This window comes from Pteronotus mesoamericanus, unplaced genomic scaffold (assembly GCF_021234165.1).
Source record: "Pteronotus mesoamericanus isolate MK-2021 breed Mesoamerican mustached bat unplaced genomic scaffold, CSHL_Meso_final contig_2, whole genome shotgun sequence".
Classification (NCBI taxonomy): Eukaryota; Metazoa; Chordata; class Mammalia; order Chiroptera; family Mormoopidae; genus Pteronotus; species Pteronotus mesoamericanus.
Genome location: NW_026555084.1, coordinates 8,162,019 through 8,296,129, shown reverse-complemented (window position 1 = coordinate 8,296,129; position 134,111 = coordinate 8,162,019). Strand labels below are relative to the sequence as shown.

The 134,111-nt window shown below is 46.0% G+C and overlaps 4 protein-coding genes and 1 pseudogene across 5 annotated transcripts; 2 read left to right on the top strand and 3 right to left on the bottom strand.

Annotated features, from left to right (window-relative positions):
- Positions 1 to 16,684: 16,684 nt before the first annotated feature.
- C1QTNF2 (C1q and TNF related 2) lies at positions 16,685 to 31,058 on the bottom strand. The gene is made up of 3 exons (XM_054567887.1): positions 31,036 to 31,058; positions 20,304 to 20,555; positions 16,685 to 17,378 (listed from the first exon to the last, which is right to left on the bottom strand). Exons 2-3 carry the CDS (start codon positions 20,545 to 20,547, stop codon positions 16,765 to 16,767), a joined length of 858 nt encoding a protein of 285 aa, XP_054423862.1. The 5' UTR covers positions 20,548 to 20,555; positions 31,036 to 31,058; the 3' UTR covers positions 16,685 to 16,764.
- A 12,115-nt stretch (positions 31,059 to 43,173) lies between these two features.
- FAM200C (family with sequence similarity 200 member C) lies at positions 43,174 to 48,380 on the bottom strand. Its single transcript, XM_054567885.1, has 2 exons — positions 48,041 to 48,380; positions 43,174 to 45,007 (listed from the first exon to the last, which is right to left on the bottom strand). Exon 2 carries the CDS (start codon positions 44,956 to 44,958, stop codon positions 43,174 to 43,176), a length of 1,785 nt encoding a protein of 594 aa, XP_054423860.1. The 5' UTR covers positions 44,959 to 45,007; positions 48,041 to 48,380.
- A 3,100-nt stretch (positions 48,381 to 51,480) lies between these two features.
- SLU7 (SLU7 homolog, splicing factor) lies at positions 51,481 to 63,794 on the bottom strand. 2 transcript variants are annotated; one of them, XM_054568094.1, is made up of 16 exons: positions 63,692 to 63,794; positions 61,897 to 62,100; positions 61,127 to 61,280; positions 60,676 to 60,756; positions 60,197 to 60,361; positions 59,242 to 59,310; positions 57,066 to 57,113; positions 56,732 to 56,863; positions 56,365 to 56,462; positions 56,132 to 56,199; positions 55,881 to 56,020; positions 54,888 to 55,049; positions 53,272 to 53,376; positions 53,046 to 53,117; positions 52,842 to 52,958; positions 51,481 to 51,806 (listed from the first exon to the last, which is right to left on the bottom strand). In XM_054568094.1, the coding sequence occupies exons 2-16, from the start codon at positions 62,064 to 62,066 to the stop codon at positions 51,627 to 51,629; spliced, it is 1,761 nt and encodes a 586-aa protein (XP_054424069.1). In that variant the 5' UTR covers positions 62,067 to 62,100; positions 63,692 to 63,794; the 3' UTR covers positions 51,481 to 51,626. The 2 variants fall into 2 exon arrangements, with proteins under 2 accessions (XP_054424069.1, XP_054424068.1); XM_054568093.1 differs by having other exon boundaries at positions 61,897 to 62,082.
- A 3,488-nt stretch (positions 63,795 to 67,282) lies between these two features.
- Positions 67,283 to 74,011, top strand: PTTG1 (PTTG1 regulator of sister chromatid separation, securin). The gene is made up of 6 exons (XM_054567884.1): positions 67,283 to 67,330; positions 67,857 to 67,957; positions 68,437 to 68,618; positions 69,876 to 69,969; positions 73,119 to 73,277; positions 73,909 to 74,011. The coding sequence occupies exons 2-6, from the start codon at positions 67,867 to 67,869 to the stop codon at positions 73,986 to 73,988; spliced, it is 606 nt and encodes a 201-aa protein (XP_054423859.1). The 5' UTR covers positions 67,283 to 67,330; positions 67,857 to 67,866; the 3' UTR covers positions 73,989 to 74,011.
- Positions 74,012 to 80,641: 6,630 nt separating this feature from the next.
- LOC129066759 (branched-chain-amino-acid aminotransferase, cytosolic-like) lies at positions 80,642 to 82,072 on the top strand (annotated as a pseudogene).
- Positions 82,073 to 134,111: the final 52,039 nt, after the last annotated feature.

Genomic DNA, 134,111 nt, shown 5'->3' with positions numbered 1-134,111 from the left:
GTTCCCTGTTCTTTCATATTTTCATAGGATACAAGCTCTCTCCTGACAGATACGTGCCTGTCCTCACCCTGGGTCCCAGGCCTCCTTCTCCTCTCCCAGGAGAAACAGTGCCTTGTGTTTCCTTCCAGAAGTGACCTATGCATTTACCATCATAGACATCCACGCCTTTTCCCTCGTTACATAGATGACAGCGTATGGTGCGTGTCCTCTGTGCCTCGGTTTTTCCTACCAGTTGCTTCACGGCAGTGCCCACACATCACACAGCCATTCCCAGTCCCGCAGTACAGCTCCTGATGGTGGGCGTAACCCGCCTTCTTTTGCTGGACATTGAGGTGGTCTCCAGCCTCTTGCTGCCATAACCACACTGCCGTAAACAACCCTGCGGTACAGGGAGGTGAGTGATATAAATTCTTCAAGCACTCAGCTTTTCAGGGGAAGTCGAGGCAAGGGCTTTGAGTAGTTTTCTCTTAGTGTCTTAATGGTTTGCATTACTCCATTAGGACCAAAAGCATGAAGACTGGCTCCGTTTATAGGGACAGAAGGAAGATATCTGGGCCATAAACTTTGAGACGTAAGCCTTGTTTACCACTCTGGTCTTTAAGCAAAAATCAAGCCAATTCCTTTAAATGGTTTCTAGATAGTCAAGAGAACATTAGCCCCATCCTTTATGGTCCTTGACCAGAAATTCTTGAGATGGGACTCTGCTGATTAGGTCTGAGACCAGGCAGGAAGAATAAAAAGGCAGCATTTCACAAATAGAAGTCAAAACCAAGGACATTTATAAAGTTGGCCCATATTGCTTGCTTTTTTTTTTTTTTTTTTTGTATTAAAAAAAGAAAGGTATAAGATCAAAAAGGTACAAAAGGAATGAATAAAAGATAAGTCTCCCCTGACCAGGACCTAGTTCATGGTGCGTGAGGCCTGTGCTCAGAAAGGCCTTGTGCTGTGCTTCATGCTTGTCATTGAATGGTTCTTAGGATGCTATTGACTTCTGTTGTGTGTTCAATTGTGTCCTTCCAACAAGATAAACTGAAAGCCTAACACCCAGTATATCAGAATGAGACCTTATTTAGAAACGGGTTGTTACAGATGTGATGCAAGGTTTGTACAGCATTTCCACGGTTTTGACATAAACTAACTGCATAGGCCCACACGGGCACCCATTTGACGGTCAAAGCCCACCCCAGCCAAGACGCCAGGGACAGCAGGGAGCAGAGAGGACAGTGGTCCGCCAGAGGGCTCAGGGTGCGTCTCGAGTGAGGAGCCACTTCTGCGCCCATCCTGATTCTGGCTCTGAATCCTCACGGTTCAGAATTTAGGCCCATTATTGCCAGATTGCTAGAATTTTTAAAGAAATAAGAAATCGAGCTGCCTCCTGCTTTTTAAAACACTGCATTGCCCGTTTGGAGTTTGTTTGAATGCCTTTGGCCACGCCACCTTCAGCTCTAGCTCGTGCACTCTGGGGTAGGCGTGCGATAAGGACGCTCTGCGCCTGACCAGGATTCTGTCAGGAACAATGGAGCGAGACCCTAAGAGCTCCGCAGACTCCAGGAGGAGGAAATAAAAGCAGCCATTAACTTCAAAGCCCCTGAGCCTGCACCCCTCTGACAATGAACAGGAAGGAAACTGAGACTGGACAGTAAAAAGCGACCAGACAAGCCTGCCAGGGACTGCCCGTGGGACCCTTACCCACCAGCTGAGGAGGTCCTGGCTGTCAGCAGCGGGGCACTGCTTTTCTCAGACCACTGGGCACCTTGAGATCACCTTTTACGAAGGGCTTCCAAAGCTTGCAGGTGTGCAGAGACCCAAGGTTGAATAGCAGAGGATTAAACTAGCAGCCCTTCACCGGGGGAGACTGAGTTTGGGCAGTGGGGGACTGGGCAACCGTTTATTTAAAAAATTTTTTTTTTGCAAAAATACCACTTTCCTTGTAACACTATTGAAGCATGGTTACAATGTTAAGATCCGGAACAAACCCTCCCCCTCCCCCACCGGGCGCGGCATGTGTTATTAGCACGGTGGCCTCCTTGGCTGGGCATACGGACAGTTGGGAGCAAGGGAGGCCAGCTGAGGCAGCTGGTGCCGTAACTGGGCCCCCATTTTTGCTCCCTCCAGGCTCCGATCTCTAGCGGGCATCGCTGACATCAACCTTCCGCAGGGGCAGGGTGAGCACTGCTGAAGGTCTATACACCTGACCCCAACGCCCGTGGCCGTCCTGGACCTCCTTTCCTGTTTTCCAGCCTGTCACCTTCGGCTCCCCTTCAAAATGAGTATTTGTGGTTCCCTGGATATTTTTGCTCCCAGCATTGCCTTTGCTGGGAATGCTCCCACGCTGTAAATTTCACATGGAAAAATATTACCTAACTTTTACACGCCAACGAAAACCACCTTCTCCATAAAGTTTTTAGCAACTACCACCCAGTTCAGAGAAAATTTTCTCTCTTGAGCTCCAGGAATTCCCACAGGTCACGTGCATTGTGGTTGTTGATGTCTTATTTCCTGAACATCAGTATACAAATCTCTGAGGCAATAGGGCAAGTTACTAAATTAGTGAGTGCAAACTGGAAGCCTGTGTGATCGGTCCAGAATTGGGAATTTTTATAGAAAATCCTGATTGCCATCTTCTCTTGAAGAGTCAGAAGACCTGGGCTACTGCCTCCCCGTAAAGCAAACCATAGCCCATGGGCCAAATCTGGCCAGTCACCTGTTTTCATAAGTAGAGTTTTATTGGACTACAGCCAAGCCTATGTGTTTACCTCTTCTCTGTGGCTCCCTTCAGGCTACCATGGCAGAGGCAAGCAGCTGCCGCTGAGATTCTACGGCTCACAAAGCCTAGGCACTACTGGGCCCTTTCCACAGAAAGGTTGGCTGACCCCTGCTCAGAGGCACCGACGGTGGGCCACCAGAGAGGCTCTCTTTATTTTATTTTTTACTTTTCTATTTGTTGAACTTCTTGGGGTGACACTGGTTAATAAATTCTGGAGGTTAAGATGTACAATTCTACCATACACTATCTCATAAGAACCCTCTTTAAATGGACTATGGGCTCTCCATTTTCCTCCAGGAATCTTAGATCAAGCCTGGCCAGATGCAAGTATTTATCTTACCCTCCAAGGCCTTTGATCCATTTGCACTTTTCATTCTTGCTTTCTTTCTTTTTTTAATTAATTAATTTATTTTTCCAAATACATTTGTCTCTGCCTTTCCCCCCACCACTTTCCCCCGCCCCCTCCTCCCTCTCCCTCCCTCAGTCCTTCCCCACTTTGGTTTTGTCCATGAGTCCTTGCTATATGTTCCTTGACTTGCCCCTTCCCTTCCTTTTCCCCCACCCACCCTTCTCTCCTTCCCTCTTGTCTCTGTTGGTTTCTTTTTCTTTCAGTGTTGCTGGTCTTATTTTCCTTACATCTTTGTTTTGTTGGTTAGGTCCTGCTTATAGGTGAGATCATAGGGTATTTGTCTTTTGCCCCCTGGCTTATTCATTCTTATCAATCCTCTGTGTGACACTCCAATACAACAGCACAGCCATTGTGTCATGTAAGTAAGACAATCTTGAAAAAGTACCTAAAGACATTATATTGCCCGTACTAAATTGAATGATAAAGTCTAATATTCCTCAGTAACTACGGCTACTGATAAAGTAAGTTCTTTTCATTCAAAACTTGGGTCTAGAGTCGGATCACCTGGGTTGGTGTCCCAGCTGTATCACCAGTGAGCTGGGGGACCCAGGGAAGGAAGACTGAGTCTTAATTTTTCTCATCTGAAAAAATGAAGATAGCAGCAGCACCTACCCCAGATTGCTGAAAGGATTAAGTTCCTTCGATGAATATATCCTGATAACTACCGTCTGCCAGGCTCTGTTCTGGGCTCTGTTCCGAGGATACATCGTGAACAGAAATAGCAGTCTCCACTCACCAAGCGCTCACACTGTCACGGGGGAAACGGGGCAGCCGGCGCCCGCAGCCCCGGGTGCGGCCTCTGTGTGTGGCCTCTGTGTGCGGCCAGGACTGTGTTGGGCAGTGCTCACTGGCTTGTGCCTGCCAGCACCTTCCCCAGGGCAGCCTCGCGGCTGGAACTAGCTTGGCCCTCTGACAGACCCAACCTGGAAGTCAGGGAAGGGTGCCCCAGAAGCGGCGCCCCGGCTCACAGGGGCGGTGGGCGCGGGCGAAGGCCTCAGCCTCCCACCTTTCCGCGGGACAGCTGTGAGAGGTGGTCTGTGTGCTTCCCAGAGTTCCTGGTGGGATAAAGGCCCCCGCTCCAGCGGTGGGTGGATAACTGGGGGTTCGGGACAAGTCACCTCAAGATGTGCCTCCGTGGTATGCTGCTTGTTTTGAACTAAGGGCAGTTTTAGCCTGGGCTCAGGAGAAATTTCCCTTTAGCTTCCGAGAAGAGCCTGAATAAGGGCCCCAGCCCATAATAAGACATTATCTGCCATAACCTTTTTCTGACCCAGCTATATGGCAGGGAAATTTTCTATTTACTCGGTCTCTGCTCTTATTATTCTGCAAAGACCCCCGACGCACCTAACCTCCTTGCGAGCTCAGAATGCCCTACAGCCCCGCGTTCCTTCCTCTCTCTGACTCCTCTCCTGTGCGCAGGGTTCCCGTACATGTGAATATATTAAATTTAGTTACTTTCTCTTGCTAATCTGTCTCATGTCTATCCTACTGTTAAACTAACCAAAAGAACCTTGAGGACAGTGCAACGTTTGTTTCTCTCCCACAATCACACGCTTACACTGACTTTGCACCCTTTTCCTGCCTCACCTTCTCTGCCTCCTCACCCCCACCTGCTGGCAACATCTTCCCAATAGACCTTCAGCATCCGCTTCCTTGTCTCAGCCTCTCCTTTTGGGAAAATCCGAAGTGAAGCAGACAGAAACAAACAAAACCACCGCAAACGGGTAGTGGGTCCTACGCAGAGGATTAAAATAGGCATGAATGACGTGAGTGAGCAGAGGTCACATGACAGGGGGGCCGGGGAAGGCCTCGGCGGAGACCTGAGGGACAAGAGGGGTCTAGCCATGCATGAATTAGGGGAAAGAATAATCTGAGGTAGACGGAGCAGCTGGTGCAAAGGCCCAAAGCAGGGGTGTGCTTGGCATGTTAAAGAAGAGAAAGGTGAGTGAACTGGGAATTTAGTGGGTGAGGGAGCGAGGTGGAGAGGAAGGCCAGATGGTGAGGGATGTTGTAATCCAGGAATAATGATTTGGGACTTTATTCTAAATGCCACGGGTAAGAGCTCACAGGAAGATCTGAAGCGAAGCGGTAACATGGATTGATGTGCAGTTTCCAAATCCCTCTGGCTGCAGGGCGAGAGCGGGTCAGAGCAGGGAGGAAAAACAAAACGCCCAGCAGTGATGGTGGCTGAGGGTGCTGGCTCCGGCCCGGGCCGGAATAACGGAGATGGAGAGAAGCAGAAGATTCGGGATATGTTTTACAAAGGCTGGAAAACACACATTGGGCCTACTACGTGCAAGGCATTCGTCTAGCATCCCCCGTACATGAGCTCACTTAATGGTCGCAGCATCCTGTGAAGGTGGGTACTAGTCTTGACCCCATTTCCCAGATGGAGAAATGGAGACGCAGAAAGACTGAGTAACTTGCCTACAGTCACCAAGAGAATACATTTGAATCAAGACCATCTGACTCCACAGTCTAGACTCTAACCACTAGAGTAACACACATCCTAGAAACCATTGACTTGCTGAGGGATCGGATGCAGAAGAAGATGCTCCGGCAGGACCCCATCCCTCCCTTTCCCCAACACTCACAGCCTCGCCATCATGATCCACCTTGAGACCACAGGCAAGTACTGAACCCTCCAGCTCCGGTCTCCCAGGTCCACCCTCATGCCCCAGGTTCGAATCCTCGTGCCCACCATCTTCCCTGATTCTGACCCCATCTCCTAAACTTTGCCATTTTTTCCCCTCTGGGCCCCAGTCCCATCAAAACAAAGTCCCCCACATTCTCAAACTCCTCCGTGTGCAACAGACTGAATGTTGGGCCCCCTCCCAAATCGACATGTTGAAACTTAATCCCCAGTGTGACGGAGTTTGGAGGTGGGGCCTTTAGGAGGTGATTAGGTCATGAAGGTGAAACCCTCGTGAATTCAGGATCACTGCCCTTGTAAAAGAGACCCCAGAGAGACCTCTTGTCCCTTCCGCCATGGAAGGGCACAGCAAGAAGATGGCTGTGTAAGAACCAGGAGGGGGCCTGTGTCACGAGACACGGCATCCGCTGGCTCCTTGACCTCGGAGTTCCAGCCTCCAGAACTAAGAGCTATACATTTCTATTGTTTATAAGACACCCAGTGCATGGTACTTTGGTATAGAAGCCAAAATGGACGGGGACACTTGGCTTCCAGCACCAGTCCCTTGATTCCCTCCTCCCTCTCTGTGAGAGGGAGGACATATGAACAGGAGTGGAGAAAAGGGAGCAATGCGGCCGCACATCAAGGACGCCGTCTCCCTCCAGAAGCAGAAAGAAGCGAAGCACAGATTCTTCCCTAGAGCCTTCACAGGCAGCACGGCCCTGCCGACAGGCAGAGTTCAAACTTCTGGCTTCCAGAGCTGTGAGAAAATCCATTTCCTTTGTTTTAAGCCACCAAGCTTGGGGTAATTTGTTACAACAACCCTGGGAAACTAACAGGGATATCTAATAAACATCTCCAACCCAGCGTGTCCAACAACAAACTCTTCACTCACTTCCCACTCCCGCCCACCACAATCTTTCCCATCTCAGTAAAGGGCAATTCGAGCCATAAAGTTGCTCAGGCCAAAATCCTGGTGTCTTCGTTGAGTCTTCACTTTTTACCACACCCCGCTTCCACGTCATCAGCAAACGCCGCTGGCTGTACCTTCACAGAGAGTCAAAATCAGACCACTTCTAACCCCCTTCCCTGCAGCCGCCTGGGTCCAGGCCACCAGCATCTCTTGCCTGGATTATTGTAGTCACCTCGTATCTTCATGATTTTGTCCTTGCCTCTTACTGTCTATTGTCAAAACAGTACCTGGAGTGAGGCTGTTAAAATCTAAGTCAAACTTTGTCACTGCTCTGCTCAAAACCCTCCAATGGTGCCCCACGTCCCCAAACAGAAAACCCAAGTCCTTACAATGCCCTTCAAGGGTCTGCAGGATCGGACCACCTGCAACCTCCCCAGTGTCACCTTCTCCTACTCTGCCTCTCCATCCATTACCTCGGGAACTTCTCATCGAGAATGCTGGGAGTTTGGGAAGGCAGCGGGTAGGATTACCAGACTGCATTTTGTGCCATTTGACATCTGAAGACAGGAAGGAGGCTGATCGCAAGGTTGAACGTCCTTTTAACCTTCGGTAGGGAATGAGTGAATGCGGGAAGGGGGGCGGGGGTTGGGTTTGGCCAGAGTGAGGTTTGCCTGGGATGAATGATCGAGACAAAAGCATGAGGACATGAAGGCTATTTTGATAAGGCAGCGATCACAATGTTGGACCATGAAATCTAAGCTGGATGAGAAAGATGGCTTTGAAAAGATAGCTATAAATTCCAAGACAAAGGTACTACTTAACAAATATACAGGAATCGGAGGTATAAAGAAATAAAAAGTGTATTTCCAAGTTCACCACCCTCCCCCCAGGGTAAAAAGTCATAACTGCCTCTCAACTCTAAGAATTTATAATGAGCAGCATAAAAAAAAATCCTTTGATTTTAAATACACAAAGATTTTCTTACGTCTCCGAATTTTTCAGCCGAGTGATACGGTGGTTTTCCCTCATGTGACAAATTGTCACTGGCTTGCTTCCTATGACACATTAATGCTGACACGGAAAGGGCCTTTTCATCTGTTACCCATATCTGCCAAGTGGCAGGCGGTGGCTGACTAATTGGAAACACATATCCGAATGCTCCAACTGTATTAATGTGTTCTGAGTACCCAAGGCCACGGCCATTCTCCTTTAGGAGTCAACATTAGTCAAAGACTTGGCTACGACAAATATTTTCTTTCCATGTTCATAAAGGAGAAATGTTAATGAATAGAATGTCAAAGACACGTATATTTTAAAGATTAAAAGAGATCAGCCGAATTCAGGAGCTGGGCCACGAGGCAAAAAGTCACCAGATGGGTCTGGCGGGTGGGAGCCCCGTCTGCCAATTTCAGATTAAGACGAACCCTCCACCTTAACACTGTGGTCCAGGGAATGATCCCAACACTTCTGAGCTAAGCACCTACCTGGATGGCACTTCAGTTACCAAAATGAGCTGTGGCTGCAATAAATGGTTGTGGGTTCAAGTCTCTGATTTCACTCTTCCGACTGCAGGAGCCTCGATGTCCTTATCTGTACAATGGATGTGGTGACTCCGAACTTCCTTAGTTCCATCACTAGCTTTGGGACATTTCTGGCGGTGAGACAGCATCTTAAAATGAACTCATTTGAAGAGGTTGTGCTTGTCTTTAAGTAGAAAAAGTTTAAAATGGGAGGGGTTTCTTTTTAAAATGTTGATTTAGAATGTCTTGAAGCAGAGAGGGCCCAGCTCATAAGGTTGTGTGAGGATTAAATGAGTGGAAATGAGATGAAGTATATGAAGCAATTAGGAGAACGTCGGGGGCCTGGGCTGAGGCGGGGTGGGGCGGCGGGGCTGTATTCCCCAGTCTGGTGTGCTGCTAGAATTTTCATGTCAGCTCGTCAGAGCTAAAGCCCGGCGGAGCACGGCAGAAAAAATAAAAAACAAAGAGGGGAAACATCCTTACCCTGCTCTGTGGGGTTATTTCTTATCTATAATTTGTTAAAACCAGGTTCAAGGCGGTGCATTTCTCTGGAGCTGTTTCCTCCCTTCCCCCCTCCTTTATTTTGTTAATCATTATGAAACATTTTTAAAACCGGGGCAGTTTTGGCCCACCCAGTCAGCCCCTCTGCAGGGGGTCCTGGGGCCTTCATTTTTTTTTCTTGTTTACGTGATGCTTATTTATGTAGAGCCTCTGTTCACAAGGCTCTGGGGGTTCTTCATCTCCATGTGAAAGCCAAGGTTAGGTCAGTGGTCTGCGCGCCACACATGGCCCATAATGCCCGCCCTACTTCTCTGCCTTGAGCCACTGTGGCCTCCTGGCCCTACGCCCTGGCCCTGCGAGCTGCTGACTCAGGCCTTTGCATTTGTTGTTCCCTCTGCCCGAAATGCTCCCCCTCCTGCCCACACAACACCCCAAGAAGGTCTCAGCTCACCTTCTAGAAGGTCTTCATTCAAATGTCACCTTTGCAGTAACACCTCGCTAAAGTCATGACGCAGCCCTCACCAATGCCCTATTCTCTCTCCTAATTTAGTTTCTCTCCATAGTAGTTAGGACCACCCGACATACTATTTTACCAACTTAACTGAAGTAAGAAGTGTTACTATCCTCCTTTAATGGACGAGCAGACTGAGACACAAGGTCAAGGAAAAAAGTTGTGTTGGGATTGGGCTCGTCCGGCAAACTCTAGCTGAGGCATTGAGAACTCCCAGTCCTAAAACCAACTTTTCCACTTAAAACTCACTTTAACCGGCATTATATCCTTCCTGCCCCTCTCAGAAGGAATGGTAGGAATGGCCAACGGTGGGGGCTTCTGGTTTCTCTTTGCCCGAGAGATCCGGTGCCAGCCTGGGCCGACCCATTCACCTCTGCCCATTTCCTCATCTGTAAAATGGGCTGATGGCGCTGCTCCCCCTTGTGTCGCGGAGTCAGCCTGAGGACAAAGGTGCTCGACACTGGCTGGGGTCGTGGTCTAGGCCTTGTCACTCACAAACTGCAAGACTTGGTGCCAGCCATGAAATCTCGGACAGCATCCCCCTGCCCCGGTTTCTTAGGATATTATGAGGAGGGCACGTGAGGTCACCCTGAGGCTATCAGATTCCGAGTCTGGAGATGAGACTACAGCCCCAGAGGTTCTGGAACAGGCAGGGAGCAGCCCACAGACGCGAGGTACTGCTCTCCACTCTCGGCTGCCCCGTCTCTTCCCAGTCTCCTGCGGCTGTGCAGCACTGGTCCCTGAGAGGGTCAGGTAGACAGTTGTGACTTGAGTGAGTCACAGGCAGGGCTGGTCGGAGGGACCCCCCCAAACGTCTAAGCCTCCAGATGCTCTCAAAGGAGTGGGTCCGTCCCTAGTGATGGTTTCCAGCCAGCAGCACCCAGCTCTGGCAGTGCCCACTGGGATCGGCTCACCATCCCCCACCCCCGGTGAACTTTTCTGCAGGCTGGGCCTGAGCCAGCAGGAAGGAGGCTGGAGGGCTCAGAAAGGCGGCCTTGAGGACTCAGCTCTCCCCACCCGGCCATTGGAGCGATGCAAGGCTACCCCGGCCCCTCAGCCTCCACCTGTCAGATCCGGAAGCCCCGTGACCTTGGGGGAAAGGCCCCTGGAAGCAGACCTGGTGAATCGTAAAATCACAGACTGTGCAAGCAGGAAGGGAGCGCGAGGCCCCCGAGTCCAGCCAGGGAGATGGCTCTTCGCTGCGACGGCCTTTCCTCGAGGGTTCCCGGGCTGCAGGCCAGGGGGTCCCAGCCTGGCTGCACAACAGGCTCCCCTGGGGGGTCGCCACGAGCCCCAACACCCAGGCTGCGCTCTGGGCTCATTGCAGCAGAATTTGGGGTGGAGGGGGGCGGTGGGAGGGGTTAAAACTTTAACACCACACCCAGGTGATTCCAATGTGCAATGTGCTGAAGGGAAGCAAAGTTTTGCCACCCTGAGGATTCCTTTTTAGGATATTGATTTTAAACTGTTTATTAAGAAATAAGACTCAGAAAGAATCTTTGATCCTCCCCTTTATCCTGCCTAAGAGATTCAGACAGAGACACTTAATCACGCTAGGAATCTCTGTCCTCGCATTAGTCAGGAAGGCTCCAAGATTGTTAGCTAGATACCCGCTGTGCCCCATTGTTTCTATGTTGCCTGGCAAGAACTTCCCTGCCACGTATGTTCAGCTCTCCTTCAACTACCTGTAAATCGTCCGTTCTTACTTCTGAAATCCAAGACACGCCTCCTCCCCTTTTCTCCTTTGTCCATAATGTTTTCTCTAACTTCCCACCTCATTGCCTTTGGAATTTTTATGCTTATGTGAATTGCCCATGTGCATGTTTGTAAACATCTGATTTTCTCCTGATATTCTGCCTCTGTTAATTGGATTACTAGCCCAACTAGAAGAACTCGGGAGGTGGGAGGAAGGGTATCATCTTTTTGGCCCCCACGGTGCCAGGAGCGGGGAGGACCAGGGCTGTGGTCCCTCACAGCTTCTGGTGCTGCGGTCACGATGCAGCCTCCCGAGTCAGACAGACCAGGGTCCGATCTCTGCAGCTTCGCCAGATGACCTCACAGAGCTCCCCGCACCCTTCTGAGCCTCTATACCCCTGCCTGTGAAAAGGGCATCGTTGCCGTACACCTCCCTGAGATGGTGTTCTCATGCCCAGGTATCAAGCCATGAAAAGGACATGGCACAGTGCTTCATACCTAGTAAGAGGCCAATCAATGTTTATTGTTATTATTTTCTTAATGCCAAGCATTATATTAGGAAGCTATTCTTTAGGTGAAGTAGAAATGTCCTTATGGTCATAAAAGTGATCTCAATACTCATCTGCTTATGTCACCTGCGCACTTGAAATCATCCTGCGGTTTTCTGTTATTCTCAGGGTCAAGACAGAAGTCTCTAGTTTGACCTAACAGCCTCCTAGGTCTCAGCTCTGATCCCTCCTTTTCTCATGCACCCTCTCCCCCCATGACCTGGGGACAGGGCTACTTTTGTCCCACTACCTGTCATGCTTTGTCCCATCCCTGGACCTGCCTCCCCGGCTCACACTATGCGGTCCCCAGCTTTGTTGTCATTCCACCTGCAGAGTCCTCTGTGACACTCTTCCTAGGACAAATCCTCACCTTGCTGTTCTCATGGCACCATTTCCCGGCCGACATTTTACATATATTCGTGTGGTCGTTTGTCCAACATCTGCCCCCTGTGCTTCACTCGAAGCTCCAGAAGGACAGTAATCAGACCTAGCATTTGCTCATCCCAGTATCCCCAGTGCCTGACTCAGGGCTTGGCACATAGTAGAGGTTTAATAAATATTTATTGAGCAAATAAACTGGTCCAAACTGGCCGGCTGATAAAGTCCGCCAGTTCTTCAAGTCCTGCTCTCCAGAGCATCCCGAAGCTGTTGGTGTCCCCGGCCCCAGGACCACCCTGCAGCAGGGGACAAGACCCCTCAGGTCTCCCATCCTCCTTTCTCTCTGTTTACTTGTAGAAGGTGGCCCTTCCAGAACCTGCCCATCCTCCTCCGAGCACGTTCTGGTTGCAGGAGGCCTGGAACAGGACTCCAACCAGGGGATGCGGAGCTTCTCACGAGCGATTTGCCCATGCGGGTCTGAGAAGTGGTTCAGGATTTAATGCCCTAGTTAGCCTTTCACCTCTGAGGCCCTTGATCTCCATGTAATTAAGCTCATACATTAATGAGTTTTAAGGGATAAAGGAGCCCCAAGCGGGATACGGACTTTTCACGCTAGGAGGCTCTTTTGGATAATTATCGGCCTCAGCTTGAAAACCACTTGAGGGCGGGGACGCATGGCTGCTGCAAGCTCACAAGGGCCTAGGCGAAAATAAATACCGGTGATGAAATGGAACTCTTCCTTCTTGTTTTTAATCAGGACCAACCTGAGGCAAGACTATGAAGTAGATGAAAAATGTCTCAAAAACTAAGAAAGCAATTGGATCGCAGCCATCGGTGGGCCCTTTCTGAGAATTTGTTTTTAGGCTCCTGTCTCTGAAGCAGGAAGAGGGGAATGGCCGAAAATCGTAGAGATGTTCTCAGGGGTGAGCGAGCCACGGCTCCTCGGCAGCCGGCGGACGCCGGCGGAGGGGCCGGGGCTGGGCGCTTACCTTCCAACCCACCCTCAGAGTCCATTTTCAATGTCCGCCTGGGCTTGAGGGCAGCTGTGGAAGTGACACCAGGAAAGGGGAAAAAGGAAGAAAAAGGAACACACACACGTCCCCCGCCCCACGAAAGAGCAGCATTGGAGTGTTTCCTGTTTCCGTTTTACCCCCTGGCCCAGGGCTTGGCAACGCCGGCTGTACTTTAGAGCAGGATTAGGAGTTGCTGGGGCCAGGCCAGGGGCAGCTGTCTCGGCCCCTTTCACAGTCCCACTCCCCGCCTGTCCTGGGGACCACGCGTGCCTTGCCCGGCCTTGCCGCCGCTGGGGCTTAGGAGACGGCTGCTGAACCGGCACGAAATCTTTAACCCACTAGTCAGGACCACGCTGCGTGGGAGGTGAGTGTTCGCGGCCCCGCCCCCTACCGCTCGGGAGCTGCGAGCGCTTCTCGCCCTTCTCTGGCCGCCCCCCCTGCGGGCACGCCCGGCGGAGCAGGGAGGCCCCGCCGCTGCAGCGTTACCTGCGGGGTGACCTTTGGCATTCTTTCTAGGACAGAACTTTCTCCACCTGTAAAGGGCAGGCAGTGTTGAAAAGCTAAAAAGAAAAAAACAATATAATACGTAAAACCCAGCCTATGGCTCATGTTCAGTAACAGTTAGTCATGATTTCTATCCTAACTCAGAAACCCCAAGAACAGCACTTGTTGGAAGTCTTTAGAGAACGCAGAGGGCCCGGTGTCACAGTTCAGCATTTCAGAACACGCCAGCCTGATTCATCCAGCTGTTTTAATTTGTTTTGGGAAGGTCAGGCTCTCTTCCTGACCTCCCTTTGGAGACACCAACCTAAATGGTCCGTGCCAAAATGGATTCTGAGCTCATCGGATCCTATCCTTCATTTTACAGATGGAGAAACTGAGGCCGCCAGACTAGAAATGACTTGGCCAAATCCGCTCAGGGAATCTGAAGGCAGAACTAGGGCTGGAACCCAGATTTCCTGTCTCCTGGATAACTGCTATATCCCTGCCCTATGCCAGTTGTGTCTACAGTGGAGAATGAACACAAAATCCGTTTAACTAAAAATGCTAGGAAGACACGCAGCTCTTGTGTTTCATTCTTTTTCTTTCCCCCAGCAGAAGGTCATGGTTACATAAAACAATGAGCCAGAATGTATGTCTTTTTCTCTCTTATTTTTTTGATCTTTGGCTCTGAATCTAGAAAACAGCTTGGAGACCATGGTAGATCTTCCAGCCTGTAAGCTGGGAGACTGAAGGGTTTGCGTAGTAGGCGTGCCCCCCCTGGTGGAATAAGTGAAGGTGACAGGCAGGAAGTGGAAGGTTTCAGCCTCGAGGGCGCGGCTGCCCAGCGGTGTCCGGCGGTGCCCAGCGGCTGCTGACGACTCAGCCTCCCTCATCTCGCCCTAATTCCAGCACTGCCAGATCTTGAAAGCATCTAAAATTTCGATACTTTGTTCATCACGGAGATTTTTTGGCATTAATTTCGATGTATTAAAATATTGCATTAATATATTATTTATACAGGGTGGGGCAAAAGTATGTTTACAGTTGTGAGTACGCAAAACAGAGTTGATTCTTGTACTGTTATTTATTAATTATTGTATTATTGTTCATACAATGTAAAACTACTTTTGCCCCACCCTGTATTACTGCAAGCTTGATATTACATATTCTCTATATACTGTTGCAATAGTATATTCCTGATTAAAACCTCACCTTACCACTTTAACTATCATGGAGCTTAGTTTATCTTTGACAATGGCTGCCTTTCAAAGTGCGTCCCTTATAAGAAAAGACCCCTGGGTCAAAGGAAGTTTACTGCACAAAGATGCTCGGGGCTCGGGGTTTTCATCAAGGCCTGCAAACCCAGGCCTGAAGGTAGGCCCTGTTTGCTGGGACTCACAGTATGGGCTAGTCCCCCAGTGTGGCTGGAAAGGCGACCTCTTTGGGGCAGCTTCCTTGTGTGGACTCCATCCTGCATCACCTGCCTGAGGACCCCAGTGATTCACCACAGAGGCAGCCACCCTCAGAAGTGTTCATAAATAAATCAGCCTTCTTCCTTGCCATCAGCTTGTTACCCGAGACCCCCTGAGCGTCACCTGCTTCTGCCCACCTGCCACAAACCCAGGACTCCTGCCTCACCTGCTCCCGCAGCCCTGGACCACACCCAAAGGAGACAAGATCCCAGACCCGGTTCCTGCCAGGTCCTGCCTCCATCCGCCCCACCCCCACAGTGAATGCTGGCTATCGCCCCATCATCCTCACCACCCTCCCCAGGGGTTCCCTGGCAGCGTGACAGAAGGACATGGGTTTAGGTCAGGCCCAGAGGTGGTCCTGCTCATCTTGCTCAGGTTGGATATACTACCCAGGCTACAAAGGGTTAAGTGCACAGCCTTCAAATGCCTGGGTCTGGGGGGAAGGGAGAGGAAGTGGTTAAAGGTGCTCCTAAAAAAATTAGAAAAATAAATAAAAGATAAAAAGACCTGGTCACAAAGATTCCTGCTCAAACTCCCAGGGGTACCAGGCAGGACCCAGACCTATGCAGTGGGTTTCTCAGACCCATACTAATCCCATAGTTTTTGTGTCCGGGGACCATGGAGTTATTTTAAATAAACTCCATTTTATTTAGGGAGGGGACCACCCCAGACAGTGTTCCCTGTCCCAGGGGCCCCTTCCAGCTAGAGGTGGGCGAGAGCCATCCTCCGGGGAGCTGTGGCTCCATCAGAAGACTCTCTCCAGCAGTTGACCGATGGGGCCCTCTGCCCACCAGGCACTTTGTGCAGCCACTAGCCCTTGGGCCCCTGCACACTGGAAACCGCTGGGGCAGGGGCAGGACTCATGCATATGCTACCCAGTGCCGGTGTGCCCTGGCAGCTGCGGTTCCCAGGCATGCGGGGGATCCTGGTGTATCTCACCGGCTGAGAGGGGGGCCCCGAACAGGAGACTTGTAACTAAGAATAAAGTGCTTAAGTGTGAGACGGATTTGACTCATGCATGGAGCAGATGCAAGGTTATCTCCCTGTTAATGTCATGCTCACTCTTGTACCCTGACAAGATTTCTTGAGTGGAATAAACTCTCCACAGCCTGTGAGGTCCTATATAATCCTCTGGCCTCCTTCTCCTTTGTCACTTCCCTCCAACCCTCTGGCCTTCAGGCAGTTCCTCAGCTATGTGATGCTCTCTCCAGTCTCAAGGCCTTTACACTTGTAGCTCCTTCTGCCAGGAGACCTCTTCCTCCGGCCTTCTGCGTGGCTATTTCCTGCTTCAGTGCTCAGCGTAACAATTAACCTCTTCCTGGTACTGACTTGGAAGGAACTTAAGAGAGCCTTAGGTAGTTGGGGGGCTGGAAATATTCTATTCCTAATCTACATGGAAGTTGCAAAGAGTACACATATGTAAAACTTCACTGAGCTGTCCATTTAAGATGTGTAGACTTTACCGTATATAACTAAACCTGAAAAGATGGAATAAAAAAAAAAAAGAAATCCACCTCTTCCCTGCCTCCTATTATTCCGATTACTCTTGGCCATGGCATGTGCGTTTCCATCCTGGCACAATAATTGCATTGTTTATTTGTAAATTGTATACCCCAGTGGAATGTAAGGCTCAAGAGGCCAGAGCCTCTGTCTGTCTTGTTCACTGTGGTACCTGTCAGAGTGTAGCACAGTGCCTGTCATACAGTAAGTACTAAAAAATAAATAAATAAATAGTGAATGGATAAATGGAAGGATGGATAAAAAAGCTTGGATTTAATGATGGAGAAAAAGGGGGCAGAGGCGGTTGGCCTGAGTCCGGAAGCTCCCACCTCCCAACCCCAGCAGACAGTTCAGGGGCCTTGCTCTGTAAGCACAAGTCCAGGAGCGCGTTCCGTCGTCCCTGGAGACCCAGCGCGGCCTGCCTACACTTCATTGGGGTCGTCCTGGTCGGCGTAGATGAGAAAGCCTGTGAAGAGGCTGTCAGTCCAGTAAGGGTCATAGAAGAGCCCGTTCTGCTCTGAGTAGAAGATCTGCAGCCAGACCTCATCCCCCTGCTTGAGAGCCAGGATGGTGGAGCCTGAGGCCACGTCGTGGTTGCCCGTGTTGGCGTCGAAGGTCCGGATGCGGTACTGGCCGTTGTGCACCAGGCCGATGGCCAGGTGCTTGTTGGCCAGCGTGATGTCGTAGGTGAAGAAGTAGATGCCCGGCACGCTGCAGACGAACTTGCCGCTGGAGGCGTTGTAGTGACCGCCCTCGTTCATCAGGATCTTGTCGAACTTGATGGGCAGCCGCTCCCGTGGGTAGCTCTTGGTCACTGCCACTGAGAAGGCCGACTTGGCGTGGCCACCGCTGCAGCTGCAGGGGCCCGGGAGGCCTGGCTCCCCCTTCTTGCCCTTGGGCCCCTTCTGGCCTGGAGTGCCGTGCTTCCCCGGGGCTCCGCTCACGCCCTTGGGGCCGCGAGGGCCAGCCCGCCCAACGGCCCCCGCTTTGCCCTTTGGCCCTGGCTTCCCCCGGTTCCCTGTCCGGCCAGGTGGACCTGGAAGACAGAGCAGCTGGTGTTACTAAGGGGCCCTCAGAGACCTAGGCAAAGGCTGTGGGCCTTGGCTTTCCGTCTTTGGGGCACAAGCCTTTGGGTGATGGGAAGCACAAGAGGGCTTTGGAGTCACCTGGGTGCGAATCCTGACAGTGTAGCCTGGGGCCCGTCTCCCAGTCCTATCTGGAAAAGGGGAACGGTGACACCTACCTTCCGGGATCATTGTGGATCGGGGCAAAAATAACACAACAATTCACAGCCTTTTCTTTTCCTGCCTCCTAAGGAAGAGTCTGGTTTGTCTGCCAGAACAAGCCTTCAATGGGCTGTGCGGATAATGGGTGGGAAGAGAATTGGGAGAAGCCTCTTGACCTTAAAACATGGATCTTAATGAAATCCCTGCCTCGCCCCCAAATCCCTGCCCATGTGCGCAAGGGTGTTTGGTGCGGCGTTGCTTGTACTAGCAGACACTAAGAACGACTGACTGTCCATCCAAGGGGGAATGATGAAAAAATTAGGGTCCACCCATAATGGGCAATTCTATGCAGGAGTTTTTTAAAGTGAGGCAGACCTACGGGCACATGAAATGTTCTCAAACACATCCTGTTAAGAGGAAAGGGCCGGCGTCAGGGTGTTGTTCAAAGAAAACCACCACGCTATTTCTATACCCATTTAATTGCATGGAAGAGTGCCTGACGCATAGTAAGCACTTGCTAAATACACTCAGCATACCCTAGAGTGTATTTCCTGTAGAATAGCTCTTGGTTTTGAACACCCTTATGTCATAAAATGTGTGTTTCTTTCACTATGACATTTTTGGCCCATGATTATATAGAAAACATTTATATTCATGTCCCCTAAACTCAATACAACATTTTAAATACAACATATTATGGGTAAAGAGTTGAGTCACAGCCAAACACAAGTATGAGATTGGTACAATTGGTAGACCCGCAGAATTGGGTGTAGGTGCTTTGAAAGCCTGCTGAACGCCCATCAAGGAGCCTGCTTCTGAAGACTGTTGGCCCTAAAGAATATTTTAGCATCATTGTACACAAGGCAACTCTTTGTTAACCACCATATAAATTGGGTGATCAGAAAGTAATATAGGCATTTTACACCCTGACAGGATTGCTTCTTAGCTGGATATGTGGAGCCATTTTACTGTGTTTTAGAGCTTTGGGTTAACGTGTAACCCATTTCGATTTTTCCTATTTTAAGTCAGTGGGAAATAGCATTTTCTCACTGAACTTCTATGCTTACATCGGGCAGTGCCTGGTATTATTCTACACTATGTAAATCAACAGAAAAAGGCCAGGAAAGATACACATGTACCCAATTATCAGTGGCCAGCCCTGGAGGACGAGGGGAGGACAAGAAGGGGGCAGGAATTAAGGGGGACCCCTGCTTTATTTCTATTGTTTGATTACATTGAAAATGCATTTGCATTTTACTCATGTAATTAAAAATAAATAAAAGGAACAGGAAAACGAAAACTGGCAAAGGTCACAAAGCCGTTCCTTGAAAAAATGAAAATAACCACAAGGCGGGAGAAGGGGCTAGGAGAAGAGGTGTAAAGAGAGTCATTTTGGATTTAATATTTTCAGGGGATGACAAATAAGAAAGCTTATTGGGAAACAAGGTGCTTCCTTCTCGATGACTTTTCTGAGAAATTTCAGGAAAAGCTGACTTGACTTTTCAAGACCTTCCTGGAGATGGTTTTATATGTGTCTATGGGGGGCAGGTAGTTGGTGGTCATCGTGCTCTATGACTGGTCCAGGGAGACCCGGCTTTATCTGGGTCCCCCAGATCAGGGCTTTCCATTTCTCAGCACTGCTGTCCGTGGTGTGTTGGATTCATTCTCACCAGAGAGCCAATACATGGGCAGGAGAGACGGCCAAAGGCAGCCCCAAGCCTGCATGCTCACAGCTGTTGGTCAAGAGGGAAAAGCCAATAGTAGAGACACGGTTCCTCCCTTAGGGTCTCTGAGGCGAGTGTCAGGGAAAGCCCTGGCTGGCCCTGTGCGGAGCTTGTGTCCAGATCCGACCCTCCCACTGAGGTCAGGAAATGGGATAACGCTTTGTCAATGTTAAAAGGCCATACAAATAAAAGTTATGACTTCCCTACTGCGTAAAATGTACATTTTGGGGTGTTGCTGATGGGAAAGTGTTTGGTTACTGGGGGGACAGTTCGGAGATAGAAGTGCCATCAAGGCTGAGCGGGCGTGTAGACAGTATTCAATGCGTTTGCTGGCTGCCTGGCATCCTTTCCGTTGGGGAACTGCAGTTCACTATTTCATGGGCCCCCACGGAGGCTGTCAATCACGGTGACCAACCGCCCTCACCACCCGGGCACACACAGCTAGGGGTGGGCACAAGGCCCAGTACTGGCAAATGGTAGTACCTCCCCTCCGTGGTCAAAGGGATTGGTCCAGGATGCACATGGGATCAGGGAGGATCGGTCACCCTGAGATGTGCTCTACGGATCAAGCCATGAAGAGGAAGCCTTGAGCCCACTGGGAGCCATTTCAGAACTTCCAGCCTTTGTGAGAACAAAACCAACATACAGAGAGGAGCAGAGCCTTGACAACAACATTTGAACTCCTGGATCTAGCCATTTCTGACGCTTAACTCCTGGACTTATCAGCGGCATACGGATACAACCAAAAGAGATCTGAATAGCATATCAGGAAACTTGCCCAAAGTCACTCAGTAAATCAGTGGTACAGCTGGGAAAGGATCACAAGATTTAACCCCCGCTGTTTCTTTCAGGAGAATACACTGCTTATTGTTTAGAGGGACATTAATTTGGCTGATAACGAGATGGGATTAACACTAGGTTCAGAATTCACAAACCCTCTCTGTGCCAGACGCTGTCAAGGCCAGGTGGGAACGGGGCTGGGGGTGGGGGGGCAGGCACTGGGCCTCTTACCTTCCTCTCCGCTGTCCCCCCGGTCCCCGTCCTGGCCGTCCTGGCCGTCTTTGCCGGGAAAGCCCATCCTTCCCACCATTCCTGAGGGCCCTGGGGCTCCTGGGGGGCCTGGGGGGCCCTGGGGGCCAGGTAGGCTGCAGACAAGTTGGGGGGCGCCCTTCTGGATATCCCTGCGGGTGAAGGCGCCAAGCAGAGGGTCCGCTGCACACGGGAGCGCACAGGCCAAGAGCACCCAGGGGATCATGATGGCACCTGCAGGAGACAAGAGAGCAGTGAGCAGGTGAGTGCAGCCACTGGGCTGCCTGCTGGTCAGTCAGAAAGGAATCGGGGTGGGGTTGGGGGGGCAGCTGGGAGAGACTCGATGACATTTCTGGCTCCTGCTCTCTCCTATATCACACACGAGTAGCTGGACAGTGTCATCACATCTTGAGTATATATTTGGATGAGCTGAGTCATGGGCCCAGAATATGCTTTAGAGGGGTCTTGGGGTGAGGCTCTTGTCTTTACCCCACCCTTGCCCCCTGGAGTGGCAGGCTTATAGCCCATTGAGAGCTGACTGGGGCGAGCTGTGGACAGAGAAAAATGAGCCAGTTTCTTTCAAATACGTGACACAAAGGGAAAGCTGCAAGGACAGAAATACTTAAGATCGCAGGTGATGATTTGTAAGTCCTTGCTTCTTCCAGTGGTCTCGGGGTCACACGCGGGTGGGTGAGGGGGAGTGAGGCTTCAGTTCTGCGCGGCACTGGAGGGCCATGGGAGCACCTCCTCTGCCAAGGGCTCCCTGGGTGCCAGGCTCAGGCTCAGAGCTTTCCATGTGTTGCTCAGTCCTCACACATCCTTGTACCGGCAGGTACAAGGGAGGGAACGAAGGCTCAGAGACGTTCACCACATGCTAAGTCATTCGATTAGCAAGTGGCGGGGCTAAGAGTGTCTGCCCTTTTGTCCCAGGTTACACCGTGTACTTTTTTTTTTTTAAGTTAGAAATACCAGTTGAAATAATATTCTCATATTGTTTATAAAGTCAAATAATACTGTAAGGCTTACAATAAAAAATTGTGCTCTCCCACCCATCCTTAACCTCAACGTCCTGCCCCCCCCAAACTCGTTTGTCTATTTCTCCTGGAAAACGGTGCCCTAGACACGCCCCAGGCCCCAAGATCTCCATCTCCTTCCCTTCCGGACTTGATGAGAGTCTTGGGAAACTGGTCAGTGTGACTTGTGAGCTGCGACACATCGACACATCGACACATCAGCACGAGAAAACACATCAACACATTGACACATCAGCAAGAGAAACCACGTTCTTCAAGCAGGTTTGAACTGGTTTGGAAAGCTGCGATCTGCAAACGTTTTGGAGGAGGGAGAGAGAGAGAGGAAGGAAGCGGAGGGAGCAAGTCTCCCCTGCCAGCTGGCCGGTGAGGGTCCCTGAACCGCTAGATGAAGACAGGCAGGAGAACGGGGAGCTTCCGTTCCCCATCCCCTCTCTCTCCTGACCTCCACTCTCAGCCATACTTGCTGGGCAAGAGGGAGGAGCGGCTCCAGCCCACCAGCCCCAGGGGACAATAGGGACAGGCCTCAGCCACAGCTGGCCCAGGGCAGGCCCCAGAGTCAGGGCGGAGGAGCAGGGCTCTGGAACACACAGGGAGCAATGGGCTTCTCAGAGCTGGAGCTGGAGGTTCCCGCGGCCGGAGCCAGGAACTGTTTTGGAAATAAAGGCGGGGTGATTGGATTCTAGTTCCAAACCTAGAGGGAGGGAGAGAGTCTCCTTGGCCCCAAGGCACCTCCAAGACAAACAAGCTCCAAATAACCTTGCTCCCAGCCTGTGTGCCCACCCTCCTGGGTCTGGCCCCAGCAAGGCTAGTCTCCACACCAAAGGGCAAGAAAACCTGGGGGCGGAGTGCTGTGATCCCAAGCAATCCAGACAGGTTAACTCTCCCAGGGTCTTTCAAGTAAATGCAGCATCACCGGCTTGGGGAGAGTCCCCAGCAATGGTCTCATCTAAGCTCTTCAGTTAGGGACAGGGAAACTGAGACAGATGCTAACTTTACCGGACATCTACTAGGTCCCAGGCACTGTGTGGCAGTTTTTACCTAAGTGCTTTTATTTGTAGTTTATAATAAACCCTAGGGAGGTGGAAAGGTTGGTGTTCCATTTTTCAGAGGAAGAAACAGAGGTTCTAAGAAGTTGAATGATTTACCCAAGGTCACAGGGTCAGAGCAGGGGGGACAGCATTCGAACGCGTGCCTGGGGGGCTCGAGGACGCACTTAACCCACTGCACCCTGCTCCCTCCTCCTGGCATTTTTCTTGTTTTACAGAAGAGGAAGCTGAAGCTCAGAGAGGCTCATTTGCTCATGTTTACACAACTAGCTCGTGGCAAAAGTTGTATTTGAACTTGGGTTTGGCTGACCCTAATGCTCAAATGCTTTCCATTATGTCAGCGTTTCTTTGATTTTTCCTCCTAAATGTCCCAAATGACAGAAGAGACCTTGAAGCATGTGGCAAAGCTACACAGAGCAATAGAGAAATTTCTCGGATATTTTGTTTTTTGTTATTTTACACACACACACACACACACGACTTTGAAAATGTTAAGAGTGATGCTTTTTCTCCCTTAGGATACTTGAGTAAAACGAAAACGACATTTGAAGAAAACCTTCTGTTCTCTGCGAGGTCTGCACTTGGCTTAGCCAGAATGATGGGGGGTGTGGGGAGGGGACAGCCTCCTGGGCTCTGGTTCCCCAACATGAGCCTCTTTGGTGTGTTAACTACTGGGTGTTTCCGGGGGCTGGTCCAGAAGACCAGGGTGCACTGACAGAGCACACCCAGAGGCCGGCAGCTCATTCCTTGCTTGGACCTGGCAGAGCCGCCTCCCTGACCTCTCTCGCTCCACCCCAGTGGACGCTCAGTGCCCGGGGGATCCTTTAACAGCGTAACTCAGGCGCATCGCTTCCCGCAGGATCTTACTGCAGCAGCTGCTGGCTGCAAATAGCAAACATCAGGAGCCCTGACCATGTGGCCCACCAGGCCCTCAGTCACCCGGCTCTGCCCACAGCCACCACCCCAACCCCAGCTCCTCTCCCCCCCTCCCTGATCCTCCAGACACCCCTTCTCCTTCAGACCAAGCTACATTCTGCCCCTCTTTCTGACACCCAGAGCCCCACCCTCCAGCATGCTGGCTCTTTAGCCTGTGTTTCAGCTTAAACATCACTTCCTCCAAGGCCTTTCGTGACGGCTCTCCCTTTGGTCCCCAGCTCCTTGCTTGTGTCCCGCCAACCCTGCAAGCTCACCCGAATTCACTGCATTTGTCTGCCTACCTGCTAACGGGGCCTGTTGCCTCTCCCATAGGTCTCCCACTAACACGGAAGCCCCATGGGAGCGGCGACCGCAGCCAACCTGCCATATCCCTGGGGTTTCCAACTTTCTTGCACCCAGTAGGTGTTCAAAAAAAAATACTTCCTTGATGAATGAGTGTTTGAGACCCAGAACCTACCCTCAAGAACATCCACAGCGAAGGGAAAACAAGGCAGCGGCCTAAATCCAAAAGGGCACTGATGCTCTTGGGTTTACATAGGTTGTCTCTCTCCTTGTTTTTTCCCCTCACCCAAACTGGATCTAACCCCCGCTTCTTTTTGACACCTTAGAGCACAGTGACCCCACCCCGACTCCAGGGTAGAGGCATGCAGAATATTTTACATATAGCAGGCGCTCCATAAATATCTGTTCAGCTGATCAGAGGGAAGAAACAGCATTGGTCCCTCCTCACCTTTTAAAAATTATCTTAACTCCTAAACGGTCCTCGTGGGTGTGAGTTGCATAGTGGAGGCTGCATGACAACCTTGCTGCTGAAGGAAAAAATGTTAGATGGTTAAACTCCAGATACAAAATCACGAGGTGCTAAACTTGGATGAAGTTCTTCACTCTGGTTTTAATTCGCCCAGTGCCTGGCCTTCTCATCTCTCAGTTAAGCAGCTATGATTCATAACTATACATGTTCTAGGAAAATGGTAGGTGCCACAGGGCCCCAGCCTGAGCCTTCCTCCTTTTCCCTCATCCCCTGCCCTTTGAACACGTCCCCGCTCACCCTGGCCAGTTCCTTCCCAAGGGCCCTGCACCCAGACTGTGATGTGAGAAGGGCCAGAAGTGGGACACCTGTCTCTCGCTGACTCTGCCTGAGCACGGCCCACCCGTAGCGACGGCAGGCACCTAGCCTGGGCCTTGAGCAAGGCTGCTGGGCCTGAGTTCCGAATAATCTCACCCTGGAGATCAGAGGATATAAATGATGCTCAAAGAAATGTGACCTGTTGGTTATCTGGCTTGACACATCCATAGATAGGGGTGGTGTTTTAACTCAGTGATGAAGAGACGTGAGAAACACAGCCACTCAGTGTCCTCAACTATGCCACAGGAATAACAGTATAGCCACCTGGTGGAGTTGGTGTAAGAATGAGAAAGTGTCTTCAAAGCTTCTAGCCCAGTGCATGACAGTGAATGCTCAGCAGCTGCGAGAACTCTGCCTGAAATGCCTCCTGATGCTAATCTCCTCTTCCCAAGCCCTCCACGGCTGCCTGCCTCGTCCTTCCCGTCTGGGATCTAGGGACCTCCCCTCAGAGACGCCTGCCCAGCTCCGGGTCTAAAAGAGCCCGCCCACCGTGCTTGTTGGCTCAGACCACCCCTGTCTTTCTTCCAAAGCAAGTGCCTCGAGTTGTGATTATATCTCTCTTTCTTGACTTGTTAATTGTCTGTGTCTTTCCCCTGGTGTGGAAGGCACAGGAAAGCAGAGGCCCTGCCCGCCGTGCTCTGCTTTATGTCACCAGAGTCCAGCGCAGTGCCCACCCTGCATGCAGCAGGTGCTCACTCAGCTCACAGTTGGTCCAGCCTTGAATGAAACGGTCACTGATGATAATTGAAGAGCAACAAGATCAAAGGGATTTCAGTAAGTGTGCGGATGACAAAGCCACACTTGGCTACTGAGGGAAACCCAGAGAGATGAATGGACTTGGATTCGGAAGACATGGTCCACGCCCTCGCTTTGTAACTTACTGGTCATGTGACTGTAGAAAAGTCATTTTCTCTAGTTTGGGCTTCCAGCTCCTCACTTACAAAGTGGGGATAGTAACACGCACCCGGTCTGCCTGACAGGGTTGTTCTGAGAATCCAACAAGATAATGGGTGTTGAATGCAAGACGTGATACAAAAGTTAGAGCCTTGTTTAAGATCCTAACTGATGACAACTGCAGCTGAACTAATGGCATGCAGGCCTGACCTGGCCCTGGGGGCCTCCAGGATATTTCATGGGGAGGCCTGAGTCGGGGAGGACCCCTGAATCTGGCCTCACTGGGCAATCCTCCCAGTGTGTGGAGCTACAAAGGAAGGGCTGATGGTTGGAATGGGGGCAGGGCTTGTTTGCAGATGAAATGCGCTAAAAATTGGCTTTAATGGGACTGCAAATCCTATAATGAGAGACACCCCATGCCCTCCCCGAATTCCAGGAAGCAAATGGGAAACAGCCCTCTCCAGGTTCTCTGAGGAGCCGAGACAATGACTGGGGGTGGGAGGGGCGGGTGGCAGCAACCCACACAGCGCTCACCCCACGTCCCCTTCCCTGGGGTGTCCAGATCACTGCCCGTGTGGACACTCCAGCAGGCAGAGACGAAAATACGGATCATGACAAGTCATGGGGCCCACTTGTCTAAAGGCCCCAGAAAATATCTGAGCTGTTTTCTCTCTTTCCAGCCCCTATTTCAGGCTCAGTCTAGAAAAAGAGGTCTGAGGCCAAACTATGACCTAAGAAGGTCCCAGGAGCCAGGGCCTCGCGGGGCTTTTCCCAGTGGCCCTCCTGAAAGCACGCCAGAAGTCAGCCGGGGGGGGGGGGGCACTGCACTAACATCCCAAAGCCTTAGACACCAGCGGATGTGGCGTGCTATGCCCCGGACGTGGGGCCCACCCCTCTGGGCCCTGGGCAGCTTCACGTTGGACCTCAGCTGCCTGTGCAGCGGGATCCAGGGTCAGGCTTGCAGTGGCTGAGGCCAAAGCCCTCAAGCTTCGGACCTGCTCTGCGCTGTGGTGAGCGAGAAGAATGCAGCAGATGTGCCAGATGTGAGGGGAGGCGTGGAGGCCTGAGGGTGTTCAGAGCCCTGCACTCAGCTTCTCCCGAGGGCTGGGAGCGCATTTGAACAGTGCTGTCCAGCGGGCCCTTGACGCGAGGCCACAGGCCATTTTGAATGTCCTTACTGCCGTGGTAAAAAGGCTTAAGAAAAGCAGATGAGATTAATTTTAATAATATATGTTGTTTGGCCCAATGCATCTCAAACACCATCACTTCAACATGTAATCAACGTAAAATTACTAATGAGGTACTTTACATTCTTTAATTGGCACTAAGTCTTAGGAACCTGGTGTGTATTTTACACTTGCAGCACATCCTCACTCAGAATGGCCACATTTCGAGCGCTCAGCAGCCACATGACGGCTACTGCACTAGCTCCAAGCGGAGCTGCTTGGGTTGAAATCCCACGAACTGGCCGTGGGACCTTTTACAAATTACTTATCCTCTTTCCCTCACTCAGCCTTGTCCTCTCCAAAATGGGGGCGACAGTAACGGCACCTACCTTCCAAGGTGGTTGTGAAGGTACAGTGCTCCTAGAATATGGTTTGGCATATGGTGAGAGGGATGCAGTCATTACCTATTATTATTTCATTATTTCTTGTCCTTCTGGAAGTCAAGCGAGATAAAGGATGTTGGAGGTCAAACCCAATACAAAAACTCAGACCTTGTTTACAATTGTGATTGTCACCAACTGCAGCTGAACGAATAGAAAACAGCCTTGACCTCCCTCCATGAGCCCTGCAGCACTTCAGGGGGAAGCCCTGTAGGGTTAGAATAAATGCTCTACTCTCACTTCAGCTAGTTTGGGTTGTGTGTCTGTCGGGTGCTAACAGAGGAGCACCCTAAGGAGGCTGGGCCTTAGCTCCTGCCCAGCCATTCTGTGCTGAGGGAAGTCATGGGGGTCCCTGCCCTGGCCCCCCCACACTGCTGAGCCACCTGTATGACCATGCTCCATTGTACAGGTGAACAAGAGAGACAGGTGAATCAATGGGACAGTGCTTAGCTCTTCAAGTGACAGAAGGCCAATGGGACACCATGTTGCTGGTGCTTGGCACCAGGACTTGGCGAGGATGCCCAATCAATGATGGTAACTGTTTCACTGTCTTTGAAACCGGATACTGGAATGAAAAGCTGTGGTTGCTGCTCTCATAGGGCTCATGGTCTGGTTATAATGGGAATCCAGCCTGGCATCCCTGTGTGACCAGGACAGAAAGTAAGCCTTGCGCCTTCTTTCTCTCTGTAACAGGCTCTCTCTCAAAGGGCAGCCAGGACCATGCTGGGGAAGGAGGTTTGGGGGCTAGTAGATTCTGACCACACTTGAAGATCTGGCAACTGAGGGAGGGGAACAAAGTCCAAACTCTGGAGGGCTGGGGAGAAAAGGGTAGCTATTCCTTGACTTCCCTGGGCCTGCCGGTCTCCATGGAGCCCCTCTGGTCAGGCCCTGACAGATGTTTGGAATAACCCTAAAGATCTGACATAGGACTGGCCTTCAAGAAGCACAGAGCTGGTCTGGTGGTTAAGAATCATTTTCTAACCATTTGACCTCTGTTATCTCTGAGCCTCAGTGTCCTTGCCTGTAAAATGAGAAAAAACAATACTGCGTGATGATATCTGAATCATTTGAATTTGAAGTAGCATGATATAAACATATTTATGGTTTCACTTTATGTGTGAAAGTTTGTCAAGAACCTGGCAAGGCAGCATGAATTGTCACCTGCGAACTGTGTTTATTGTGCCAGTGCCCCACGACAGCCCTGTCCTAATCGGTGAGCAGAAATACTGCCGTCCTTCTTTTGGCAGGTGAGTTTTGAATTATACCAATTTGAATTATATGAGGTCTTTAGGAATGTCTTCCTGAGTAAATTGATTGCTGTACCTCTCTTAGAGAGTAATTATGAATATTTAATGAGATCATGCAGTAGCCAGCCCACAGGAAGCACTCAGTGACAACAGTGTCATTCTGATGCAATAATAATATGTGAGAACAAGGAGGCGATCGGAGAAGGTTAAAATGCACAGTCCCGGTTGGCATATGAGTTTGCAACCCCTGTCCTGGAGGAACAGGGGGTTCTCTGTGAATGTGTTCTCCATGAAGGTGGTGTAGTCTTGTTTCAAAGCCTTTTTTTTAAGATGTTATTTATTTATTTTTAGAGAGAGGTGAAGGGAGGGAGAAAGAGAGGGAGAGACACATCGATATGTGAGAAACATATCAACTAGTTGCCTCTCGCGTGTCCCCAGCTGGGGACCTGGTCCACAACCCAGGCATGTGCCCTGACTGGGAATCAAACTAGTGATCTTTTGGTTTGCAGGCCAGTGCTCAATCCACTGAGCCACACCAGCAAGGGCTTGTTTCAAAGCTTTGATGTTCATTTTCCCCTTTAATCTCTCCACAGTTCTAAGAGGCTGATAGTATCATCCCCATGTGGCAAAAGAGAAAACAGAGCTTAGAAAAATGAAGTCATTTTCCCCAGGTCAAAACTGGGATAGAATGCAAGCCTGCTGACTCTGGGCCCCGGGTTTGTGACTTCCTGCCATGGACGGCCCCTCTGCTTGGGCACAGGACCCATGTACACAAACCTTACCAGGGCAGCTCTGTAAATAAGCCACTTACAGAAGTCACAAACCCAAGGGAGAATTATTTCCTTGAAAAAAGACTCAGCGTAGAAGTCCTTTAAAAAGAAAACATAGGCTAGAAGTTAAGTGACAAATGAAATTTCTTTTTTTGTTTTTTCAAATACATTTGTCTCTGCCTACCCCCATAAATTAAATTTCTACAGGAATTCACCTCATGGAGACAAAGCCAGATTGGCGAGCCTTTGATCGGTGACAGGAGGAGGGTGTGCGGGAAGCTATGCGTGCATACACTCCGCTACCCCATGGTGAACATTCAGGAGCAGAAAGCATCAGAGACTGGGACCGTGGAGAAGGAGCCCTGGTCGTCTGCGTCATCTGCTGAGACAGATGAGGATGAGAGAAATAGCAACATAGGGCAGAAAGCAGGGATTTGCAGAGAAAGAATTAATTTCTTGGGGAATTCGGAATATTTGGTGGAGGCAGAGTAGCTTCAAAGGCGACCCCAGACTCCCGAAAGAAATCTCGATTCACTCGTGCAAAGACATGCTAAGACAATGTTATAAGAACAAAGTAGGTCTGTATGTGCAGATATGGAAAGATGGCCAAGATACAAAAAGTGAAAAAGGCAATGTAAAGTATGATTGTCTTTGAGTTAAAAAAAAAAAAAGATAGGCACACACAAATGTATGTATATATGAAATTTCTGAAAGGATATAATGTGTTGTTAAAGGGGTTGCCTTTCAGAATTGGGAGGTGTGTAGGCTTTTACTTTTCACTTTCTATCTTTTTGAGGTGTCTAAAATTTCTTACAATGAACATTGTTAGTTTTGTGCCATTTAAAACAAGAGGTAACCCTGCTACTGAAGAATAAGAAGACAGGCAAAGCTGTGTCCCTGTGAGGGGCTGGGGAGAAGTGAGGCATCTGGGGACAAGCAGAGTCTGTAGTGCGCTGGATGTGGGATGACAAAGGACAGTAGTGATGTTCTGGAGGTGCGGAGGCTCTGACACGCTGGCAGTTGAAAGTGGGCATAATGGATACGATTACCAGATAACAGAGTGAGTCAGAGGAGCGCTGTGCAGATGGGGGAGCAGAAATGGAGAGTGGGAGAGGGCAGACTTCAAACAAGGCTAGCTGAGCTCAGCCTTGGGTGGACCTACATAGGACACTGTGGTTATTATTGCTGTTGGTCCGGCGTGGCAAGGACGCACAGTCTCTGGGAGATGGCCGGTCTAAGGAGGGGACTCTTGAAGGGCTCTAGGCAGGAGAGCTTTGAGATAAAAAAACAGAGGAGGACCACACCGAGGCGGCGCAAAGCACTCCGGGTGTGAGGTGAGGGGCCTGGGCAGGGAGGCCCCGGGGGCGTCGTCGCAGCGTTCAGCAGAGAGATCCGTCCTGGAACGGGGCTGTGGCGGTCGGGCTGGAGAGCCAAGAACAAAGTTTGGTGGAGGAGGGAGAGTGAAGAGAGTTGTGAAGAATTGGGTGCGAACCTCTGCTTTCCCTGTAGTACCTCTTGAGCTCAGTTTGCCGGTCTGTATAATGTATTCAATTAAACAAATGTTGTGAGGAGTAAATGAGATGATAAACGTTACCTAGGACTGTTTGCATGCGTATTGGACTCAGACTCAGCAGGGTTCACATCCCTTTACCACTAGTTGCCAGCCGTGCAGCCCTAGCAAGCCGTTAACATCTCTGAGCCCGGCTCCTTTTTTGCAGATGCGATAACCTGCTGTCATGGAAATGACAGCACACAGAGGGCTGGCAGGGCCTGGCACAAAAGAGGCGCTCAGCAAATAACAGAGCTATTGCTATCAACAGTAAACCACAGAGCACAGGGCCCGGCACACAGTAAGTGTTCAGTAATTGTTAATTCATGTTATATATAGTTCAGAAGGCAGAGGGTGAGAGGTAGGAATCCGTGGACCGCCCGGCCTGCAAAGAGGGAGGCTCTCAGCCCTCGCCCGCCCATGACTCCTGCCCCGCCACCGGCCCGGCGCCGCGTGCCCTCCCCCGCCCCGCCCGCACCGTCCGCGGACAGCCCGCGGCCACTCACCCTCGCTGCGGCCCGCCACGTCTCGGAGCGTCCAGAGCAACGAGGCTGTCGGCCGCAGTCCGCGTCCCCGCCTCCCGCGCCGCCCCAGGCATACTTTCCCCATCCCGTCACCGGCGGGAGCGCCTTCCTCCCGGTCACGTGAGCAGCCCGCACCGCGGGGCTCCCCCTTCGGAGTTGGTCTGGAAAAAAACTTGAAGCGCTGGCGGCAACTTGGGTGTGTCGAGGCGTCTCTTTGTGTTTAGAACCTGTCAGTATATTTGGAGGTTTCCGTGCATGAAAGTGATCATTACCCAAGGCGTGTGCAATGGTGTGTGTACCTGTGCATGTGTCTGTTGCTTGCACGTGAGCATTCATGTCACTGTGGATCTGAGGTGCATGTGGCCATGACAGCTTACAACGGACACATTTCCCTGTGTACTGAATGTGCGTGTACTTGAGAGTCAGAATCGTGCATGCACGTGTGTGCATGCATAAGTGCATGCATGCAAACATACATCAGGGCTTATGTATGCACATGTACATGCACATGCAGTCTAGTGAGCAACCGAAGTGTACTTCAGTTGCTGGGTGTACACAGTAGTGGCTGGATATCAGTGCATTGGGTGCATGTTTAAATGTGTGCACAAGCATACATAACTATGTACCAGCATGTATGTGCCTGATATCTGTGGGCATGGGCTTGTGCAGTGGCTCAACCCTTGTGTGTGTTTGTATGCATGCATGCCTTGGTATGCATTGTGTCCAGATGTGAGTGTGTGCGTGCATAACAGTGTGAAGAGGCGTCCCTGCACCCCCCCCACCCCCTTGTCCCCGGAAGCTTCCCTGGCCTCACTAACTCTCTTGCCCAGCTCTTCTCCAGGATCCCAGTTCCCAGAACAGGCAGAGCGACCCGGTTTAGGTAACAAGCAGACACTAGGGAAAAATAATGTCCTCAGAGGCCTGGCTTTTGCTTCTCCCTCTTCCACTAGCTACCAGTATTTCACTGGGCTGCCAGAACATCTGGCTAACAGATGGTATATGACCCAGGTTTATAGTCAGAATTTTAATGCATGTATGCACTCGAACTCTAATTCTGGTTCCATCACCTAGGACAAGTCAGCTACTTCACAGATGGTGTTTCATTTTCTGAAAAGTTGGGAGATTAATGATATTAGAGCACATCTTTCTGCCCCAAATTGGGACACTTGCCCATGAAGGGGTTGGTGAGCCATTGAACTATGTAGAGAACTATTGCTAATATTATAGAAATATTATTTGAGGATGAAATTTAGTGGGCTCAACATTCATTTGGCGAACATTTAATGAGTATGTATTATGTGTCAGTCCCCAAGCTAGGTGCTGGGGTATAGAGGTAAACCAAACAGGCTTGGTGCCTGCCCTCGTGGAACTTAAGGCTCTAGTGAGGACAACGCAAGTGGTTTCATGTGAAATAAAGAGAAAAACATTGAGTATTAAACCAAGGGGGGCGGTCAGGGGAAAGCTTGCGGAAGTGAAGTTTCAGATGAGCCCCGAGGGATGACAGACACCTGTCTGGATGTAGGGGAAGCGTGAGTTCTCTGCAGGTAAGAAAGATGGTGTGTGAAGAAGAGTGTGGTGCATTGACTCGCAGATGGCTAGAAGGGGACATCTGTCCGCCTTTCCAGCATCTGGGTAAGTTGGTTTGTTCCCAGATGTGTCTGGAATGGAAAAAGTGAGGAAACCCTGCTTAGGATGCCTGGAGCCCATTTGGAACCTAAAGGGCTCAGGAAAGCCCCCTTCCCAGGGTAGAGCAGGAATCTCTGCATGTTACCTTTGGGGCTCCACAGCAGCAGAGGTTGAGACCACTAGCCCCTCTTGCTGGTAAGAAGGTTAACGCTTGGCACCCAGCAAGCATTTAATAAATGTGTCCTGGCTGCGTAAATGGACGGATGAATGTGGATGGTTTTCCAGGTTTGGAAGGCGCCCTGGAACCTCGGTCTCCTGAAGCCAAGCAGACTCCCTGGGGCTTTGTCCCGTGGGCACTTGCAGAGGTGATGGCTCCACGTGGCAGGAACTCCAAAGTACTCAGGGGGTGGCTGCTCCAGGAGCTGCCTCAAGCTAAATGGGGCTCAGGACTCCCTCACTCTAGCCATTTCTGTGTGTAACTCAGGCCTGCAAACATCCATTATGGGTACGGAGACAAGGAGATGAATTTCTGGTCTACAAGGAAAATAAATAAGAATGCACATTCCTCTAAGAAGCAAAATGTAGTAGTACCATAAGGAGGGTACAAAGTGTTATAAGAAAGGAGGAGGCTATTCTCCTTTGTTTGATTCAGTTCATTTCACATCTGTTCATTCCTAGAGAACACGCCCAGCACTGAACAAGAAAAGATGAATGACATCGTGACATTCACAGCCACAGATGTAGTATTTAGCCTTGTCCTACATCTGTTCGAACCTGTCTCAGGTATGCCTTCCTTTATATACTACAGAGGCTGGAAAATGAAAAACCCATTTCCCAGACTCCTCGGTGCTGGAGTTCTCATTGTAATTTAGATTTAGCCAGGCCTGTGTGCTTGTGCAAGACCCAAATTTTTAAAGAAACTGAATTAGGTGGAGGAGGCAGCAGCTCGGGAGGAATCCCTTTTGCTGGTGTTGACCCAAAGATGCAGCACGGCTCTGGAGTTCTGGCAGTAGCTCCTGGTGCCCCGATTACATCTGAGATGGTGTGTTCCTGTAGCTAGGCTGGACCAGTAGCTCCTCCCCGAACTCTGGGCTTCCCCATTGTGGCAGAAAGTGGAGCTCCCTTGTGAGGTCAGTACTGTGTGGGCGTTCTGGGAATCATTCCTGGGGGCCCAGGCCAGGCCAAGTTCGTTCTGCAGCAATTCTGAATTCACTTGATTCTCTACAGTAAATCCTGTCTGCTTCAAGTAACTAGAATGGTTCTGCATCTTCACTTGAACCCTAGTTGATGTGTCATGAGCGTCGAGAAGGGAGATGAGTGTGGATCAGAACAAGCAGGGATGGAACCCAGAGGACTGCCTGCCTTTCTTCCCCCTCTCAATTCCACCTCCTGTCTTCAACCTCTCTTCAGTCCTATAATCAGCCTTCAAATTAATTAACTGATTAGATATGAAACAACTACAAGGCACTCTGCTTGACGTTGGGCTCACAGTATGAACAAATAAGCAAGGTCTTGCCACCATGGTGCTTTACGAGGATACAGAAGTTCAATTAGCACCCAAATAAACATACAATGCAAAACTGTGATAAAAGTTATGAAGGAAAAGAAGAGGGAGCTGTGAGAGAGAATGGTGGGGTGCAGCCTGCAAGAGAACGTAGTTTGATGGGGAGGCCTGGAAGGTCTCTTACATAGGTAACATTTAAGCTGTGTTGCAAAGGACAAAAAAGGCTAGTTATGAAAAGGTGGAAAAGGAGGCGTGGAGAGAGGTGCCAGGCAGGAGGACGAGAGTGTGTAAAAGCCATTAATCCTTTCTTTACATCTTTCGAATCCTCCCCTGTGTAATAGTTGCAGCATAAAACCCAAACATCTTAGCCTTTCATAGCCTGAGAGCCCTCTGTTTTCACATCCTTCCAGCCATTTCTCCTGTTTTTCCTATATGTCAGGGTTTCTCAACCTCGGTACTATTGACATTTGAGGCTGGACATTCTTCATTTGTGGGGACCGTCCTGTGCATCGTACGATGCTTAACAGGATCTCTGGCCTCTATCCTCTAATGAAAATAGTAGTCCCCCTTGTCCCCTCCCCCGTTGTAACAACCAGAAATATCTCCTGATGTTGCCAAATGTCTTGACAGGGGCAAAATCACCCTTCATTGAGAACCACTGCCCAGTAAGTACCCCTGCTTTGGTCAGGGGGTTTTCTTGCTGGCTCCTAGATGCACCTTCAACTTTTATGTTTCTGTACCTCCAATTATGCAGCTTCCTCTGACTAGTACCCACTCTTGTGCTTCACAAAGCCTTGCCCATATGTCTATGAGAAATTCATGGCTCTTATCTGCCAGTATCCCTCTGTCCACTGGGGAACTCTGTATGGGTGGCTCTCATGCGTATGGAGTGGCAGGGAGAGTGGTCCCTTCCAGTGCTCTGCCTGCCCTCTGGCTGCAGAGGCATGTGGACCAGGTACCCTTTCCTTTTGTGTGCAGTTAAGAGCCCAGGTGGCGGGCATGAGGCCCAAGCAGAGCCAATCGGTCTTTTCATGTGATCTCCATGGGAAGGCACTGTTTTTCTTCTGACTGGTTAACTGTGAGCACATAGCCCTGGGTTGCCCAGAGCCTATTTCCTGCCACCGGGAGGAAGCCTGCTTATGGCAGGAGACAATGACATCAGTACACTAATTAAAGCAGATGCAAGGGCTGAAAGGTGGAGAGCAAGTGCTATGACTACATATTACATCCTTTGTTCAGATTCCTGTGCTAGAACATTCGCTTTCTCATATTTTCCTTCTTTGTTTAAGCTAGCTTGAATTGTTTGTCGGTTATCGTGAAAATACCTCAGTATGGTATTCTTCAATGTCTACATCAAATCTCTACTCTTTCATGAAGTCCTCACAACACAGAACAGTCTGAAGAAAATGCTTTCTTTGAATTCCTTTCTTTGATTCCTAACAGATCGTTTGCTGAAGCCAGCGGCCAACTCTGTGCCTCTCTTGCAGAGTTCAGTGGCGGTTCTCATTAGCAGTTTGAAATTGTCATAGCGGGAGTAATTAGACTATGGAAATCAGCAAATGCTACAAATCAAGGCTGTCTTTCCTCCATCTAAGCCCCCAACCTATTTACCAGCACATCACTGTCTAAATCCCTGGTCAGTTCCACCATCTGGATATTAATGGTAGACTGATGTGTGACATCTCTTGCTTTCTCAACACAGTGAGGTTGCGAGGACAAGTGCCCTTGACCTACACTCTATCTGAACCTTCAGAATCTCAAAACAGGAAGGGTCCTGAGAAATAATTTGGTCTGTGCTCTTCATTTCACATGAGGACAAAGAGGTCCAGAGATCTTCAGTGACTTGGCAGCTAGCTGTACAGTTGAGACATAGAAAATCCAAGGCCATTTTGTGTTGCATCCATAATTAAAATGTAGGCCTTCCTGTTTGCCTCTTTCAACCCTTTCTTTTCTTCAATTTTTGTACAAAAGGCTGTTTAAAAATGATTGCTGAATCATTTCAAACCGATAACGGCCAAGACCCAAGCTGCCAATATTTACTTTCAACAAGGGGCTTTGGGGCTGCAAAGGTCTCCAGCGTGAGGTCATCCCAGATGGAGTCTCACTAATACGGCAGAGCTGGGGACAGCTGTGGACATAGAGGACTTGCTGCCACAGAAAGACCACGATGCTGGAGTGAATGCTGGCAGCTCTGTGCATCATGTCACTTAGAATGAAACAAGATGACAGCTGAACTGCAAGGGAAGCTTTGCAGATTTATAAAAATGAATAATATATAATTTATTTTTTGACATAGCTGTTCTATTTCCTGTAATGTATCTTGAAAGTGAGTATAAGGATGTTTTTTTGCAACCCGTTTGAACTGATAGAAGACTGGACACAATCTAAATGCCTAGCAATAGGGGACTAAATAAATCATTTTATATACACAGAGGCAGACCTCTATGTACTGTTATGGAGTTATCTCCAAGATACATTGTTTAGTGAGAAAAAGGAGGAGCAGAACAGTGTGTTTAGCTTTCTACCATTCAAGTTAAATAAAGAAGAGATGAGGAAAACACACACAAACACATGGATGTGGGAGCATAACCTATATCCAGAAGGATATACAAAAAAATTATAACACAAGAAGTTGTCTCTGGAGAGGGCAACTGGAAAATAGTGGTAGAGGGAGACTTATTTTTTACTTCATGTCTTTTGGAACAATTTAATTTTTAAAACCATACAAATCTATTACTTATTTACATCCCTCTCCTCAATAAAATTTTTTTTTTAAAAAGTATATGCTGTGTTACAGTTCTTGGAAAGTCTTCCTTTGCTCTTACGGGTACACTGGATCTGGTGATACGGCAGAGTTTAGAGAGTAGTAATAAATCCCTAACAATTACATACTTGCATAAAAAAATATTTTAAAGAGCAGTCTGCTGCAATCCTCAAAGTTTGAGACGAGTATTTCTCCCCTGATACAGCTGAGGAAACTGAGGCACAGAAGCAGGCCCTCTTCCCAGTGTTCCCTGGGGAGAGAGGGGCAGGGTTGGGACACGAGTGCAGGTCTGGCCCACTCGCGCGTAAGTGCTGTCTACTAGGCCGTATTTAGCAGGGCAGAGGGCTTCAACAGGCAGGGTGGATTTCCTGGGAAGGAACAGAAGAACCAGGGAGTTCGGCGAGGCTCTTCTGGTCTAAGGATTTGGGAGAGTTGAAGTCCTGAGCCAGCTAGAGCCCCAGCACAAATGAAGTCAGACCAAAATAGACACCACTTAACTCAATGGGAAACGACCCAGAAGAGATCCAGCCTGTTTCCAGATGTAACTTGAAGGGCCTCAGTTGGGGAGAACTCATTTTGGAATCTGATGCAACAAGCTCTTGATGAGGTTTCACAACTCAGTGTGGGGGTCAGAAATGAGCAGACGTTTGATTTGAGGGTAATGCTCTGGCAGGGGTGTCCAGCCTTTTGGCGTCTTTGGGCCACACTGGAAGTTGTCTTGGGCCACACATTAAATATACAACACTAATAAAAAGAAAAAAAAACCTCATGTTTTAAGTAAATTTACGATTTTATGTTGTGATGCACTCAAAACCATCCTGAGCTGCATGCGGCCAGCGGGCCACAGGTTATACACTTCTGGAGAGTCTTCTGCTTTATAGGATCAAGCTTTGAGAAAGCAGCCTATGAATGAATATAGGAACCAAGGCTTTGCCAGCATCATTTTGGGAGTGAATATGAGAAAAAAGGGTCTATCCCTGCCCTTTGGTTTGGAAGAAAAAAAGAAATCCCAGGCTGAGAAAATGAGGCATGATTAAACTGCATAAATGAAATTTAGCTAGTGGCTAGAAACTTTTTGTCTGTTAGCTGTTGTGAAGGAGGCAACTTTCTCCAAATCTTGTATTCCAATAGATTTCTTTTAAATAACGCTGACACTTAGCTGTACACATCTCATTCACTTAATCTATGATGTGTATAATAAAAAAAAATTAAAAACCCTACAGCATAGAAGAGTGTGTAACGTGCTACCACTTATGAAAATGTACATGTTTATGTATAACCATCTGTTTAAAAATAACCTGGTAAGAGTGGCTGCCTCTGGGAAGGACCGTGGAGCTAAGAGCTGAGGTAGGAGACGCAGCCTTCACTGTCATGTTTTGACTTTACACGAGGCTGTAGCACATAGTAAAAATAAAACACCCTCTTAAAAAAGTTCAAAAGGAGAAGCATGCCTTTATAATGGAGAGATTTGGAGGCCCGTCTGTTGGCCAACATAGACCACACTCGTATCACTCTAGCCCATTTTCTCTAACGCTGCAGTTCTGAGTGCAGGGAAGGCCCTACAGCAAGTCCATGCTGCAGTGAGACGCGGGGCCAGTAGCAGAAGAAACTAACTGGTGTAAAGGTTCAGCTTTTTCCACGCTTCCAGAGCTAGCCTCGCCATGCACTCAGAGGTGGCAGCACCAGCGGGCTGGTGTGAGCTCCGCAGACTTTCATGCCCCTGAGACACATGCCAACCTAGTCATGCTCCTTCCTCAGACACTGAGTCTTACTTCCAAGGAATCCCCTTTTTAATCTCAGCCTCTTCTCTTGTTCATCACTAGAGAAGCCCTAGTGATGCTCGCCGCTTCCAGAATTTACTATCTCTATCCCCTTTTGCCTTTCCAGTTCTCTAATACCTAGTTAATGATTCTTTATTGTAGGTTGTATTTGTTTAAACACTGGTATGGTTTCTCTTTCTTACTGGACCCTGTTTGATACATGAATAACTATGCATTTATATAAACAAACAGCTGCATCAAAATGTTAACTGAAATGTTTCTGAATCTAGAAAACAGGCATATTGGTGTTCATTGTGTTACTCTTCCAAGTTTTTGGTATGTTTGAGACTTTTTACAATAAAACACTGGGGATAAAGTATAAAAGTAAAATACTGAAAATTTGGATAAAGATCAGTTCCAGGAAAAAAAAAAAAAGTAAACCTGATAAAGGGTGAGTCTCCAAAATTATAGCATGAGGCTTTTGTTAGTAGAAATGATAAATAGAAACTGCTGCAGAAACCAAACTGATCCTACTATGAAAAACAAAAATCAAAAACAAACAAAAATCCCTAACCAAAACAAAAAACAACAACAACAAAAACATCTTAGTTTTCCATTTATATCTAGGACAGTTTCTTTATAATGATATGTCACAAAAATTCCAAAATTAAGCAAATAAAGCATGGCCTTTGTGGGAAAAAATGAAAAGGTTCTCTTGGGAAAACTTGTGTAACTGTGTCCTCTTACAGGGAAGAAAACTGAGGCCCAGGGTAGGTGAGGGCTGTACAGTCACACAATAAAATGAATGGAGTCCAAACTTTCCCATCGGCCATTCATAATAACCAAGTATATGAAGCAAGTCTTTTTGGTTGCATGCGACAGGAAACTAACAGCCGTGAGCAAAAGAGGGAATCTGTCAGCTCATATGACTGAATGGAAAAAAAGAAAAAACATGACTGCATTTAGGGGTGGAAGCAATGTCATAAGGGACTTATATCTTTCCTTTTCTGGGCTTTGTTTCTGCAGCTTCATCCTTTGCTGGCAAAGTTGATCCTTGGATGCTCCAGACTCAACATCCTGCTAGTTGGCGAGTATAGTATCTTCTCCATTAATTCCAGCAAAAGTATTGGAGCTGGCTCTAACTAGCCAGACAGACCGACAGTGGGGTAAGGAGAGTTCCTCAAATTAAAAAAAAGGTGCTATTATTTAAAGAAGCAGGTGAATGAATACTGAGCAGGGCAAAATAAGAGATGACTGGTCTGCCAGACCACTTGATTCCTATTCACTGAGAGCTATGGAGGTTCCACAGCTGCTAAGGAGCTGAGCTACTGCTGGAGTCCTTGCTGTGAGATTTAGAGCAGAACTGTAAAACACTAGGAAAATAGCCTTAGGTCTTTTTTTTTTTTTTTTTAAGAACAAAATACAATGAATTAGACAATCACCTTATGCTGACCTTTAAATTAAGGTAAATTAAAAGCTTCAAATTTGATTTTTTCCAAATGCTTGGTAGATACAAAAGCCAAGCTTAAAATATTTTGAATTTAGTGCTAAAAGGATTCTATAAAGTATTGAGGGCCTAATTTTTTAAAAACTGAGACATAATATATTGTAAAATTTATCTTTTATTTGGTTTTAATTTCCATTGAATGATGTCTGAAAATGCTGACCTACCCACCCATTTCAAGAGTTTTTTGTGACTTAGAAAAGCAGCCAAGATGTCAAACATCAACATGATTGAGTCAGTTTTAGAGAAAAAGCCATTTGTACCTTCTTTTTCCCACCCTGGTTTCCCAATGATTTCTTGTAGTCTGGCAGTTGCTCCAGCAGAGTTATCTGCCAGTTTTCAGCCTGCAGAGGCTCAGGTGGGACATTTTAATTTGAGCTACTAATTGGTTTTCTAGGGATGTTTAAAATCAGGTATTTGGCAAAACTGTAATGCAGAAAGTTTACTTTCAACCAGTCATGCACAGAGTGACACCTGCTGGTCATAAAGATTACGTCTTTATCTTGTCTGGCTCCTTCTTGCAATTTATCAATGACCTTAATGATACAGTAAAAATACAGGAAAATTATCTCTTCCTTGGAGAAGAAGAAACCAACACATACGATTTATATGTGCCAATATGCATACCATTGTGAGAGATTTTTAAACTAAAAAAAAATTGTTTCTTCAGTTTAGCAGATAATGGGGTCTCTTTCATTTGATCAAGGAAAATAAACTGTTGTAGAATTTGAAGATGAACTTAAAAAACCAGCTATTTCCTTTAAAACGTCCTCTGGGTTGTTTGTTTTTGAGCAGAAATGAACGAATATTATCTAAGGTAGAATTCTAGTGGACTTCATGAAAGACTGTCTATGAAAGGTCGTTTGCCTCTGGCATTTCATCCTCGTTCTGGTCCTGTGCTTTAGGTTCCAGGCTTCACACACGCACTGGCTCCCATCCTAACGCCTTCCTACCCTTAGATATGCAAATGTATTAAGCATTACACAGATTCATCCAGGTTTATTCCTTTACTAACTTAGGAAATTTTTCCAACTGCCCTTGACATTGGATTATACCAGAAAAAATTAAGACATATTTTGTAACTACATTTTTAAATGAAAGAAGGCATGTATTTATTAACAAAAGTATTTTGATAGATGATGATAACATTCAGTTTTGTGCAGACAATATAAACTTCCATTTGCAGTATTCAAGTGGCATCTGACTTTGGTAGTCATTCTGTTCCCCTCTAGGTGTTCCCTGTCCCCCAATTTTTCACTATTATAAAATGCTGTGATTACCCACCTTATAAATAAAACTTTGTGGAAATCCCTGATTCTTCTATGTGGTCAATTCCTAGAGGGAAAAGTTCTCAATCAAAGGGATATGAATAATCAATAGAGGGACTAAAATTAGTATCATAATGATAAAAAAATTAAGAGTAGCAGGAAAGGAGATGGATGTTTTATACATTCAAACCTTACTTATCATCTAGAGGAGTCAATATATAACTTCTAAAGATAAGTCAAAATTGGCATATGCCTTTGGTATATTACCTAGCTTTAGGGATAGAAGCATGAACTGTTAAAGTAAAAATGGCTAAGGAAATTGGGCAGGAAGAAGACTGCAGCTTTGCATTATTGAACTCATTTGTTTCCCAGCCTTGAGCACACAGCACTTTGATTGAACAATAAAGTTCCGACATAAAAATGTAAATTTATTGACATTAAAAACATATCTTGCCAAACTATCATTCAGAAAGAGTACATCAATTTAAATTCCCATGGGAAACTTTCTCATGGCCCCTAATTACTACAGTGTCTTCATGTCAACTTATTATTTATATTCTGGTCCATATGAAAGTTTTAAACTACATTAGAAAAATACATATAAGGCCCTGGCTGGTGTGACTCAGTCGATTGAGTGCTGGCCTCCCAACGGTAAGGTCACTGGTTCAATTCCCAGTCAGGGCACACTCTTGGGTTGTGGGCCAGGTCCCCAATTGGGGGCATGTGATAGGCAATTAGTGGATGTATCTCTCACACACTGATGTTTCTTGCCCTCTTTTTCTCCATCTCTCCCCTTTCTCTAAAAATAAATAAAATCTTTTTTTAAAAAATAAAAAAAATATATATATATAAGATATAAAATAAGAGAGGAAACTGGAGTAAAGGAAAAATAAGTGTAGGAGAAATAAGATGAGGTCAGAAGACCAATGACTCCATCAGAACCACTGCAAAGCTGGTTAAGAATGAGGATTCTTGATCATATCCCAGCCCTGTGAACTCAGAATCTCTGGCGCAAGGCTCTGGGATCGTCTTTTTGTAGCCTCTATGACTTTGAGTCCTGATGGAACTTAAAAGAAGACAAAGAGTGACTAATAGGATATTAGGATATTTATTAATGTCGTATTTAGAGCATGATAGCTAGAGGAATGGACACTGTGAGACTAACTCCGAAGAATACATTTAAAAATAAACCCTATGCAAACTAGAATCATCCCTTCTACCACTAGAACATTTCATAATCCTCTTCTGATTTCACTAACCTCCCCATAACAACCCTCACAGACATGAGAAGACTCAGCCTGTCATTTTGTCCTTTGACTTTTACTCTTAACATGAAGATGCGTGTTCTGGGTCTTTTTTGCCTTCTTGGCTCCAGTCCTTAGCCTAGTGCACCATTTTGCTGGATATCCTAGTGCTGGGCTGTCTTTTTAATGTATCACATCAACAGGTTAAACAGATATTTAGAAGAATCCTACATATTAACTAGGCAGTGGTAATATTTTCTGCTGCTTGCATTTTTATAAAACATTTGCACATGACTCATGTGAAAATTAAAAGTTAAAGATGCTAAATTTTTTAAACATAGGATTCAGTATACCAGATATATAAAAGGAAAGAGACAGAATTGTAGCTTAATTTTACAATGAAATTAAGAATATATTGAAAATTACACATTAAAAAACAAGTATATCAGCTTACAGTGACTTCTGCTGTAGCTGTAGCTTTTGTTCAATGATGTCTGAGAAACGAGGAACTTTTTTTGAAATAGCCACACGGATGTCTTCACTCATATTAATGCAGCTTCTGGATTTTGTTTTAAAATGTAAAAGTGATGAAAATCCCAATTCACAAAGGTACGTTGATGCAAATGGCATAAGGATTTCTAGAGCTGTCTTTGCCAGGTCTGGAAACACTGTGAACTGAACACACCAGAAATCCTCAAGCTTCATTGTCTCAAATTCCATTAAAATTTGGCCACTAGCTCGTAATTCGGCAAGATCATTTTTCATTAAATAACCATCATCAACAAAATCCAGGTTAAAAAGAAATGGATCCAGTATCCATTTACTCGCCTCCTCAAGATCTCCAACGGAAAAATAGCCATGGAAGGAGTTGTTTAACTGTTGGAGATGCAGTGTGATTTCAGCTGCAATGCTTCCCGCTTCGTCATCTGAAACAATTATTTCTTCAAGGAAAGGAAAGTTGGTGAAATTTCTTTTCTCAATTCGCTTTAGCCAAAATGGAAACTTCCTGACAAAAGCAGATAACTTCTCTCTAGCTGATACCGTGTTCATCCCAGTCCTTTGCATGGATGCACTAAGCTCATTTAGGTGTTTGAATAAATCTGCAAGGTAGGCTAGGTGAATTTTAAACTCTTTATTTTCAAAGCCATTAACTAAACTACTGTTTTGGTGGTGAAGAAACTGATTTATTTCTTCATACATTTCAAAAATATGGGTAAGTATTTGGCCCCGGGAAAGCCACCTCATTTCGGTATGGAAAAGGAGGACACTGTACTCTATTCCAATCTCTTCAAAAAAGGCCTGAAACAGGCGATGATTCGGAGCTCGCCCTTTGATGAAATTTATTACCCTCACGACAGTAAACAGAGCGTCCCTCAGCTTTGTAGGCAATGTCTTTGTGACAAGTTCATGAGGGTTCAACAAACAATGTGTAATCACAATATGAGGCACCTCTTTTTTCACATAAGCAACAAATTCTGAATTTTCTCCTAGCATAGATGAGGCACCATCAGTACAAACAGAGCCACATACATCAAGTCCTATCTTATGCTTCATAAAGAAGTCTCTGAAGAGATTGAACACATCCTTTCCTTTCATGGTTAACTGCAATGGTTCACAGAAGAGGAATTCTTCTATGATCTCTCTTTCTTTTATGTAGCGCACAAATGCCATCAGCTGACTGCAGTCATCCATGTCCGTTGTCTCAGCAAGCTGAATGCCCACCTGAAGAGGACTGGCTTTGATATCTTCTAGAACTTGCTGTAAGATATCCTTGCTCATTTCATCAATTCTAGAATGGATCACATCATCTGATAAGGGAACCTGCTGAAGCTTCTTTTGTGCATCTGGTCCCAAAACTATATGTGCTATTTCCAATGCACAGGGTTTCACCAATTTTTCAGCTATTGTATGAGGATTCTTCTCCTTGGCACATAAATAGGCAAACTGATAGGATGCTTGTAATAAGGCATCCTCTTGGGATGCAACTCCAAATGCTTTCAAGGTTTCGCTCTGATCAGATGGTGCTGGCATATGCTTCAGGCTATTGAGATCATGCCCACCGACACCGCCATGCTGTCTGTTAAAATGGTCAGACAGTTTTGATGGTCTGAGGTCAGCATTTGAAAACACCGAGTTACACAATACGCACTGTGGGCGTTGCGTTCCGTCAACCTCCGTTGTACAGGTGAACCAGTAACGAACATAGTCATCATCCCATTTGCGTTTCTTCGACATGGCACCCCCAAATTTTCAGGTAGTATGCCAGAGATGCCGCAGAATTTTGCTTTGGGAGTAAAATATAACCCACACATTAAAAATCAGTGGCTAACCAAATTAAAACAAAGCCCCATCACATGCCATCCTTCATCTGGATTCATGTCAAGAAAAAGCCTGTAAGATGTCAGTTCAAAGCAAGCCATGCCAGCAATGACATTCCAATGTGAATGTCATGTGAAATTTACAATGTGAAACTTACAGCTAATGTCCAGCAAGGTATACATGGGAGATTTGGGTTTATGCAAGTTGTGAATTCTCTTAAGTCCTCTACCGGTGAACTGCCGTTATGGCTTAATTTGCTTTCAAAGATGTATGTTCCAAACAAATCTGGTACATTTTGGTGCCCAGAAAGGGCATCTCATTACTGTCCCCTCCTTCCATTCTGGGCCAATAATGTATGCACAGCCCCTGTTGTGCAGCACTGAATAGAGAAGGAAATAATTCACTAAATACAATAAGGAAGGGTTGGTATTTTGAGAGAGTGGTTAGTTCCTTTTAACATGGAGTTGGTCAAAAAGTTCTTTTAGTTTTTTCCATACGATGGATCTAGTAGCACTTAGTGGTCTTTAACTTCATTCTAAACAATTGTCAGATTGTATTGTGACAGTAGTCATATGACTGTGCATTAAAAACAACTTACCAAAATTGAATTTTTGTGCAGCCATTTCAGTACTGAAGATAGAAGAAGATACACAACATTTTTAGGCATATCATGCTTTATTATTTCAAGAAAGGTAGAAATGCAACTGAAGTGCAAAAAAAGATCTGTGCAGTGTATGGAGAAGGTGCTGTGACCAGTTGAACATGTCAAAAATGGTTTGTGAAGTTTCTTGGTACTGTTGACACTTTGGCCAAATAATTCTTTGCTGTGGGGGTATCTTATGCATTGGAAGATGTTTAGCAGCACCCTGGGCTTCTATCCACTAGAAGCCAACAGCAGGAGATAGGCAACATACTCAAAATAGTCAAGTCAATAAATATATTGGTAACAATGAAAAATGTGTCTTTTATTTTACGGAAAAAACTAAATGGACCTTTTAGCCAACTCAAAAGCTAAGGGTTAAAAAGGGCTGTAAAACTATTCGATCCTTGAGGGGCTTTGACTCCAATCTAGGCAGAGGACTTCTAACAGGTCTGACTAAGCCACCCTTGACACAGAACTAGGACACACATTTGGCTCAGAGCTTCCTGCTGTTAAAGAGTAACAGACTATCAGCCCATGGTTCATACTGTCTATATAGAAAAGCAAAACAAGTTGCTTAGGAGAAACACAATTATTCTTGTTATCAAGACTTCAGAAAATTTCTCTTATTCTCTTAATTACAACAGAAATTTCATGATGCTTTTTCATATAATTATCCCTTCGTAAAAGCAGTCAAGAAAAGCTGAAACAATGAAAGGAAAATAAGCAGCATTCCAAAGATTTGGCTGAATTCAAGGCAGTGGTTTTCTAGTTTAGTAAATGGAGGAATCATCTAGGGCTCTTGCTAAAATGCCTTAAAATTCCTGGGCCCCACCCACACGAGATTCCGATTTCCTAGCTCTGGAATAGGGGCCCAGAATCAGTGTTCTCAAGAAGCACTTTAGATAATTCTTGTGAATAGTAACTAAAACACTGGAAGGTGTCTGCCAATCAATAAAGGCAACTTAAAGTTTAAAAAGCTAATCTTAAGCCTTCTTTTGTCAAGTACTGAGACTAGAGGGCCAACTGTGTTCAGAACCTCTTCTAACTGACAACAATACAACTATGATATCAACATAATAAATATGTATCTTTCTGTATTGTTATGTGCAGGGTAGTCGAATGTAGGTTTACAGTTGTAATATAAATAAATAATAGAATAACCAACTATTAATACCAGAATAAACTGTCTCATATACTCATGACTGTAAACCTGCTTCTGCCCACCTTTGTGTTTACCATGTATATTTGGAGGCGAGGAAGGCAGAGCTTTTGCCTTCAGTCTCATTAAAAGTTACAGGACCAGTTAGTTAGGCATCCATTTAACCACCCTGATTATGTTACTCAAGATTTACCTGTTTTCAACCAAAGACGTTTTAGAAAAATTCATTTATAGTATTCTTACCTAGGATAGGTAGCAAAAATGTTCAAGATCCTCAAAGATGAACTTACTACCCAAAAAGCTTTCGTGAGTTTTAGAACCTTACAATTTCCACTCTGCCCTTTGTGGTACACTTTGTAGTCACAATGTTCTAAAATATGGAAACATTAAGAAAGCATCATCGTAGTACGGCGTCATTGTTTATTTAAACAGCTGTGATAATGGTATGATCGTGTTTGAAAAAAAGACCTCATTTATTAGAAATACAGACTCAACTATTTACGAGTGACATGGTAAGATGTCGGGGGTTTCCTTCGATATAGTGAACTTCGGCACGCACGCGCGCGAACACGAAGGGCGGGGGTTGGGGAGATAGAAGAAATAAGATCGGCCCTGAGATGTTAACTATAGAAGGTGGATCATCCGATGGGTACACATATTCAGTTTTCTATTTTTATGTATGCTGTAAAATTTCCACAATAAACAGGAAAATAAGCAAACAAAAAGCAATATCTCATCAAGATAGATGTCATTATTTTTTTAGGATTTTTAAAAAAATATCTTAGGATGCAAACTCTGATAAAACAAAGTAGAATGTTTTTGCAAGTCGATCAAGTATAAGGGTAGCTACGAAAAAGGTTCACGATTGAGAGAAAAAATAGTTAAAGGTGAACATTCCCATAACAAATATTTGGGGAATGCTAACACATACACATTTCGGCAGTGACAACACCCCAGCGCAGTTGAAACCTGAAACTCCAAACCAAATTCAACTTCTGTCTAGCCTATGCCAGGTTCGGGTGTCCGGGCAGGCAGCGGATTTAATCATTGCAGTTCACTGTTAAAAGCAAATAGCCAGGGGGAAAGGGACGAGCAAATGTTCCAGAGGCAAAAGCCTGTGGTCCTGGCTTTGTCACTTACAGACTGGGTCCTTTCCAAGCCTCAGTTTCTCAACTGGGGATGACAATAGTACCTACCTGATAGGCTCGTTGGGATGTTTAATTATGAGCATGTGTGGAAGGCACACGCAGCTCGTAAGTGGCAGCAAGGACCTGCTGGTTATTAAGGACGCTTAGGAGGCTGCCCCGGCCAGCGCAGGGCGCCGGCGGCGAAGAAGGAAGACTCGGCTCGGTCTCCACCCGCCCCTCTCCGAGCCCGAGGCGCAGGCCCCAAGGATGCTCGGGCTTCCTTTAGGCGCCAGTTTCAGGCTCCAGGTCCCTTTCTGCTTTGGCCGGGGCCTAGTCCCTGGGCGCCGGAACCAGTCTAGGCGGCGGTTCCTTAGATGCGACCCCAGAGCAGGAACCTGCGGAGAGAGGTGGCACAGATGCACCCGCAGCCACCTCCTCCCTAGCCGCGCTGGCCAGGCTTCCATCCGGGTTCTGCGGCTGGCTTCCCGCCCGCAGACGGGGCGCGGCGACTCCCGGCACGCAGGCGCATTAGCAGCGGCCCGGGGCCCTGGGGCTTGGATCAGGAGCATGCGCGTTGGCTCTCCCCCTCCGCCCTTCAGCCCCAGACCACTTTTTTTGGAAGATTGTGTTCTTGGAGCTGGAAATTTTCCCCTTCATTTTGTCTGCCAGAAAGAATGCCAGAAAAAAGAATGGAAGGAATGGAAGGCACTGCAAAGTCTCATAGCTCTTCAGAGCTTTGGAAATAAAATTTTAGAGCGTGTCAGGTTGAGCTTGTAAAACTCCAATAATGTACCATTTGCTGTGTGGAATCAATGACGAAAAAGAGAAGTTCATTGTTCTCCCAAATTACACATTCAGGCCAACGGAACAGGCTGTACAGTCCGTTAAGATACAGTGGAGGACGCGCTTCCAGGGCTCAGGTCTTGCCCATGCAGGCCACCCCCAACCCCTTCCTTAAATTGGAGCATGTGGACTCATTTCCTGAGAATCGTCATCTCTTCTAGAGAGAAGATTTTTATTCATAATTCTTTTTAACAGTACCATAAAGCAATAAACCTAGATGGGAGATACTTTAGAGAGAAACTCCAAAGGAGGAACCAGAAAACACTGTTTAAAGAAACAAACCCAGTTACAGCCCTCTTTCCTATGTGGGGGATATTTTCGTCCAGAATTCTTATATGCTTAAGGAAATGGCACTTTATTCATTTCTTTTCTTTTCCTTTTTTTTGTATAGTCAATCTTGTCAGAAGCATCCCACAAGGCTGAAGGGCCAGGGAGTGCGTAAGAATGCAGGACAGATGTCTCCTCAGGTGTTGGGGGTGAACTTGGTACAGACTGAGGGCCTGCTCAAGGTTTCTGTTAATGGAAGAAATTGCCAAAGACCCGTCTTTCTGGCCCCAGAACCAGGCCTTACATACTAGAGAAAGGAGTGGGCTTTAGAGTCAGAGATACTCTGGTGTCATGTCCTGGATCCAACATTGTAAACTCTTAGACCTTGAGCAAACTACTAGGAGTCATTAAGTCCACATGCTTAATTTTGAGATGTTATACATAGAAATTACAGCACATATAACGTAACTCCTATATATAGGAGTTCCAGCACTCAAAAGGCAGCTATTATTGAGATAAAATCAAAGCACATGTCTTGAGAAATATTCTAGGTATTACCTTTCTTCCTAATTGAAATGCAAATAAGACATGATTTCAGATATTACAGAATTCTTCCTAAAATCAGTAAATTAGGTTTCACAGGAGTGGGAACAGAGGCCCAGGAAGGGCAGGTGACACATTTTTTGAGGAAAAGGACCCTGAAAATTTCTGATTTCAAACTCACAAACTAACCCAGGCTCCCTCAGAGCCCTATCAACCACCACTTTTCGAGCAGGTATTTGAAATAATGCTATAAACCATTTCATACACACTCGAGTATTCTTAATTATATATCTTTATTAACAAAAGATAAATAAGATACAAAATAAACGCCAGTCTCAGACTTTGTTGAACTATGTTAAAGTAGGATAACATACGAAAACAAATTTTTGACATTTTTAAAGCAGATAAGAATTAGATCTACTTGCATTGCTGTTTTAATTTCATGTCAGTCTGAATCTAGATACCATAGAGTACCTAGATGGATAGTATGGATACCATAGAGATACTCACAGTACTTGACAATTAGGTTCAGTTACTCTCCCACTAGAATTACTTCTGTATATGTGCTGCCAAAGAGAGCACCAGAATTATTTGTGAGATACTAACTTTATGCAGTATCTTAGATTTTGGTAGCTCAGAAAATCCAACCATCTGTTAAAAATCAATGTACCCATGTCAGAGGTTTGAGACCCGTTTTTCCCCCTCAGGGACCCTCTCTCGTTGTATTATTTTCATAATGTTCCTAGGAGAGTCCTGAGGACCATGGCAATCTAGTAGCCCTACAAGGAGGTATCCTTACAGTTCTTTTAAGAAGCCTTCAACTTCGGGTTTTGCTTTTGCAAATTTTACAAAGTGACACCTGCTGGATACAAAGATTAGGTACAAGGGAATTCCACAAGCTTTTAAAATCAAATTTAATATTCATGATTGTTACATAAAGGCAATCACAGTAAAAAAAAAATAGTATCACAAACTATATCCTCTATGATAATGGAAAAGATTTCTGTGTCTAAAGGCTCATGTCCAGAATGGTAAAAGGCCTAGTAATTATTGGTCAACTCTGATTCAAGAATGAAAAAATTGTTCTTTTTCCATCCAAAGGTTAACATAATTAGTTCTTGGTGTAAGACACAAAGAAATACTTTAAAAATCAAAATTGTATAAACACATGAAAAACAGAATTATTACCACAGAGGATAAAGTTATTCACATCTTTTACAAATTTTTTAGACTGAATTATTTTAGCTGCAGACCAGGAAAACCTTAAAAGGCAACAACAAATGACTGTGAAATAGCTACAATTATAGTTACTACTACTGTTAAAAAATGAAGCCCTGCCCTGGCCAGGTGCCTCAGTTGGCTGAAGTGCCAACCTGAAGACCAAAACGTTTCAGGTTCAATTCCTGGTCAGGGCACATACCTAGGCTGCAGGTTCCTGCTGGTGTGTACATGCAGGCGGCGACCAATCAAGGCTTCTTTCTCACGTCACGGTTTCTCTCTCTCTCTCTCTCTCTCAAATCAATAAACATAGCCTCAGGTGAAGGTTAAAAAGAGTAAGAGGAAAAAATTAAAAAACGAATACTAAGTTTTGAGAAAGAGTAATCTACCTTTAAAATGTGTTCAAACTCTAGATAAAAGTGCCATAAAAGTTGAAAGAATAAAGTTTAAGACATAACTGTTGAGTGGAAGACAGTCCTGAGAGAAAGAGAGAGAGAGTGCGGGAATGGCTGCACGCACAAGGGAACCGGGGCCTCTTTCCATATCATTAATATAAAATTGAAAACAAAATCTTCATCTGCACGTAACGTGCCACTTCTTTGTTTTTCTTCTGTTTCTTCAGTGTGGAAAGAAATACATTTACTATAAGACTTCTGGAAGCTTTATTAAAGCCAGGCAGCAAGATGAGCAGACACTGACTTTTCCATCTACAATCATCGGCAAGAAGCTGAGAAGAGTTTATCATCAGCCGTGTTCATCATGGGTGACCGTCTGTGACGAGTGACTACTGTCCAAGGAAAGAGGCCATGGGGTCATCTGGCCTCTGACGCTTCATTCTATAGGCCTCCATTTCCTCCTCCGTGGGCTCCCGAGTTTCATATACGCTATTGTAAGGCCGCTTCCTCTCATCGACCTGCAAGAGCTCCTTGACGTGAAGAAGGCGGGCCTCCTCTGCATTCAACGCCTGCGGTGAGAGGAAACCATGAGCGCCGCGGCCCGACCCCAGTTCTCGCCTGCCCCCGAGCGAGTGGCAGAGCAGCAGAAGACCCAACTGAGTTAGAATTGCTCCGTCAAGAACCTAGATTACCTGAAAGAGCCCAGGAGTCAGCCCTTCCAATACTAGGCTGCAGCTAATCACTATTTGGCTCATATGATTATTGCCACAGAGCCCAAAACATTCTACAATATTTTTAATGCTAAAGAATTTTTCTTAAAAGGGTAAACGGGGGATAAATGGTGATGAAATGAGACTTGACTTTGGATTGTGAACACACAATACATTATACAGATGATATATTACAGAATTGTTCACTTGAAACCTATATAATTTTCTTAATCAATGTCACCCCAATAAATTAAATAAGAATTTTTTTAAAAAGCATGAACATTCATGTTGGGTGATTATGATGCATCAATGCAGGTTCATCAGTTTTAACAATATACCACTCTGGTGGGGGATGTTAATAAGACGGGAAGCTATAAATGAGGTATCATAGGAAATGGCTGTGCCTTTCTCTTAATTTTGGTTGGACTTAAATTGCTCTAGTAAAATAAAGGGTTTTAATTAATTATTTTTTTAACTTAATAGCAAACATTGAATGACATTCATTTTACTGACAGAAGCCCACAAGTGATGTTCCTGGTGGAAACTGTAATTCTGAGTTTTCTCAAGGACTTCAAACTTAGAGATTATAGAGCTAAAAGGCAATTCTTTCTGGGAAACATGTCAATATCTCTAAAATTACAGCTTTACAAAGCATGTTTCGCCTGTACATTAGTGATATTTGTCAAACATTTGAAGAAGCAGGCAATACTAAGACACAAAATCTCCATACGCCTCTAGACCTGATACAAGGTGGCGTGAGCAAATCGTTCAGGATGGGAACTCATTTCATTTTTAAAATGAGCTTGGACATAGGACTAGATAACTTATTTCCTAAGATCCCTTACCAACAAGAAATACCATTGTCATTTTTATTATTTAGACTTCACAAAGTACCTTTTTCAGTTTTTCATGTTTCTTTTCTTCGTCATCACTATCTGAACTGCTCTTTCGATGCTTCTTCTTCTTCTTCTTTTTCTTCTTTTTCTCCTCTTTTAGTTTTTCCTGATGCATCTGACAGAGAAGATTAAAATACAGTGTTATTAAGCAATAACAAAGCAAGTTTTAAATCCCTTAGGGGTTTAAAAATTCAGGGCTTACCTCCATGAGGGTTTGGGGTTTTTTCACAGATTCTTCTCCAGTTACATCATTTACAATACATTCCTCTGAATTCTGTGGGAAAATATATGTAATTGGACTTGAATATCATAGTTATCAATTATGCAACAAAAAGTTAAAATTTGAAGCATGAGGACATATGTTTCATACAGATTTTGACTTAAAAGCTTTGTTTTACAGCTCTAAGAACTACAGGACAGTTACTCACAGCAATCTCTTTCCCAGCTTCTCCAGTACAATACGAATACTTGATAAAAGAGTGACAGCATTTGTATCCCCATCGGCCTTCTTTCCAGTAAGATCCCCAGATGTGCTGCAAAGAGAAAAAGAGAGTTAAGAAAGAGATGTTACTTAAAATGGAACTTGAGCCTGGGCTGGTGTGGCTCAGTGGACTGAGCGCTGGCCTGAGAACCAAAAGGTCACTAGTTTGATTCCTGGTCTGGGCATATGCCGGCGTTGTGGGCCAGGTCACTGGCTGGCGGAGCGCAAGAAGCAACCCATCGATTCTATTGCTCATCGATGTTTCTCTTACTCTTTCTCCCCTCTACAGATAAATAAATAAAATCTTGGGGCGGGGGGATAACACCCTTAAAAAAAAAGAAGGACCTTGAACTGGGGACTGTCATACACTGTTCATAGGAGTATAAAATACAGCCCTTTTAAAGGTAGCATACGAGGACAATTATGAGGATTCCAGAGGTAGCTGACAAAAAGGTCGGCCTGACCTCAAGTATGAGAAACAGGCGTTACAGTACAGTGGTTTTATATTCTCCCCAAGACGTATTTAAAGATTTAGGGTATGTGACTTCTCTTGAAAAATTAAGGACTAGGAAATTCTGGGCCCACATTCCTGCTGGGCAAGAATTAGCAGTTGATGAACAGTGAATGCTCCTATTACACAGGGTTTGTGCGCTTTGCTTTGTACAATGTGCCTGGCTCACTTCACTCACGTATGTTTACTGGCCTGGCTCCTATAGGTTAAATTTTTAACCTAACTTAAGAGAGACAACTGTAGTTTGGATGATTTAAGAGTAGAGCAAGTGACACTATATGCTTTATGATGTGATGCAACATGAAGCATTCTACATCACCTGGGGAGTGTTCTTGTCAAAATATTTAACATATCTAATAAGGGCTTTAAATGTGAATTCCTGTTTGTAGGAAATAGAGGGAATAGAGAACTAGTTACATAATATCACCAAAAAGCAGTTAACTACTGAGGATAAGATAGTTTACAAGATAACTGGCCTGCTCTGTTGAACAGTCACTGCTATGAAAAAGGAGAGATACGCTCTAGAAAAAAGGGACATAACCACCAAGTAACAATCAAAATAAACTCTGACTGGATTCTGACTCACAAACAAACAAACAAGGCTCCAAAGAGCTATTTAAAGGTATTCTGGAGTGCATTTTGGAAAATGTGAGACCAAGAGATTAGATGATATTATCAAGGAATTAATGTCAATTTTCTGAATTGATATTGTAGCTATAAAAAGGAATATCTTTAGTTTTAAGAGATACATTATATAATTTTTATGGGTGAAATGTTATAAAACCTATAATTTCCAAATGTTTCAATGACAGCATATATGGCAACATGAAAAAAACAATTCTGATTCTAGTGGTGGGTATATGGGTGTTGAACAGTCTAGTATTCTTTTACATTTTTTTTATTTTTGGATAAATTCACAAAGCAAACTTAAATGTTAAAAAAAAAAGCAAAGCAAAGCACAGCAATGACTCAGTATTGAAGCTGTAATATAAAGATACGATCCAGAGCAATATGCTTACAAGGACACGAAATGGTTCTGGGTTAACACATACTGTGTGATTGTGGATCTTCACATCCTCCTCATACTTTGAGCAGGCAACAGCCCGCTCCTGCCCTTTAATGACTGTCCCGTGCCTTGAATACTCCACGTAGTCTTCCGTCTGAGCTAAAAGCAGTTCCGCTGGAGGGGCATCCAAATGTTCTTGGCCACCATACTAAAAGGACATTGAACATCATTAAATAAATTTTACGATAAAGATTTGCATTTAGCTCTTTACTGAAGGTTTATTCCCAATCAGAAAAATTAAAGGAGCACTCTTTATGGGCCTTGTTATCCATAACACAGTGGAAAAAAAAAGTCACCAAATTTTCATAGACAAATACAAGATGCCTCAGTTGCAATTTATCTGTTAAATGAGGCTATACTATCCTCTGCCCTGTACACATGCCCATTTGCCATGACTTTGATGCTCCTTCCCTGAAGAGGGAGAGTCTGTTTCTCCACTCCTTGTATCTGTGTGTAGCCGCATGACTTGTTGTGGTCTATGGGAAACCTGCATGTGGGATGCACACAACGGTCTGGAGAGCACTTGTGCACTGGGGCACAAGTTTTGCTACTAGTCTCTGGTGTCCTGAGAATGCCGTGGACAGAAGCTAGACTAGCCTACTCAGGAGGACAGCCCAGGTGGGGTGGAGATGAACTGTTCCAGATGAGGCCCTCTTAGGACAGCCTGCCTGCTGTCAGCAACCAGAGTGACGCCGCCTAAACCACCCAGCCTCAGGTGAGCAGGCCCAGACCAATACAGAATGAAAAAAAAGAAATGTTCATTGTAAGTTGCAAAGTTTTGAGGTGGTCTGTTCTGCTACCAAAGCTCAGCGATACTGCTATACTAATACTGTTTGCCAAATGATTAAATCAACAGAAAGGACCATTCCTGATGGATTAAAAGGGACTCTCTTCATGTAATATTTCAAGTGTAGATCAAATGCTTATTAACTGGTAATTTCTCTTTAGAAAAGTTCTTTAGCATTTTTGTCAAAATTACCTTTTCCAGGATGCTTTCTTTCTGTTGTTCTTTGAAGTCTTCTTTTTTGACTTTGAAGGACTTGTACAGCAGTTCTAGTTTGGTAGGATCGGCCTGCAGATGCACTTCAGATCCCTTGTCATAAGCTTCCCATGCAAACACTAGGGCAATTCAAAACATCTTAATAAGTTGTTGGCTACATGGTGTTTTATAAATGCCCCCAAAGCTCTTATGAGCTGGTATAAAGTCTTGACAATACAGCAAACACTTACACTGTGTCTGAGCCATTGAAATGGTATCACCTGTGTATCTAACAAAGTTATCTCCTGCATAGCTCACTCTGTAAATACAAATTGAAAAAAAATTGTTTCAGAGATTGATTTAAGGAAAATTTATTCTTTTCTGACCCAACCATAGACGATATTCATTTTAATGCAGATAGTGTTTTACAATTAAGTGCACCCCACCCCCATCTTGAAATCTGTACATTTAACTTAATACTTACTCATCTGGATTCTTCCCTGCGTTGGCATAGGGATTCTCTCTCATCGCTCTAGTTTTGGGATCATAGTAAGCAGAATTTGGATCTAAATTCCGCAAATACTAGAATAGAAAATGGTTAAAGACTGTATTAATGTTTACTTCCAACAAAAAAATTCCAGCAGACTAGCCATTGATCACAATCAGTTCTATGTGTGAATGCATTCTGGGGCACAGATGAAGAAAAGAAAACCGCAACCACAACGACACCTAATTTTGGAATGACTGACTACATTAGTCATATAATGCCCAGATATCAGAAGAGTAGGTAAATTTTAGGCTAGAAAGGCAAGTATATTTTTAAATGTGCACATTAGGTTGGCCAGGCTTACTTTTGCAATATCTTCACGGATCCTGAGATTCCGAACAGTAATCCGTCTCTTAGAGTCAAAGTTTTGTCCAGGCATGTCAATATCATCTGCATATTTATCTTCATCCTCATCTTCACTATTATGATCTTTTTCCTAAAAGGAAAAAAAAAATAGTAAAAAAAGCAGAATAGCATTTAGTTGTTTTCCTTTCATTTCTCTTTAACCATACCCTTATTTGCTTGTGTTCTTTAAAGCTATTAACTATGTATTAATATAATTAGTAATAATTATATTATATTAGCCATCAGAAACTGAAAAGTCTAATGTTTCCCCAGACAGGGCAAATATTCATTACCATCTGAGAATTTGGTTCCTCCTCTCCCCATTGGTGTTTTGGAGAATTCTGCATCAAGACAGAAGGAAAAAAATTGTTATTTTATTCTACTGAATCTATTTATTATTTAACATTTTAAAAACAGTTAAGATAGTCTTGGTGGCTCACTGGGTTAAGTGCTGGCCTATAAATCAAGAGGGTACCAGTTCAATTCCCAGTCAGGGCAAATGCCTAGGTTGTGGGCCAGGTCCCCAGTTGGGGGCATGTGAGAGGCAACCGACTGATGTATGTTTCTCTCTCACATTAATGTTTCTCTACCTTTCTCCCTCCTTTCCCTTCTCCCTAAAAAAAGAGAGAAAATCTTTTTAATAAAAGGGGGGGCGCAATGGGGGGAAAGAACATTCATTATATGTTTGTTTGTATTTACATAAGAAACTCTGAAAGAATCCACAAGAAAAATATAAAAGGTTATGGGGAAATGAGTTTAGAAATAGGGTGGATGGAGACAGGGAGAGACTTTTTGCTGCACATCTTAAATTGTTTTGAGCTCTGATCCATGTGAACTTATACAAAAGTAAGTAGGTCTATGTTTAATGACACAGAGGACAAATCATCATTGCACTATATTTTGTTTCACTGAAGGAGCAAGTTGAGTACATGAGTATGAAAAGATAAATCCACATTAAAAACATGTTATTGTAATTACACACGTATATAACGTGTGTGGGGGGGGAGGGATGTGAAGTGCGACCTAGAAAGACCTACTTCAAAAAGTTAGTAGTTAACAAAGGGGATATTTATTCCTTATAATTTTTCAATTTTTATTTCACTATACTACTTGCAAAATCAGAAATATTAAAAAAATATTTTGGAGTTCCCATAAGTTGCTAGTTTAACAAAGAACATGCGTATTGCTATACAGATAGCCACATCTCTGTAATGCAGACTGCTCTACTATATGTAGTTAATCTTAATATCCAAGTTCCCAAGTGGGCAAAAATTATCAGTGCTCTACATACATTAAAGAATGCTTACTGGGGAAATAAATTATACTATTTTTATAACAGAGAATATGTTAGATAAAAAGAAACAGGCCATTTTTCTTTTTCCAAAGTTGGTAATAATCATCACAACAGCTACTAATTACCAAGTGTTTACTACATGATATTTATGCTAAGCCCTTTATGGGGTAGCCTGCTTTAGGAATGATAAACTGAGGCCCAGAGAGGCAAATTAATTTTTCTAGGACTACCTCATTAGCCAGGGGGCAAAGGTGGATTTTAACATCTGTTAGCTTGTGCTGTGAACCTGCCTGAGAGTAGTCTCAGTGACTGTTTACTTGGTGATTAATAGTTACTTAGTCCTGTTTGCTTGTAGTCCATACTTCCTAAGAGTCCCATTTGGGAATTTAAACATCAAATGATTACTATTTATGCCATAAGTTTTTAAAAAATAAATGACTATAACCCTAACAGGCACAATATATGTTAACTATTAAGTTGACATGAATAAAAGAAGAAACAAATTGGCTGCAATATATACATATGTATGTGTGTATATATATATATATATTTTTTACTATGAAACTTTTTTTGCCCAGCTGTAAAATTATCACATGTTCATTATGGAAAATATTTTTTTAAAAAACAGAATACATAGAAAAATTCAATACTCCACATTAAACGAAAACTGGTATTCCGGTATTTTTTTTCTATGTGATAACATCATCATATTTTTTCATGTGTCACTAAAATGAGTTATCCTGTGTCACTAAAATGAGTTATCCTGTGTTATTACAAGATCTTGATAAAAGTCACTTTGAGAACCAAGCAACATTCTATCATGCAGATGCAGGATAGCTTACTTCATCAATTACCTATTCCCAGATATTTAAACCATTTCCATTTTTGCTATTGAAAACCTTGCTACAATGAACATCTTTGTGTATGATGATTTTTGGGAATACTAGAAAATTCTTTAGGATAGAGAATCTGCTAACTTAATTCCAGAAAAGGTATACAAATATTTTATGGCAATATTCTTTCCAAAATGATCACATCAATTTTTATTTTCCTGAATGCTATAAAAGTGTCACTTTTATTCTTCTCCCTCAATAGCAGAAGATACAGAAATTCTTGTTTCAGTTTTCATTTACTAAGATATGAAGTTTTTTTTATTGATCATTTTTATTACTTACAGCCTGTTCCACTAATTTTCCCGAGGCCAATTCTTCTTGGAGTTTCTGGGCTTTCAATGTTCGTTTTGCCTAACCAAAAACAAAACAAAACATTTGCAATTTACTTAAACATTCAAGTGAACATTCAATTTTTGTAATATATTTAAGAGGAGTAAGTCTATTGTTTTCAGAAAAGGTCAGCGGACAAGGTCATCTCTTTGTGATTTCCTGGAGCTCTAGACCTGTGTCTCTCTAAGGAACAGCCGTTAGAAACTCCTGTTTGAACCAGGCATGAATGGAAATTGAGCGAGACAGCACCTGTGAGAAACTGCAGAGAGAAAGCCCTATTGAAGAGGGGCAGCCACCTGACGCCAGATGACTGGCTCTTGCCAGGTAGGCCCAGTATTACCATATATTTCACTCTTTGAGAGAAGATAAAACATAGATTATGTAAAATCCATGCTTTTTAAGTGTTAACTGCCTCTTGGAAAAAATTAAAAAGCAGTGCGACTATGGTTTTTACAGAATAGGGATGAGCAGGTGAAAACATAACAGAAAAAAATTGAGGTTGAATTAAAGTGAAATTCAATTTTCTGAAACAAGTTTCCTAGTCCCCTTCTACCACCCTCAAATGCTGAGACACTGTAAAATAGGCCCACAGGCAAAATATAGCCTGGGAACCAATTTTATAACCTCAAAAAACCAAAAGCTTTGGACACTATAATCTGCTCTCACATTTCCAATATTTTTTGCAACCTAAGCCAGGGAGTAAATGACAACACAAGAATCAAATAAAACAAAAATTGCTGCCAAATAGGGCTAGCGCACTGTTTATGCTCACTATTCAATTATGCTTACATAAAAAATGCCACCATTTTTAAACTGCTTGAAGAATCAAAAAACAGAGTTGCTAAATTAAAGATACAGCAAATTATACATTCTTTAAGAACACTAGGAAAGCAGGAATTTTGCTCACCAGATCAACTTTGGCATATTCTTCTACAATTTTCATGTGTTCTTCTGGATTGTAGCCATTCCACCGATCCCTCTTCCCATCATAGTCAAACGTCAGCTGAGGCTGGACATGTTCGTCTGGAGCTATATTAATCCCTGTAAATTTTGCTCCAACTCGCCTTGGTCTCTGGAAAACAGAGTAAGATTAAGTCTTTCCCTAAGTACCTATATCCCAGAGGAAAATTTCATACAATGTTTATAGAGCAGGTGTGACCGTATCGTGGGACTTTTTATGGTCTATTTAATAAAATTACCAGTTATTGACTTCCAGCAGAAAAATTTAATGATGTTGAATTGAGATTAATTTCATGGAAATTAATTTTTATTTAAGTGATAGGTAACAATAGGTGATTTTAGAAAAGAAGAGTTAAGCCCTCTGACAAGGAATAAAGAAAGAAGGACTCTGACAACAGTTTCCTAAATTCTCGAAGATGAATTTACCTCAAAGCAGTCTTTCTTTTTGTGAGTCATGGCCCCACAATTTTCACATGCTCCTTTGCGGTACTTAGTAGCTATGGAATTCTGTAAGTGAATAAAAGAAAAACAAAGAAAATGTTTTATTTATCTGAGTAAGTTAGGAATAACATTGGCTTTCATTATATTGTCTAGTGAAATGATTTGTTAAGAGGATAAGTTAGATTCTCTACAGTTTTATAAATGAGAAAGTTTAAGGACTTCAGCAATATAAAATTTATAAAACACAGGAGCTAATATCATATGTATTGTGAATTTTAATGCCAGATAAAAAATTATGTAACCCATTTCTACTTTATATAGTGTTGTATTAACAGCTGTTATATTAAGTTTTAAAAATAAAATCTCCATTTACACATGGATACACACACATACATACATATATATATGTATATATATATAGTTAGTGCCTTCATACCTCTTTCACACCCCTCTTGTACCACTCTCCAGATGAGCTGTACTGCCTCTGTTTTTCTGGCTGTGGTCTCTGGTGCTTTAAAGTAGGTCTTTTTGATGGATCAATATACCATGGCACTGAAGAAATATACTGAGGAATATGAGGGTTGATGTCTCTGTAATAAAATAATTTTTTTTAAAGAATAAAGCTTAAAAATAATCGATATTACAATTACTAAAGGTAGCTTATACAGAATCTGAGGATAGAAATATTGCAGTGGGGACGGGGAGGAGAGGATACACTTGTTATCTCTATAATAAAAAAATAAAAATAAAAAATAAAGTAATTTAGAGTGAAAAAATTTCCCACAAAGAAACTAAGAATAGTGATATAACTGAAGGTGGAAGAGAGATGTTAATTTTAGTGAGATAAATCTTGTATCAGAGTAAGAGGTAAACTAGTAATGTCTTAGAGTTGATTAAAATAATGGGTTAAATATATTACTTAGACATGTGGATGTATCAGCCAGAAAAACTAGGAAATACAAAGATTTTTAAGTAGTCAACTTTTGTAAGTGGGATAGGAAGTAGAAGGGTTGAAAGGGACGCTAGTGTTCATTTTAGGTCCTTCAATATTATTCAATATCCGTCAATATTATATGTGTTTGATAAAATAAATAAAACAAACATGATATAAATGGCAAAAATAGCTTCCTGTCAAAGGATGAGGAACTGATAAAGAAGACATAAATCTGAATTCTGAATGAACAGATCATGCAAAAAATTACTTACTTTCCTTCTTCATCAACTTCTGCAGGAGCATTACCCAGTTTTCTCTGTTCTTCTAGCTCCTTCTTCTTTCTCCAGTCCTCTCTGGTCATCTTCTTTGGTTCTTCCAAACTCATTTCTTTGGAGCCCGACAACGGGGCAGCATTAGCTGCATCCACAGCTGCAGCCGACATTGTTATCTGGCTTCTTCTGTGAAAAGGAAGAAACCTGTATTGGTGTAAACAGGCCTTCACAAGTTCATCAGTGAAACTATAAAAATTACCTGCTAATGACACATACTCTGAGTAATAAATAATGTTTTGTATGTTCTCATTCTTTCATAGTATCTGTGAGGAAAGGGCCTCTTCCCCCTAAATAAAAGCTTCTACTATTGTAGTTATTTTCTCAATTTTAATTTACAAATGAAGAGACATACACATGTATTTAAAAATTTAAGATTCTCTCATATACATTTCTGAATTCTCTATGTAAATGTTAAACTTTCCTACCACACTAACTCTTAATGAGTAAACAGGGTCCGATCTTTGTTGTCCTTAAAGACTGAATGCCTTAAGAGTTATCTATATTTATTACCTCTACTTCCCTCTTCCCTCTTCAATCAATCTAACTTAGCTTCCAATCCTTACCACTCTGAAGAGTTACCGGGAAGTTATCAGTGGCCATTCTTTTCAGTTCTGTTCCCTCTTTGATGTATTCTTATCCCTTGGCTTAGGGGACACTGTATTCTGGTTTTTCTTGTACCCCTCTCGCTGCTCCTCCTGTCTCCTTTGTAGGTTTATACATTTCTGCCTAGTTATTTAATTTTGGATTCTGCAAGGCTCAGTACTACAGCCTCTTTCATCATCCTGAAGACCACTAGTAGGACATGCACATCTATTTCCAAGACTTTAGTAGCCACAATACACCACTGTTGGCTCCAATTTATGTCTCTATTCTAGACCTTTTATCTGAGCTTCTGATACATATATTCCAATTGCTTACTTCACAGCATCTTCACTTAGAGGTCTCTAAGACACCTAAACTCAACAAATCTTAATTCAAACTCATCATCTCCTCTATGAAATCTAACTCTCCTTCCAGTTTCACCTCTTAATGAACAACACCACCATTCATCCCTTCACTTTAGAGTTCCAGCTAATCCCCATACCTATTTCATCATTAAAAATTATTTTCACCTTCTGAATATCACTCATATTAATCTAATTCTCTTCTCAGTGCTACCACCTTTTATTACTTTTTCCTACTTACTACATGCCATTTCAAATACTCCAGTAGTCATATTCCGACACTACAAAGAAACAAGTAAAATTACTTTTGCAATACTTTATTTAACCCAATATATCCAGCGTATTATGTCGCCATAAGAAAAAATACACTGTCGTTAAAGCCTGATAGCGACGTTACACTTGCTCCGACTAGCCACATTTCACGTGCTTAAGTGCCACAAGCAGCTAATAGCTACCATACTGCGCAATGCAGCTCCAATGACATAATTTTTACTTTAAAAACCACTGAAGACACAGTTCTGGCCTGACTGGGCCGAAGTACAATACCATGGCTAAAGCTTAGGACAGTGGCTTCCTTCTCGGTGCGTGTTCCCTCCCCAACCTGGTGTTCCTCATCCCTCTAAACGTACATATTAAGAGCTGGAAGCTTTTGACCTATTTTTCTCTCCTTGTACACGACCCGGCCGACCCCACCTCACTGCACTGTCCCCCTCCCCGCCACCTCCCGCACCATCTCCGCTCCGGCTTGCCTCACCACTCTCCCCACCCAAGTTCTCAAAATAATTCCTCACCAAGTCCTGTCGCAGGGGACCCCAAAACCACTGGACGGACAGAAACAAAGCCAATACGTCTATGTTTACTTCCTGTATTCCCCGCTTCCCGGCAGCCACCGCGGAACACATGCGCACTAACTACTCTTTGGGTCTCACGAGCCCGAGACTTTGGTCTCGCGAGATCTCGAGTTTCGCCACCATTCAGACTCCCTCGTACCTATAGTGAAAATTTTTTCAAAACCCAAATTTGTTCATATCTCGTCCCACTACCCAAACTTAGCACCTTCCAAAGCAGCGCTGTCCAAGAGAACTATAAATCCAGCTCTAGATGTCATTTTAAATATTTCAGTATCCATATTATGACAATGGATACAGGTAAGATTACTTTTGCAATAATATTTAACTTAACCTAGTATATCCAGCATATCATTTCGCCGTAAGAAAAAAGTAAACTAAGTCTTTAAAATCTGATATGGATATTACAGTTGCTCAAACTAGCCACATTTCAAGTGCTTGCAGAGTACAAGTGCTTAAGAGCCACTAGCAGCTAATAGCTGTCGTAATAGGTAGAGCAGCTCCCGTGACATACTTTTTTCTTTAAAAACCACTAAAGACACAGTCCTGGCCTGACTGGGCCCAAGTACATATCTGAGGATTGGGATGGCGGCTTCCTTAAAGGTACCCGTTCCCTGTTCCCTCCTCCACCTGTCATTCATCTCCCCTTTGAGGATGTACCTAAGAATTAGAAGCCTTCTGCCCATTTTCTGAGGGTCTCTGGCTTCATCTCTCTCCCCATAACCTTCTCCCTCCTCCTACCTTGTTGGCTGCCGCCTACCGCGAAGCTGGATTTAATTAAGGTTGCAGCCTCTCCCAGAAATACAATCTAATCATCCAGTCTGGAATTTTCTGATCTAGGAGAGCGGACTGAGACCTTTGTAGATTTAAGAAAAGAGATTTATTTGGACCCGTCTGAGGACATTGCTTGCGAGCAGAGTTCGGGATGTTTATATAGGCAGGAGGACAAAGGAAAATACAACTGCATCAGCTGTTTTTGTTAGTTACATATATTCATAGAGTAATAGCTTTACATCAGGTGGAGAGAATATATCTATTTATTATCGAAGGTAAGGTCATCAAGCACCTGGAGAAGGTTTCTCGCAGCAACTATTTTTTTACGTTTTTACGATGTGGAAAGAACAGGCACTGGCTGGCTTCTATAATCATTTATCTTTTTAATTGGAACTATTGGAAGGTATATGTGGCTAGTCCCAGGGAAGGTCTTGGTGAGGAATTTACTGTATTGCCTTGGTTACTGATCAACTTTCAGTAGCAGCTGAGACACTCTTTCCTTTCTCAAGTCCCAGTGAGGCTATCTGTCACATGGGCACTCTTCATCTGTTATCCCCTTGGAGAGAAGAATCTATCTGCATGATGAAAACTCTCCCCTTCTTATTCCAGCGCCCTGCCAAAAAGATGTCCTGGCCTCCAAATAAGTCTTTCCTCTCTTTTGTTAATATCTCCCTTGCCCCATCCTTCTTCCTATATAAACCTGTCAAATGCTCTTGTAATGGTTAGGGGGGATGCTGCCTGATTCATGAGTCATTAAATAAAGCCAATTAGATCTTCACATTTACTCAGCTGAATTTTTTTTTTTTTGGTCCCATCTGTTCTGGTCATTTTATAAAAAATTGTCAAAATAACATGTATTCCTTTAAAAAGTAAAAGTGAAAATAGTTAACATTTTTGCCTCAATAAGATAGCCCATTTTAATATCTATTTTTTTTTCTTATTAGGAATTTGCAATGCCTAGAGTTTAGGAATGTAAATATTAATTTTGATTCTATAGGGCAGTCGATGAAAGAATAAAGTGTCAGAGAATAGCCTTAAAGCGAGTAGTCTATGAATCACCCACACTTGGTTTTTATCTTCTTAAGACAATTACTGAAATTTGCTTGGAAGTGCTGAGGTCTATTAGATTCAAACCACCAGGCACAAGCCAGAGAGCTCCCCTCCCAGAGGAAGCATAGAATGTGGTGGACAAGAGTGCCAAAACTTTTCTAAGGTTTGGATTCCTCCCTGGAGGATTGATTCTGAGGAGGGTTTAAGGAAGCAGTTCTGAATGGGTTTCTCTTGTAAATCAGGATCAGGATACACTGGGGTGGATTAGGATCTAGGTGCTCTTAGGAAGTGAGGGTGGTGTAGCAATTGGGTATCCCACGAATAATTTGGAATAACAAAGTGGGTCTGAGGCATCATTAATAAGAAAACAGTGGTCACTCAAAGAGGAGGTGGTTGTGGCATTTTCAGTTACTGAATGACCTTGGGAAACAGCACTTCCTGTTATAAGGGGAAGACTTGCCCCAGGGAGATACAAACCTTGCAGCCAAAAACCTTAGGAGATAGAGGATCCCCACTTGGAAGTTGTAAGCAATGTACAGGTTTGGTTTCAAAAATTAACACTTTTGTGTGCCGATGATATAATATGGACCTGAGACATGTAGAAGGTGGTACAGGGAGAGAATAAGGGAGAGGGTGGGGATTATGGAAGAGGTAATAAAGGTATGCGTGGTTATTTGATCTTTTCTTCACCTTCTTGTGTTAGGATCCTTTCTTCCGGATGCATTAAACAGCATTCAGTAATTGTTTACTGAATGAATCATTGAGTCAATTTTGGTCCTGAAATGCCAGGGAAGAAGGGGCAATGAGCTGCCGTATTTTGAGAACCATGTCTATGCCAGTCCCTGTTAAATGATAGACTTTTTAAGGAAGCCTGAATTGTGTGTTCGGTAGGATCATCATTTTGTTCCTAAGCCAGCGATTCCTGTTGCCATACTAGAAAAAACATCCTAGCCTGAAATGTTGAGGAAGGGCCTTCAGCTAGGGACTAATCAGTCCATTTTTAATCACAATAATAATAAAATGACTCAAATATTGCTGTTTGATCTATCTGTACTTACATTTTTTTTCCTTAATTTTTAATTTTGCTCTGCTAGTGTTCTTTCAGCCCTGTTTGGGTTGGGATGTTTTCCCCACCTGACTACGTATTTTTTCATATTTCTAATTGAAATAGAACTATTATATGTCCATTTTTACTTAGTTATTTTCCTGAAGACTGCAATGCTTTTTTACTCCAGGATGCCCCTTCTTTTTTATTTTATCTGGTCTATTTACTTTCTGGACGAATAGTTGATTAGTGGAAGACTTTAGAAAAGTAGTTCTGTTGCCAATTACTTTTTGAACCTCACAACCATTTCATTTAAGAACATCTTGGCCCCTCAAGTGTCATGGGAAAACAAAACTATATCCTGATATCATAATAATCATCATAATTATTTGTCATTGGAGACCATATTTACTCCCCTTATATCTGTGTGGGGGGCACTGGTTAAAAATAAAAAAGACCTAAAAGTTCATTTTTAAGGTGTCTGGAGGTTTGATTTTTTTTCTTCCGAAGAAACAAGCTATAATCTAAACCCGAGATTATACAGCTCCAGGGAAAAAGCTTTCGGGGCGGAGCCCAAGGAGTTTAGGTTCCTCTCATTGGTCCTTCCGGCGAGCCTCCTTCCCACTCCGGTCCCGTCTCCTGGGCGGATGAACCAATAGGGATGTGAGTTGTTGTTCAAATGCCGGCCGGGCGAAACGGCTGGAGGCTGAAGCGTGGGTGATTTTGGTTGTTGATCTTAAGGTGGGCGATTGGAGAGGTCGCGAGTGGTTGGGCCGGAGGGTGGGTTCTGGCGAGGAAAAACGCGTATTGGGGTTGGGGGCCGGAGACTGGGAGCCGGTGCCAGGGAGCGGCAGGGTGCGGGCAAGGGCCGGGTACTCGGGAGGGTGGGGGTGGGTCAGGGTCAGGGTGTTTTGGGAGTGGTGGAGCGAGGACCAGGGGCCCGGGGCTTGGGTTTCCCGAGTCTGTAGCGCCGAGCCGGGTTGAGCCGCGTCCTTGGACTGTATTGCAACCTCCGACGGTTCGGTTCTGATAAGTACTGGTGTCTCTGCCGGCTTCAAACCGCCAACTCTTCTGGAATTTAGAGTCTCTGACGCATCCTTCAAAAGTTAGCTGGATTTAAGTGCCCGTTGGCTCAAGCTCGGGCTTCTCTCCGCTTAATGGAAAGTTCGGTCTGTGCTACCCCTTAGTTCGCTCGTCTTCCCCAACACCGAGGGTCTAATATGTATTTCATACCCCTAGTTGATCCAGAATGGCTACTGTAATCTTTGTGGATAAGGAAAACGGAGAACCGGGCACCCATGTTACTCCTAAGGACCGGCTGAAGCTGGGGCCCCGGCCAGGTAAGTATACAGGCTGCAATCAGATACACAGGTATTGTGGATCAATTGTGGGCGTGGCCTGGAGCCTAGGGAAGCATTTAGTGTACCTTTTGGGCAGTTGGAGGCAAGTTTGCTGAATACAGACATACCTCCTTTTATTGCACTTTGCAGATGTTGCCTTTTTTTTTTTTTTTTTAATTAAAGGCAAGACCCTCCCTCGAGCAGAAAGATTATGACTCGCTTTATACTTGCTCTGTTGTTTTCGTCTGCAACCGAACCTGTAATATCTCCGAGGTATTCCTATACTGCTATTACAGGGTGCTTGTTGTGAGTCTGTCATGTTCAATATTCAAATGAGATTGCCAATTGCCCTGCCACTGTCAAGAATGGGGGTTAAGTTTGCAGTGAGAATTAGGCCAAGTTTATACACAGTCAGCCTTCAAGTTGCACGGATGTGTATTGCCCAAATAATCTTATGGTACTTTTTTTTTTTTAAGCAGTCAAAGCTTTAGATGGGAGATCTCAGGTTTCAACATCACATGTTGGCAAAATGTTTGGTGCTCCACCTGCCTTACCTAAAGCTCCCAGGAAGGCTTTGGGAACTGTCAACAGAGCCACAGAAAAGTCAGTAAAGACTAATGGACCTCTCAAACAGAAACAGACAAACTTCTCTGCTAAAAAGGTAAGATTGTCTATAAAGACACTAAGTTTAAACACTTCAGCACTTTTGGCTCTTAAAATGACTTGGCATCCTATCTGGCTTTCTTCCCAGTGAGTAGGGCAAATACAGGCTACCTAACATATTGGCAGAAGGGAATCATACTGTTTTTGTGAACTTCCTCTGTACCTCAAGATCAGAATGCTCTGAAGCTGCTGGTGAATATTTTTGCCTCACCTGCCTTTAACGTCTTGAAGCAGGTTGGTTGGCAGTACAGGCTTACCTCAAAGATACTGAGGGTTGGGTTCCAGGCCACCATAAAATGAAGTGTCGCCATAAAGCAAGTCCTTTTCATGGAGGGTCTCGCTTTCAGTTTGCTTAAAAAAAAAAAAAATCTATGAAGTGCAATAAAACGAATGTGATAAAATGAGGTATGTCTGTATCTACTTACACATACGGGAAGTGCTTTGCATATAACAGCTCAGGTGCTGCCATTCTCCACCCCACCTCCCAGAGGAAGGACCAGCCCCTTAGGGGATAACTTGCTAGCACGTTGACCTTTGTGTTTGAGCTAGCTACAGGTCAGTGCATCCCAGGCTGAGAGAGATGACTTGGGTGTGTGGATTAACACTGTATTTGAATAACTGTTTTGTTTAATGTGTATTAAGAAAGAACAATTAATTAAAGTAACATTGAAGGAAACACATGGAAAATCACACTTCCAAAAGCCAAAAAGTGGCGTTTAGGATTAGCTTGCATTCTGGCTGACTCAGGCCCCTTTACTCCTCTGTTAGGCTGAGTAATTGAGTTAATTGCCTCCGCTCTGCATTCCTGATGGCGTAGGCTGACAGGAACTGATACTTAAATTTCAGGCTTAACTTTTGAGCTGCACTGCTAGAATTGCTCGTCGAATTGTATTTGTGTGTAATCATAGAACTAAGGATAAAAAAATAATTAAAAAAAGAGATAAGGATCACGGTTCTTAGAAGTCAACATGAAATTGAAAAAATTTAAAATGTGGTGAAGCCTTCACGTGCCTTTTTTTTTCTTTAAGAAATTTATTGATTTGACAGAGCAAGAGGAAGGGAGGGAGAGAGAAAGAAATATTGATTTGTTGTTCCACTTACTTATCCATTCATTGGTAGCTTCTTGACTGGAGATCAGCAACCTTGGTGTATCAGGACGATGCTCTAACCAACTGAGCTACCCAGCCAGGGCAGCAGCCTTCACATGTCTTGAAAAGGCTCTCTCACTGACTCATGTTTTCTTGGCTTGTTTTAGGTGACTGAGAAGACTGTTCAAGGAAAGAGCTCCGCTCCTGCTTCAGATGACACCTATCCAGAAATAGAAAAATTCTTTCCCTTCAATCCTCTAGGTAATATCCTTTGGTATTACAGAAATGCTTTGGCCTTGAATTTCTCTTAGAATCCAATTCAGCTGTAACTTGCTCTAGATACAAATATGACACATGACCCAAAACTATAATGAGACTGTCTGAATCTGGGTCACTTTGAACAAATATACTTGTTAGTAGATTTATTTGTAAGGTACCATTTTTAGGTCAGAAGGGGAATTGGAGCGACAATGTGGAGAACACTTTCCCTCCTAGGGGAAGGAAGGCGTGTTCACTAACAAGTCTGCAGCAGACAGCCCTAGTGAGTCTGTTAGAAAGTGGGCTTTATATCAAATTGAACAATGGTGGAAAACTTCACATAGCTAGTGAAAACATGAAAGTTTTCACTTTTTCAGCCTGCTCCATGTATCTGAAACATTTTTATTATAGAACCAGCTTTTTTAGCTTTAATTTACTCTCATTTGAAGAGAGGCTACTGTATGCCAGGCCGCGCCCTGTGGGAGCCCATGATACAGAGGGAAGGTCCAGCTCTGAAGAAATCATCACAGTGAGGGTGAGCAAGTAGAAAAACAGGGCCTGTTAGGGGGATCCAGACCTAGCCTGGAACAGCAGGGAAGCTTTCACGAAGTGGAGCCTTGCAGGCCATAAGGAGACAGCTGGGTGAAGAAGGGGACCGGTGAGGCCAGCGCATTGTATGCAGAAGTGTGTGCAAAGGTCCTGAGGTAGGAGGAAGGACCGGTGTGGATCGGGGGAGCCGAAAGCAGAGTGAAGGACACAGGTGAAAGCAGTGGGGGCAGAGCAACCAGGGTTTCCTGGCTTTCTCAGCTGGACTTTTTGCCCTTTCACCCAAAGGGCATCTGGTCATTCTACTAGTATACATTCCGGTTGTTTGTGGCTTTTCTACATTGCAAACAATTCTGCAGTTAGTATCCTAGAAGTGACTTTGTGAGTTTACTCAGTGAGTAAACTTTAGGAATTGCTGTGTCTCGAAGGGAAGGGTATGTGATGACGCTCGGATAGCATCTGTGCTGATGGTTACCATTCAGACATTAAGGAAATGAGGTAGGTTTATGCCTGTGGCCAGGAAGGAGGGCTCCAGTATGTTGCGATTCAGGAAAGACACATGGCCAACTTGTCCTTTAAAATAGGAGCATAAGTGCCTGAACCCACCTCCTGCTTCCCCCATGTCCTCTAACTGCAAATGTTTTACAACTCTGATCTTTATCAGAAATGCAGTGGGTATCTCTCTCCTTTAAATAGAGGTGTGGATAAAAAGCACTGCGCCTTAGCATGGATCAGGGCAAGGGGCAACACGCTATATTTAGTAGTCACTCTGTCCCTCACTACCAATACGCCCAAGTAAGGGCGTATAATTGGCCATTTGTAGTTATTTTAACTTCTGTTTGTATTTTTGTTTTCCTTTGATAATGTGACTACTTTTAAGAGATATTAGTGGAAATTAGCCCTGTTATGTTGCAGACTTGTTTCCTCTTGAGTCTTTTGTCTGTTTATGGTTTTCTTTACAATTCAGTGGTTTTAAATTAAGTAGTCACTGTCAGTTCCTTTTTGACTTCTGGGTCTTACCAGGCTTCAAAAGGAGTAGGCAAATTCCTAGTACTTAGGCTTTAGAGAACTTTCACACTTCTCGGTGTATCTGGACAACGCTTTAACCCACCGAGCTGCCCGGCCAGGGCCCTCTTTGTTCTTATCTTGTGAGAAAATGGTTAACCTTGAAAAGAGGAAAGATTCAATATTTAAATCCGACTTTGTTACTGTCAAGAAAAACCAGTTTTCAATAACTAACACACTGGTTCTCAAATTTTTGTTTAATTACACTTTTGCACTCTTAAGGAGGACCCCAAAGAACTTCTGGTTGTGTGTTCTGTTTATATTTCCTGTATTAGAAATTAGAATGGAGATATTTAACATTATTAATTGGTTAAAAAATAATAAAACTATTATGTTAATATAAATGACTTTAAAAATATAAATTTTCAAAAAAAACTTATTGAGAAGATTAGCATGGTTTTATATTTTTGAAAATTTGCTTTATTTGGCTTAATATAAGACAGCTGGATTTTCCTGATGTCTGCATTCAGTCTGTTGCATCTGTTTCAGTTAAAGTGTTTGAAGAAAATCTGGCCTCTTGCAGATACCTAGTTAGGAAAGGGAGAGGCGTTTAATAGTCTTTGCAGATAAGTATAGTTTTCTTTGATACTATACTAAAATTCAATCAGTGGCTCTGAAACCGTATCAATAAACATTTTGTACTCTGACAATAAAATGCCTTGGTCTTCTTGGCACTTCAAATATGTCCTTTATCCTTGCATTCATCACACATTGGTCACTGAGGAATATTGGTTTATTGAAAAAGGTAGATTAACCAAATGTTGAAATGGTTCATTATGCAATACCAGTAGCACCTTCTTTAACAGCACCACTGATCTCATCAGAAAAGTATTATGTAAGAGGGAGCTGTCAAGCTAATGATTGCAGATAAGTTCTCCAAAGTTCTAGGTTTTTCTTGAAATTGTGAACTATTATTGGCAGCAAACACTGTTTTTCCTGAAGGGATAGATTCCTTTCATTCCTTTGAGAAAATGTGCAACTCACACCCAACTCTGAGTAACCATAGTTTGTCCTCCAGTTCTTTCAACTAAACGTGTTTGGAAAAAGGCCTGTAGTTTAGCTTGCAAGTCAAACAATTGCCCAAATCCTATTTCTTTGAGATCACCATTGTACTTCAGTATGCAGCAGAGTGCTTTCTGATACACTTCTTATTTTATTGTACAGAATATTAAAAGGATATGTCCTCAAAGATCGAGAGCTAAAAAAGTTAATACTTTCTCTTGTATATGGCAGAATGGTATGTGAAACTGGCATTTTTTTTTTTTTTTTTTTACTGCAGGTGAATGGTAGTGAGGAACAGAGTGACTACTAAATATAGCGTGTTGCCCCTTGCCCTGATCCATGCTAAGGCGCAGTGATTTTTATCCACCATTGCTTTTGTGCCATCCTTGCAAATGTCAACACAGTGGGAACCGGTGTTAATGTTATTAGAGAAGTAGTTTTGACCTTGTGAACCTGCTGAAAGGGTCTGCAGGCTCCCAGGAGGCTACTGACCAGACTGAGAATTGGCGCCCTGACAAAATCCTTTGTGTTCGTGGCAGACTTTGAGAGTTTCGACCTGCCTGAAGAGCACCGGATTGCCCAGCTGCCCTTGACCGGAGTGCCTCTCATGATCCTCGATGAGGAGAGGAAACTGGAAAGGCTGTTACACCTCGGGCCCCCTTCGCCTCTGAAGATGCCCCCGCCACTGTGGGAGTCCGGTAAGTGAACAAGGGCCCTTCTAGAAGGGCCCCAAACAGTTAGTGCCGTGACACCTGCATCCTCGCGGGGACAGAGTTGTGTGAAAGGTTAGCCTGCCAGTAATTTCTGTCCTTCAAACTTCAGGATGAGGTTTCAAAATAATGAAAACTATTCTCAATTGGTATTCCTTTTTAGTTCCAAATGCCCAGGTAAAATCAAGTCATTCTGGAATCCGGACAGCTGTAGATACAGCAAAGCGAGATTGAATTTAGCATAGTTATAAATTGAAGTAAAATAAACTTGCTTGAAATGAGAATTCCAAGTTATATCCAGAGCTTGTACAGGATCAAGACACCTGTAAAATAGCACAGAATGACAATAGTACTGCACGAGGTTTGACGTCTTGGCTCAAGCTCGTGGTGAGACGCCCTCATCAGTGTTTTCTATTTGTTCTGATGAGATAACTTACACTATTTTTATAAATTCACATTATTGATATTGTTGGCTCATGTGTGTAGGTGGGGCGGGCATAGGGATTCAGTAGACAAGGGGAAAACAATCAATGATTAAAAGCGACAACTGATGTCTGTGTTGAGATGGGCAACTAATTGAGGGTTTGCAGATATTGAATACGAAATTCCTGTTTTCTAGATCCGTTGCAGTCTCCCTCAAGCATTCTGTCGACTCTGGATGTTGAATTGCCACCTGTGTGCTATGACGTAGAGATTTAAGTTTCTTAGTGCTTTATAGTTTGTGTGTATGTATTAACAGTTTGTATTAATAAAGCAATTCTTTAACAGACTCTTAATATTGCAGTTGATATTTGTAATTTGCTTAAAACAATATAAAAACTAGTATCAATAGAAGTGTTAATAGGTAAGAATCTATAATCTGACAATAGAAGTTTGTCTGATTTGAAAAATTTACCGTACAACCCTTTGGTTTGTTTTAACAGCTTATTTTAGAAGCTGCCACTGTTTTCCCTGAAACATACACCCCTCAATGTGTATTTCAATGTGTGTTTTATTGCCTTTTTGTGGCCATTAACTAGTGCCAGTCGTTAGATCTCTTAATTAGAAGAGCCACTTCAAGCTTGTTAAGTATCTGTTGCTAGGCATTCTTTATTGCTGGTTCTATTTAGTTTCTAATGACTTGAATACCCAGTATTCAGTGATCAGAATTGGAAAGGCTCTAAATCTCCTAAGAAGTCCACCTCCTTGGGATCTTCAGTTAGGTTCTTTGAAGATCACAGCAGGTAATTTACTGATGGTAAGATCTCCTTTTTACCTATGGGAAACTATTTAGTTGCTTACCCTGTGTTGGGAATTCTTTTGTGTTAAATAAGCATTGTGTTTCACGTTTATGACTGTATTTTTGAGATGAGAATAGTAAAGCTCAAAATTTCATTGATATGACAAAGACATGATGAGCTAGAAAATAATCTGAGTAGAGCTGGTATTTTGATTCCAAATTTGATGCTGGACTCAAAATATCAGAGATTTTAAGTGGTGCGATGGAGACTTGATGGAGAAGTGTTCTTGGCAGAGGGAGCAGCCAGGGCGCAGGAGAACACAGCTTAGTAAGTGGAAACTGCCTTCTTCTTCTCCTTATTCCTCTTCCTCCTCTTCTTCCTCCCCCTTTTCCTTTCCTTCCTCCTCCTCCTCCTCCTCCTCCTCCTCCTCCTCCTCCTCCTCCTCCTCTTTTTTTTCTTCCTCCTCCTCCTTCTGGTTTGGGCCACAAGTGTAGTTGGGAACAAGCGAGTCTGGAGAACAGAGCTGGGGCCAAATGGCTTTGTAAACTATGTAAGGGGGTTTAGAGTCTGAGTGAGGAGTATTGGGTGCCATAGAAAGGTTTTAAGAAGCAAAGAGATTGTGAATTTTGATGCATCTAGAGATTCGTGCAGCCGCGCTGCAGTTAGGATGCAGGACAATTGCATCACACACCCCACCTGACTCCATCTGTCTCCACGCAGCAGGGGTCTGCGAGCCACACCCGAGTCAAATCTGGCCTGTGGCCTGATTTCTTAGGGCCCGAAAGCTAAGAAAGATTTTTATATTTTTAAAATGTTGTAAAAAGGACAAAGCAACAAACAAGAATAAAAAGACGCATACGCCACAGAGGCCATATGCAACCCACAAAACCAAAAATATTTATTATCTGGCCCTTTGTAGAAAACATCTGCTGACCTCTCCTTTATGGTCACCCACTTGTCGCACCCCTAACCCTCGGAAACCGCTAGTCTCTGTCGCCGTTTTGTCTTGTGGAGAGTGCTGTGGGTTCGCAGCGCGTGGGGTGTTGCCTTTTGAGAGGTTGGAAAGCAGTGCCTTTGGGGTTTGTTCATCTTGTATTTGTCAGCAGTCTTCCGTTTCTGTTGCTGGACATGCCACGACTTGTTTGTTCATTCGCCTGTGGGGGGACATTTGCGTTGTGGCCGGTTTGGGCATTTATGAATGGAGCTGTTGTGATTATCCATGGACAGAATTTTGGGTGAATAGAGGGTTTTGTTTCTCTGGGCTAGATGCCTAGGAACGGATTTGCTCATTCATAAGATAAGTGTATGTTTAACGTTATAAAAACTATCAAACTTTTTCAGAGTGGCTGTACTAGTTTGCATTGCAACAAATCATGTCTGAGAGTTCCAGGTGCTTGCATCGTTGCCAGCACTTGGTATTGCCACTTTTATATTTTGGCCATTCTAATTGGGATGTAATGTTTCCTTGTGGATAATGATGTTAAGCATCTTTCCACGTGCTTATTTGCGGGGTGGGAATAGAAGGAGATGGGAGTAGACCGTTTTCCCGCCTGTGCAGTGCTCGGCTGAATACTAGAGAGGGACCCTGTGCGAGTGTGCACGGTCTCTCCTCTCCAGTGCTCTGCCCTGCAAACTCCAGCTGCCTTGGTCTCCCCTGACTGCTCTCTCTCAATGCAGGGGGTTGGCGTGGGTCCGCTTTTCTTCCTCACCCGGGCAGTCCTAGGATGTACCTCATTTATTTCCCATCCTTTAGGAGTCGCTGTCCTTCGTGGCCTGCTGTTTGTTTTCTTGGGAACCACTGTTTGATAGATTTGTCCTGTTTATTAGTTGTTTCAAGCAGGAGGGTAAATTGGTCCTGGGTAACTCCATCTTGATTGGAATTGAAAGTTCCTTCCAGGTGTCACTTACCTTTTTCTTTTTTAGCTGAGATAAAATTTATACAACATAAAATTTACCATTTTAACCATTTTAAAGTGTACAATTCAGTGGCTTTTAGTCCATTCACAATGCTGTGCTACCATCACCACTGTCTAATTTCAGAAAATTTCATCACCCCAGAAGAGAGATCCATGCCCATTAGGCAGCCATTCCCCATTAAATTAAATAAAATAATTAATTTTTAAAGGTATTTATTTATTTTTAGGGGGTGAGCGAGAAAGGGAGGGAGAGAAATATTGATTGGTTGTCTCTGGTACGCACCCTGATCAGGGGCCAAGCCTACAACCTGGGCATGTGCCCTGACCTGTGACCTTCTGCTTTGCCGGATGATGCCCAATCCACTGAGCCGTGCAGGTCAGGGTGGCTTATTTACTTTTTAATGAAGCCCTGCTGCTCTCGGGATCAAGCCCCAAGGCGCGCGACGGCTCCTGGGGAGATGACGTGTGAGCGCTCCCCCGGAAAGCTCCTCTGATGGCCTGGCGCACACACCTGTCCATCCTTGAGCTCTGCACCGAGACACTTTCCCAGGGAGCCTTTCCTGATACCCCAGGATTGGATGGGATGCCTCCTATTTGCTCACTTAACCCCAGACTCTCAAATGTCTCCTAGCGTTTCCCATGCCAAGCGGCGTCTGCCCGTTTGTCCGGCTGTCTCTTCTGCCACACGAGGCTGAGGCCTGTCCTGTTCATTGTTGTAAGCTTGGGTCTGGCATGTGGCAGGTGCTCCAGTATTTGAGAAAGGAATGAATATGCCAACAATCCCTGGGGATCCCGGTTCCTAGGGACCCAGTGACTGTGCTGTGCACTCTGTGGGCATCGTGCAGCGTCAGGGCCAAGGAGCCTTCCTTCCCCACAGGTTTCCATGGAGACTGTGCCTGGGTAGAGCACAGGCCCAGTGGCCGGCTTCGCGTCCCCTGCCACACAGCTCTGACCTGTTTGTGTCCTCGTGGCCCTGCCCATCTCCCTTCTGAAAAGGTCCAGGCCGTCAGAGTGGAAACATGAACTGGTTTTCTTTCTTCAGTAACTGCTAACAACGGTGTTTTGTTGACCTCTCTTCCCTGCTGGGTAGTGGGCAATGCTTAACAGAGTCTCAACAGATTCCATAGCTTTCCAGTTGCTTTTGGTTAAAGTTCAGTTTGGCTTGGAATGTAAGCCTCAGCCCTGCTCATTTTAAAACTTCAGCCTCAGACTCATGCAAGCTGTCCTATTCCCTCCCCCAGCCCAGGCGGGGCACGTGGTAATGTTCTCTCCACAGCCCCGCCCCCTGCAGACAGCGGTGGTGGGGGGCCCCCACTCCTCCTGCAGCCCAGGGCCAGGGAGGGCGCTGGAGGGAGAAGAGACTCTGCTTGTGGGACAGGCCGCATCGTGGTCATGGCGTGTCCTGGCTTCATTCTGGGTGCGGGGCTTCGGGCCATGCTGGTGGCCTCTGCGCCCTGCGGGGGTGGGGGGGTGGTGTGACCGCTCGTTTCATCACGTCTGTGGACCCCATCCCTCCTGAAAATGGCGCCATGCCTCTTCCCATGCCTTGCCCAGGTGGCATCTCCTATTGCTCTGTCTGGGGCCATCTGTGGCCTCTGCCCTTCTACCCGTAACTACTGGGGTCCTGGTCATACACTCCCCAGTGTACGTGAGACAGAGAAAGGGATGGGGTCAAGGGCTCCTGGGCACCCCGCATCCGGATCTTCAGGCACCGCAGCTCTGGGCTGCTCCAGCAGGTGAGAAATCTCTGGACCAGGAGCAGACACCAGTGTTCAAGTTCAAGTCCCCACATGCAGTGATCCCCCTTTCCTCCCCATATTGTGGTAAGAAGACAGAAACGGACACACCATGTCCTCAGGCCCTCAGAAAGCTCCTCCAAGAGCCCTCTCACCCCACTTGGCTCCGTTGGTGGCACGAGGTGGGCCTACAACTTCTGAGCTCTCCCTTTCTTACAGGTCCAAATCTTCACATGTGGTTTGTTTAGAACGACTGTTGCCTACAGGAATGGGGGAACCCTCCCTCTCACCACAACGTGGCTTTCCCCTGCAGACACCAGAAGGCAAACCCTGCCCTCTCTCCTGAAGGCGGATGCTCACAGGGCTGGTTCTGGCATCTTGGCGAGCCCACAGCTCACTTTAGAATATGCTGCATTTAGTTAGCGGCTTTTGGGGACTTGGGCCACTTGTACCTATGCTCAAGCCAGAGGAGCAATCAGATTGCAGGACTTCCATTCCTCTCCGGCGAGAGGAAGCGCCTGCCGAGGGGTTATCTTTGTGTCTCCAAGTCCAAGGCCTTGCCTTGGGTGGACAGACAATGAGTCTGTGGAATTACGTTACAGCAGTTAGTATGACAGCCAAGTGGCTTGTGCAGGCTCCCAGGAGGATTTGTGCCTGCATTCCTTGTAGAGAGGCCTCTCCTTCCTGGAAAAGGGGCCCAGAGTGACAAACGCCTCTTCTTCAAGCACACAGTGGAACAGGCTGCAGGCCCTGCCTTCTGGAGGTGGGAGGGGTTTCCATGGTGATGGCACATACCATGCTGCCCCACTGCAGAGGGGGAGCTGCCTGCCATTGGTCTGCTGCTAAGAGCCCAGGCCACAGGCACTAGCTTTCTGTTTACGTGCGCTGACACCCTGGAAGGGACAACTCATTGAGGGTATCCAGTGGTATAGTCTGGGGCAGAGTGCAAGTTAGGAGCATCTTCATCTTCTAGAAAGATCAATAGCTAGTTGAGCACACTGTTCTCCAATCCCAGATTCAAAATAGCAAGTACCTAGAGCAGGGAAACAGATCATCTTTCAGTCCTGACTTAGAGGCAGAGGGGTGAGGGTGGTGTGGGAGATGCTGAAGGAGATAGCCAGGTGGAGGGAGGTGGGGAAAGCAGGCGCAGAGGCATACCTTGAAAAGGAGATGGAAAGAAGTGGGAACTGAGAAGGCAGCAGACACAACATCACACAGAGCTCAGTCCCTTGCAGGTACTCAGACACAGGACTTGGATTTTATGGAAGGGATGTATTCCTGAGGACCTTGCTTGGTTATTAACATTTGACAGTTTAAGACTATTCCTAATGTGGATGCTGTATTAATGTGCTTGGACCGCCATATAGAAGACCACTCGAACTGGGGACTTAACAGAACCTTATTTTCTGACAGTTTTGGAGGCGAAAAGTACAAGATCAAGAAGTCAGTAGGGCTGGTTGCTTCTGAGGCCTCTCTCCTCGGCTTGCTGGTGGCCACCTTCTCTCTCTCTCTCTCTCTCTCTCTCTCTCTCTTCACATGGTCTCCCTCTGTGCCGCCTGTGTCCTAACCTCTTATAAGGACACCAGCACATCAACCCTAGGGACCTCATTTTGAGTTAATTACCTCTTTAGTGGCTTTCTCCAAATACAGTTACAGTCTGAGTATGGAGGTTAAGACTTCAACATACAGACTTGGGGCAGGGGGGTGGCGGGGAGACACACTACTTAGCCAGTGACAAGGTGTCACATGTTAAAGAGGTGAAGTGATATGCCAGTGGCATAAATATAACTTACACTTCACCTTTAAACCTGTTAAAGCTTTGAAAGATGATCCTGTTGGCTTTCTGGGCAGCACCACGGTGGTGGGCAAGAACAAGTGCCTTTATGAAAGGAGGCAAAGAGGGAGCCAAGGAGAACATGCCACGATTGAAGCTCGGTTGATGTCGAGACTGCTGATGGTTATTTGCTTCGTCTGTTTTGTGTTGATTTTACTAAAAAATGCAACAGTCAGATTTGGAAGACCTTAACGGGTCCGTCAAATCCAGAAGATGGTGCAAATCATGACCCAAGAGATGTAGACAAATAACTTGAAAGAAGTGGTCAATAAATTGATTCCAGGGCCCTGGCTGGTGTGGCTCAGCTGATTGAGTGCGGGCCTGTGAACCAAAAGGTCACTGGTTTGATTCCCAGTAAAGCCATATGCCTGGGTTGCAGGCCAGGTCCCCAGTTGGGGAACGTGTGAGAGGCAACTGATTGAAGTATCTCTCAAATATTGATGCTTCTCTCCCTCTCTTCTTATCTCCCTTCCCTTCTCTCTATAAGGAAAGAAATAGAATCTTTAAGAAAAAAAAGATTCCAGGTAGCATTGGAAAAAACATAGAAAGTCTTGCCAATCTATTTATCTGCTCCTTGATGTCTTTGTTAGGAAAGTCAAAATACCAAAGAAGCCCAAGTTTGAGTTGGGAAAACTCATGTATCTTCATGGCGAAGACAGCAGTTCTGGAAAAGCAGGGGCTGAGACAGGTGCTAAAGTTGAATGAGCTGATGGACAGGAGCTCCAAGTCCAAGAATCTGTTTAAAATTCAGACATTTAATGGTGACGAATAAAAAATTCTCTGTGATATTTAAAAAAGAAACTTTGAAAGGTGACTCTTGATAAATTCTGAAAAATTAATAGGTGCTTCGTTGACAGTTTATGTAGGCAGCCCCTCTGCCATGAGTAGTAACAGCCACCCCGGCCACGTCTTAGATGTGCCCGCTGCCGACAACCGAGAAGTCACCGGCGGCCTGGGACACATCGGGTTTGTCCTCTGCTCGGCTCCAGCCATCCTCACAGCCACCGGACAAGGAAGGGCTGTAATAATGGATTGGATATCCTGCAGAACATACCGGCGAAGCAGGATCAAACACAGTCATGGGAACTTTAAAGGCTAAAGATCTAATAATCCCACCAGCCACCGTTTTAAAGGAGAAACCAGACCCAACTGCTGTGGTTTTTGGAACCGTTTTCATGGATCACATCTTGACAAATGAGTGATCCTCATAGTCTGGATGGAAGAAACCACATACCAAGCCTTTTCAAAACCTGTCATTGCGTCCGAGCTCATGTGCTTTGTACTATGCTGTGGAGTTATGTGGAGGAATGAAGGTATTTCGAGTAGATAATGAAATTCGACTCTTTGGGCCAAAGCTCAGCATGGACAGACTGCACTGATCTGCTCTGAGGGCAGCTTTGTGGGGATTTAACAAGGAAGAGCTTACAGAGTATATTCAACAACTTGCGAAATTGTATTACAAATGGGTCTCGTATTCAACATCTGTGAGTCTATATATTTGTTCTCTCATAGGAACTGAGCCTTCTCTTGGAGTCAAGAAACCTACCAGAGCGATGATCTTTGTGATCTTGTGCCCAATGGGATCTTACTTTTCGAAGGGGACCTTAAATCCATTGTCCCTCTGGGCCGATCCGAAGTCTGAAAGAGCCGGGGAAGCTAGGACTGGGGGCAGCAAGGTGGGTGGGAATCCTTGCTCATCGGTTTTTGCCCAGCGCGGAGCAATGGGTAACGGGAGTCAGGTTCTGTGGCTCTGGGAAGAGGATAATCACATAAGGGAAGTTGGGCTGAGAACCTTTTTCTTGACTGGATAAAAGAAGGTGGAGAAGAAGAACTGGCAGCTCCTCTGCTAGACGACATCGTTCTCCCAGGAGTGGGCAGAGCGCTCTGACCTGGCAGGCGGCGGGGTGAATTTAAGGTGTCGGGGAGGCACCGCACCCTGGGTGACTTGACAGTTGCCCTGGAGCAGAACCAAGGGGAGGCGCCGCTTGGCCCTGCCGCAGCTGGCGTGCTGGCCCCGTGTCTGATGGACTGCGCGAGGGCGGGGCTCCACACAGGCCACCCGTGGAGAATGGCCTAGGCTCGCAGGCTGGGTCTTGGGCAAATGGGCTGATAACTCAGCATGGGAGACAAGAGAGCAACCGGACAATCATTGACTCCTGAATGAAAAATACAGGATATTCTGTGTGCTCTTGGGGCAGACTGTTACTTTTGAATTATGATCGATTCTTTGATGTTGCTGTTGAACTATGATAGATCCTTTGGCTACCTGTTTTTAGTTGTGCATCATGTAATTTACATTACCCGTGTTAGCAGGGTGATTGTTTCCTCATATCAGAGGACATGAATTGCAGTCATCAAATAGTGTTATGTAAGTTTGGTACTAGCAGCTCATCTTACCTTTCCTTAGAAAGATGATGATGTGAGCCACGCAGCAGAGCATTTCCCTCATAATCTCAGTGCCGCCCTTAGTTCTTCACTCAAACACAAAAATGTTTCTTTGTTCTTTAGCATAAGTCATATTCTGCTCCTCAACCAAATGAGGGGGGTGTGTGTGTGTGTTTGAACGATGATCTGAGTAAATTTTATAGCTAACACTTCCTGTGACACATTTTCATCTTCAGAACGTGTTTTGTTTGAAATCAAGACTTTGAAAAACTGAACTTTCTCATTTCATATATTTTGCAGACCCCACGTCCGTCTCAGGTAAATTTCTCCCTTCCTCCTGAGGCCACAACCTGCCCTGAGCTCTGCTTGTGCATCAGGGAGAACCCTGCATGTTTCCACCATTGCCTTTTCTCACATTGTGTTATAATTGGCCGCTTGTATCCCTGCTACAGGGCACATAGTAGGTACTCAATAAAGTCGATGAATATTTACCTTCTAAAAAGCTGTATGTAGATGACTTAATAATTCTTTTTACTTCAAATTCGCAGTCCATTTCCCTCCATTTATGCAGAAAAATATCTTTTGAGGGGTCACTATGTGCCGAGCACTGTTCTAGGTACTAAGGATAGAGCACTGGACAAAACAGATAAAAATCTCTGTTCTCACCCTAGCCAGAAGGAACAGATTATCTCCAAAATAATAGTTAAGTTACACGATGGGCTAGAAAGTGATAGGTGCATGAAAAAATATATAGTAGGGGAGGACGTATGTCTGTGGGGGGGTGCATGGGTGAGTTGAAATTTTAAATAGAGAGGTTATACAGGGCCTCAGTGGGAAGGCACTTTTGAAGAAAGATACTTTTGAACGAAGGTTCTTTTGAAGGAGGTGAAGGAAGAGCCGTGAGGATATCCAGGCATAGGACTGTCTAGGCAGAAGAGAAAGCAAGTGCAAGGGCCTTGCGGCAGGAGGGGACTTGGTGTGTTTGAAGAATTGCAGAAAGGTCCACGGGGCTGGAAGGCAGTGAGTGATGGGGAAAGGGCTGGTAGATGGCGCCAGAGAGGTGCTCAGGCCAAGCCAGGAAGGGTCTGGAGGGCCATGGAGATGAGTTTGGATCTTTAGCGTTGGCCCCTGGGGAAGGGGAACAAAAGGTTGTTGGGGACAGGGTGGCATAGAGCTGGGAAGACGGCGAGGAGGTGCTTGAAAATTAGATTTTGGGAAGTTTGAAGTTAGGGGCAGTGAGAATATCCGGGAGATGACGACAGGGAGCAGGTGCCTGAGGTAGGTGGGGGACAAGCTTACTGGGGAGAACTGTCAAGGAGTGGGGAGAGGGGTCTTGGACGGAATAGGACGAAGGGGTGGAGTTAGAACGGCGGTGAGCTGGGGGCCACCTCTTCCAGGGGGGACGGGAGCGAATGACTCGGGCGTGGACAGCAAGGCAGTAGTGGGTGGCGCCGCCTGGTGACCTGAGATGCCAGCCTGGTGACCTGAGATGCCAGCCGGGGTTTCGGGCGGAGGGAGCGTGGTCTGGGGGCAGCCATGAGGACCCGCGTTGTGGGGCGGGGATGGGAGGCCAAGGGAGGGCTGGCGAGCGGAGCCGGGGGGGCAGCCAGGGAGCCCAGGTTCCCTCTAGGTGTGCAGTGCGACTGTCTTTTAATGACACATTTATTTATTCTAATGAAACGTACATGGGAGTATCGCTCCCTAATACTAAGTTTCTTAGCCTGGGTGAAATGGAGTGAAGATTTTTCAGTTCTTTTCCCTGGAAGTGGAATAATAGTTAGGAATGAATCATTCCTGCTCCTTGGTCTTTCTAGAGCGGCACCCAGGCCTTAGACAGAGCCCCCCGTATTGCTCTTGGGAGTCTGTCTCCAGTTCCTCCTGCCCTGCCAGGCCGCCCCCAGGGCCCAGAGGAAGGAAAAGGTGACTAAGAAGACATGCAGTTGCCAGGAAAAGAACAGGCATAGAGGAAAAGAGGCAGAAATGGCATTTGAGAGCAATCACTAGGACTGTGTCTTGTGGAACACACTTCCTTTGCATCTGCCCTGTAGACAGCGTGTGATAGAGCAGTGCTTCTCCAAGGGGGTCTGGAAAGTCCAGGGGTCCCTCAAGATCCTTTCAGGGGTGCACGAGGATAAGACCATTTCAACAACAGCACTAAGACGTGAGTTGCCATTTTCACACTGCCCTCACGTGTGTATCCTGGAGGTCTGCAGAAGCCATGTGAAGTGTGACGTCACAGCAGATTGCGAACGTGGAGATGAGAGTCTAGCTGCCTTCTTTTAAGCCAGATATTATAGAAATCTGCAAAAATGTGAAACAATCTTTGTCTTCCCACTAAATGTTATTTTATTTGGGAAAAGGGAGTTATTTTTTCACAAAAATGTTAATTATATTAACATTAAAAGGGGTTGTTACTACAATGTTTACATCAGTAAATACTTTTGATAATGTACCTATTGCTAGATATTTTCTTTATAAACAAAAGCTCTTTGTAGTCCTTAATAATTTTTAACAGTGTAAAGGAATCCTGAGACCAAACAGTTTGAGAACTGTGGTCAAGTGGATAAGAGGTCAGGATCTGGAGTTTGTGTGCTTGGGTGCAGGCGCAGCTTTGTGATCTTAAGCAAGTTACTTAACCTCCCTGAGACTTAATGTCTTTATCTGTACACGAGGCTACCTCGTACAGTTATTGTGAGCAACAAATGAAATGTGTTAATACACTTTGCACAGTGCTGGGCACAGAGTGATCATTTTATAAATGTTGATTACTTCATCAAATAATTGATTTGATTCCATCAATTAAGACGTATGATAGTGAGGCGGGGACCACTCAAAAAACAGAATTATCTTCTGGAGGGCGGTCCCTTTGCAGTACAGGCTTCTCGTGCGAGGTGAGTGTTCTAGGGGCCCATCTGTACCAGTGCACCAGCTGGCGTTGTTGTGAGAGGCTGCATTTTGGCTTCGGTGAATGTGTTTTGAAGGCTCTTTCAGTGCGTTTGCCCATTTCATGATGGGTGATTTACAAGTGCACCTGCCCACATTGCGCTGAGTGTTCAGCAGCTTTTGACCAAAAATGGGATGATTCCTGTGCCCCACCCTCCCTATTCACCTGACCTTGCCACAAGTGGGTTTGTTTTTTTTTATTTCCCTGATGAGAAAAATCAGAAGAAGTGAAACAAAAAACAGCCGAAGCACTAAAAGGCATCAAAATCGATGAGTTCAAAACACTGTTTTGAGCAGTGGACAAAAAATGTCTTGATGGGTGTATTGCATCAAATGGAGAGAACTTCAGAGGTCACTAAAGTTAATTTAATCATATGTGTAAGAATACATACACACTTTTTTATAATTAAATTCATTTTGGGCAGTCCCTCCTTGTATATGCACAACCCTGTGCTAAGTTCTGTGAAGGTTGTTAAATGCATTAAGTCACAGTTCTTACTTCAACGGGGTTTGCTCTCCAGGAGGGGAGAGATTTCCAGATTTGTAATTGGTATCTTCCGGTTCACCTCCCAGCTCTACCTGACCTTGAGCATGCCACTTTCTGTGGCATAAAGACAGGTAAGAAAGGCATCCGTCGTGGTCCCCTGAGGAGACAGTGAGTTCCCACTGTACCTTTCAGGCCTCATTGCTGCTGCCTCAGTTTAACTTGGTTTTGTCTTTCTCTTTGAAAATGACACTAAATCCTTCTCGGCTTTCCCAGAACCTACTTTTCCTCCCGAGATCATGGAGTCATGCCACTAGAGGGCACCTCCTGCCTTCCTCTTCAGTCACTTGCTGCTTTCTCTGACTTGGAAACGCTCTTTTGGCTGAGATGGTGTCTTCAGGGCACTCAGCTTGGTGAGTGTGGTAGGCCTTGTCCAAGAAACCTAACTGTTTTTATCAGTCAACACACACGTAGAGAGGCCTCTTTAAAGAAACCTGGGGATTTGGAAGGGGTTGGTGGGAGGAAGACTGTGGGCATCACCGCGGTCACCTGACATTTAGTGAGCAGGTACTTCATGCCAGGATTGTGCCTACTGCCTCACGTGCATCCTCTCGGGGAGCCTCAGAGCAACACCGTGGGGTGTGGGCATGGCACTCATGTATAATAGCTGGAGACCCGAGCTCTGACTGGTTAAGAAACTGGTGCAAAGTCTGGCTCGAAGGTGGTGGAGCTGGTTCAAACCCAGGAGGAGTGTGCTGGTGGCAGAGGAGGCGAGGTGGCTGTGAGCTGGAGGGAGGGAGGCCTGGGCCTGGTGGGAGGCAGGTGTGGACAGAAGAAGACCAGTGAGAATTTGGTCAGGCAGGGGAATTGCACTTTGTAGTAGGAAGTGGTCTCCATAGGGGACCATCTTCTCCTGGCTGTACGCCCTTAAAGCAGGGAGCCGGCCTTACTGTTCTAGGACAGTGCTTCTCAGCCCCCCCAGAGACCGCCTTGTAACACTGCCTTTACTATCCTGAAGTGGAATTCAAAGGCAGGATATATCTCTCTCTATATACACTGTGTATGCTTACATATAATATGAAAGAAAATAACAACTGAGCATCAGGCTTCCGTGTGTAAGCCCGCAAGCACCACTTTTCAAAGTGTCCACCAGGGGGCGGCATATGTCTTCCACTCCTGCCAACAGCTCACAGCGTGACACAGCCCCTGACACTGGGCTGTTTCCCTTGCCATTGTAATGGCCCCGTGTTAGATTCCCCCTGGGTAGCATGATTGGCACCCTGAGGTCCCCTGAGTGGTAAGGGTGGGAGGTGGAGTATGAAGAGAGGAAGTCCCAGAGGGTTGTGCTGACCCTTGAAGTCATTGTGATAGATTTCTTGTCACATGAACGCACCATGATTAGTCATATGCTTTAAAGCTGTAGTTTTGTTTATTGCATCATTTGCTTTAAAAGTGATTATGAAGTAACTTGTTTATTCTATTTTCATTGGAATTATTTTTGAGGTGACTTTCTGCTATAGTAAGCGGTAAGTGTTCATTTAAAGATTTTCTTTAAGTTGACTCAGTTTTTCTTTAACCTAAAGACATTGGAGTATATTTAAATGGAAACTTTAAATTAATGTATAAATGGAAAACTTGTATCACTTAGTGTAATTAGAGGGTAACCTAAAAAAAGAAAAGAAAACAATGTTGCTACATTCTTGCTCATACTTAAGTTTCCCACCAAACATTCATTCTGTCTCCATAAAAAGGGAGTATAACAAGTGTTAGAGATATTAAAGATATATTCACAACGATAAACCAAGATTGTCCTTAAAGTAATCAGGACCAAAAGAGAGATGAAAGGGAATATTTTTTCTCATTATTTAAGAGAATCCACGTTATTTTAAAGACTTCACTGTTTGCCTCTAAAATCATCTCATACAATGGGAGACAGAATGTCTCTCACTCTGGAGAGGTTGGTTCAGTGGGTGGCTTCCTGAACTTGGAATCAAGGGACACTTACTAGCTGTGTGTCCTGCCTGGGCCTCTCTGTCCTCCCCCGTAAAACGAGGACACTCTTCTGGTGCTAATAGTGCGAGGCTCCCTGGAGCCCTGGTTCTCGGTGGAAGGAGACCCGGGACTTCAGGAGGGCGCCTTCTGGTTTGTGCTTAGGTCCGTTGAAGAAGGTTAGAGGAAGCCAGCGATTCTCCGGAACCTCAGCCAGCACCCTCTCCTCGGAGACGCAAGTTAGCCTCACAGAGCAGGGCAGCCGAGGGCCGAGACCCCGGAGTCCAAGAGACCTGGATTTCAGTCTTTACTCTGCCTCCTCCTAGTTTTGTGGCTTTGAGCAAGTTGCTTGCCTCTTTGCCCCCAGTTTCTCTCTGTACAGTGGGGACATCATACTGTTTGTCTCCTGTGAACACGAAATGATGACGTGCACACCAGGCGCTCACTGCAGGCCTGGCTCATGTGTCAACAGTCACTCCTGCTTGTTCTGCTGACTCCTAAGGTATTTAAAAAAAAAAAAATGAACAGATGTCCTGGAGGTAAGCCATTGGGGAACACTGTTCGGTGGCCCTGTCCCCAGTATTTTCAACCTGATGAAATGAGTACCATGGCCAAGAAGGGGAGGTCTTGTCTGAGGTGAGTGTGAATGTACAAGGCGGTCCCACCCACACATGGCCTTGGTGGCAGTGTGAGGGCTGAGCATATCTTGTGTGGGTTTTAAGACTTTATTTAAAAGTTAAAAGCTTCTGTTCTATAGCACTAGCTGGGTGACTTGTGGCTTTCTAGCCCACAGGTTTCCTCCATCCCTGCATGGCCCCTGCGTCGGGGGCCTGCACATGGGTGCGTGGGACAGGAGGGAGTCGGGGGAGCAGTGGAGGGACAGCGTTAACCCGTGGTGGCCCATGATCAGCTCTCGCACCGTGGCCGGTGGGGCTGTGGGCCAGGCGGGGGCTGTAGGCACTGCGTTTCTCATGCCGGGAGACACGTCTGTGGCAGCTCCTCCTCGGACCTCCCAGACCAGGTAGAATTGCCTTGACGAGGACGCCGTGTAGGCATGATCAGGTGGCTGCTCCCTAAAGCAGAAGGAGAGCCCTGCTGCTTCCCTGCAGACCCGGACGAGGCAGGCCTGTCCGGCGGCGAGTTCCTGTAGCCACTGGAGTTTCTGCCACAAAACCATTCATCTGGCTGAGGCAGACAGAGAACCTGTTGAAAGCATGTCAGGTGGCTCATGCAAAGTGAGGAAAGGTGCGGAATGGGCAGGCGGTAAAGAGCAGCGAGAAGCGGGGCCAGGCCTCAGCCCGCGCAGCAGCCTGAGCGATGGCGCAGCCCCGGCCCCACCTTCCTGACCTCTTGCCTTGGGGGTTTAGACTCAGCTCTTGGCTGAAAGAGACCCAGCAATGGAGTGTTTCAAGGATACGCTTCCCACTGCCCCACTGCGGGCCTTAGGTTCCCCTTCGCAACTGGCAGTTTCTCCCCAGTACAGCAGTAAGTCTCTTGTACTTGTAACCAAGAGCAGGAAGGGAAAGAAAATGAATGGGGCGGAGGAGACTGGGAAAGATAACCGGAAAAATAGACTAGACCAAGCTATCCTGCCCTGGGGAGGACAAATAGCTAGATGACCTTGGGCGAGTGACAAAATATTTTCAAGCATCAGAACCAAAAGCAAAATAAAACTGGCTCTGATTGTTTGTGTCCTGAGAGTGAGGTAATAGTTAAAGGGCCTTGGATGTTGTTATTGTCAAATGGAAAGGTGAGGGAAGTCTGCAGAAAAAGTTCTGTATTTATTGCACAATGTCCACATGATCACAGCGGGATATCCACCTTCGTGGGGATTTGGCATGACTTTTTTTTTTTTTCTGGTTTTTTTTTAGAGTGAAAGGAGGAACCCAATGCACATGACTTTGATGGGGCTGGAAAAAAGTCCCTATTTAGAAATCTGATACAAAGCAAAGTCATCGTTTTCAAACTTGGTTCCGACTTACTGGCCTGACTCGTGCTTCTGCCATGGGCTTTGGGGAAGGCTCCCAGACCCAGGTGCCCGTGGCAACCCCCGCAAGTGCGCAGACAGGGGCTGCAGGGGCAGCGGGGCCTGTGCGACCTCAGGCTGGTGCCGAGAAGCACCCAGGAGGCGATGCCGAGGCGCGGATCCTCACCCCTTACGTCATGACGTGGTCCCCCGGTGGCCTCCTTTCTGCCCACTGCCCTCCTCCATCCAGCTTACCACCCTCTGGTTGGCTCCTCCGCATCCGCAGAGCATCGCCTTAGCTCTACGCTGCTTGGGATAATCTTTCCTGGGTCTTCATCTTTTTCAAACCTGCTTCTCATTCTGTTCTCAGTTTTGAAGTCACTTCCTAAGCCGTCACTGACACCCAAGCTTGGAGTAGGTGTCCCTCTGTAAAATCCCAACACCCTGTGAGAGCTCCTGTCCCAGCATGACTGCAATTGACTTAACCTGCCTGGACTCCACTGCAGAGCGTAAGGACTCTGAGACTGAGCGCTGTGTTTTCTTTGCTGTTATATTTCTGGCTCATGGCACAGTGCTTACTGCACTATAGAACCTAATGAATATTTATTGAATGAGTTAAAGAGAAGCTTTCTCAGATCTCCTGACAGGTTGGAAATGAAAACAAAAAGGGTGGGTTGTGTTTGGCAACATTGTATCAATGCACATTCAGAGGGACCCCCGTTTCTCCGTCCATCTGCCATGGAAAGCTCCTATGTGTTGCGCGCACTAGGGTCTCTAGCTTCTTCTTCACCTCCCCTGGCTAAACACATAAGTAGTCTGCCTGTCTCAGTTTCCATCTTCTCATTTCCATTCTTACACCACTGCCCTCTTCAGGAAATTCCATTGCTCTTCCACGTCTCCTTTGTCCTGGAAGCCGCCATCACAGCGTTTGGAGCTTTGCCCTGACTGCACCCCGACCTCTCGCTGCAGAGGCACCTGCGCTGGGCTCTGGACCACTGCTCAGACATCTTCACTGCTTCAACCCCTTAGTGCGTGCTGCTTTCTCAGAAAGGACCCTCCGCCTTCCCCTTCCCCGAGTCCCTGCTGGTTGGGTCTGCCTACTCATCTCCCAAGGCCGGGCTTGGATTCCTCCTCTGAGCTTCTTCCGAATCTATTCAGCTTGTTTGTGTCGGGAGGAATAGCGGCTTATCAGAAACTGAGAGATTTGGGGGGAGCATGTAGCTGGGTTCAGAGGAGGCATCTGCCGTGACAGGGGCCTGCACTCATCACCGTTTATCGATGCTAAGAACCGGGGACGAGCATTTCACCTGCCTCATCTCATTTATCCTTCGGAACTGCTTTTGGAGATGGGGGCTGGGTAGGATTTTTAAACATCCTCATTGTGCAGCTAAAAAAAAACCTCCACAGAGGTTCAGGGAGGTGAGCCGATTTCCCCACAGGTACCCAGAAAGACAGGGGTGGGCCTTGGTGCCCCCTGCGTGGGATCCTGCTTCCCTCCAGAGCTTAATCCGGTGACCACTGCGCCCTCCCCCAGCCACCGCAGGCCCCTTGTGCGGCCCGTGTGCAGGCAGCTCATGGCTCTGCCCAGAACAAATGCCCCGCCAGTCTTTGAAGTGAATGAGTGCTCTCTCATTGGTGTTGAAAGATGATCTTTCATTATCTTCTCTCATCGATAACAGTATGGGACATAAAGACGGCCCTTTTGTTTGTTTATTTATTATAATTGTTTTTATTGTTGTTCAAGTGCAGTTGTCTCCATTTCCCCGCCCGCCATCGCTGTGTTTATTTAAACAGGTGTTCTGCACGTGGGTGATAAGGAAAGGTAAATAGTATAAGAGCATATCGAGTGAAAACGAAGTTTTAGCTCCTCTCCTGCTGGCCACCCAGGACGACCCCCAGGGGCGCCCGCTGGTCCCAGCTTCCTGTGTAGCCTCCTGGAGATCGTCACTGTATAAGCTGGCCTGGGTGAACACTGGCTTCTTTAAAAGGAACACAAGTGGGAGCCACTGTTCACTGCTCTGCATCTCGGTCTCTCGTTGGGAGATGGGCCCTGGAGAAGGTTCTGTTTCGCACACACAGGTCAGCCGCACGTGCGTAGCATCTTGTGGAACGAAGTGCCTGTGGTGGATTTAATGGGCATTGTGCTGACAGACACTTACATTGGTTCCCTATTTTGCTGTTACCAACAATGCTGCAGAGAAGACCCTTGCGCCCACATCGTCACCTTGTGGAGAGGGATCTGTATTCCCTTACATGCGAATGTGTGCTTTGGGGGAAACTCTGGGTGATTGCCCCTCTTCTAAACGTAGGAGACCAGGGCACAGAGGCATGTGAGAACCTTTCAAGTGGAGGCGGGAGCGTCGGAGGAGTCAGAGCTCCTCCGCGCTTTCCGAACAGGGTCGCTTGGCAGGTTGTTATAAACATGGAAAGATTGTGGTGCCCCCCACCGCCTCCCCCACTAGTAAAAGCTACAATCTAACAAAAAGTTTACATGTTTCCCACAGTGTTTTTGTTGAAGTGTCCATTGCTTTTTAAACATCCCTTTTTTGGGTGTCCTTGTTTTTTTTCTGAGACCCTAAGCACAACTCAGCCTGTCTCCGGCACTGGCCAGAGTGACGGGAGCAGTTGGGGACCAAGGGTCCCTGGCCCTGGGACCAACCGGGGGCAGGGCTCAGGGAGGGCCTGGGCCTGCGTTCGCGGCCCTTGTCCTGGCTGCCCACTCTCCAGATGCAAAAGCTGAGACCCAGGGAGATGTCATGCGACTGTCAGAAACTAATTGATATCATCTTAACACAGGTCTCCTGACTCTCAGGCTGGTGGCATTTTTAAGAAAGTGAAACTCTAGGCAGCCAGTCATGAGTAAACGTAGCCCTGAAGTGTCACTGTTATTTCATAAGGGCACACAGGCAGCTATAGGTCAACGGCATGTTAGATGTCGGCCGCCCCTGCCCTGAAAGGAGGCATCGCCCGAGACGGAGCTGTGATTGACGATGTCCCGTTAGGAGATGTGGGGAGCAACGGCCGCTGGGTCTCAGGGCCCACCTGCGCCGACACTGCCCATCAGTCAGACACTCCGACGGCCTGGATGTGCCCGTCAGCTGCCTCTTAGACAGCACTTCAAGGCTGCCGTGGCGTCATCTGTCTCACGCCCTGTTGATGCAGCTTCGTCAGCTCCAGCCACGGCGCTGATGGAGGTAAGATCTGAGTGACAGCACTTCCTGTCAAAAGAACCTTGTAAGTCAGAACTTTCCAGAGAACATGCAGCGCCATTTTGTTGGCTGATGTGAGTCCTTTGGGACGAAGACCTGCCTGGAAACTCCCCGGTCTTTACATGCACACAACCTTCCTGTTTATTTTTTCTTCCTCCTGGCCCACGTGCGGGCAGTGTGGTGTGATGCTCAGGAATGAGGAATGTCTGGAATCAAATCGTGCCTCCATTGCATACTGCAGCGCGATCTCGGGCCAGTGACTTAAACCTCAGGGCCATCGCCTGGAGCGAGCTCAGGATTCCCTCCGTGTTGTGTGCACGTGTGAAAACAAAGTGAAGGCTCTTGGGATACGATTCATCAGTGGCTTCCTCGGATGTCCCTTTCAGGAACTGGGCCACGGGCCTGAATGGAACTCTGAGCTGAAGCTTGGGCTGAGAGAGCCTACTCTGGAAACCAGGCCGCCTGCGCCTGCGGACCCCTGCTGTGGGTTCTTTCTCCCTCCCCACCCGCTGCTGCGATCTCAGACCAATCACTGCCTGGCTCTGTGCGCGAGTTCCCTGCGCCCCGAAAGGGGGCCTGAGGGGTGTATGTAAAGTGACACAAGCAAATTGCAGGAAATGCGCCTGATGGCTACGTGCAGAAGCCTTGTGATGAAAGCGAAACTGTCTGTTGGGTTGGCCCAAAAGTCCGTTAAGATTTTTTCTGTATGGTGGCTCTAGTAGCGCTTGTCTTTCACTTCATTTGAAACAGTTTTGCTAGATTGTATTGTGACAGCTGTCATATCAGCATGCGTTAAAAGAAATTATCAAAATTAGTGACTTTTTGTGCAGCCATTTTACTATTGAAGATGGAAGAAAATACACAACATTTTTGGTGTATTATGCTTTATTGCAAGAAAGGTAAAAATGTAACTGAAACGCAAAAAAAGATTTAGGCAATGTATAGAGAAGGCTTTTGACATCTTGGTCAAAGATGTCAAAAGTGGTTTGCAAAGTTTCTTAGTACTATGGCCATTTTGGCCAAATAATTCTTTGCTGTGGGGGTGTCTTATGCATTGGAAGATATTTAGCAGCACCCCTGGCCTCTACCCACTAGAAGCCAATAGCGGGAGATAGCCAACATACTCAAAATAATCAAATCTATAAAGTTACGGGTGAAAATGAAAAATGTGTCTTTTATTTTATGGAAACGTGCACCTGAATTTTTGGCCAACTCAATGCAACTCCCCTGCTCCCTCTTCCAAGTATAATATGTTTTACCTTTCTCCTACTCTTAAATATATTATAGTTGTTAAAAAAATATGTGTAATAAAATAGGCTTACATGTGCAATTCATTCATATATATCCATTCAACAAATACCCGTTAAGCTCGTCCCTTGTGCCAGCTCCTGTGTCGAAGGTGGAGCCCTCATGATGAGATTAGTGTCCTTATGAGAAACAGAGAGGGCTTGCTTTTTCTCTCTCCCCTCATGTGAGGATACAGCACAAAGCCGTCCACCTGCACACCAGGAAGAGGGTCCTCATCAAGAACCCGACCAACTGGCACCCGACCTTGGACTTCCAGCCCCCAGAACTGGGTGAAATAAATGCCTGTTGTTTAAGCCACCAGTCTGTGGTGTTCTGCTCCAGCAGCCTGAGCCAACCGAGATGAAGTGATGTCAAATGTGTTGTCAAGTGAAAAGACGCAGGGCGCGGGGTCTGCATCACGTCTCTGTGTTTGCATTAACTCTTTCTGCAAAGGTGCATAGGAAACAGAGAGCCCGTGGGGACCTTGAGCCTCTGGAGCATAGGTAACACCTTTTACTCTGTGTGGTCTCTTGAATTTTGAGCGATGTGAATATATTACATATTCAAAAAGAATGGTCAGAAATAAAAAGTGTGCACACTTGTACCAAGTCAGATGACACAATCTGTGTATAAAGAGTTTATAATTGCGTCCCCTACCTCCCACCCCCTGAGAAAACCAGTGATGTGTATCTTTTCACGCCTTTCTCTATGTTTAAACATGAGTATAGAAAACACAAACACACCTACGTCTTCTTAAAACCACGTGATCAACAAGAAATGGAGTCCTGTTATATTCATTAGTCTACAACCTGCTTTCCCTGTGCTTCACAAAATACCATGGCCATTCTCCGGACCAGGCCAGTAAAACTAGTAGTTATTATTATTATTATTAGCAGCGGTAGCAGGAACAAAAGTGTCCATTATATGGAGGTGCCGTCGTTCCCTACTGGGAGCACACTTACCTTGTTTCCAGTGCAGGTGTGTGTGCAATGTGCACTGCAATGAACATCTTTCCGTGCCTTCAGACCGCTTTTGGAAACTCCATCTCAGTGTTTGGGGAGTCCTGTGCGGTGGGGGCAGCCGGCCCCCCTCCTTCCTATTTGTGCTGCGTTGCAGTAGGTCACATGAAGAGCTGGGTTTTGTCCAGTTCTGCCACAAACCAGCTCACTGTGTAACTGAGGAAGTCCCTTCCTCTCGCTGGGACTCAGTCTTTCCATCTGTCAAAGGGAGAGTTGGACTCTGGGGTCCTGAATGGCCTTTTCATTTCTAGGATCTCCAGGGGATCACACGTTCCACAAGGAGAGGGACTGTGTTTGTTTTATTCACTGTTGTTTCCTGAGTGTTAAGCGCCTACTAGACCTTCAATGGCTATTTGTGGAGTGAACGAATGAATGGATTCTTTGTCTTATTTAATGTCAGGAAGCTCAATCATGGCAGAGTTGTGTGAGCTCTTGTTTCCTTTTTCCTCTACATCACGTTGCCTCCTGCCTCTTAACTATCTTTGCCCTTGACCTTTACATCTTGTAACCACATGATTTTTTTCTTCTTCTACTGCTACTCATGTGATATGTTTCACTGTTGATGCATCTTTTACATATTAGGCCAGGGTTCTAATCTTAGTGCCATAATTTACTACCTGTGTGGCCCGGGACAAACTGACTCTGTTTCCTCCTCTATAAATAGGAATGAAAGTTCAGTATTCACCATGCAGATGTGCTTTGAGGTAAATTATCTAGGAGAATATGTATAAGTTGACTAACAAAATGCCTGGTACACAGTTGGTGCTCAATGAATAGTTGCCGTGGGGTTTGAGCAGGGTGTGGCCTAAATGAATCATATTTGCATTTGACAAGTGAGTCTTGGTATCTGCTTGTTGGGAGACACCGGCCTGGGTGCTGGGGTGGGTCCCATCCATGGGATGATATGTCCTGTCTTTCAAGGAGCTCATCACAAAACCCCAGAAATGCCGCTGTGATAGTGAAATTTCATCAGTTTGGTTAAGGATATTGTTTCAAATCATATTTCTTTTTTGGTTGGTTAGCACATTAAAAGACACGTGTATGCACACACACAATATAGAGTTTTATGCACTTGACTTAGTTTCTCTGTTTTTCTTATTCCAAATGCGTGGACCATTGTTCAAGTCATGCTTTTGGTTTTGGTGGGCACTTGGAAATTGGGGTGGGTTGAAACAGTTGAGGTAGAAAAGGATGGAGGCAGCCGAAGGCTTATTTTCTCTCAGTTTCTTCATAGAAAGAGAGTCTGAGACTCAATCGAATTCTGCTGATGTAGAGAGTGCCTAGAACACGGTCAGCTTCCCAAGGAAGAAATGCGAAGGGTGATTCATCTCAGAAAGGTTATTCCATGGACACGTCTTACGTGCAAGTTGCAGAGGCCAAACCAAGTGGCTTAAATAACTGACAGTTTGTTGCTTCGTGTAACTGAATTGCTTAGCACTTGTGCTGGCTTTGGGTGAGGCCTCACCCGGGGACACCTGTGATACCCATCAGGAGCTTTCTTTGGCGATGGCTTTGTTTCCAGCTCCTCCACGGGGCGCTCTGGCAGCTGCAGCCCCACAGTCACGTACTGCATCAGCTGGGGGGAGAGAGGGCCTCTTTTGTCGACTCTCCGCCGGCCTCTGAAGTGCATCTCTCATTGGCTTGAACTGGGTCACGTGCCCTTTCCATCATAGCTCGGAAGAGTGGTTAAAGCCAATCCGTGACCACCTTTGGAGGACAGCGTGGGGCCAGATCCATTCAAAATAACAGGGTTGAGAACAGAGGAGTGATGGTTTCAGAGAGGAGACCTGGAACAGTGTTCGGAAGGACATGGTTGCTGGGCTGCCGGTGTGCCGTAACTGCCTACTAAAATAATCAGGTATTTCTGTATGCAGTACCTACTACATGTTGGCCATAGTTCTGAACAGTTCACATGCACCAACTCATTTAATGAAAACCCTATGAAGTACTACTATTTTTGCTCTCACCAGGATGAGGCAACACAGAGAGAAATACATCAAGTAGGTTGCCCACTTGGTAAGTAAAAGCAAAAGAATTCAACCTGGGCCATCTGGCTCTGGACCCTCTGCTTGGCCATTACACCCATGTTTTTACCAGACCCAGCTTGGGACTAAAGTAGTCCTGCTCCACAGAATCATCTCCCTCGTACTAGTTGATATGAACTGTGTTCTGTTTTGGGTGCGTTTGAGGAAGAGGGCGTCTATGTTGCTCTCGGTCATTGCACTTAATTGGGATTTTTTGAGTCGTTTGAAAGTCCTTTCAGGCTTTTAGGAATACAAGGGAAACACAAAATAATTTTTGCTTAAAATTACCTGTAAATTGCCCTTACTTTGATCTGTAAATATTTACTCTCTGCTAGAGCATTTCTAGTGTTCCTAGTGTTTTAGCTGTAATCTTTTACTAGCAATATGGCGAGTGTTGCTTTTCTTCAGACAGAGGTTTGGAAGGAAGAAAGCAGAAAGGAGCAGCTTTGCAGAGGGGAGCAGCTTATTGGGCAGAAGTTTATGCCCCTGCTTTCTGACCTTTCCTTTTTTCCTTCTCCTCCTCCCTCTTTTTCTCCCTTTCTCTCTCCCAAACTCCCCCTACCTTTTATAAAATTAATACACTTTGATTTTTTTTTAAATGTAGAAGCACAGATGAGAAAAATGTAAGAAAGGCCTCATGTCTTTCCAGTCTTCTTTCTATATATAACTACTTTTTTTTTGGTGTGTTGCTTTCACTTTTTCTTACAGAAATCACATGACAGCAAGCATTTTAAAATATTTTCATTTTAAAAGATACAGACAATTCAAAAATGTTATCAAGCATTTTTTAGCATCATTTTTTTTTAAAGTCTGTTTTTCAATTACAGTTGACATTCGATATTATAGCCTCATTTTAAATAGAGTGGATATGTTTATTTGGTCGACGCACCACAATGTATTGAACCAAGGCCTTACTTGGGACGGCTAGATTTGTGGCTGGTATTTCGATGTTAACACAGCTTTGCTCATGGACCCCGTTTGCCACAGTGTGGATGACCATCTTCATTGGCTGGGTCTGGGTACCGCAACAGTGATTGGAACATGTGTCCGCTCCTGGGGCTGGTGATGCTCTGTATCCCTCGGAGGCCCACGTGGGCTGTTCCCTGCTCCAGAGATGCGTGATTGTCCGCTACCCACTTTCAGTTTCAGGAGAGCAGACTCTCAGGGTGCAGGCACACAGTCGGCGTCACTATTGTCTACCTGCCCTTTTCTGTAACAGTGTAGCATGAGCTTTTTACCAGGACCAAAGTCTGAGAGAGCTCCCTGGAGGTCCAGCTTGGGGGAAAGGCTAGACAAGAAATACAAAGATATTTAATAGGTGGTCTTTTTGCTCTGCCGTTTCCAGGGCTTGCAGTGGACCATGTGTTATGCCTGGCACTTGAAGTTTAAGCTTTCATGAAACCTTGTCAAGGTTGTATTAGAAATTGATTAGAAGTTGTTAGTTTTTCTCAGCTGGAATTGAGAACACTGACTCTTTTTACGAGTCCTTGTTGTCCTTTATAGGCATTAAAGTAGTTGGGGAGACGAGCTGTGCATGCATGAGAAGTTAGAAACATCAGGCAAGGCATGCGTGCCAGGCAGTATGTGATGTGATGAAGGGCGGGCAGCTGGGTTGTGACCCCTGGTGGCCTCCCGCTGCTCCTCATGCCCAGCACGGGGTGCCTGAGCAGCAGGGCGTGTGGTTTCGTGGGCTTTCCCTTCGGACACAGCTCACTCTCACTTGAACCAGCAGAGAGGAAGGTGAGTTCAGTTCTGATCCTAGGCTCTAGCTGAACTACACGCTGACCAGCCGTGGCTTTAATTCTTACCCCAAGAGAGGCTGTCAGTTTGGGGATTTCCTGGGTTCAAGAGCCCCAAGCATCTCAGCTCCTGAGTGGGCTGGAAACACAAGCATCATCGCGACACTTGGGGGTATTTTTTTTATAGCGATGCATGTCACAGTTTCCTAATACTGAATCAAAGCGTCTGAGGGTCACACAACTCAGGTGTAATGTCCCCATAGGACACAGGGGCGCGCTTGAAGGTCATCTTTCCCGTTTGACATTTTTGTACCCACGAACCCACACTGTGATATTTAAGGTGGAGGACGGCAAGGTTCTCAAGTTTCCTGCATGTGCCTCGTGAAATGTGGAGCAAAGCCGTCCCTTAAACACAGAGCCAGGTAGCACACCAGAGACTGGGTGCCGTGTGTGCATGCACTTTTCAAGGGCTCAAGGGGAAAACTGGCTCCAAAAGTCAAAAAGAAAACTACTAAAATCAAAGCTAATACAGTTTTAATTAAATGCCTCTCCAATATAACATCAAACGTTATAGCAGTTCATGGAACTTTAAGTCATATGTCATTCGTTTCAGTTAACACAGCACTATGCAAAATCGAGGACTGCCTGTAGTATTTACTGTGGGCTACGGGTGCACTTTGAAATGTCTAACACAATGGTAGAGAGCGGGGGCAGTGGGTGGGTTATTCAGAAGGAAGGGTGGCCCTGCTTGGATTTAAAGTTAAACAATGCAGGGCTCAAAAATGTCCATGTTGATGATGTCCCACAGCCTCCCAAGTAGCTGCATAGAAAATAGCTCCAACCCAGTAACCCTATTAATTTTTGCAGCGGTGAGTGCCTGTAAAGAACGTAGCGTGGCGTTTGGTTAGATTGGGGCTCCCAGTTAGGAAAGGCAGTGTTTTGTTACCCAAGGAGATTCACAGTCATTTAATTTCCCTCCTCCTGGTGTTGTCTTACTGATTCTGCCACTCTGGGGAGTTCTCCAAGCTTCAGTCACCTGTGACATGGGGACAGTACTACCCATTTTATGAGCATTAAGCGAGATAATGTAGGTGAAGTGTCTGGCATTTTTCCTGGCATAGAATTTCCAGAAATGGAGTTTAAGCTCACCTTCATCCTACTGCACACCCTTCCCTGCTCCCACCAACAAAATAAGAATGACATATGTGTTGATTATAGAAGGATGAGGAAACCTGGCTCTGGGGAAAAACCCATCCTCCGTGAAACCCTGGCTCCAGGTTGGAGGGTCTGTTCTTACCGAGGCAATAGGCGGACAGCGGAGGGGCCTCCAGCTGGCGGCAGGTAGTATTCAAACCCTTGTTCCGTGAGCCCACTTGCCCGTCTCCGGAAAGCCCTACCAAGTGACCTCGAGCGCTGGGAGGGAGCCGGAGGCCCGCAGAAGCCCCGGTAACGGTAACGGTGGCGCGGCGCACTTAGCAGCGACCAGCGGGGCCTGGGCTCCCCCTGCTTGTTCCCGTCGAGTGCAGCCCCAGTGCGTGGGTCCACGTCACTTCAGATTTCTTTAAACACGCGTGTCACTGGTTCACATTATACAGTTCTTAGCCTTTCATAAAAGCTTCCAACAGGCGACTCTTCTGGTCACCTTATCGCCCCGCGTCCCATCCCGTGTTTCAGCCAATGCCGAATAGGGCCTGGAGGCCAGCCCAGAGCTGGCTCAGAAGCCTGCGGCCTGGCCCGCTCCCCCACGGGGCTCCCCTTCCGTGAGACAGAGACTCTCACACACGCAAGCGGCTTTGATGCCAGCCCCCTCGAGAGGCGGAGTGCGGCAGGGTATGGCGGTCAGAGGCTCGAGGAGAGCAAACTTCAGTGCAAACCTTGGCTCTGCGAGCTGCCAGCCGTGTGACTCTGGGCAAGTTTTTAAATCTCTCTGACCTGCAATTTCCTCATTGCTAATCTGAGGACAGTAATATTATCTACTTTTTAGGGTGGTTGGGAGAGTTGAATAAGAACCTGTGTGTATGTACTGTGCCTGGCCTATGTGTGCTCAATAAATATTTGCTTTTTTAAAAGTTATCTATAAAGAATAAACTCAAAATGGATCAAAGACTTAAGTGTAAGACTCAAAACCATAAAATCCTAGAAGAGAGCATAGGCAGTAAAATCTTGGATATTTTCTTTTTCTTTCTCTTTTTTAAAATTTAATCTTTATTGTATTTTTTTCCCCATTACCATTTAGTCCCCTTCAGACATTTCTTTTGGCAATATTTTTTTCCTGACATATCTCCTTGGGCAAAGGAAACAAAAGAAAAACAAATGGCACTATGTTAAACTAAGAAGTTTTTCAACAGCAAAGGAAACCATCAACAAAATGAAGATAACTTACTGAATGGGAGAAGATAACCACCAATGATACATCTGATAAGGGATTAATATCCAAAATTTATAAAGAACTCAACTCGCGCGCACACACACACACACACACACACTCCCCCAAACAAAGTGGGCAGAGAACCTGAATAGACACTTCCCCTAAAAGGACATACAGATGGCCAATAAACATATGAAAAGATGCTCAACTTCACTGATCAACAGGGAAATGCAAATTGAAATCACAAGGAGATACCACCTCACTCATGTCAGAATGGCTATCCTCACTAAATCAAGTGCTGGCAGGTTGTAGAGAAAAGGGAACCCTTGTGCACCTTTGGTGGGAATGCAGGCTGATGCAGCCACTGTGGGAAACAGCATGGAATTTCCTCAAAAAAATAAAAATGGAACTGCCTTATGACCCAGCGATCCCACTTCTGGGTACGTATCCAAAGGAACCCAAAACACTAATTCAAAAGAATATATGCACCTCTATGTTCATTGCAGCCTTATTTTCAATAGCCAAGATATGGAAGTAACCCAAGTGCCCATTCAATAGAAGAGTGGATAAAAAAAAGCAGTGGTACAGATATGTAGACAATGGAATGTTACTTTGCCATAAGAAAGAATGAAATCTTACCACTTGCGACAGCATGGATGGACCTGGAGGACATTATGCGAAGTGAAATAAGTCAGGCAGAGAAAAACAAAGACAATATGATTTCACATATATGTGGACTCTGAAGAACAGACTAGAAACAGACTCACAGCCACGGAATAGATGGATGATTGTTGGGGAGGGGGCGGGGAGGCTGAATGAAAAAGGTGAAGAGTGTAAAAAGTACAAATTGGTTGTTACAAAATAAGTCACAGGGAGGTGAAATACAGCATAAAGAATATATATAGTCGATACTATTGTAATAACTATGTGTGGCACTGGGTGGGCACTTGGAATATTGGGGATCACTTTGTAAAGTACATGATTGTCTACCATGCTTCACACCTGAAACTAACACAAAATAATACCGAATGTGAACTGCAATTGAAAATATAGTAAGTTATTCATAATAGAAGTTCAAACAAACTTTTTGGGAGCCCAGCAAGGTGAGCAACAAATAGTTTCTGGGAAGGTCAGGGAAGTGACTCCCTCCACCTGGAAGCAAACATCTGTGGCTGGGGGCATGTTTCCAGGGACTCTTGCCTGGGAATCAGCATTTGCCATTGCACATTCCAAGGGCCTCCTGAGTCCTTTCCAGTTTGGGAAAAGGAGCGTCCAAGGGCCCCCAGTGAAACAGTTACTAATTGTGTGACTTTGGTCACCCCAACCTCGTGGAAGGTAAAATTCCTTTATTAGTAAAATGAGGGTCACAGTACTGGCTACTTGACCCTCTTGCTGTGGGATTAGGATAGCGCCTGAGTGCGGGAGGTTGAGCAGAGTGCCTGGCGCCCGGCATTGCGGTCACCCTGACGCAGGCTGCTTTGCACGGACATCCACACGTGAGAGGTGGATACTGGGAAAGAAGTTTGGGCCTCTCCTACCTGCCTGGTCTGCACGTACTTCAAGCAGCCAGTGTGCCGTTCACAGCCTCCATTCCTCCACGCGCTGAGCAAATCCAGGCCCCTTGGATCTGCAGCAAGAAAAAGATTTCCGCCTGATCCTCACCCTTTCCAAAAGGCCGATTCTTTTAAAAATAATATATAAGTGTATGTATATATATGTGTGTATATATATATGTGTGTATATGTGTGTGTGTGTGTGTGTATATATATATATATGCCTGCACACATGTTATTTATTTATTTTTATTTTCGGTTAACGTTACATTGAGGTTTCGACCGAAACTCAGCCTGCGCACACTTGAAAAGCCAGCAGGGTCGTTGGGCAGCGAATAAAGGTCTCGGGATTTCCCCGCGGGGCTGCGGAGAGTACAGACAGGAAGCTGGGGACCTGGCGCCTGACCAGGACTTCCTCGGGGGAGGCTGGAGCTGTGCTGGGCAGCCTGCCCAGCGCTCTGCAGAGCGCGCGCGCGCGCGCAGGCCAGAGCAGAAGTCCGCCCGCGGGGGCGCGCAGGCAGAGGGTCTCCCGGCCCGACCCCTGGGTCTGCTGCAGCTGGCGGGCGCTGGAGGGAGGTTGAGGCCTCTCCCAGGGAGGCGCTGACACACCGTGAGGCTGCAACCTTCTATTCCGGCCCAGCCTCTTCCCCCCCTTCGCTGAGCCCAGGAGGGAATTCAGAAGGGACTTTCCAGAGAGCGTTTGCGTGCAGGGTGTGGAAATGGAATAAAAGCATATGCAAATAGGCCCTTAAGTGCCTTCCTCCACCCCAGCGAACAAGAGCCGGTCTCCAGAAAGATGCTCTTGCTCCAGACACTTGACAGCTCTCCTTCCCAGGATGGCACTGCTGGGGGCCGAGTGCGGTGGTAAAACCCAAAACCCGGGCAGGGAGCCATGCCAATAGGGTGGGCGGGATGGGCAGGAGGGAGTAGCACAGCGAGTGCGGAGGGGGAGGACTGCCGCCGCATTGCAAGAGATAAAATGAAATTTTAGGAGCTCGCTGTACGTCTGAGTTGGGAAAAGTAATCACTGCAGGCTGATTTATTATGTACTTATCTCCTGCCTTGAGAGGCAGCAGGCTTTTGTACAGTGGATTATTGCATAGTAAATGGCACATTGAAGATATAATCAAGATGTTTAAGGTGTATTGAATGAGTTAGAGTTAAAGTAGGTGACACTGTTGTCATGGTCTATAACTATAACAATGTCAGTGGCTTGGAGATATTTCCAGCACCTTAGTTAAGATGTGGCTCCATTTCCAAGAGGAAAATATTTTCAACCTTTTGCTATTTTTGGGGTGGGGTAGGGTGGAGTGAGGAAGTGGTGTAGAATATATGCTGGTGATATTAGGCTTTAAACCCTGGAGTTGTAGACTTGGCCTCTATTTAGCAAACTATAGACTTTTTGCAGGGATAAGAATATGAAAGTATTGCACAGGACGTATGGTATAATTTGGGGGCTAGGGGTTCGGGCTTAGGGCTGTTATATTTTGTTTATCATGTGTCCTGTTCTTGATCTCATTCAATCTTGTCTTTAAATATACACGTTTTATTCGTTTCTTTTGAAATTAATGTTTTCCTTCTTTTTACATACTGAACTTGTATCCATTGGGCAATAGTGTAGTTTTTCTTTCTTGAAGGCTTAATTGTTGCGTTATTGCATTTTCTTGTCATTTGGGACTTTCAGGTTTCCTGTCCATTGTTTCATTAGCTGGCTTGGGGTTCCACTGGGTTTTGCCCCAAGCCTTTCCAATCGCAGTATCTCCCCAAATTGTTGACTATGGCTTTTTGAACAGAATAGATTTCTCTTCAGGTGTTAGTTTTTAATAAAAATTGCCTTGCTGTCCTGATACACAGCGCTCCTCAGAACAGGTAAGCAGCAGTACGAAGGCCCTCTGTGGTGGAGGCCACAGGGGAGAAGAAGGTAGGGGGCTTGACTTCGGGGTTTGCTTGGATGGTTTGCAATAATCTGGATTATTAGCGTGGGGCGGGTGCTCTTCTGGTCTTCTCAGGAGCCTCCAAGCCTGGGCGTGGACGGGGCCCTCGGTCGTCCTCTTCCTTCTGAATTCCTATCGTCCCATTTCTCCGTGGGCCCCGCGGAAACCCGGTGCTCCTGCCTCCATGTAGCGCATGGGCTAAACCTGTAGCAAATACAGGGTCCGGCACAAGTAGCGCCCCCTTTTTTTTTTTATTACAAAATCTTTTATGACAAAATCGTAAGCATGGAATTCTGTAAGGAAACAATATCCCACTCAAGCCCACCATCAGACATTTTAGGCGAAATGTTCAAATTAAAACTATAAATTATTACATTCATATTATTACCCTACCGACCACACGTAAGCAGGTGTCACTTCTGCCAGACCCTGTGCGTCTTTTTTCTGTGGTCGTCAGCAATTTACAGCTTGGGCGTGGTCCCTGCGAGCCAGCCTTTGGACACTGTTTGCGATGTGGTGGTTTCTCCCTCTGGTTTTTCTACAATCTGGCAAAAGTTCCCAGATTTTGGGAACTTTGATCTCGGGCTCAGTCTTAATAATCACAACAACAAAAAATTCTTTTTATTTTAACAATAACTAATGAAGTCATTTTATGATTCACAATCAACAAGGCATTTTCATGGGCCATTTCATGTAATTCTTCCGTAAGATTTGTGAGGTTAGTCAAGAGTAGAATTGGCATGTGATAAGAGCTTATTAAAAAGTTGTTGCATAAATAAATTATATCCATTTTACTGCTAAGGAAATTGAGATTCACAGAGGTCAGGTGACCCATCCAAGGTCATACTGCCCAGGAGGGATCCACACTCAGATCTCCTGACTTTTTCCACTCCAGACCGGCTCTGATACAGTGTTTTACAGGGTTTGGTTGTCCTTCTCCAGGAAAGTGTCTTTGATTCTGTAAAAAGAGATACTGGGAAGAAGATGCAATCAGAAGGCTGCACTATCAAACAAGTGGCAGAGAGCCTTGCCTACCCCTTTCTATAGACTTTTCTGAGCTTTCTTACTCTGCGAGAAATTTATATCCATAAGACACAACTATTTGGAGGCATTCCTTACTGGAGAAACGCAAGGTCATGCTGAAAAAAATAACTATCTTGAATTTTTAATATTTCATGGAAGTTGGAGCATAAAACTACATAGATCTCAAGGAAAGCTACTGCCAGAGTTTTGGGTGTGGAACTGAACATTTTTCTGTAGCTTTGTCTCTTGAGGTACCTGAGTCCCACAGTGCCACCGTTTTGGCAGGGGAGGGGACCAGCAGCTGCCTGGCCTAAGAGAGTTGTCACCAGCTGCTCCCAGCGCTGGAGGAAATGTCACCCAGATCAGCTCAGATATTGAAATAACAAGAAAAGAGCCCCTTGTTCCACGAACGGAGATGAGGCTGGGGTGGGGGGCGGGGTATGCCTATGCACCACTAACAGCATTTCGTCTGCTCGCCAGAGACCTCCCCCCACCAGGAACAGAGGGCAGGCAGGAGAATTTCCCTCCTAAATCTGAAGCTAATGAGAGAGGCGTGCCAGTGGGGAGGGGCCCAGGACCTTCCCCTCTGACTTCTGTAATCGGAGAGTCAAAGCTTTGGCTATGAAATTCCTCCAGAGGAAAGCTGCAGAGACCACCCGGGTTACTTCCTTCCTGGACCGGCACTGCTGTCCCCCTCCGAATGCAATCCTGTTACCACCAAGGTGGTCTCCGACCTGCCCGTCTTTTCTGGGATGGCTTTTGTGCGTTGTTTGGAAAGGCCTTTCTCAAGTGAAATTTATAAAGATTTATTCTCGCATTTACTTATGAAACATGTATGGGTTTACTTGTTATCACATTGCTTATTTGCAGCTAGCTCTTTCATCTCTCCGAAGTGCGAGACAAATAATAATTTTTTACTCGATAGGTGCCAGTCTTTCCCTTTGCTACTTTTTAAAATAAGCTTTTAACCTCAGGCTAGTTTTAGATTGATAGAAGAGTTGCATAGATAGTACACGGGGTTCCTGTATATCCCTCTCAGCTGCTTTACGATTTGAAAGGATAATTTCGCATGTTCTGAAATTCCCACATATATACAGATGTCTTTCTAGAATCCCACTTTTCTTCTATTAATGTATTTGCAATTTCTGCTCCACTGTCACATGATTAATTAATGTTGTTTCTAGAGAGTTCACAGGTTTTGCTAGTGAACCTGAGATCTCACAGGGCTCATAAGAGGTCCCATCCAGACTTTGGGCAAGTAAAACACTATTAACATGGTTGATGGGTGCTGCTGCCGTGGAGGTGGCTGGCCAGGAAGGAGCACAGGTATTTCTCTGGCACAACGGGAAGGAGGCCAGCGCTGGTGATCCGCATCTTACACAGAATGCCTTGTCCTCGGAGCACAAGATTCAGACACAGTGGCAAAGGTGGGGTTTCCTTTCCTCAGTACTAATGACATTTTGGGACTGGTTAATTCTTCGCTGTGGGCACGGTCTTGTGCCATTACACGATGGTTAGCAGCGTCCCTGGCCTTGGCACTCTAGATGCCGGCAGCACTCCTGACCACCCATCGAAGATCTAAGTGACCTGCAGACGTGGCAGATATCTGCTGGGGGTCACGCCACTCCCCCACCTTGAGAACCTCCCCCATCTGGAGTTGAGCTGCCTGAGCTTGTCCCTGGCTCCACTGTTCAGTGTAGCTGGAAGCTCCATTTTCTCCTGTATAAAATGCAAATAACGGTGCCTGTCTCCTAGGATGATCCTGTGAAAGAACAAAATTCAACTGAGTAGATTTGAAGATGAAAGCAGCTTTATTAAGTGACTCATGAATCGGGCAGCATCCCGTCTAGCAACTAGAAGCCTGCTCCAAGGGGTTGTCCAAGATGGAAAGTCTTTGTAGGCAGAAGGGTAGGCAGGGGAATTATTAGCAAAAAGGGAGAAGGGATTATTTTTAGTCCAGGTCATCTTCTTTTGTGGGGAAAGGAACGTCAGGGGTTTTATCTTGCAGGTTCCCTCACTAGTGTGGATCAGGAAATTTCAGACTGATAGGTTTAAAATTCTTCTCCAGGGAAAGGCTGGAACTATAATTAGGTTAGTTATTAAGGTTCGGTTTGGAGATATGGCTTAGCAAAAGTGATTCTGTTTTGGCCTGTTTTTTTTTGGTTTGTTTTTTTGGTTATTTTTTTTTAAACAGTCCTGAAGACCAAACGAGCAAATAGACACGAATCACCCAGAGCAGGCCCTGGTAGGACAGACCTAGCTAACGTTAGCTATTATTATTTTAAAAACTCTTTGCACTTGATCTCACTTCTAATAAACACCCTGACTTCCCATTTTTCTACTACTTCCACATCTTCCCCACCAAGGAACAAATGTGTTCAAATTATAACAATATTCACCAAAATGGAACTCCATTTTCAGGGCTCCAGAACTGTTAATTAACCAGTCCCATGATAAACTCATCCGAGCTGTATGTGAATTTTACTCGCGGCACAGAAGAGCAATTCCAGCTAGTTAATAGGCCTTTAAGGGACAATCTAGCTCCATGGAGCATCAGAAAGGCCCAGAAAATGGTTTTCAAAGTCAGATGGTAACGACAGCGGGAGATGGAAATCTGGGGTAAGGAGAGACTGAGCATTTCCTTGATTCACTCGGCTGATGGCTTTGGCAGCGCTGTGTTCCTTTGCCGTGGACACACACCGTCATCTCGCCGTTCAGAGGGGGATGGATGAAGAAAGGCCCACCTTCCAGCAACTGTTACTTAGTTGCCCAGAAATTTTTTCCCTTTTGTAGCAGCAGCTTTTGCAAAACCCCAACATTTGCTAGTAAGCTTGCCCCAGAGCTCCGCTTGTGGAGAGGATGGATGACTTTTAAGAAGGTTATTGAATGTTTAAGAAGATGTGGCTGACGTGGGGGGTATGGGCTGTCTCCACCTGAGTGCAAAGGGCACATTTCCTCCATTGCAACCAGGATGTGGTTGGAAGAGGAGAGAGAAATGCCCTGGCCTGCGCTGGAGGGGCTGGGGCCTGGCAGGGCTTGCCTGTTGGATGGCCTTGGTGAGGCTTGGTTGGTTAGTTCACTTAGCCAGTGTAGCTAGGTGCTTGGGAGCCTGGGTTCTGGAATGATCAGGTTGAAATCCCAGTTCCTTAACGTGCTGGCTATGTGGCCTTGGACAAGTCACTTAACCTTTCTCACCTATACAATGACATTCCTGATAGTACTTATCTCATAGCTTTGTTGTGAATTTTAAGTAAGATAATTCATTTAGCCCAGCAGCTGGCACATAATAAGTGCTTAGTACGTCTTAGTTATTATGATCATTGTTATAATTGTTATTCATTTGCATGTCCTCCATGAGAGAGGGGCATTGGGCCAGGGGTGGGGGATACTGTCGGGTCAAGTATGACATTTTGTGCCTCCGAAGGGAAATTAGAGTGTTTTGACAAGTGAGCACTGAAGGCTGTGGAAGTAGGAGGGGGGTGGGTCAGTGCAGTCCCCAGAGACTGGTCCCCGAGACACAGGCAGAGCCTGTGCACAGAGGGAGAGACCGTCAAGGCCATAGAGACAGGGCTGTGGAGCCTGGAATTTGTGTCCCCCAAACAGGAAACAATGACCAGGACTGAAGTGGCCAGGATGGAAGACAGAGGAAAGCAGTGAATCCAGCTCTCAAGAGCTGTGCAGACTTTAAGCATATTTTGTATTAGTCTCTGCCTGATTCCTGGCCGACTGGGCCCCAGAGTCTATGGGTACTGGGTGCCCGGTGCTTGGCTGCAGTCGTTTGTTTGGTGCGTTGTGTCTTATTAAGCCTCTTTTCTCATTGCAAGAACTCACCTCCTGGTGGTAAGGGGATTTTGTTTTACGCCAACGGCTTGCTGAGTTCAACACCAAGATAACCCTGCAGTTTCTTACCAGCAAAGACTTGTTGACCCAGGGTCTATAACAGTGCCGTGTCTGCTCCAGCCTTCCTCCTAAGGCACGCGTCTAAACGAGACAATTATTTAAAAATATTGACAAAATGCTATGTAAGGGACTTTTTTTTTTTAAAAATTTAAATAGCAAACATATAAAGTAATTTGGATGTATCTCCTTTAGACATTTTGGGAGTAAACTGGAAGACCAGGATTAATTTAGCTTTGAAAGGATTTTAGATTTGCAAATTTATACTAGATTAGTAGCTTTCCTGAAAGACTCACATACTAGAAACCCACTTTTTAATTCTAACTCCATATAGCAAGAGCAAAGTGCCACAGTAGACTATTTTTCCAAAATCATATTTATAATAACTCTGGGGTTAGTTTTTATTTTTCCTTCAAATAGTGGGAAAAATAGATAAAAGAGAAGAGGCTGAACTATTGGAAATAGAAATGAATAGCTTCTTTATCATAATGCACCAAGACCAAATCAGGTGTGAGATTTCTTTTCAAAGGACAAATTATGCATTTACCCAGCAGAGTTACACAATAGTATTCTGTCTTAAAAGAGAACTCAGCTTTTCAGCTTTTTATTGATTTAATACAATGTGAGTTTCCCCGGCTCTGCACCGGGGAAGTGCTAATAACACATATAACAGCAGTGTTGATAAATGTAAATGGTCAATGGGTAAAAGACCTTTGTGTTGTTCTTTTGTTTCCACGGTCTCTGACTACAAATCTCATGAAGTTGACGAAATGGTTCATAGCACCGAGTTCATCCTGGTAAATAGGAAGCAATTGCTTTGCTGCGTTGCTCTGTCCTGTTCTCCATTTGGCCAAGAAATGGTTCTGGCTGAGCAGCTTCAGTTCACCTTGACCTGGAGTTGCAGACTGAGGAGCCAGAGGCTGGGGGGTCTGGTTAACCTGGTGCAGGTGGGGATTCGGGGTAGGGAGCTGACCATCATGGCTGAAAGGGCCCGCCATTCAGATCCTGGTGGCCTCTGATGTCCCCTGCCTGTGCACTGCAGTTCAGAGAACTTGAAAGGACCGTATCTGGAAGTTACCGTGGTCCTCAGAGCCAGAACATCAGGCAGACCGTGGGAGAGTGATCGTCCCAATCAGAGACAGAAGGGGGCCTTAGAGAGGGCAGAAGGAAGGAATTATTAGTCATAAGGAAAGCACAGAAATAGTGATCACAAAGTAATTACTCGAGGCACATTTTCTAATCATCTACCACGTGCAATGCACTGCTGTTAAGCGGGGGGGCAGAGACAGGTTAAAAGTATCATGGCTGGTTTTGAGAATTTTACAGTCTCCTGTGACTTGACTGATGGGTTCAAGACCCAGGGGACCAAGTGTCACATTGCATGATCAGACGATGGATACTTGGGACTATTTCTTGTCCCCTCCCCGCCCCCGCCCCGCCCCCCCCCCCGCCCCCGTCTGTATACCACCCTGAGCCAGAATGTTTCAAAATGCAGTTGGGATCACACCCCTTCCCTGCTGCTTCTGTCTCCTTTTAGGGTCAACTCCAGCCTCCTAAGCAAGGCTGACGCAAACTGGCCCATGGCTGCCTGGGCCTCCTTCACCTCTTGCCACCCTGGCCTCATCATGGCCCCAGCGGGGCCCTTGTCCGTCCCCACTCGCGTGGCCAGTCGCATCCTATTTCAGGGTATTTGAACACCCTGTCCCCTCTGCCTGGACTTCCTTTGACTGGCTCCTCACCAGACCACAGCCTATAGATCCTTCAGGTTTTCTCCTTAAATGTCTCTTCTTCACAGGATCGTGTGCTTTTTCACGGGTGGAGCTTCTCACATTCAAGCTTGCTTGTTTTTTGTGTGGCTATCAATGAGGTCTTGGTCTGTCCTGATATTTGGTGATCTCCATGAGGATGAGGGCAAGGGCCAAGTTCTTCTTGTTCCCTGCCGTGTCCCCAGCATCTGTCCCAGGGCCTGACTCATGCTGGGCAAGTGCGTGATTACTGGCAAATGAATGAATGGGTGGATGCAGAAGGAAAGATTCCTCTAGGTCAATGCAGTTGTCTGTTCAAAGCATCTCCTCAGACTAGGGCACTCGGTACGTGGTGCTAAACATCCTGTTTGCCTGCCCTCACATTCCCATGGCTTCTAGAGGGCAGGGGTTGGATCACAATAATCTTTTCCTCTCTGGAGTCCGGCTCACACAGAAGCTCCATGAAGGTCTGTGGGAGGAAGAAGGAATTTTGCGGGAATGAAGGGGCTTACCTGGATTTTAACCACAGTATGCTTGGGGATGAGGGAGAAGGAAAAGCAAACTTCAATACTCAAACAGCAGAAAGAGTTGGGATGCAAAACAAGATTAGGGTTAAAAAAAAAAAAGCTGAGAACCTGAATTAGAAAAATACCCAGTAGTCACCAGACACAGCTTGACAGGATGTACTCACACTACAGATGGGAGGGTTGGGGTGGGGTGGGTGCTTGGAATTTCCCCAGCTGCGCTTAGTGTCTTGAAGGATGTCTGCCTTGTAGCGTGCTGTTCACCTCAGGAGTTTTGTGCCGTCAACAAATATTTATCGAGCCCTCGTCCATACATTGATCATTGAAGGGCTTGGAAATTGGCTCTTGGGCCTGGAAAAAAAAAATCGTATTCTTTTTATGTGTAAAGAACAGATATACATCTAGTATATAAACAGATATGCAATATGCCTGTGGTATTAAAATTTCACAGTGGGGGTGATTAGGAAAATAGGCTCTTGCAGGGGATGATAATGAAAAAAATGGTTGGGAGGCGACCTGCTCTATGTGATGCGCTATTCTGGCCGAAGTGTCTGCCCCCTGGAGCTCTCACTCTCGTGAGACACACAGGCAACAAATAAGGAGGTAGCCTCCACTGTCAGAGAATAAGAAGGTCTAGGAAGAAAAGCAGGGCAAGGGACAGAGTGCATGGGGTTCAGTGTGGGAGTATCTGTGGTTCTTTTAGGGAGAGGGTCAGGTGGCTCCGAGGAGGTGACACTTGAGGGGAGCCTGGAAGAAGTGAGGGGTGCATATTGAGCGGTGGTACGGGGTCAGCAAGGAGGCTCCCTGGGCCGGGTGAGTGAGGGACCATGGCCAGAAATGCGCCTGGAGACAGGACAGGGGCCAGATCGCGGGTCCCTTGTAGGCCAAGCTAAGGGGGGCAGATTTTGCTTTGAATGTGACGGAAACTGTTGGCGAGCCTTTCAGGGAAGTGACATGATCTGCTTAACCTTTTGATTAGATCCCTCTGGCTGCTGTGTGGAGGGTGGAAAGTAGAGGCAGGAGCGGAACCAGGGGGCCAACCAGGAGGCTGAGTCTGGGGTCTGGGTGGGAAGTGGCGGCGGCCAGGGCGAGGTGAGAGGTTTGGTTCCTGTGTACGCGGAAGGCAGAGCTCACAGGCCTTGCAGAGGGACTGTAGGGAGGGGGAGGGGAAGTCACGCTTGCCGAGGGTTTAGCCTGGGCCAGTGGGTTGCACTGATTGAGTCAGTCGCCTGTGGGAGGAGCCTGCCTTCCCAGGGACCAATCCTGGGGTGAGGTCTCCCTCCTACCAGCTGCTGGCCTCTATTGTTGGCACCAGGCTTAGCATCCGTTTTCGGTTGCCTTCTACAGTTGCTTGTTTTTCCACCTTATTTAGTCTTTAAATTCATTTAGGGCAGAAATGATTAAAAAACCAAAACTTCCCCAAGTGGCAGGCAGTGGAGCAGAATGTCCAGAACCGTTCGCTGTGCACACTGGGTGAGTGTTTTAACTGCTTCACCTCTCTCCTCCCTGTCCCTTCGTCTCCACTCTCTCCATCCTCCTCTTTCTGCTCCCTCGCCTCTTCCTCCTCCTTCATTTAATTTAATCGAATCAATGAAATTACATTTTGTGGTCAGGTGGAGGTGACAGAAGTGTCTGCTTCCCATGGCTCCGTGAGAGTGAAGGGAGATTTGCATGCGAAGTGCCTCGTTTGGGTCTGGCAAGGAGTTGGCATTTGGGGACCTTCACGTTGTGCGGCTCCCCCTTCCCGTCAGGTTTCTGTCTTGCTGGCTCTCGTACCTCAGGGTTGCCTAAGCTGAAGCACACTAGGGTGAGCATGTAACAATCCCCCCTCCAGGTCCTGGTTTTCCATCACGGGGAAGGGGGAAGCAAGGCTTACCGAAGAGGTGAAGCAGGGGAGGCCCTCCACGTGGGCATTTACACGGCACATCACATTGCGTTCTAAGTGTAAAAGGCCACGTGGAGTTGAGGGCCACGGAGAAGCCGTTGGGTGCTCCCCAAGGCAAGTGAGTGTCCAGTGGATCATTTCAAGTAGGTGTGATTGATGCTGCCCTGTGAACAATGCAAGATGCCCATATAGTGATCACCAAATTGTGTGGCTCCAACCAGAATACAAAGCGCCTGGAGCTTTGGTTGGGGCCGCGGGTGGATGGAGCAGGAAGCTGGGCGCAGACAGAAGGACTGGGAGGCGTGGGTGTCGCACAGCAACAGTATAGACAGGTGTGCGTTTCAGCAGCAGTGAACATGGGTGGCCGCCCCTTCCTCTCTGCACTTGCAGCAGGTTTCATTAATCTATTGCATCAGAGTCTATCTCATTCCTGAGCCTGTTATCAAACTAACATTTACTGAGTGTTTACTGCACACCAGGTGTTTTACAAATACCCTCTTGCTTACTCCCAACAACAACTCAGGGACGTAGATCTATTGTTATACTTTTAGGTACAGATGAGAAGACAGGCTCAGAGAGGTCGGTAGCTTGGCCAGGCAGCCGACGTCCGGAGCCTGTTCCCTGATAGCTGCGCTTTATTTTACTGCCTCTGGGTGCGCCAGAGACTCCCCGAGATTTTTCCCACCTGGTAAATTCATCCATGCCTGCTGTATTAAGATTGTGGGGTTCAGGTCTGTATGCAGTTGACACTCATTTGTTTGTTCATTTGTTGATTAAACAATGCTTTTGTGCCTCTACCATGTGCCAGGTGTAGTGTTAGATGCTGAGGATTCAGTAGTGAGCAAGACACATTCCCTGCTCAGGGCTACACCTAGCGGAAGCATCACTTCTTGTCTAGGACTGTGAGTGGGTGGGAAGACTCAGAATTTTCGTGGTTTGGGACTAAGTGTTCCCTTCCCTGTGTTGAACCAGAAAGCATCCCAATGGATGGTGGAAGTCAGCAACAATCTGAAAAATGAATTATGATGTCCCAACATGCACCCTGGACCAGAAATTGAGTCACCTGTTGCCTTTCACTGACTTGACTGATTTAGCTATTTGACCTTGGGCCTCAGTTATGACTCATGGTCAGGCAAAGCCATCTCACACGTTAGCTCACTGTGCACCTTCCAATACCTGCTAGGAGGAAGAAGGCCTCTGATGAGCAGAGAGGTTTTGTGGCCTGTCTGGCTCTTACAGCTGGTAGGAGGCATGCTGGGACTAGAATGCAGTTTAACTTCCAGCTTCTTGTTTTTATTACCTCATCATGCTGGCATCTTTATGACTTTAGTCTTTCCATTTCCCCATCTATAAAATAAGGAATTAAACCACATGGTCTCTAAAAGTATACTTCCTTTCTTCCTTCCTTCCTTTCTTCCTTCCTTCCTTCCAAATCACTGTAGTGCCTGCCATAACCCAGATATGATGCTAGAAACTGGAAATAATGTCATGGAACACACACACACACACACACACACACACACACACACACACCCCAAGAAAGTTAAAAGACAACCCATAGAAAGAAAATATTTGCAAATTATATTTACATATATGGGGCTAGTTTCCAGAACACCCAAAGAACTCTTACAACTTAATAAAATAAGACAAATAACCCAATTAAGAAATTGGCAAAGAATCTGAATAGATATGTCTCCAAAGAAGACACAAAAATGGCTAGTAAGCACATGGAAAAATGCTCAACATTATTAATCGTCATGGAGATGCAAGTCAAAACCATGATGAAATATCAGTTTGCACCCAATAAGATTATCAGCAAAAGAAAGATAACAAGTGTTGGTAAGAATGTGGAGAAATTAAGACCCTCATACACTGCCAGTGGAGTTGGGAAATAGTGTAGCCACTTTGGGAGATGGCCCAGGAGTTTCTCCAAAGGAGAAGCATAGAGCTACCATATAACCCAGCAATTCTACTCCTTGGTATCTAACCAAGGGAAGGGAAGACATATGCCTACACAAAAGCTTGTACGCAAGTGTTCACAGAAGCATTATTCGTAACCGGTGAAAAATGGGAGTAACCCAAATGCCCATCAACTAATGAATGGATAAGCAAAATGCAGTAGATCCATACCGTGAAACATTATTCACCCATAAAAAGCAAGGAAGTACCTATATGTGCGAAACCTGACACCTTCTGGGCTTGCTATGATGATGACAATTTCCACCTTCAGGCTCAGGGCTGAAGTGCTCTTAGGACTTTATTAGGCTTTAGGTTCCATGAGGACTAAGGGGTGTGTTCGTCTCTTTTGAGAACTCATCTCTGATTCACCAGTTTCTTGGTATCTTGAAAAGTCCATCTCATAAACTTTGAAAACGTTATGCTAAGTGAAAGAAGCCAGGCACGGAAGGTCACATGTTGTATGATTTTGTTTATATAGAATGCACGGAATAGGCATATCTATAGAGAAAGAAAGTAGGTTGGTGATTGCTTAGGGCCGGGGGAAAATGGGGAATGGTTGCTAATGAGTATTGAGTTTATTTTTAGGATGATGAAAATGTTCTAAAATTGTGTATATTGATGGTTGTGCCCTCTGCGGGTGTACTAAAAACCAATGAACTGTATTCTTTAAGTAAGTGAATAGTATGGTATGTGAATTATATCTCCATAGAGCTGTTATATATATTTATATGTGTATTTTAAAAACCCTAGCATAGTTTCTGCTCTTGTTAGAAATGTAACCTTTTTGGTGGGATACATATTAATCAAATAATTGCACAAAGAGATTTGCACTTACAAATCGTGGTAAGCCCTGTTGAACTGGGTATTGTGAAAGGGAGTGTCAGGCTAACGAAGGGTTAGCGAAGAGCTATTAGGAAAGCACAACGTTTAGGTGTTCTGCCAAAAATCCCCAAATAGCAGTGGGCAAATGAGGTAGATGATCAACGTGAGCTGAGTCAGTAGTGCAGGTATAAAGCAACCCTGGGCTCTTCTGGAAGCCTATCGTTTCACCGTCTTCTAGAATGCTGCTCTGTCCTTCCCTTGGAGGGGCCACCTCATCTGCCTGGCCCCCGGGCCTCTGCCATGTCTACCATCCAAGCAGTGAGAACCAGGGGTAGGAACAGTGGAAGGCTCATCAGTTCTGCTCAGAGCTCAGTCACATGAGGCCAGGAGATGATGTCATGCACCAGGTGCCCATGTGCCCAGGTTAAACTTTGGAGCTCTAAGTGGGTAGACGGTGGGCGAACAATCAGCAGTGTCTACCATAGATGGCCTCTGAGGAAGTGGCATTGAAAGTGAGAACTTGAGGACGATCTGGCGTTAAAGACAGGGAAGAGTTTTCCAGGCTGGGGGGTAGCACGTGCAAGGGCCACGGGACGGGAAAGACCAGCTCCAATGTTTAATGATCTTTCATGATGCACGTGTCTGCTGTGCACGTGCCTTCAGATGCGCAGGACTCGCGCGTGCCAGGACCAGGCCAGGCACTGGGGGACAGCTGCTCCGGGCTTACCTGGCTGTTCTCTTGTATCTTGCAGGACCAGGATGGGCCTGGACTGCAAGGAAGGGGGCTTTGTGCCAACTCGGGCAGGACCCTGTGTATCCTCAGCTCTGAGAACTGAATTCCATGGGTTGTGTCACTGTCAGACCTGTGAAGTTCAGTTCTTCAGCTGGGATAGCTCTGGCATCGTGGACTCGCGGGGCGCTGAGGAGAGCAGCCCCAAGCGCAGCGGAAGAGCTTGGAAGACTGGACACAGGAGGACACCATTTCCCGCCCTCGAGGACAGCGAGGGTGGGCTCTTGGGAAAAGCACTCATTGTAATCGTGAGAAGACTCAAATTCTTTGCAAAGCAGGGTTCCAACTAGCTGAACAGATGCTTCTGGTGAGTCCTTGCTGTCATGGCGAGTTTACAGGTATTGATTCCTTACAACGAGCTAGGTACTGGACCAACTGCTTTCCACGCTGTTGGGCAGGTGGCTGCAAGAAAACTGAGACATCTGGCACTGCTACCCAGGATTTTTGTCCCCTGTCTTCATGGGAACATGACAAATACTCTTCAGCATAGATTGCTGAAGTTATGGTTCCTTTTGAAGATGAGAAACATGGGTACATCCCTCTTACGTCTCCCCTCTCCCTTTATGTATTTGAATCTCGACTTCCTTGCCTTCTGTAAATACACGAGGGCTGCACTGTGTCTTTGTGTTCCGGACAAGGCTGTCAGTAAGACTCGACCCCGGTTTCTCTGAGGGAAAAGGGATATGAAGGTAGTGAAGGCGCCCCCACTGCTGGCCCGGTCAGCGGTGCCCTGTGGGTCCAGGCCTTCTGGTGCCCTCCCTGGCCACCGAATCAGCTGGGCCTGCTCTAAGGCTGGGGCTTGCTGTGATGATGACAATGACAATGACTTCCACCTTTAGACAGGGGGCTGGGGGTTGTGTGTGGACCCTCTGGGCTGTTAGGCTTTATATTTGATGGAGAATAAAGAGTGTGCTTTGTCTTTTTGGGAACTCATCTTTGATTCTGCAACGTCTCCTGGTGTTCTGAAATGCCCATCTCATTATCGTCCCCAGGCTGAGAGTGTGGCCTGGCCCAGCAACCCCCTGGCACGCTGATGCTCACTCTGTCTTCTCAGTGACGCGTTTATCAAGTGTGCAGCATGAACCAGGCACCGGCTAGTGTGCTCGGGGCATTTTGTGCTCAATCCCAGTGAATATCACACCACACGTCATCTGGAAAGTGAGGACAGATTAACAGAGGACGTTCTGTGCACCCCCATGGATGCAAGGGGGTGCTTGGTCCTCCTGAAAGCCCCCCGCATGGGTGTGGGTGTGACTGTGCTCCCTGGGCTGTGCTGATCATATCAAGGACCTCCCCCAGCCCTCTCACCCTGCCCACTTCCGTCCTGTGCTTACTAGACCCTTAGCCGGTGACTCATTCCAGATCCAGAACAGCTGCGAAACTCAACTGAGACCAGAGTTTAGTGTCATTAGTCCTAGATGACTAGAGAAAATTCAGAATTTACATTAGAGGTTTCAATACTCTGTGTTTCGGGCCATGTCTGCTGTGAATGCTGACTTAGCCTGAGAACTCTGACTTACAATGAAGGGCATCCTCAATCGCAGGCAAGCTTGTCCTGAAGCAGGCCTGATAAATGCAATAGGGAACATACCCAGGTGTGCGCACACATGCACAATACCCTGCCAGACCTGTGGGGAGTCGGCAAAACTCCACCATGTAAAAGGAGGCTGCATTTCTTAAGAGGATTTGTGTTAAGATTCCACTAATATGTTTCCCCAGAAGTCCTGAGCTTGCATTTGCTTTTTCTAAATTTATTTGATAAAAGTGGAAAAAGCAGGATGCAAAATGGTTTGGATGATACAAATCCATTTATGCAAAATTATAACAGTATGTAGGGTTATGTGCATTGAAAGCTGTACCTCAGTTACTAATGGGGCCTGTCTCTGGGGCAGTGAGAGTTGCGATGCATTTCCCTGTCTCTGTGTTTTTCTCTATTGTTTGATTCTTATGCCGAGAATATTGAATTAAAACAATAAAGTGTATGAAGGACATGCCACACCCAGTCGTGATGAATCTAGACTGTGCGGGTGCTGTGTGTCGGTGAGAAGTTAGGTCGCAGAGGTGTGCGCTGGAGGCGTTGGTGGGAGGCTCCTGCTGTGTTCAGGGAAGGAAGTAGACAATAGATGGAGTAATTTCATTTTACGGGGGAGGGAGAGAGAGAGAGGAAATAGGTGTGTGTGTGAGAGAGAGAGAGAGGGAGAGAGGGCGGGAGAGAGAGAGAGAGAGAGTCCAGGGGGTAGTGGATGGTAAGGTAGCGGGTGATTTTTTCCCCTCTCCTTTAGTTATGCTTCTCTGCCCAAAGAAGAGAAAAAAAAAGAACCCTCAATATATATGCTGCTTTCCAAGAATCCGTCCATTGTGTAAATCAGTGGTTTTCAAAGTGTGTTTCCTGGGTGAGCAACATCAGTATCAACTGGGAGCTCGTTAGAAATGCAAATTCTCAGGTTCCTCCCAAGACCTATTGAATCAGAAACCCTGGGAGTGGGGCCAGCGATTTCTGTTTCAACAGCCCTTCGGCTGACTAACGCGCCCCAACATTTTAGAATCGGTGTCAGTTGAGGGACATCCCCACTCCACTCAAGTAGAGTGTAGCTGACACTGGCAGGAAAGATGCAGGCCCCTTCTACACCTGCATGTGCAGCTATTCCATGACACTTGTCTCTGAAAAGTTGATGAACAGTAGGACCGCAGGACCCCCAGTTCACAGCCAACGATTATCTCCGCCAGTGAACAGTAGCTCCCCGAGTTTTTAAAAGTGCAAACTTTAGGTGCATAAAGTCACCCGAAGAGGTCGTTCGTTACGGCAGATCCCTGGGGACTCCCTGGCCTACAGCCCCAGCGTCTTGGGGGGCCCGCCATTTCAACCACCACCGCCAAGGAGTCCCATCGAGGGGTTTCTAAGGCAACGCTTTCAGCAACAGTTTTAGGCTTTTTCAGACTTCCTTTTTTTCCCCTGTACCCCCTTACAATTCTTCTTTCGTTCTCATCCTTTCCTTTCCTGCTGGGGGGGTCTCAGAAGCAGGCTCATCCCCCTTTCGGCTCCGTATTTGGAAGAAAACAGGTCTGCTGCCTTCAGGTAACAGCTCATGTTGGTGGGACAGGGTAGGAAGTTGGACACACTACTTGGCAGTTGCTGCCTATCCAAGTTACGAGGCTGCTGAGATTCACTGACTTAGGAACACAGTGGCTTCCTGGGTCCTACTGACTAGCACGGTAACATCGTCATTGTTCATGCATGCACATCCCAGTCCCCTCTCCTTGGCTGCCAGGTTACATTGATGTCACACAAACTCTCCTCATTACATTAGCAATGGTTAGATTTTTCTGAACAGACCTCGTGTGTGTGTGTGTGTGTGTGTGTGTGTGTGTGTGTGTGTGTATGTTTATATAGATTCATTATAGGGAATTGGCTCATGTGATTATGGAGTCCCACTGGACAAGTCCCGGATTTGCCAGTGTGTTGTCTAGTTGGAGACCCAGGAGAGCAGAGGGCGTGGTCCCAGCCTGAGTCTGAAGGCCTGAGAACCAGGAGAACCAAGGTGTGGCTTCAGTCCAAAGGCCAGTGGGCTCAAGGCCCACAAAGGATTGATGTTTCAGTTTGAATCCAAAAGAGGGGCAAAACTGATGTCCTAGCTCAATAGGCAGGAGGCGTTTCCTCTTTCCAGCAGTAGGCCAGCCTCTTTGGTCCATTCGTGCCTTCACCTAATTGGATGGGGCCGCCCACATTTGGGAGGGCCACCTGCTCCTTCCAACCTGCTGACTTGAGAGCTAAACTCATCTAAAAAACACCCTCAGAGACACACCCAAAATGATGTTTGACACAATCAGGTTGACACACGAAATTGACCTTCACAATTCCTTTTACAGTATATTTTTATTTCTAGGCTCGCTGGCCCCCTTCCATTTTTTGAATAATATTTCAGAGAGGCAGCTCATAGCCTGGGCATCTGGCAGCAGAGAATCTGGAAAAATGCGCTGGGGTTGTGGGTAGGGAATCAGGCACCTTGCCCACTTCCTCTTTGGTCTAAACAGCACTAAAGTGCTTTGGGAGGAATTTTTTTTAAATTTATATCTTTATTTAGGTATAGTTGGTATCTAATCTGATGTTGGTTATGTTAGGTTCAGGTTTCCAATAGAGTGATTTGACATTTTTATACCTTGTAGTGTGATCACCCCACTAATTCTAGCCATCACCTTCCACCGTGTAAACTTAGTGCAATATCATTGACTTTATTCCCCGGTTCCTTTTCACCTTCCCTCCGCTGGTTTTGAAGGAAAGTGCCGCTCCTCTCTCCTAGGGTGTCTCTTCCAAGCAGGTTATCCCTGGGGAAGCGCAGACAACATAATTGCAACTTCCCTGTATTAGGTGTTTACAATGCTCCAGGTGTCTTATGTATAAGGAAGATACTCTCTCCGTTGCCCAGATGAGAAACCTGAAACTCAGGGAGGCTGCACCCCTGACTTAAATTTTGTGCACTGTGACGCGTCACAGCGCGGGTGTCAACCGAGGCTGCCTCCTCAGAGCCTGAGTTCTTCTCTCTCAAGTCTGCGCTGGGCTTTACAGTTTACAAAGTGTCGTCGCATGCGATTGTGTAGGCCGGACCCAGCCCTCCCCAGTGGGCGAGGTAGCATCACTGTAATTTCCGAGACGGCGAAATGGAGTTTTCAAAACATTACGTAGCTTGCCTGCCCCCTGTGCCATACAGCTAGTGATGGGTGAAGCTGAGCCTCAACTCCAAAAGCTGTTTCATAAAGAGATAATTTTACCTAAGAAACCCTCGTAGGATACACATAAATTTAGAAAGAATGAAAGAAAAAACATCCTCCGCCTCTGTCTCTCCAGTGTCACTAAAGCTAGAAGAATGGATGTTGGGATCCACTCTGGCTTACTCCTCCACCTGTGTCTTTGGTAGCACAAGGGAACCCTTACACACGACCAAGTCCACCCTGTGGGGCATGGTCATACTTTAAAATACATTAAAATTACATTGTCAGTAGCTTTTAAGAAACCATAATGTATTTTTGCTCTTGGTCCTGCAATGCTAAAAGACTGGTCAGATTCCATCTATCTCTGGGCAGCAAATGTATTTTGTTGTTTTAAAAACTAATTTTCCTAAAGGATAAAAGTAAACTAACTTTTCTTGTATAAGCAATATGAGTTTACTGCAAAGAATTTTGAAAATGCAAAAACATATATACGAGAAAAAATTTTTAAGTTATCCAAAAATTGTGATTGTACAATGATTAAGCATTTTTCCTCCTGGGAATCTGGAAAATTCAGAAAATCATACAGGAGAAAAACACTATCCATATGCTCATAGATCACCATGTGGGGTTATTTCTTTTCATTTTCACTTTTCTAAATGTAAGTGGAACCATCCTTTAAATGTAATGTGTGTGTGCATGCACGTGCGCGTGTTCTGCTTTTCATTTAACATTTTTTCATAAGCATTTCCCCACATCCTTATATGCCCTTTTTCATACATTTTAAACAGCCAGATACGCAGTCCTTTGTTTACATGATTATTTCCCTGTTGGACATCTAGAACCCGGATCTCCTGACTCCAAATCCATTGATTCTGCAAGTTCCCCCTCCTCCCCATATCTGTCTCTATTTTCTTTTAGCCTTTGGCCACATTGATTCATGCATTATTTGTGATGGTTTTAGGAGTGTTGAAAAAGCCTAGTAGCTTCATAGTTATTAATGTGTAATGATGTTAGTGTTAAGGATTTACTATGTGCCAAGCTCTATTTCAAGACTTTGAATAGATATTCATTAAAGCCATCAATCTCTCACAACAGTAGTGGATGCTGTTATTGTTCTCATTATACAGATGAGAACACAGAGGCACAGTGGGGTTAAGATACGTGTCAGAATGCATTCAATTGTATCAAGCAAAACATCTAGCTTACTGGACACTTATGGAAATAGGCACTTATTTTTTTCTCCTCTAGTCTAAAAATTGGCATCTATTGGCATTGATTTGGAGGCTCAGCGACGTCCAGGCTGCTGTCACCGCAGCGTTCTTCTCCATGCTTCTTGGCTGTAAAATGGCTGCGACAGCTCTAGACATCACATCCCAGTTTGGGGCAGGAAGAGAGTGAGACAGATGGTGCTGACTGGACACTTTGGCTTCTATCAGGAAAGTAGCTTTTCTTCCCAGAACCCCTTCCCCCTCCTCAGCAGAATTCCACACATGAATCATTGTATTGTACCTGACCTCTGCCAACTGCAGAAGCGGCTGGGGAGCTTTTCCATCTTCTGCAATGGAAGTTGACTACCAGAGACGGATTGGGGTCAGCCGACCAACAGTGGCCACCACAAGACACTTGCCAAGGTCAAGTGTTGGTTTGAATTTGACCCAGGCAGGCTGCTTCGTGCAGAGGCTCACACTCATCAGCTGGCAATTTTTATTTCTCACAGCTCTGGCTGGGACTAGAAGTGGCCCCGGAGCCTGTCAAACCTCATCTCTCACTGAACATAACACCATCTAACACATGCTAACATTTTTCATCCATATTAGTGTCACTGCAAAGTGCCGTTAAAATAGAAGTGGTTGCATACATTATTTATCTGCACTGTGTCCACCGAGTCATTCTTTTGCTGGAGAGCACTTTCCTTGGCATTTACAAACTGGGTAACAAATCTGCAGCTCACTGGGTTTGTATCCTTAGGCTATGGCAGAGGGAGGGGGGGATCGTGAGCTGCTGAGCTGAGACAAGTTGCTGCATCCCCTCTCAGCCCTGACCACATGGGTCACGTGCCTGATTGCAGGTGAGCAGAGCCAGGGGCTGAGCAGTGGAAGTTCTGGAAAGGACTGCTCTGCCCCACTTCATGAAAATCTGCCTTTATCTAAGTAGCAGGGGCCCCCAGAAGATCGCCATTGATGAGCACCTTTTGATTGTGGTTATTTCTACAGCATAAATCTAAAGCGGTGATTCATAGGGGTGTTCTGTTCCGGGCTGGGACTGGACTGAGTGAGAGAGGCACCTGGGATGCAAGATGTAGAAACAGTTCACCCTCATGGCTGTGCAGCTCTTGCATGGACCTGCTTTGGTTTTTGTTTTTACAATTGAACACTATTTTATTTTGTAGTTTCCAGACAGGTATATTTAATTTTTAAAAAAATTTTTATCGAATTTATTGGCATGACATTGGTTAATAAAATTATAGAGGCTTCAGGTGTACAATTCTATACTATTGATACATCATCAGTATATTATATTGTCGGTTCGCCATCCTGGTCCTGGTTTTGTTTTGCCCTGACTAGATGGAATATTTAAAAATTGGAATAATTATTCAACCCATATTTTTTGATTACTGCTATGTGTTAGGCACTATTCTAGTCACTGGGAGAGGGTATACTAATGATTAAAATAGTCATTACTGTCCTCACTGTACTGACATTCTAGTAAAGAGCAGATTTCATATAAAAATCTGGACTTCTGACTTCTAAAGTAGCAGAAGAACTTTTCTGCATGACAGTTGTCACTTGGGTCTGGGGAGCCACTGCCTCCCATTTGTCGTAGATGTGGGATGAGTTCTGTAGTTTATCATACTTCCCATTGCTCCCTATTGTCTCATTTGGTCCTCAGGGGATCTCTGTGGAGTGGACGCATTATTATTATTATTGCCATTTTCAGATGAAGAAACTGGAGCTCAAAGAGGTCAAGTGACTGGCCCGAACTCTTCTAGCTATAGAAGGTGGAGTGGGATATGAACCCCATTTTAAGTGACTTCAGAAGTTGAGGTTTAGGTTCCTGTGCAGAGCAGTGATTCAGGTGGCAGGAACACAGAAATATCACTGAGCACAAATATTCAACCCATATAAGATCCAATTTGAGAGGTGTATCAGCAGGAAGCAGATACTTCAAGCTGAGTTTCAGGAGCTATTTACGAAGGCGTGGGCACAGTGTATGGAGACCGCAGGGCCCAGCGCAGAGCTCTGGAGTAGCAATGGTGGGGCTCCATTACCATTCCTCAGTCTTTGGGGCAGATGAGGACCTGGGGAGCCAGAACTGAGAGGGCTGCTTTACTGGGGCTGAGACCTCTGGATGCAGCCGGCCCTTGGTGACCCCCAGGGAGGGAACGTGGAGAACGAAGAACCAACCTCACCAGTTCTCACTACTTCCCATTGACCTCCCACCAGTGCCAACCCTCCCTGGGAGTCAGAGGGCCAGGAGCCCATGATTCATTTCTACAGGCTCTGGGGGCCAGCGCAGGTGCAGAAGAAGGGGGAGAGCCTCACGGGACAGATGAAGGCATCTAGCAGAAGAGGCAAGTCAAAGCCAAGGGTATTTTAGGGGACGGTGGTGCTGATGGGCAGGGGAAGAATGAAGGTAATGGCGAGCTCAAGGTCCAGCTTTGATGGGGTCTTCCATTCTCGCTCCCTGGTAGCCTCGTTGGGCCAATCTTGTCTTCCAGGAAAGTCATTGATTCCCTATCAGAGACTCCGCATGTTTGTAATGTGGAGCTTGAGAGTTACTTAGTCTTGATGAGTTTCCAAGTGGACAAAAGGCTGCACTATGTGGTAGGGGGGTACTTTCTTCTAGTTTTTCAGAGGCGTGGTAGAGTGCATTAAACCCTTTCTATAGAGAATTGTCTCTTAAACATCCAAGACAGGTCTGTTTGTTCATTTTTTAAATTGAAGTATCATTGATATATTACATTAGTTTCAGTTTTACAACATAATGATTCAGTATCTTGTATACATTGTGAAATGGCCACCACAATAAGTCTAGTTGCCATACAGACTATATGTCACCATACAAAGTTACAAAAAACTCATTGTGGGTTTGATTCGTATTTTCTTGATGATTAGTGATGTTGAGAGTCTTTTCATGTGACTGTTTACCAACTGTATGTCTTCTCTGGAAAAATGTTTATTCAGATCCTCTGCCATTCATTCATTCATTCATTCATTTATTTAAATTATTGGGATGACATTGATTAATAAAATTATATAAGATTTAGATGTACAATTCTGTAATACATCATCTATATACTGTACTGTGTGTTCACCAACCAAAGTCAAGTCTCCTTCTGTTACCATTTATTCCCCCTTTACTCTCTTTCCCCCCCACCATCCATTTGTTATTGGATTTTTTGTTGTTGTTGAGATATACGAGTTTTTTATGTATACCGGACACTAACCCCTTATCTTTAGTTTGATGTAGTCCCACTTATTTATTTTTGCTTTAGTTGCCCTTGCCTGTGGAGTCATATTTAAGACATCATTGTTAAGACCAATGTCAAGGAGCTTACCACCTAGGTTTTCTCCTAGGAGTTTTATGGTTTTGGTTCTTATACTGAAGACTTTAACCAATTTTAAATTAATTTTAGCAGGGCTGTGGACTGCAGCTCTGACTAATAGGATGTGAGAAGTCTGCCGAGGATGTTTGTTGAATAGGGTCCTCTTGCTGCTGAAAGAGTCCCATAGGAAGACAGCTGTGTCTTCTTCCACTGGACAGTGTCCTAGCGGCTTGTGATGCCCCGAACCATGACAGCCAGGTAACAATGTGAAGGAAGCCAGGTCACATGCTGAGCATGGAATGGAGCAAAGATGCTTTAGGAGGTCATGACTCAGTTAACCACTGAGCTAACCAACCCAAGTCCCCGCCCACCTCAGGTCCTCTTAGGCGGGACATGCGTGTCCTGTTGCTGATGCCACAGGCACCAGAGACTCAGGTCTTTGTGTATCAGTGCGGACGCATGAAATTCAGGGTTGGAGGGGAGGAATGACTGATGATTTTGACACATTGTTTTCCTAATTTTTTTTTGAATTCTAAAAGTAGCATAGAAATGTGAAAATTCAATCAAAATGGAAATCTCAAAATAGAAACTGAAGGTCTCCCATCATTCTGTACGTCCTACCTGCATATAGTGTTCGAGAAACAGGGTCAGAATAGACGTACTTAATGGACAATCTTGGGTGTTTCTGTATGAATACATGTAGATCTACCCCATTCTTTTAATACCTGTTCACCATTCCAAAGTGTGGCTAGATCATACTTTTAGAAATCTAATGTAGGTGGTGCTTTTTTAAAGATGTGGTCTCTTGGTAAGCATATTCAAGTCCCCAACCTCTGCCTGCAGTCATTTCCAGCAAGCGTTGCTGTCTGTCGGTGAGGTGTGCACAGGGACCAGCAGGTGGCCCTGGACTCAGTAGGAAGGACACAGGATTTGGGGGCAGGGAGGTGGGGGCTGGATTCAGCCCTGTCACATACTAGCTGTGTGCTCTTGGAAAGTGATTAAACATTTATGCCTCAGTTGTCTCATCCCTAAAAAAAGGGATAATAAACACTACATCTTCAAATTGTTGTCAGGGATAGAGATAATGTAGTAAAGCATCCACTGTCCAGCATGGTTGTTCAATGAATGACAGCAATTGTTCTAGAAAAGGAGCCTCCGCCATGGACTAGTTTAACTATCTTTGTCCTCACTAGGGACACAATGGACAAATACACATGTGTACTTGACAGTCTAAAATAATTTCTTGAAATTATTGAGCAATTGTCCGCCAAATGGTACCAAGTAGGTCCATGGGAACAAATAATCTAAATTCGCCTTCGTGTCAATCCTGTAAAAAGGATAAACATTGAACCTTCATTTCATGGACAGGTGCCTGCAGACAGGCTTTGAGCACTTTATCAAATAATCCAGAAAAAGACATCATTTAATCATAGGAAATCTCCATAGGCTCAATTAAGCCATGCAAAGTTCATCAGGGAAAAATGCAAACTTTAACTGTTTGGGTCCTTTTCTTTCCTTTTTGCGCAATGTGGAATGGGAGAGATGTAATAGCAGGCATGATACGACTTGGGAGTTTTATGTGGCTGATGTTCAATTTTTAGCCATAGTGTGCCCAGCTGTGCAAACAGCCAATGTAATCTCAGTCCTCACAAGGAGAAGCTGGAAATTCAAAATGAGGAAGGCGACACCCCCACATAGTTTCTCTTCGTCAGACCACATGCTCTAACGCGAGGGTGGCAAGGAGCTGGCACGTTGAGGATTCCTGTTTGCTCACCGAGGGCAGGTGTCGTTCATGCGTCATATCCCGCTGAGTTTAGATGTAGCCTCCAGATCCTTCTCAACAGTCTTTCAAGCAGCCAGTGTGTTTTGAACGGTGCTCATGTGCAAGCTGAAGCCTATTGGTAGCCAGTGGGCAGTATGTCCTTCCTGTGACCTCCTTCTAATGGGGCGGCTCACGCTTCTATCACAGGATCCAACCCTTTTCCAGCTCCAGCAGACTGGGCACAGGCCCACAGGCTGCCTTGAAGAGCTTTATCCAAAAGGGAAGAAGCTCACTCCCTCTGCTTCTCTTTTTTGGGAATTTGAACTGGAGGGGAAAAAAGAGCAATTCCGGTCGTTGATGGCAGGCCCAGAAACAGAAATGTTCACGGGGAGAGGCCATGCTGTTGGAGAGGACAAGATGGAACACAAGGAACATAAGAAAACAGAAGCAAGAATGAGGAAGCAGAAGCTATGAGGTGGGGAGCATCTACAAGGGAGAGGGGATAAGGAATTGTGGTAGCAGCAGAAACAGTGGATGAAGAGGCAAGGAACGCTGAGTACAAATGTCACATGGCTGCTAAGGGACTGGCAAGATCTCTTGTCCTCTGGGTAGAGATTCAACTACATTGCAATCTGTCCTCTTTCAGAGAGGCCTCGTCAGCCCTGAGTCCAGGCAGGCAGGCCATGAACTTGAGGTTCCTCTTTTTCTTAAGGCCACAATAAACACCTCCTGTTACTTGAGGTAGGTGAGGCAGCCCGAGGGAATGTTTGTTCCTTGTAAACTGAAACGTGTACTTCAGGTTCCTTGTCTTGTTCTGGGCGCCATATTGGCAAACCGGAGCAGGTCCCCAGGAGGGAGGCTAGCATGGTAAGGAAGCCTGGAAACTTTCCCGCAGGAGTTTTCAAGTGAAGGGGGAGGGTTTCTCTAGAGCAGAGGTTCTCAAAGCAGGACCTCCAAGCACCAGCAGTAGCAGCGGCCACATGAAGATAGAACTCTCTGGGCCCACCCAGGCCTACTGAATCAGGAACTGTGGGGGCGGGCCCAGCCCTCTGTGGCTTAGCAAATCTGCATGTCCAATGCATACTCAACTTTGAGAACCACTGGCCTAGAGAGGCCCAGGCAAAACACGAGGACCTCCCCCAGGTATCTGAGGGAGGGGCTGTCAGGGGGAGCTGTGAACTAGAGCCTGACAAAATGGGGAGACAGATGTCAGGGCAAGAGAGGGGAGTCTTTGCCAGCAGGTCCGGAGGGTTGGAGAATGGTTTGGGCCTTGTGGATGGTGAGCTGCTCATCCCCGTTGGTGGATATTATTGAGGGTTGTGAGGTCCACAGGGAAGAGAAGAGGAGGCTGAAAGGGGAAGTGTGAATTAGGAAGATGGCAAATCAGGAACAATGATTTGAAGGCTGGCACCCAAGGCCTCTCGTTGCCACGGTGACAGTGGGGGTGGGGAAGTGACAAGCTGTGTGTATAGGAGCCTCCAGTGGGGCTGGTAGAAGACGATTCACCACCCTGGTCTCCGCCACAGAACAAATGCTAATGCCTAGGACCGGGATCCCACTCTGAGATCTGCTTGTACCCTTCTCTCTAGATTCTAGCCCCTCATTGAACTGTCTTAAGCAAAGACAGAGACTTCAACATTGGGGCTAACAGGCGGAGACAATCTGGTCACTCACCCAAGCCTCTTGGGACAGGAAGCTGCATCTGGAATAATGAATACCAATGTCAGACTGACGTACTGTGTTCAGTGGGTAAAAGTGTTGGCTGTAGAGTCAGAAGGCCAGGTATGTAATTGTATGAGCCTGAAGAAGCCAATTCTCTCTGCCTCTATCTATCTATCTATCTATCTATCTATCTATCTATCTATCTATCTATCTATCTATCTATCTTTTAAAATGAGGCTTATACCAGTTGCTATCTGATAGGATTGTGTGAGGATTGAGCAGTTTGTATCTTTAACTGTTTTCCTGGCTATTATTGTATCTCATCAAACTCCTACAGTGCCTGTGATGAAGGTAGGGTAACTTTTATCAACCCCATTTTACTGTTCCCGGAAAGGAAACAAGGGTTGGGAAGAGCAAGGCTGGCATGACACAGCTTCAGTGTTGTTGGCCAAAAAGAGCTGGGACTTTGTCTTCCTGACTTCAAATGGCCAGGACAGAAGAGAGATTCAGTATATGTGTTCTGGAAAGAGGAACAGAATTTGTCTTTTGAAAAGGCAATATTAGCATGTGAGAAAAATTGTAGGAAAAGGCATGTGGTGAAAAACAGGCCCCTTTCCTCTCCCCCGCCTCGACCCAGGTTCCTGGGGTCTCTCTGTGGGTGGACCTGGGCCTCCCTCTGGAGCTGTTTCTGGCGGGTACAAGCCTCCTGTGTCCTGAGGCCTGGGCGTCGTTTCTGAGGCCCCAGGCTGCTCCCACCGCTCCTCCAGGCCTACCTGTGAGCATGCGTGCACCTGCTGGGCGGGGGACGGCGGAGGGTGGTGGTGTGGGATCTGAGCTGGCCCTTGGACAGAGAGGCCACTAGGTCTCAGGCAGCGCCAATGACAGGCCGAGTGCTGGGTGGCCGCCCTTCGCCTCCCTTAGGGCTGGGGGCCTTGGAGTTCCTGACTCTGTTCAGGAAGGCGCAGGAGAGGGGCGTGGGGGTAAGAATGCCTCGCTCTGAGGCTGGCTGGCTTGCTTATTCATCTGTCTGTCTGTCTATCTATCTAAGTGTAGCCATTCTCCCTGCTTTTTTTGATCTGTCCAGGGGGTGCTGATGGGGACCTCTAGACTCCACGCTGCTGGCTCGTCAGACCAGGCTAGGAGTGCAGGTCAGGGCGGTGCCTGTCTCAGGCCCAGGGCCCCCACCTCTTCGGATCTTCCCATTTCCCCGAGGGCCTCTGCTCACCCGGCTTCTGGGGAAAAGCCAGGCTCATTCCACTTTAATAATCCCGCCGCTTTCCCAGCTTTGAGGAACACTCATTGTGTTTGTTATTATTATCACTATTGTTTTCAGCTTCTAGAAGGCACTCTCTGACATGTACCAAGTGGCCTTGGTTGCCTGCCATTTTGCTCAGGAGACAAGAGGTGGGGGCCACCCAAGAATGCAAGACCAGAACTGGAGTTTGTAGCCAGGGCTGGGCTGTTTGAACCAACAGCAACGGAGCCCTTACTGTCAAATTCCTCTCACTTAAAACTGCTATGGGCTCCTGCTCTCAGGGTCTTTAGGTCTTGGACCATTTCTTTTAGGTCCAGGTTTCCAGTGGCCCATCTTAAACTTGGGTGGATGGGCCCATTGTTCCCAGGAAGGGGTGTGAGTATAGGAGAAGCCCATCTGTCACAAGAGCAAATCAGGTAAGGGATGGACGAAGTGACTTCTAAGGTCCTGTCCTCATGCTTTTTGGCTCCACATTCTCTCATGTTATGAAGAAACCAGAGTCTGCAATTTGGGGGCCTTACCCTCAGACCAAGGGGCTGGACGAGCCCTGCAGCTTCCTGCCTTCTCTTGCTCTGCGCCTCGCGCCTTCCCCGCACTGTTTCCTGCCTGGGGCGTGCAGCCAGCCGCCGGAGCTCCTGAGCCCTGTTATTTAAAATTCAGCCATCACCATGGCAACCTGCATCCTGCTCCATTGCAACCAGAGATACAAAGAAGCAGTGAAAGGGAAAGTTTAATAAGTTTTTTCTTTTTTTGAAAAATGAATCTTACTGACAGTGTCCGTCTTTTTGGGAAATAGAAATGTTCCATTTTAGTGGCATTATCGAAATACCATGCGCTTTATGCCCCTTGGCTTCTGGAGGGTCCCGATCACTGCTGGCTTTCTAGGACTGCCCATGTCACCCCCTCGTCCCCTTTAGAACGGGGGAGGGGTCTCATCCGGCATTTAGGCTCTTCGAAAGGGCCTGGGGTGGGGATGACTCTAGAGCACGTCTGTGGCTTTATTCTCCCTGTTATTTCCCCAGCATCAACTCAGTGACAGGAGCACATTCAGAGCTGGAAGAGGCCCCCGAGGGCGACTACTCTGCAGGCCTCTTCTGTGTGTGTGTCGGGCAACCATTCCCCCGCATTTGGGGTGCTTGGCCTCTCGCTGTGTCGCACATGTGATTCAGGCGGAGCCAGAACTTTCTCTGACCACAGCGACTGGATCATGGATGAGCATGTAGCCCAAAGGCATGGGGGGCGGGGGGAGTGCAGTTCTGGGGCCTTTGTGTGATCCTGCTGCAAGGAAGCCCCTCTGTCTTCCTGCTGTGGGGATGGAAGGCTGGAGCTGCTGGAGACCCCCACCGGAGACCCCCACCGACAGGGACAGGCCCGCAGGGGGCCGGCCCGCGGGAAGCAGAGCTGAAGGATGGAGAAATGAAACCAGGCTCAGGTGATGTGACTTGGCGTCCTGGGTTGAGTCAACCCTGAATCTATGGCTTTTCAGTTTCACGAACAAGCGTATATCCCCTTTTTTACCCGAAGGGTTTCTGGCATCTGAAAACCAATGACTTTGATGTTACTTGCTCCAAGATCTTCTTTTACAAGTGGAGCCAGGGCAGGGAGGCACCAGTGAGGCGGCACAGAGAGGCCGCCCTGAAGGTCAGGCCTTCTGCGCCCCGCAGCCTCCCGCCTGCTGGTCCTCCAGGTCTCAGGCAGACCTTCCCACGGTGCAGGGGCGAGGGCCGAGCCCGTGGAGGCTGACTGTCACAAAGCGCGGTCATGGCAGGGAGGCCCGCCCGGCCCCCCTCCCCAAGGGCCATGGTGAGCATTTGGGGCGATATTCGAGGGCAAAAAATGGCGCAGACTTTTGTGCCTTTTATAGGCGAAGAGTGGTTCTCACATGTGGCCCAAGAAGCAGTGGCCAGGCAGTGAGGGCACCCAAGCCCCGAGGGGCAGTTCATCTGCTTTGTCTGTGGAGACGAGACCTGCGTTTTGATTCTCTAAACAGATGCGGTTCAGTCATTCAACCAACACTTGTGATTTCATGAATTCCATGGAAAAGCATTAACTGAAGGCTTCCTGTGTGCTAATCACTTTTAGGGACACAGATTCAATAGTCAACAAGGTAGCCTCTGTCGTGCCTGCCCTCTAGGTAGGAACTTCCATCTCAGGGGGGGCGTGAAAACAATAAAAGAAACACAGGCTTAGGGCCTGAAAGCCGTATGAAGGGAAAGTACAGGGCACCACGAGAACACGAAGAGGGCACGGGGCGCTCTCGCCGAGCTGGGCAGAGGAGCAGGGGTTAGCTAAGGAAGAGTGGGGACCAGAGGTTTGAACACTGGGAACAGCCTGAGCAAGGTTGGGGGGCAGGACTTTGAGCTCATTGATGCCGGCGTTTGTGGGACACCACAGGCCAGTATTCCCTCTTTTGCTATTTTAGCTTGTTCTATTTCTGCCCCCATCGATTCTCGGAGCCCATTTGTCCCAGAAGTCCCTGAGGCAGTTGTATACAAGGATAATTTATTTTCAACCCAAGATCCTTGATACTCTAGCCTCACCTCTCTACAAGTTCAAATATGCTGCAGGCTAATGCCTAGTTAGTTGCATTTTTGTGTGTGAGGTTAAAAAATTTCCCGTTATAACCAGGCCTACTTTTA

What these genes read in the sequence shown, in the direction of transcription:
- FAM200C (XM_054567885.1), bottom strand. Translation starts at nt 44,958, where the DNA reads ATGTCGAAGAAACGCAAATGGGATGATGACTATGTTCGTTACTGGTTC.
- PTTG1 (XM_054567884.1), top strand. Translation starts at nt 67,867, where the DNA reads ATGGCTACTGTAATCTTTGTGGATAAGGAAAACGGAGAACCGGGCACC. An exon ending in CTTTCCCTTCAATCCTCTAG is followed by an intron (nt 69,970 to 73,118) that starts GTAATATCCTTT and finishes TGTTCGTGGCAG; the next exon opens with ACTTTGAGAGTTTCGACCTG. An exon ending in CCCGCCACTGTGGGAGTCCG is followed by an intron (nt 73,278 to 73,908) that starts GTAAGTGAACAA and finishes CCTGTTTTCTAG; the next exon opens with ATCCGTTGCAGTCTCCCTCA.
- C1QTNF2 (XM_054567887.1), bottom strand. Translation starts at nt 20,547, where the DNA reads ATGATCCCCTGGGTGCTCTTGGCCTGTGCGCTCCCGTGTGCAGCGGAC. An exon ending in GGGGGACAGCGGAGAGGAAG is followed by an intron (nt 17,379 to 20,303) that starts GTAAGAGGCCCA and finishes TCTGTCTTCCAG; the next exon opens with GTCCACCTGGCCGGACAGGG.
- SLU7 (XM_054568094.1), bottom strand. Translation starts at nt 62,066, where the DNA reads ATGTCGGCTGCAGCTGTGGATGCAGCTAATGCTGCCCCGTTGTCGGGC. An exon ending in ACAAGAGGGGTGTGAAAGAG is followed by an intron (nt 60,757 to 61,126) that starts GTATGAAGGCAC and finishes ATTCACTTACAG; the next exon opens with AATTCCATAGCTACTAAGTA. An exon ending in AAGCTGGGAAAGAGATTGCT is followed by an intron (nt 53,118 to 53,271) that starts GTGAGTAACTGT and finishes ATTTTCCCACAG; the next exon opens with AATTCAGAGGAATGTATTGT.